Source organism: Phascolarctos cinereus, unplaced genomic scaffold (assembly GCF_003287225.1).
Source record: "Phascolarctos cinereus isolate Bilbo 61053 unplaced genomic scaffold, phaCin_HiC Scaffold_2;HRSCAF=192, whole genome shotgun sequence".
In the NCBI taxonomy this organism is placed as follows: domain Eukaryota; kingdom Metazoa; phylum Chordata; class Mammalia; order Diprotodontia; family Phascolarctidae; genus Phascolarctos; species Phascolarctos cinereus.
In genome coordinates, this window is record NW_027555625.1 from 65,590,384 (window position 1) to 65,734,562 (window position 144,179).

The following is a 144,179-nucleotide window of genomic DNA, read 5'->3' on the forward strand; positions in this document are numbered from 1 at the left end:
TTAGATGAGAGACATGCATCCTCTTAGCTTGGTAAGACTTGTTAGACAATATTAGTGCGCCATTGGGAATGGCGAATGTAGCATTATTGACTCTGACCCCACCCTTTCAGAGACAGTACTAATATCTTCTCCTCAAGGTTCTCAGGATTCTGAAAAAAGAATATTAGGTATCTCTTTTTTTCTGATAAAGACTAGATCCTTTCAATTCTCCACATTTTGTGGGTCCAGTATAGTACCCCAGTTACATTTAATATCAGATAGCTTTTACAAAAGAACATTTAAAGACCCAGCCAGAACAAATATAGAAACATTTCTTCCAACACCTCAGAGACATAATCTTCCCTATGTCACCTATGTCTTCAGTTGGATGGAGGTGAAGGCAGAGATTAGACTCCCAATTGAGCTTAGTATTGGTTCAGTCAAGTTCACATTCAAAGATGATATTGATGTTAGCTTCTGCTGGGCAGGAGACATCGACTTCTGTTCCACAAGGCTCAAAGGGACTGGGAAGGCTGCATCCGTCAGCCTAGTTTCTTATATCCCTAAGATTCCTGTTCCAGGCCCAGATCTTGGACTTCCTACACTCAGAATGGAAAAAAAAAATCTAAAGACTTAGTCTACCTCTTGAGCCTTATGGTCTTGGTAAAGAGGAGGCAAGGTTCCATATCCCTTCCCCTTGTGTATGATTCTCTTATTGGAAGCAATGTGAAGGAGTCACCTCTCGCCTTCAGAGTTGAATGAAGCCAAAGCCCCAGGGATATAGACTCAGACCCCTTTGAGAATGGATAGCTCTGGTACACAGTGGAAAAATGCTTCTCCCAACCACATGGTGGAGTAACCAGAAATAGTTGAAAAATGTCCATGAACCATACAATTCTCACAGTTCTCCTGGAAGCAGCTTTCTAACATCCTCTCTTTGGATGATACCATTTTAGTAAACACATGAGATCTGCATGTGCAACCAGTTTCCATGACACAGATATGATGAGTTCAGAGAAACAGGAGAAGACCTGTATGAACTGATATACTAAAGAAAACAGAACCAGAAGAATATATATAATGATTATCTAAAGAAAAAAAAAACATGAAAAGTCATTTGAATATGCATAACTTGCAATAAAATAATCTTAATCCTAGAAAACAAAGGATGAAGCAGATTTCCTTCTTGAGAGGCATTGGGCAGAATAGTGCATCTGCCATACAACATGGACATTTTGTTTGTCAGTTTGGTTTAAATTGTTTTTATGTGTTATGAGGACTCAATGGATTTGAGAAGGAGGTCAGTTAGTATCTGGTCTGACTATATTAAAGAAACAAAATATATCAACAAAACACCAAAAATAGGCCTGAAAGATGTGGGCTCCACTCACACAGTCTCTGATCATATGGTCACAGGAATGTGAAATGGAAGGCATATTCGAGATCATGCAGTCCAAATTCCTCATCTTACATCTAAGGAAGAAGTAGACCCAGAGAATTTACGTGACCAGTCCAATACATAGAAAATAAATAAATGAGTCATCATTTGAACCAAGAACCTCTAACTCTAAGGTCAGAACACTCTTTTCACTAGATCATAGAACAATGATTCAAATATTTAGGGTTTCCTTCCAAGAGCTGATTAGAAAGAAGAATAATATGATATACAGGGACCTGGACTCAGAGGCAGGAAAACCTGGATTAAAATTTCACTTCAGGTAAGCACTTTACAATCTATGCAAATCTAGGCAGGTCATTTAATTGCCCTGACCTTCAGCTTTCCCATTTATGAAATGGGAATGATAATAATACTTACACAGCTTACCTTCAGGGTTTTAGTGAGACAAAGACGAATTAATGGATGTCAAATGCTTTACAGATGGCAGCTAGGTGGCATGATGGATGAGAACTGGGCCTGGAGTCAGCAGGACTCATAGTGAATTCAAATCTGGTCTCAGACACTAGCTGTATGATCCTAAGCAAGTCACTTGACCCTGTTTGCCTCAGTTTCTTCATCTGTAAAATAACCTGGAGAAGGAAATGGTAAACTCCTTTAGTATCTTTGCCAAGAAAACTCCAAATAGGGTCAAAAAGAGTCAGACATAACTGATAAACAACTGAACAACAACAACAATAACAAATATTTTGCAGACATTTCAACAATATGTGGCCAAAAAATCCGTGGGCTGGGAGTCAGGAGCCTGAGTTCTAGTATGACTACTAGTTGCTTGTGTAGAGTTAGAAGGGGCCTTAGAGCCCACTGCATCCAACACCCCTATGTTATAGATGAGAAAACTGAAGCATAGGGAGGCTTAATAGATCATTTAGGGTCATCTAGATATTATGGGTTTGAGACAGACATTGAGCTCAGTCTTCTCAACTCCATAGCCAACATGCCAGCCGCCACCTCGTCCCTCTTTGATTCCTTGGAGGAAAAATGGCAACTTGAACTAATCTCTATGATGTTGATGATGAGGCAGAATATAGTTTTAGTAGTGAAAATAGGAACTATTTTGATTAAATATTTCTATGTCTATATCTGATAGCTCAATTATGATATATTGATAATACTTTGTCAATTATAACATATTGATAGAATGTAGCAATATGACATTTTGAACTTTAAGGTATGTAAAACACTTCATAAATATTTCATAAATATCACCTTATTTGATCCTCACAACAATTCTGGGAGATAAGTGTGATTAGTATCCTAATTTTACAGACTGGGAAATTGAGTCAGTCATCAGTTAAGGACTTGTTTATCTACGAAATGTCAGCATTCAAATTTGATCTCAGGTCTTCCTAACTCCAGGCCCAGGACTCTATCCACTGTACTACCCAGTAGCCTTTGTCTAGGTCACTTTTTTTTGACATGACGTAATTCAAACCCAGTAATTTTGAGCTGCTAACCTCAAGGGTTACTACTATCTATAATATCCTACTATTCAGTTCCATGCCCCAATGTTCAGAGTAATATGCAAATATATTAAGAAGCCTTTCTGAAGAGAAACACAGATTTAGATTTGTTATTCAGTTTCAGTAGTGAAAATAAATGGGAAGCTAGGTGGCTGAGTGGATAGAGTGCTGGATCTGGAGGTAGGAATGCCTGAGTTCACATCTGGCCTCAGATACTTACTAGCTATGTGACCTGGGCAACTCACTTAGCCCTGTTTACCTAAGTTTCCTCATCTGTAAAATGAGCTGGAGAAGGAAATGGCAAACTGCTCCAGTATCTTGGGCAAGAAAACTCCAAATGGGGGCATAAAAAGTCAGACACAACTGAGTAAGTCTAGCTAGATACAGGCTATGAGTAGACAGTTTGAAATGGTTTCTTAGATCCCACACAATGAAATAAATATTTTTTTTCATCCCTCCTATCCTCATTCTCTCTCTGGAGAATTTCTTCTAGGAATACCTGGGAGAAAAGCTGATTTAGGATTTTACCATCTGATCAAAGCCTTATGGAAGATACTCTGCAGGAACACCACCCAATATCTCCTACCAAACACTTCTTCCTTCAGAAACAATAGAGAATGATCTTTTCTCCATCAACTGACATGTGCCTTATTATGAACACACTGAATTCCTCAGCCTAACCCAAGACATCCTTCCTGCCTTGGGCAAGCCTGAAGGCAGCAGGGGGAGGAGGGGAGAGGAACAAAGGACTGGCTGAGAGTCTGCACCCAGAGATTCACAGCTGAGAATCTGCTGCCCCTGAATGGCCAGGGTCCCAAAGGAAGCCTTGCATTTCAGAAGGCATTTTCAGAATTTTCTGTGAGGCTCACACAAGCCTATGTATAATGGGGAACAATAGGGCTTTCTTGCTGTAGGGATAAATGTTTTTCATTTTTTTTCTAGCTCCTCCCTACCCTCTACACACACACACACACACACACACACACACACACACACACACACACACACACACACACCTATCCAAGGAGTATTTGTAGATTTGGGAACCAAGCAGAAGGCAGAATTGTCAAGGTTTAAGGAGGAGGGGTCAGGACACTGTGACCATTACAGTCTGATAAGACCGGTCATCAAGGGCAGGAATCAGCACCTGGGGAATAAGAGGGAAGAACTGGGGAAGGGAAAGTGGAAATGCATCCTATTGTAATTATATAAACCTAGGATTGCTGGGCTGCTTGGAACTTTCCTTCCAGGAATGTCAGAAATGTTGCTGGAGCATAAATTCCCAGTTGTTCTTGAGCCTGCCACTTGTGTGTGTGTGTGTGTGTGTGTGTGTGTGTGTGTGTATGTGTGTGTGTGTGTGTGTGTGTGTAATGGGATTAATCTCCCCTTTACATAGGCAAAGCAGAAATCTCCCAGGTTTTATTTTAGAAAAGAGTGAGCTAGATTTTACTCATGATTATTGCTCTATGTTTGGAGTCTGGAGAGCTGGGTTCAAATCTTTATTCTCCTAATAACTGACTATATTGGACCAATGGAACACTGTCATCAGGCTCTGAGTTTATGTGGATTGTGTTCAATTTGAGGGGTGTACCCTCTTTTATCATTTATTCCTTCAAATGCTGCCCCCCTTCTCCCTGGAGTTTACTAAGGAAAATCTCAGATTGTAGTTTTATCTTTGCCTCCACTCATGTGAGTAACACCTTCCTACCCCCATATTCCACATAGCCACTCAAATTAACAATGCATTTAGAAGGTAGAGGGCAGTCTTTATTTCACTCTCACTATAATGTAGAAGATATAAGGCACTCAGAGGAACCCATTAATGAGGCAAGAAAAACATGAAGGATCCAAAATAGCCTGTAAACAATCAATATAGTTCTCCTCCTCCCTTTCTGGTAGTTCCTGCTTTTCCACAGGGTCCTACAAGTCGGTCATCCTGTGTATAACTGGTTGGCTTAGACTTCTCTTAGAAGGGGAATTAACTTGATAACCACTAGATGTGACAGAGTTCATGGGTTGAGTGTGTTGAGCACCCCAGAGGGACATTTCCATTGACCTCTGATCTCCTTCTCCTCGTGACATGCTATGAACAACCATGGACCACATTCATCTTTTCATTCCTGGGGGACTTTATTTTATTCTAGAGCACCATATATACATATAGCAGTTGTAATTACTCTAGGGGATTTGAACTCTTCCAAGAGAGAAAGACACTTGAGGCTGCTAGACAGGAAATCTCTCTTTCCTCAGGTTCAGCTGTCCTGTCTGGATAAATCTCTAGAATTGTGAAATATGGAATTCAGGACCCTTGCTACTCCATATTGTGGCTTTATTCCTCCCAACTCTGGGAAACTCCTTTTTCTAGGAATAAAAATAGATTCCCAAATTACTGAGCTTGGACCTTCCAAAGAGGTAGCTTTCAGAAACCACCCAAAATCTTAAGGTTCAGAAATTCATATTATCAAGTCATTTAGGCAAACACATGTTTAATTTTGTTATCTACCTCTCTAGTCAATGGGCAGGGAAGGGGGAAATACTGTTGATTTCATTAATATAATCCATTAATACAATTCCATTAATATCAATCATGGGACTGATTCCCTCTATTAGCACAGGTTGACACTATCTTGGTAATTTATAGCCTTTAAGAATTACCTAGAATATGATAGGTAATATTTTTTTCCCAAGGTCACACAGTATGTCAGAGTTGGAACTTGAACCAAGTTCTTTTTGGCTTTAAGGCCAGGTTTTCATCCAGTGTGTCACAAGATCCTGACCTCTCCAGAGAAACCATTAATGGCTCCCAAAGGAGGGTTGCTCTTTCTTCCACCCTTCCTCTCAAGGTAGAGTCTTGGGATTTCTCCAGAAGGAAAGTAGAAAGAGAAAAATCCAGAGTATGTTTATTATAGGGTAGGACAAATAAGGTAATGGGAACTGGCAATGTTTAAACTGGAGAAGATAAGACTCAGGTGGGACATGACAGCTGTCATCAAGTATTTGAAAGACCATCAGAGAGAGGACAGATTATCCTTGCTTCTCTTTGGATCCGCAGGGCAGAACCAGAAGCAATAAAAGTTGCAAAGAGGTTTGATGTTCATAAAAAACAAACAAACAAACAGCTTCTTAACAGTTAGAGCAGCCCCAAAGTGGAATGAGCTTCCTGGAGAGGTAGTGAAGTCCCCCTCACTGGGAAGTTCCAAGCAGAGGCTAGATGACCACTAAAGAGGAGTCCTTTTGTGCCTGGGTTGGACTAGATGGCTTCTCCTGTCCCTTCTATCTCTCTAATTCTCTGATTCTGGTTGCTTTTCCCAAATGAGTTCATCAGCCCAAGAGTGTGAGATAACCAAGCCATCTTGGGGGGCAGCCCTCACCAATGAATCTTATCTTCTGGGAGTCACCAACAGGCAATTCCAAATCTACCCCTTCATTTTAGGGGCCATTTCAGTCACTGAGACTTAATGATGTTAGTCTTCTCACCATGATGGGAATAGAATCATAGCTCTAGCGCTGGGAGTCACTTTAGAGGTCTTAGAGTCCAGGCCTCTCATTTAGCTTGAGCCTGACTGATCAGATCTTCTAATTTCAGATAAGTTCTTTTTGTTTGGTTGGTTTTTTCCCTCTGCATGTCTATATCCTCCATGGGGAAATACTTGCAACACTCAGAAGACATACCGCAGGCTAAGCTCATCAAATTTATCAGGGTTAGGGTTAACTCCCTTGTTTAAACGGTTCCGGTAAAATTTTAAATAATTAACTTAGTGTTTCTGAGGCTGGGTTTCCTTATCTTTAAAATTATAGGAATAATGCTTGACATATATACACACACACATACATATACATATGCATATATATGTGTATATGTGTATGTATGTATGTGTGCATATATGTTTATATGTATAAACACACACACACACACACACACACATATATATATATATATATATATATATATATATATATAAATCATGTTATTGTAAGAAAACCATGTTTTGTTTTGTTTTTTTTAATTCCTTAAATTGCTATAGAAAGGTCAGGTTTTCTAACATTCTACGTCCTAAAGTCTCTTCTAACATTAATACATTAATACCAGAGTCTGGTATTATGGTGCTGCCTCTATTAGGCCTGACCTTTAGCCAGCTGCTTCCAGTTATCACTAGGAGGTCCTCCAAGCACAATTCATTTAGGATTGGCTCTAACAAGAGCTTAGCAAATATAAAGGCTTCTGAGGCTAGGAAAGGTTCCACCCTCCCCCTTTTACCCCAAATGTTTTCTGACCATTTACTTGGATTTTGTATCTACTAGCCCTTTCTAACTTCCAGTAGCTCTTGACTTTTGATTTCTATTGGCTTACCTAGATTCTAACCACTCTCCTTCCTCTAGTTCCTAACAATTACCTAGTGAATTCATAGTACTTCAGCCTGAAAAGTGACAAATTTGGAGGGTCTCTCTTTTCATAGAGAAAGGATGATCACTTAAACCAACAATGTACTTATTTGTGCCAAGCTTAATACTCCTGAGGCCCTTGTTCAACATGTACTTCTACTAAAACTAGTACTAACTATCCCCTATCTCCTTTTCCCTTCCTTCTGATCTCACAATGACGTGACACCATTCCTAACCATTTTCTCTTCTGCTCTAGTCTCTGCTGAAGAGTGGCCCTTCTCATCAACTCTGTCCCTTTTACAAGTGCTCTTAATACCTATCCCCTCCTCCTTTCTCTGTCATATTGCCTCCGTTATCATTCATTTCTACTTTATCTTTCTAATTTCCAATCTCTCCCTGTCCACTAATTCTTTCCTTGTTTCCTATAAATGCCCCAAGTCTATGCTGAGATTTTTTCCCCCCTAAGGTAATTGGGGTTAAGTGACTTGCCCAGGATCACACAGCTAGTAAGTGTCAAGTATCTGGTCTGAGACTGGTTTTGAACTCTGGTCCTCCTGACTCCAGGGCCAGTGCTCTATCCACTGTGGCACCTAGCTGCCCCTCTGCTGAGATTCTTAAAACAAAAACTCAATCCTACCATTCTAGCGATCAACCTACATCTCCCCCTTCTTTCTCAGCTACACTCCTTGAAACAACTATGGACAATCGACTGCCTTTTTTTCCCCCCTCTCACTCTGTTCTTAACCCTCTGCAATGTCTCTTAACCTCAAAGTTCAGCTGAAACCGTTCTGCGGAGTTATCAATGATCTCTTAATCACCAAATCTAATGGTCTCTCCTCAATCCTGATGCTCCTTGACCTCTCTGAGGCATTTGGTATTCTTGCCCACCCTCTCTTCCTGGATATGCTCTCCTCTCTGGTTTTTCATGACACAGCTCTCCCCAGAGTCTCCCCTTACCTGCCCAACCATTCTGCCCCAGTCTCCTCTGCCAATTTATCATCCATGTCACAGCTACTTACTGAGCACATTTCAAGATTCTGTACCGAGGCCTAGAGAGGAAAAGGAATAAGCATTTCTATAATTACTACTATGTGTCAGACACTGTACTAAGTACTTTATAAATACCATCTCATTTTATCCTCACAAGGTAGGTATTGTTATTATCCCCATTCTACAGTTGAGGAAACTGAGGAAAAGTGACTTGCCCATAGTCTGAATTTGAACTCAAATCTTTCTCATTCAAGGAAGGGTGCATAAGAACATATATTAGTAAGGCTCAAGCCCAGGTCCTCCTAGTTCTCTGCTAAGGTCCTCCTCTAAGAGATCCTTCTCCAAGTCCATTGATTTTCCTACTGTATTACATCATAAAATTTGAGGAAGAGGTTATTTCCAGGTGAGAGGGAACAGGGAAAGGTTTTTTTGTTGTTGTTGTTTGGGTTTGTTTTTGTTTTTGCAAGACATGGCATAGGATCTGGTGCTTAGTATTAATTAATCAATTAACTAATGTTTAATTAGTTAATATCAATAGGCAGAAATGGCAGCTGAGACAAAGCATTAAAGACAGGGAATGAAAGCTGTGAGCAACGGAAAAGCTCTGGACATTTACCAAGGACAGGATGAGGTTCTGTTTGTGAAATATGACTATTATCAACCTGGGCTGCCTCTTACCTATTGTCTGACATTTTAGACTAGTGGATTGGGTGTGTACCCAAAAGCAGGCTGAAAAGATTCACATGAAGCTCTTGAGGAAAGTATAGTGATCTGACAAAATTCTATCCATATACCTTTGTTTCCTGCAAGCTGGCTTCCCAAGCAGTGCCAGATCTTTGCCCAGGGAAGAAGAGGACTCAGTCTTTTGGCACTAATCCTCTTCTCCTTTGGAATCAAAGCCTTGGGCAAAAAGCACTCAAGCTGCCTTTTTTGATCCAGAAGTTTCTCTCCAGAGTCACTCTGGGAAGTATGCATTTGGAGGCTGTTAATTCCATGGTCCCATTGCCTTCATGTGCTCTGAGTGCTTATCGTTACTTTTTGGGCACCCAGTGAAGAGTTAGTGTTCAGTAGCTCAAGCAAAAGGTCTCTAGTGGGCACGCATGCCTCACATCTGTTACTCTGCCTAAGTAATTTATGGCCATCTCCATGGCCCCAGGCAACATGCTCCTCAAGAGATGGGAACTGGAAGCGAACAGCTGATTTAATTCAGCCAGGCAGTACTAGACTGAATTAGATATTACAGCTTCATCTACATGTATACTAAAACCTGTAATGGGTGCAGGAAGTTCATTATCAGCACTTAGTTATCTAACAATTGATCAGCAAGTATATGTTAAACACTTACTAAGTGCTAGGTATTCTGCTAAGTGTTGGGAATACAAAGGCAACACGGTCCTGTCCTCAAGAAGCTTACATTCTAATGAGGTATACATGTATATGAACATAGGTCTATACAGGTCTCCATCAAAGCATACAAGGTAAGGTTGGATGGGAAAGTATTTGCAACTCAGGTGATCAGGAAATTCCTCCTACAGAAGGTGAATTTTAAGCTCAGTTTTCAAATCAGGACTTTGAAAAGACCAAGATGAGAAGAGAGTGTGTTACAGACATAATAGGCAGCCATCAACTGAGTTGATAGAATTGCCACGTGTCAGGAACAATAGGATGTCCAATGTGGTCAAACTGTACCACATGTGGAGGGAAGTAATGTGTAATGATACAGGAGGTCAGAAAGGGACAAGTTGTGAAGTGTTATAAATGCAAGAAAGTTTCTATTTGAATCTAATGGTAAAAGGGGGCCACAGAAGCTTTTTGCATGGCAGTGGTCATGGAAGAGGATGTGACAAGGTCATAATTATGCATTAGAATAAGTCACTTTGGTGGTTATGTAGAAGACGGCTTTAGGGTAGGGAGTGTTAAAGACAGGAAAACAGGGTAGGAGGCTGTCACAATAGTCTATATCAGTCAATCAACATTTTTTTTAAGTGCCTAATATGTGTTGGAGAAAGGTAAGAGACAGTCATGTATCTCCCAAACCATACATTGTGAGCATCACTGCCAATTACAATTGATGTTTCTCCCCACCAAAATCCTCTAGCTTTGATCATGACATCCACTGACTCCCACCAATTGTCTCCTGCCACTATCTTTTCTCCATTCCAAAATTTTTCATACCAAATAATATCCACTCTATGCCTATGCCACCATCACAATAAGATTATGCTAGGTATTGGGGATACAGAAAACGAATAATCCCTGCTGTAATATTCTGAAATAATCCTCATGGTTATGGTACTGAGAATAAATGGTATTTATTGTGGGATGATAGAAACCCAGCTATGTCCTTGATATTAGCTGATCAAGTTCAACATTCTAACCACATAGTTTGCTGTGATGTGTGAAAAGAGTATGTCATCAAAACTCGGGACACTTGGCTTCTCGGCCAAGTTTTGTGATCTTCACCCTCATTTCTCCATCAATGCAAAGAGTGGATTGAATTAAATCCCTTTTTAGGTCTAATATTTTGTGATTCTCAGTCCTGTTTTCTAAGCCTCAGTTTCCTTACCCATAAAATAGACATAACACTTGTACCACTGGCCTTGTGAAGTTACTTTAAGGATTGAATTGCACAATGGATGCACTTTAGAAAATGTGTAACATTGACTAACTCTAAGAGGTTATAATTATTGGTTACATGAGCATTAAGTATCACCAAAAAGGAAATGCATGGACTCATAACAACCATTTGTCTCAGTTGCGTATTATATTATCGTGAAATTAATGCAACTGTGGGGGATCAAGGCAGGCAGGATGATATTGCTGTGACTGACCTATTATTATCAGCAGATTGCATTTTACATGGAAATTAAATGAATTCTGTCAGAACTCTAGGGTGAGGGAGAGAAGAAAATGGCTCATTGTGCAGCTTGCATAGCTGGAGAGACAACACGTGGAGTTAAAGAGACTTGTTTGGGGGAAACAAGGTGTGGGCTTCCAGTTTCAAAGATACATTTGTTACACAAATGCTTGAAATAGGAAATGTGTGTGGGAAGAAAGGATGAGATGAAAGAGGAAAGGACTAATTATTACAATTATTACATATGTGTATTAGTTTATTTATATAATGTGTTCAACTTCTTATGGTAGGAAAATGTTAGTCATTTCATGGGGGAGAGTGGAGGGAGTAACTGAAGTATGGTATCCAGAATGAGCAAAGTATTTTCATCATCCTGGTCAGATCATGTTTAAACTAATATATTCAGATCCAAATGCCACATTTTAGGAAGGGCATCGATAGAAAATGAAATTGAAACTATGCAATATGAGGATTGAATTAAGTTACTGGAAATGTTTGTGTATCAGTCATTACTAACTCTTCTGACCCCACCTGGGGTTGTTTTTAGCAAAGATACTGGAGTGATTTGCCATTTCCTTCTCCAGTTCATTTTACAGATGAAGAAACTGAGTCAAACAAGGGAAGTGACCTGCCCAGGGTCACACAGCTAGTAAGTGTCTGAGGCCAGATTTAAACTCATGAAGAGGAATATTCTTGAATCCAGGCCAGACACTGTATCCACTGCACCACCTAGCTGCTTAAATTGAACAAAAAAGAATCTAAGATGTATATGACTTTCGTCTCCAAATATCTAAAGAGCTATTGTCTGAAAGATCCCAAAGTGTAGGTTTGACAATGCTACTTCCCCCTACACAATCAATAATCTCTATTATTGAGAGCTGTCTATTTCCTCCAAAATCAAATATAAAAATCTTCTTTGAGGCATTTAAAGCTCTTCACAACCTGGCCCCTTTCTACCTTTTCAGTCTCTGTATCTCTTCCTTCCTTTTCTACACTCTGCAATCCAATTATACTTATCTATTTGTTATTCTTCCCACACAAAACTAAATCTTCAGACTAGGTACCATTTCATTGGCTGTCCTCCATGCCTGGCATACTTTCCCTCCTCCCATCTGCCTCTCGCTTTCCACCAAGACTTGGTTCCAACCCCACCTTCCATGAAAAATCCTTTCTCATCCTCCCAAATGCTAGGGCTTCCCCCTAAGATTGCCTTCCATTTACGTATGTCTTACATGTACTTATCAAATGTTGTCCCTTCCATTCAGAATATGAGCTCCTGGAGCTCCAAGGCTGTGTTTTTGCCTTTCTTTGTATCCACAGGGCTTAGCACAGTACGTGGCACTCAGTCGAGAGTAGACTTGGTCTGTTTAACTGGTTCAATGGGCAGAAGTTACAAGGAGAAAGATTTCAGTTCAGTGTTAAGGTAAACTTTCCTAGCTCTTGCAGCAGTTCAGCACTAGAGTGCTGTGGATCAATCAGGACAACACATACAAAACAGTTTGCCAACCTAAAAGCAGGGTATTATTATTGCTTTTTGTAACAGGATGTGGTCTGGTAGAGGCTGGGTAATCATTCATTGGGATGTTGAAAGTATTGGAGTACATGGCACCCAAGATTCTTTATGACACTGAGATTCAGTGATTTTCATGACCCTGACTCTCAATTCTCTCTTTTCCCACCATTTTCTCACTGGAAAACCTTATCTTTTCCCTGGCCTAAAAACATGGCAATTGCCGTGATTAATTCAGTTTTAGAGGAAGAAGAGATATTATATGGTAAAACATTATTGGGGGGGAAGGAAGAGGAGAGACAGAGACAAAAACACAGAGACACAGAGACAGAGGAAAAGACACAGAGACAGAGAGAAAGGATTGCTATCTTAAAGGATTTACCACTGATAAAGGATCTTATTCTAATTCATGGCACAACCAGGAGGAATTCCCAGGGTCATAGAGATGGAAGTCACCTTATAGGTCACATAATCATTGAAATTCAGATTTGGATGGGTCCTCAGTGGCAAATCCAAACCATATCTTAAAAAGAATATCAAGTAAGTGAAACTGGTTGTCCAGTGAGCTGGCTTAATGTGATGAGTCAACTTGATGACTCATCGATTCAGTCAGTGAAATTTCAGGGCATACTCTGTCAGTGGGGGGCAGGGTACTTCCTGTGGAGACAGATATGGATGAGCCTAGGCCTTTCGCAATTTTTCTTCAGTTGATCTTTTCAGACTTTCTACTCTTTTGCATGCTTCCATTGCAAATAAACTAACCTGCTGTCCATAGTTTTTTCATTTGTTTAGTCATTTTTCAGTCATGTCTGACTCTTTGTGACCCCATTTGGGGTTTTCTCAGAAAAGATACTAGAGTGATTTTCCATTTCCTTCTCCAGTTCATTTTACAAATGAGGAAACTGAGGCAAACAGGGCACATAGTATGTGTCTGAGGCTTTATTTGAATTCAGTTCTTCCTAACTCCAATACTGGAGGTTCTATCCCCTGTGTCACCTGGCTGCCCTTAAAGCACATTCCATCTTCTGTGTCTGTTCTGTTACCGGGTCTTTCCAATATCTGGAATGTCTTCCCTCCTCACCTATGTCTCATAGAATTCCAGACTTGCTTCACGGCCCACCTTATGGAACACTTCCTGTAAGAAGTCTCATCTAATCTTTCCATCCCTGCATTTGTTAAAGCTGTCTCCTCTGAAAATTTCTTTCTACACATTTTTAATTATTTTTTTTTATTTACATGTTGTTTTAACCCCACTAGAATATGAGCTTCTCAAGAAGCTTGGTAGGGCAGGGACCACTTCATTTTTGTTTTGGCATTCCCAGCATGTTACAGTGATTTTTTGACAAGGTTCCACTCCCGGGCAGCTAGGTGGTGCAGTGGATAGAGCACTGGCCCTGAAGTCAGAAGGACCTGAGTTCAAATATGGCCTCAGACCAAACACTTGACACTTACTAGCTGTGTGACCCTGGGCAAGCCATTTAACCCCAATTACCTTAAAAAAAAAAAAGACAAGGCTTCACTCCCTAGGCCTTTTTCCATTATGGCCCAGTCAGCTGTTGTCACTTCAGCCCTTGGAATTACCTTCTGCCCCTGAAACTCCCTCCTTCAGAAGCTTCCATTTTAGGAAGGTGCCCAGGCCAGCCATCTCTTCATTTCCCCAGAGGCTGAAGTCCTTTGAACTTCACCCTCATCCCCTTCCTCCTTTCAACTCTTCTCTGTGTTGGGTTCCTCATTCAAATGTGAGTTCCATGAGGTCAAGAACTGCCTCTCTTTTTGTTTGTATTTGTATTTCCAGAGCTTAGCAAAGTGCCTATAGCATAGAGTAAGAGGTTAGTAAATGCTTACTGACTGGCTGACTGATTCATTGTTGGGCATTTAAGCAATGCCATACTGTATAGGTGTGACAATTCTGTATAGTATCCGTGTCTTTGGGCTCTATCATTCTTTACTCTTGATTCATATTTTAGAGCACATTTTTTTTGTCATCTTCTCCTATCCTATCTTTGAACTGAAGTCACTGCATAACAGAATATTTGTTGAATTTATTTGGAGTATCTTATCAAGTTCTTTGCAAAATTTATCTAAATTAAGTCTGCATGCCACCATAATAATTCCATGTGACTCTTGCTTGTTAAGAAACATGTACCTTATGAAGTATCATTTTTATAAGGGATTCTCTTTTTAGAATTGAATCTGGCTCTTTGGAAATTCTCTAAGTTCTCTGTATAATTGTTAAACTCCTTATGGGTTCTAAGATTCTTCTTTTCTATGCTATAACATTTTATGATCTAAGGTCATTCTCAGATACTGAGTTTTAAAATAGGCTCTTGCTGTTTTTTTTTTCCCTCAGTTACAATTACCTAATTATTTCATTATTTAAGTCAATTTCAAGTAATTTTTACATATACTTATTTAGAATGTTAGAGCTGGAAATGACCAGGGAAGATAGAATTATGGAACATGCTGTAGACTGCAGGGGTTCTTAACTGCTTTGGGGTCATGGACCCTTTGGGCAATCTAGAGGAGCCTATTGAATTCTCAGAATAATAATTTTGAATGCATAAGATAAAATACATAGGATTATAAAGGAGGCCATTTTTTGTTGAAATAATTGTGTGTGTTTTTTTAAAGCTTACAGACTTAAAGTTAAGAACACTTGACAGAATTTTTAGGGCTTTAAGGGACCTTAATAACCAACTAATTTCACAATTTTTGCACATGAAGAAACTGGAGCTCAGAAGAAAATGTTTTATTCAGGGTCAAATGGTAAATAAATAAAGGAGGGGGAACTCAAACCCAGGCCTGTGATTCCAAGTTCAGTACTCTTTCCCTCATGTTATGTCACCCATTTCATATAGGCTGACTCATTTAACAATAATAGCTGTCGCTGATACGATGCTTTAGCTTGGTGGCTGGGCTTCTTGCCTGTCTTTCCCCACCCAACCATTCCTACACTGAATTGTCAAATTAATCTCCCTCACCATGTAACCCTCTGACTTGACAAACTCCAGTGGCTCCCTGTCACCTACTGAATCAAGTATAAAATCCTCTCTTTGGCAATTGAAAGCCTTTCACACCCTGATGGCTTCCCACCTTTCCAGTTTTATACTATACTTCCCTACCCCCCTGCCCCAATCCCTATGTACTCTGTGATTCAATGACACTGAGTTCCTGGCTAGTTTTCAAACAAACCATTCCATCTTCAGACTCTAAGCATCTTCACTGGCTGTTCTCCCAGTCTGGAAAACTTCCCCTCCTCATCTCCATTTCCTGGCTTTCCTCTCTGGCTTCCCTGGGATCTTTAAATCCCAGCTAAAATTCTGTCCTCTTCAAGATGCCTTTCCTGATTCCCCCTTAATGCTGATATCTTCCCTCTCTTGCTTATCTCCAATTGGTCCTGTCCATATCTTTTTTTTTGAACATAGTTGTTTTCATGTTGTCTCCCCATTAAACTGTGAGATCCTTGAGCACAAAGACTATCTTTTACTTTTCTTTGTAACCAGGGCAGGTTAATAAATGTTGATTGACAGATTGCTTGACATTTGCAAAATGATTGTTACTGATGTTATCTCAATACCCCTATAACATGGGCATTATATAGGTAGCTTCACCCTCATGTCACAGATAAAGAAACTGAGGCCAAAACTTTTTTTTTTTAAATTTTCACATTGATGTAATTGTTTTAGGCAAGATTTGGACTGAAGTCATTCATGATTCCAAGGCTAGCACTCTTCTGAGGGTGCCAACTCTTCCTATTTTCACACCTCCATTTCTCCTCAAAAAGTAATATTTCTATCATAGGAAACAATGTGGATGAACTTTAGAAATTATAGAGGTTTATATTGCAGAATGTGTATTTGCAAATTCAAAATACTATTCTTGAGAGCCTAGGCAGGAAGGTTGCCCAGTGGATAGAGGACTAGACTTGGAGTCAGTCAGTCATTAAAAATTTATTAAGCTGGCCTTGTATTAAGTGCTGGGATACATAGAAAGGTGGAAGATCTTGCTTGACCTTCAGCTAACTCACACCTCTCCATCACCTTCCCCCTAGGCTTGTTGTAAAGATTTGTTGTTGTTGTTCAGTCCCAGATGGCTCTGGAGGAGAGACAGAGGCTGGTGACTTTGCACAGCCCTGCCTCATTTAAATCCAATTAACTTGCAAGTCATGACATTGCCTTCAAGAGGCTATGGTCCCCTTTGAGAAGGAAAGACAAAAAACACAACCCTCCTCCTCTGTTGTTCAGTCACATCAGATTCATGACCCCAGTTGGGATTTTCTTGGCGAAAATACTGGAGTGATTTGCCATTTCCTTCTCCAGATCACTTTGCAGATGAAGAAACTGATGGAAACAGGATGAAGTGACTTGCCCAGGGTCACATCGTTAATATGTGTCTGGACAGGATTTGAACTTATGAAGATGAGTCTTCTTGACTGAAGTCCAGTGCTCTCCATCTACTGTGCCACCTAGCCACCCCCATTGTAAAGATAAAATAATGTAATATTTGCAAAGGGCTTTACAAATATTAAAGCAGTACATACATTTCATTATTATTATTGTTATTTTTATTAAAAATTATAAAATTGTGAAAAAAGTAGAACAATGTTTTAGAGATAGACATGGAATGAGCTATTCTGTTAGATAATGTACTTGTATTCAAGAGACAATGATAATTCTTGAGGATGCTGTAAATAGGGTTTACCACTGGTCATACAGTTGTATTAGATGATGTGTCATGTTGCCTCCAACCTGGAGCAAAAGAGCATCGACTTAGAGTCAGGGGACCTGGACTGGGTAATAAATACTTCTATGCCTGTGATGAAGCCCTGTCCTCTCTTCTGGACCTCAGTTTCCTCCTCTCAAATATAAACTGAAATAGCAGATGTCTTAGATAGTCTCAAAGGTCCCTTCCAGTGCTAACATTTCATGATGCTAGAATGCAATGATTCTATGACTGACCTGCAGTTGGGATGAACAGATATATCTTTGGACTTCTCTGCCCTTTTTTTTTTTTTGATCAGTTGCATTTCCACGATCAATCCTTTTTTTTTTTTTAAATTAGCAGAAACCTGGGTTGCTGGTCAATAGTCCCAGCTCGTGTGTGTGTGTGTGTGTGTGTGTGTGTGTGTGTGTGTGTGTGTGTGCATGCACTCAACTGAGAGAGAGAGAGAGAAAGAGAGAGGAGGGGAAGCCCCTGACAAATAGGGGTCCTTTGGCACTGCATTTCACATTTTATTGGATTGTGTTACGATAAAGCAATTTTGGCCTGAGATTGAACATTTCATTTCTTCTTTATTAAATTTCCCAATTGTTCTTTCACCACAAGTGCTCCTATTGGGCCGTAGGAGTAGTTTTCATTTGGAGAACTCACTCTGGGATAAAGAGGTGGGTGGGAATTTTTTGGAGGGAGGGCACTCACCATCTTGGGAACCCTATCTGACAACTGTTAGGAGGCAGTGTCTGCATTTTTGAATGCTGGTTGTTCTTTGTGATGAATGTTTATGAAGAATGAAAATATGCTGTGGCTGCATGCATATTTGGGGAATTCGGTGGAATGGTATCAGGCTGGCTGCTTTTATATGGTTTGGTTTTGATTATACCTGTATTGTCAGGGTTAAGATATTGTCCCTTCTACGATCAGTCTTGGTTTCAATTAGAAAATGGAGCCTTTGCAACATGTTCCAGAACAAACTCTAGTTGGAATAGTTGGGCCAACTCTTGACTCCTTCCTGCCATCAAAGGTCACTGGATCTGCATAGACTTATGGGATTTGGAGTTTTTGCTCATCTCCTGAGACAAGGAAATAGTCCATTGTTTACAGCTTGGTTGGAGGGGTGTGGAAAGAGGATTAAAAAGATAGCATGTGAATAAAGAGCTTGAACACTTAAAGAAGAGGGAGTTGGCAGGGCTTCTCCTGGCACATGGAACAGAAGGGTTCTTGAGCAGTTCTCCTTAAACCTAGAACTTTGGAGAGACTGGAGAAATAAAAAAACTAAAAAAAGATAAATACCATGGGGTAAGACTTTTTCTTTTTCCAATCCTAAGTGTTAGGTCAGATGGCTAGTCCTCTGAGAGGGTAGGGGGAGACAAGCAAACTGAATCAACTAGCAACAACCAAAAGCGGATACAGAAAAAGCTAACCATCCTTATGCCTTTTCTCTGCCTGACTGCAGTTGGTGCAATTGGCATCCATTCCTTAGCATGTTCTTTTATACTGCTAAAGGTTTCATCTGACTGATTTGAATTTATTTCTCACAAACACCTGTGGTTGACCCTGTCCATTGCATTTCCTCATGTGTCTTTGTTCGTTAATGAGGACATAGAACAACTATGGGAGTCATACAAGGTGGTGCAACATTTCCAAGGTCTGAGATCCCAACCTCCAGTAAACTTTGTTAAAGTATTGTTGTTGGGGTTGTGGTTGTGGTTGTTATTGTTATTTCTCCCCTCCCCTCTCTGAGCAGGGGCATAGTTGTGAGTCATTCCTTTGGTTTATAATTTTCTATATTCACAAGAACAGATTTACTATGAACTTGAGCCTTAAAAAACTACCCCATATGACCACGGGACTAATCCAATGACCCTTCAGGCTATAGTAGCAAAAAATCACTCGTCAGAAACTTGTACTTCTCAGAGGACACAGAAATGTAGATCCATCTTCCTTGAAGTTGTTCCCAAGTTACTGACCCAGACATGGGCAGACACAGTCTACCACCAAGGCAGGGCTGGCCAGAGCACCAGATGCTACTTGTCTGAGATCATTTGCTTTTTTCACCCACTGAGATACTTCTATGCAATGACTCCTAAATGAAACTGGGGAGAAGGCGATGGAGTTCATCAACTTTGGAAAACTGTGGGACTGAATTATAGAATGATGGCCTTGCTATTTCTCAGCAGGGTCAGTGGCTTGTCTACAGTCATGGCTACAGCTATGACTTATGGAAGCTTGTTTTCAACGCCCCAAAGCTATATCCTAGAGTATTAACCCAAGTCCTGGTTTGGCTTATTTCTTGTTAATGGTTCACAGTCAAGCCAGAGACCTAATCATGAAACTGGGACAAAACCTGAATGGAATCCAATTTTAAGGCTATGAGAAGTCATTCAATGATTATAAATTCCTTGAGGTCATGGACTTAGGAATGTAAATCCTTTTATAAGGTGTCATAGCTGATCCATTTCCCAATGATAGCACACATACTTCTGCAATAGGGGTTTGAAAACTGATTGTTATCCTGGGATTTGTGGTTCAGAGTAAATCAACCAACAAACAAAATAAAACAAAACACACAAACAAAAACCATTTCCTTCTCATCCCTGAGAGTGATTTAGAACCATAGAGATATTTGATCCAGAGGGTAGAATAGAATCACACCTGATAATTAAAAAAAAAAAGCACACAGTCTTCAAGACACAAACTGAGAGGTAGGAATGGGGAGGTTAAGAGATAAACAGCAGCATCAGTGGGAAAGACCACCTCCCCAGCTCTGCCCATGATATAATGAGATGAACAGGCAGGAAGCAGCAGCGCAGGGACAATTGGTGAAAGAAAACTGAAAGAGCAGTCTGAAAGGAGAAAGTGAGAAGGGGCTGAGCAGTGGCAAAAATGGTAGGAAGGCCATTGGCCGTCTACAAATAGCACAGAGCAGAAGACCTGGGTTACTGGTTGACTCCAACTCTTCAAGCATTGAGGGAAGTTAAATAAACTTACGCATACATATCCAAACAAAGGAAGGAAGGAATAAATAGAAGCGTGCATATATACGTTAATGAATAAATACGTTTCTATCTGTTCTTTACCCAATCTCCTTGCTGCCACTGTCAAGCTCCCAAGAGCCGATTTCCTTCTTTCATTTCGTTTCTCAAAGACTATGTGCCTGTTCCTTTAAGAACTCCCAGGCATGACTCAACTCTGCCTTCTGGCTCAAGGTCTCCAAATATTTTTCAGGGCTGAGAGGAGAATGTTTATCACTCTGAACCACAAATCCTAGGATACCAGGCAGTTCTCAAACCCCTATTATTCTTCAGTTGTTCAAGGACCAGTGCTTTCATCAGTCTGGGTGCCCACTCTACATAAATGGAACTGGAGTTTGAGAACTTTTCTTAGTAGGTGGTCCTTGAAAGTTGCTGTGTCTGAGAAATTCATTAGCCTCTGGTCATCATGGTGGTAAAACCCCTCTAATCTCTAAACCTAAACCAGAACTTCTAGCCTGGTCCTTAAATGACAAGCCATAACTGAGTTTAAAACTAGAAGACCTTTTCCTTCTAATGAGACCTGCTGGAAATTGCACTGCTTTGGAATAGTCTTCAAGAACTCCAGGTCACCTCTTTTCCACAGTGAAACAACTGAAGGGGACATTGGTGGAGAGCTAGGTGACACAGAGAACTGCACTTGATATGAGGAAGAACTGAGTTCAAATCCTACTTCAGACACTAACTAGCTGTGTGACACCAGGCAAATCACTTAGCCTCAGCTTTAGTTTCTGTATCTGTAAAATGGGTATAATAATAGCACCTACCTCCCATGGTTATGATGATAAAGTGAGATAATATTTACAGAGCACTTTGCAAACTTTAAGGCACTGTATCAATATTGTTATTACTTATTATTATCTGATTTTTAGCCTGATAGGCATTTATATTCCTTCTGTTTTCATGCCAATTTATTTCTAATATATTCTAAAACCTCTACTTCTATATACCTATTCTGACATCTACCTTGCATGTGTGAAACATAGTTCTTGTCTACTATATCAATAATAATAATAATTGATGTTTTTATTATTGTTATAGTTTATACATTTCAGTCATGTCTGACTCTTCATGATCTCATTTGGTGTTTTCTTGGCAAAAATACTGGAGTGGTTTGCCACTTCTTTCTCCAGATATTTTACAGATGAAGAAACTAAAGCAAACAGGGTTAAGTGACTTGCCAAGGGTCACACAACTAGTAAGTATCTGAGGACAGATTTGAATTCAGGAAGATGAGTCTTCCTGAGTTCATGCCTGGCACTCTAACCACTTTGACAGGTAGCTGCCCCACTACATTTTCTCATTTTATCCTCACAATAAAATTATGAGGGAGGGTGGTGTACTTATATGAGGAAATGGGGCTTCACCAAGATATGTAATTTGCGTAAGTTCAAAACGCTCTTTCTGTAAGTGACTGAAATTTCAGACCTTAAAATTAAGAGCTTCCCATTATATATGACTTTATACAACATTATATATGACTTAAGGTTTAGAATAGAGCAAGAGGGACACTCACACTTAGTAAGGGTGACGTGAATGAAGATCAAACAAAAGAGAGTGAGAAGCAGTCCTATAGACAGGAAAGCCAGGTTAATGTAGAGTCATAAAGACCTAGAAAGAAAGGAGTGATAAAGAGAAGAGGGTGGTGATGGAGAGGTCAAGAAGAATTAACAGTGAGCAAAGGTGTTTTGCATTTGGCAAGAAGAGATTTTTAGTAACTTTGGAGAAAGCCGTTTTAGTCAAATGAAAGCCAGATTACAGAGAGTTATGCAGAAAGTGAGAAAAGTGGGGAAAACTGTTGTAGTTGGCCTTCTCAAAGAAGATATCCACAAAAAGCAGGAGAGTTTGTGGACAATAGTTAGCAAGGATGGAGGAATCAAGGGATGATTTTTGGTTTTTGGGTTTTTTTTGAAGATGAGGGCAACATGGACATAGGTGTAGGCAGTATGGAAGCAGCCAGTAAACAGGGAGGGATTAAAGATAAGTGAGAAAATTGGAATGTTAGAGGAGGCAATGTCTTAGAGAAGATAGGATGAAATGGGATCACTTGTGTGCGTACAGAGATTAGCCTTGGCAAGGAGAGGGCCACTTTTTCACATATCAAGTGTGAAGGAAAAGAATGGCAAAGGTATATGGGTGATGTGAGATGGATGAGTAGGAGAGAAAAAAGACACTCTTGGTCAGTGGCCCTAATTTTTTCAGTAAAATATGAGGCAACTTTCTCAGCTAAGAGGGTAGGGGATGGAGAAATTACATTTTGAAATTAGTTTGAAGAGCAAAGAAAAGTTTGGAGAGAGCTACTGTGGTGAGTGGGATAATGAGTTAATTAGGGAGATTTAAAAGGATTGCTTTTTAACAGTGTGAGAAGAAAAATATAGAGTTTAATTGTTTCAGCAATGGGTCAAAATGGGGAAGGGAAGGAATTTAGTTGGTGCAGCGATGATGACCTAGGAAAGAACTGAGAGCATGAGAGATTGGAGGTGACTGTGCATGAAGAACTGGTTTTTGTTTTAGTGGAACACCAATAGATTGTGATCAGAGAAGGGAATTTTAGAGTTCGGGAAAATAGACATGGTGCATTTATAGGTGATGGCAAGATCAAGGTGATGAGCATCTTTTTGGCTGAGATTGGTTGGAAGAGTAGGTCATGAGAAATAAGGAAATCAAGGAACTGGGAGTTTAAGGTGTTAGAAGAAGTTTCATCATATATGTTGAAATCCCTCATAGTATGAAGACAGGAGTTTGGAAAGAGAGAAAAATTATAAGCAGTCACCAAAATTATTGAGGGTGGAAGAGGAGGATCCTTGAGGTCAGTCAACAACAGCTACCAGAATTTTGATTGGGGATAGGGATTGAGGAAACCTCAAAGGGAGAGAGGTTACTGAGTGATAATGATAGGGGAGAAATCTGGGGGAAATGGAGAAGGAGTATTTAAATCACCGCCCCCCCCCATTTTGATCAGTGATTTGGGAGAAGGGGGAATACAATTATTGTTTTCAAATATCTGAATTGTTTTCATATAGAAGGAGGATTAAATTTGTTCTACTTGGTCCCAGCAGGCAGAACTTAGACTAATGGGTAGAACGCTAATAGAGAGATAGATTCGGGTTGAATATGAAAAAAAAAAAGGACTCTGCTCTTTCTTGCTGTTCAAAAGTAGCATGTGGTAGTGAAGTAGTGGTAGGAGATAGGGAATTCCTGGCCCTGAGGTCCTGGTCTCACATATGCTTCAAGACCACTTTTTAGAGACACTGTTTAGCAGAACTACATCGAGTATATTTGACTAGAAAACATCTGGTTCCTTTTCTCATCTAAGATTTTCTGATTCTCTGCAGTAGTAAATGGCTCAGATGCTGGCAATGAGTTGGGTGGAGAGGGGACTGGCTGTGAATTTCTGGTGTGCAGCCCATAGCTAGCTGATGATGAATTGCGTTCCTGCACAAGGGGACTTTTGATCATAAGCACATTTTCGTATAATTAGAAGTAAAGTAACCTAGATTAATGATGTCAGAGTTTTAATGGGAACTGTGAAAACAGCTTTATAATAGATTCTGCCTGCAATGCATATTATTGCCTAACATAGCCTGAATCACATATAGTACTAGAAAGCCTGACATTATACTGAAAAACAATCAGCTATTGCCAATGGAGCCACTGATGGAGAAGGTGCAGTCTTTCATCAGCAGATGTTGTCACCAGAGTTTACTAATTGTGCCTGGTTTGTCCTTATTTCCCACCTTTGCCTTCCAATGAATGGGATGCTTCAGTGAGTACCTAGGAAATTTAGGTTTAGTTCCATCCATGGAAGCAGAGCAGGAAAGAACAGCTTTTAAATACCACTGAAATGAGAGGTGTGGTGGGGGCAAAGTTCACGCATACAGAGTGAACACCTTTGCCCTTTTCTAGCTCAAATTCCAAGTGGGACAACATATTTCAAGGGGCATATCATTAGCTTGAGGTCTTAAGTGGAAGGAGGATGGCAGGTTAGAAAAAAGTTGACTATTTCATGCCTATGCACAGCATGGATGGACTCTGTTGAGTAAGGGACCAGAAGAGAGAGACAGAAAAAAACAAAACAAAACAAAACATGTCTTCATCATAGTGGGAAAGGGAAAGGATAGAAGCAATAGAAAAGGAAAGTTATCCATAGTGAATCAAATAGTGACTGTTAAAAAAAAAAATGAATGGTGACATGGTGTTAAAAAAATCAGTATCATTTTAAGTAAATATTAGCACTAATAGCCTGAAATATTCTTGTAGCTGTTTAGTGATATGTATTTAACTCAAGAAGCAAGGAATCTCCTTTGAGTTTATTCTCTCGACTCTCTCAGCCCTGGGGTGATGCTGTTGCTGATGCCAATGATAATACTTTCATATTTCATAGATTTGTGGTTATTTCCCTCCACCAATACAAATTCTAGAGCTTCTATTTCTTAATAGAAAGCTTCATAAGTTTCTGTGACTAAAAATCTAAATAATCCAGAGACCAAACTTCTCTTTAAAAATAATTTAATGTTTTTTTTTCTCCTACATCACAGTTCCCAGTGTATCTCTGTCCCTTCCCTTGCCAGAAAACAATCTTTTGTCACTGATAACATACAAAAGGAGAGAGGAGATAGTTTATAAAAACTACATACAAATAAAAGTCTGACATGTTGTACAGAACTGGTTTCAAACTGAAATAGAAACAAATCCCTGAAACACATATTGACTTAGAAAACCACATGTTAACATTATCTATGATTTATTGCATTTTTATTTATTTTGTTACACGATCCCAGTTACACTTCAATCTGGTTCCTAGCTGTATTTGGGAGTGTTGCAACCATATGTTTGATGCCACGGTGGTGTGTTCACATACATCTTCTTTGGGGCCAAGCTTGTTTGTTACAGTTTCGGAGCGTTCAAATTTGATTTTGTGTGGGTGTTGTTGTTGTTTTCCATTTACATTGTTTTAGGCATTGTTTACATTGTTTGCTTGGTTCTTCAGAATTCACACTGACTCCATTCACATTAGTCTTCCCATGTATTATAATATTCACAGTTTCTTGAATTCACGTAATCTTAGAATCTAAGCATTGGAAAGGACCCCAGGGGAAGTCTTGTTTAACTTATTCCTGAACAAGAACCAAGTATACAATATCTCCTAACAGCAGTCAACCAGTCTCCACTCAAAAACCTTGAATGAAACAGAATCTACAATCTCCTAGCAGAACATAATCTACTTTTAGATAAAATCAATTTGCCTATTGGCAATTTCCATCCATTATTCATTTGTCTTACACTTTGGGGTTAAGCTTAATTTTCATCCCTCTTCATTGTAATAGTCTTTTGAATACTTAAATACTTCCTTAATACCATTTCTCCTCCATAATTCCACTACCAAGGTCTCCCTTCATGAAGTTAAACATCATCAACTCCTTTACCCAGCTGTCACATTACATGTCTTCTAGTCCTCTTACCATCTTGGTTAACTTCTTCTGAGTCGTTTCCGTCTTGTCTATGTCCTCCCTAAAAATGTAGCATCCAGAAGTCTATACCGTTTTCCAGCTATGATCTGGACAGGGCAGAGTACAGAAGAAGAATCATGTCACTAGTTATGGGTGCTATGGTTCTCTGAAGGCAGCCCCATTAGATGAAGGCAGCTAAGATCACATTGTCTTCTCTAGGGGCCATGTCAGGTTTTCTGACTCCAAGACCAGGACTCTTTCTTTCTATTATTTTTATTGTATTACATTGTATTGTATTGTATTGTATTGTATTGTATTGTATTGTATTGTATTTTTGACCAAGACTCTTTCTACTGTGTCTCATAGTCACTTGGAGGCAGATTAGAAGCGGTTTTTGACTGGAGCCCAAACTAGAGGCAGATTAGAAGTAATATTTAGTCCTAAAGAAGTGGCCATTGGGTAGAAGAAAAGAATTAGAAAGTCACTTTATGCAAAATGTCTCAATTTTCTCTTTCTCCTAATTTCATAAACCTTCAATAATAATAGCCGATAGCTAGCTAGGTGTCTGGATGGTACTTTCATGAGGTAGGTGCAATTGTTATTCTCATTGTGCAGTTGAGAACCCTGAGACAGGCAGTAGGTAAGGGACTTGCCTAGGGTCCCACAGCTATTAACTATCTGAGGCGAGATTCAAAGTAGAGTTTGTCTGACTCTATTATCCCATGCACTGCTTTAAACACCCCACCATGTAACTGTTTGGCCAATGTGTTGTTTGGATCAAATATAATGGGGAGCATGATTCTCCCCAGTGATGGTAACAACAGCCTCTATTTACACAGCTTTCCTCTACAATATCCTTATCAGGTAGAAAACATAACTACTATCATCCCTGCTTCTTAGAAGAAGAACCTGAGCTGGCATTAAATCACAAGTCATTTGACCTTAAATACATTGTACTTTCCCCTACCTAAAGTTGCTTTCCAATAGAGGTGAACCAGACATTATTCAGGCATTATGGAAATAGCAAAGAATCTCATGCCTTGGACTTGTGGCTAGGTCGTTAGCTCATGCCACTTTTCTCAGACAATTATCTCTGACCTAGAATAATAGAATGCTAAAATAGAAAGAAAACTAATTTCATTGGCCTCAGCCACCATTCTTCTAAAACAAGTTTGCTTCTTTACCATTATGTCTAGGAAGTATTGCCATGTTTATAACCAAGAATATTGCTATATTGGATCCATTGTTCATCATTTGCTTTTGATAGCAAATAAAGTTACATTAGATGCATCTTTATTAATCCCGACTCTCTTAACTTCACATATTCAAAATGATTTTTATGCTCAGACTATTAATCTTATGAATGTGAAAATGTTCCCTCAATATGTTCTATTAAAGATATTTTAAAAGATATTTTCAACCACAGAAGCTTAATCTCATTTGTCTCTTGTCTTACATTCTGTAATTGTCCAGAGAAACTTCTCTCCTCATCTGTCAGGGAAGTCAAAGAAAGGGCCCAAGCTTTGGAAAGGAAATGAAATCTAATGCCCTTTGAGGTGGATTCCAACTCTGAGATTATATTATTTTCTTTGGAAATAAGCATTTTTGATTAAAAAATTGGAGATACTTTCTTTCAGGTCTCACATTTGAGCAGAACAAAATTCAGAATTCAGCTTTAGAAATAGTCATCGTGTCAGCTAGTTACAAAGTGTTGGATGGTAAAATGTTAACTTAACGTATTAGTGCCAAAGGTACCAGGAGAGGACACAATGGTTCAGCCACAGTGAACCGTTATTGAGGACTGCTGGAGCAGTCCTATGGACAGCTGCCTTAGTGTTGAACCCTCATTCACTGTGTGTGGATGAAAGGATAAGAGGGGAGGGAAGAATGGTCTGATTGAATGCAGGAAATACAATGGGACAGTGTCAGATTAGAGAGGGCAGACAATGAAAGTAGTCAAGTATAGAATTCCAGGGTTGGAATGGACTCCAGGCCATTTGGTCCAATCTATACCTGAAAACAAATCAGTTCTACAGTATGCCTGACAATTGATCATCCTGTCCCTGCTTGAAGACAGTAATGGGAAATCCACTATCTCCTAAGACAGCCTATTCTCCTTTTTGGTACCTCTAATTTTAGGAGGATTTCTTTTTCTTAACTCCCTTGTACTGAGCTGAACTATGCCTCCACACAATTTAGTCCTGTTGTTCCTAATTCTTCCTTCTTGTGCCAACCAGAAAGTCTTAAGTCCTTCGGATATTCAAACTCAATGATAACACGATTGTCTGAGAACAACAATCCTCTCAAATCATCTTCCCCAGGTTGGACATCCCTTCCACTGATTTTTGAACTACACTTTTTGACCAGTACTCTTGCCTTTATGATTTCCCCATCTCTGGGAGGTCTCCAGATAGGCAATGCCCTTCCTATATTGTGGTGCCTAGAATGGAACATAAAGCTTTCAGACCAGAGCTATGGACAAAGGGGATTGTCACTTCCATTCTGTTTGGGTCAATGCTTAAGCAATATTTCCAAAACCATAATAAGAGGAAACATCCACTGCAAAAAGGATGAGCCAAAGAGACAATTAAGATTCAGAAGAAGCCTGTCATTGATGAGTTATCCAGGAACAGGGTGTAATATTTCACGTTCCCTTCCATAATTACTTGCTCTTGTCCAAAAGAAAGAATGATTTTGTAAGGCAAGATCTTAAAACATTCCAAACGTAAGGGTCACGGATCCACATAGATCAGGGTTCATCAGCCTTTCAAAGGTGACCTCAAAAGACGAATTGTGTAAATTTTGTATTGCTATTGCTTTGGGTAAATTTTGTATTGCTGTCTTTCAATCTGGTGTAGTAGGTAGAGTGTTGAACTTATAATCAGTTAGAACTGGTTACAAACCCTGCGAGATGCTACCTGTGTGACACTGAATACAACCTCCTTGAGCCTTAGTTCATCATATACAAAATGATGAAAATAATAGTACCTACCTCACAGGGCTGTCATAAGAATCAAGTGAGTAAATTCATATCAAGTACTTTGCAAATATCAAAACACTATATAATACGGTGTTAGTATCTCATTCTTTTCATCTTTTTTTCATTGGAGTTCAGATAGAAGTAGTCCTAGGTCATTTCCTACTATTATTCTTTCATATCTAATGTTTTACAAACCACTGTACAGGTGAGTTATCATTAGTATTTATTATTATTAATGATAATTTTGATCTCTTTCTTTCATATTCTTTTTATTTTTAATTGAGAATGGGTCTCCCTATCTTGCCCAGACTGAAAATGCAGCAGCCATTCATAGGCCCAGTCCTTCTGATTGGCGTGGAAGCTTTGACCTATTCTCCTTCTTATTGAGGCTATTTTACTCCTACTTAGGGAGCCAGATGGCTCCCCAGCTTTTTGAGGGGGGGAGGGTTGGCCATAATGGTGGCAGCATTAGTTCAGGCACCTTATCAGCTTTAGTCCTTCTACAGCTTAGAACTCCTAAGCTCAAGCAGCCCATTGCCTTTAGTTTACCCAGTAGCAGGGACTACAAGCTTGTACTACCATGCCAAGCTCTTATTCTTTTTCCATAGTTTCTTGTTCACTTAAAATGATATACCTCCAGTAGACTCTAAATCTTTGGCTACCCTCTCCAGCAATAAAAGGTGCTATTCTCATGCCAAAAACTTTAGGGGCAGGAAGAGAATTTGACCTAATTCTTGATCTTCACTGAAATTTCTAAGCTATCTTTTCACCATTCTCATTCTTCAGCTTCTTCTCTTTTGAGGCCATTCCTATATATCTATCTGTCCATCTATTATCTTTTGGTATTATTTATCCATCTATTGGGATTTATCTATCTATCTATCTATATCTATAGGTTGATGTAGATGGATGGACATCTGTGTTTTTATATATCTATCTAGATTATCCATCTATCCATAGGCAGATATAGCTATCTGTATCTATCTGTCTGTCTGTCTGTCTGTCTATCACCCAATTCACATCCTTGTCAGATATCAAGCAGCCCCAGGTCACCCTCCCTCCTCAAGTATCTCATTTACTATCTTATACTTAAGAACTTAAATATAAAATTTGGTTTTCTCTCGATTAGCCTAGCCTTCAAATTTATCATCTTCCTCAACTCCCATGGATATCTTCACCTTACCTTAGCCATCCCAGAAATGTTAGATCTAACCGCCAATGAATGAACAAGGTTTTATTGGACACCTAATACCCTGTGTGCCAGGCATGATACAACCATCAACCCAAACTCTGTTACCTATATAATCTTAACTTCAAATGATTTTCTATGACCTTAACTCCCCATACTTTCAACATTCTCTGTTTTGCTTCTCCTAAAACTATGTTTCTTTCTTATGATGGGATGAACCCCAATCCTCTGCCCTTCCCTGTTCTCTCACTCCATCATCCCATGCTCTGGTATCACTTTCCTTTTTTCAGTCTTTAATAAATGATCGACCAATTTAGCTATAGTCTTATTTTCCATTAAATCCTGTTTGTCCTCATGCTCAGATCTTATTTTTAGTGTACCATCATCAACTACCTTCTCTTTCTTTCTATAATCTGAAAGTTTTGAACACTGTTGTATAAGCTTCAGAGATGAGAGAGACTAATAGCCTCACTAACTTTGGTGAAATAGTATCTTTTCCTTCTCGCACAGAGTAATAGCCTCTTCTAGGCAGTTAAAAAAAATCACTCCAGGAAACAAAACTAGGACCAGTAAGCTAAGTTACAGAAACAGATCTTGACTCAGTATAAAGATAGACTTCCTGACCAATAGAGTTGTCCAGTAGTGGAATGAGATATCATGAGGAGTAGTCAACTTCCCATTTTTAGAGATGACTGCAAGTTAAGGGTTGGACTAGATGGTCTGTGAGATCTCTTCTATCTCTCCTGTGATTCTGGGACACAACAGTATAGATGGCCCCACAGGCAAACCTTCGAGGAATGATTTGATGAAGGAGCCTCACCAATTATACTAATGTCTGGTGGGAGGTGGGAGGTGGGAGGAGGCCAACAAGATGCCTAACTACTCATCTCAGAGCCTAGATCTACATTATTCCATCTGGCAGCTGTGAGGGGAGGAGAAAATAAAAGCACTTAGGAACATTATGATTCAGCCAAGTGCTGTAATTAGGCTAAAATGGCATTCAAAAATTGCTCAAGTTGCATTCAGTATATACAGTAAAGTGTGGTACCTTCAGGCATTGTCACTGAGGCCCATCTGCTATTATTTTCCCCACATCTGTAGCTAGTATACAGTATTTGAACAATTTTGGCTTATAGTACTTTCAAAAATTGTGAAGATAAATAGTTATTTTTATATATTATTTCCATTTCACTTCATTAATTTAAGTGTAAGTAATTGTGTGTATTGCCCATGTACGTTACTGTGTATGTCCACATGGGTTTGTCCAAATGAGGAAGCATGAATAGATATGTTAGAAATCCTCTACTCTCTTTTCCAACAGAGGTATTTATTCTTGCTAGGAGGGGAGTGGGAGATTGGGGCCAAAAGGATGGCCTTCTTGGGATACCATATTATAATTATAGCTATCTTCCCTTCTCCCAAATAATACCAGTCTAGGAGAAGAATGCCTAGAGCTGTATATATGTGTATACGGACTCGCAGATAGGAAAATTGTCAACTTTATATCCAGGCTACCCTCTCCAGCCTATAAGACTTGACAGTCTTCCCACCTAATTCCAGTTACACAAAGACTATCACAAATGTTGAATGGTGAACCAACCCATTTATCCAAGTTGATAGCAAATGGAAATTAGAGATGTTATACAGATGAGAATATACCAGAAAATGTATTCATTAAATTGAATGAACTCTCCCACTGGGAAAGAGATATCTTAGCTTAACCAAGAGAAAGGCCCTATTCTCATCCTCAGTCAGGAATGGAACCTCAAGTAATCATGCTTTCCACCAAAGAAGAGATGCTTATGTAAATGTGCCGGATTTAAGCTCATGTTACATGAGGATTATGATTTTATCAGCAGCATTGACACTTCATTAATGTATGTACCTCACAACTCCTGTAGTCACTATTTGATCTCAGTCAAATCACTTCTCCTTGTCTTACTTTGCCCCCATATATATCTCCCTTTAACTCATTGTTTCTTAATCTGGAGTATATAGACCTTTGGAGTTCATGGATAGATTTCAAGAGGCCCATAAAATTAAATGGAGGGAAAAAAAAGTTTTATCTTATAATCATAAATTTTTTTTAATGTATTTAAAAACATTATTTTGAGAAAGGGTCCATAGGCTTCACCAGACTGCCAATGATATTCATGACACACAAAAAGTCTAGAATTCCAGATCTAACTTCTATCTTTTGTGAAAATTTATTCTCAGAGCTTTCCCCACCCCCACCCCCAGCCAATCTCCTGCCCTAAAGTTCTTTACAAATACATTCCTGATAATGACATTTCACTGAGTTTCATCCAGGTCAAACTCCAACCCAGGCCTGGATTGATTTAATCTGCTCAGGCATGGGTGGAGATAAATACTTCTGCCTAGATAGTCCAAGGCTGAGAGTGGTCTGCTTGGAGGGTAGTCTGATAAAACAGGTATTTCCTCCTTCCAGAGGCAGAATGATATCAGCTTCTGTTGAAAAGGTATTATACCAGGATTAAGTGCCCTAAGTACTACTCAAGACCCTCCCTTTAATATAGCCCACCTCCCAGTGTGTTGACCAATCAGAGTTGATTGGCAACCCTTGGGAACACCTACTCTTCTAAGGGCACATAACTCTGTTACCCCCAAATCCTAAACTGAGCCAGTTCTGGACTGTAGTTCCCATGTAATACATGTTGCAAAGCTGTGAGAGAAATAAAACATGGACACACAACCTAATCTGTTTGTCTCTTTCTTAGAACAAACTGTTTTTGAGGTCGACACTTTTTATCTTCATTCTGCTTTCTAGGGGCAAGCATAGTTCTCTGCTTGTAATTACCTGTGAAATTAAATTGTTGGACAAGGTGACTGGCATTCTAGGTTCTAAGGTGCTTTTCAGTTCTGACATTTTATGTTCTAAATTCCCTTCAGCCTGAAGATTCCACCCAGATTGGACATTCTTTGCTCTGATGTCACTTACAGATCTGACATTCTATATTCTAGAGGGCCTCCCCACTCTGACATTCTATGATTCTTGCATTTTTTAGCTAAAGCACTTAGTATGATGGCTGGCACATTGAAGGTACTTAATAACTCCTTCACGAATTGACTTGATTTAATTAAGGTCCCTCCTAGCTCTAATATCCTGTGTTCTAAGGCCCCTATTAGGCTCTGGCTTTTTACATTCTAAGACTCTAACATTCCATGCTCTAGGAGTCTCCAGGCTCTACAATTTTCTGTCTCAGATTAGACATCTTTTGAACATTTGCAAATGACAAGAGCTTTGCCCTGAACTCCTCTGTGTGGTGCCCAAGTTGGCTGCAATAGGAAACCTGGTGTGATGTAATTAACTACAGATCAAAGACAAGTGAATGAAAAGCATCTGTCTAGGACTTCCATTTTCTGATGTCCCAGGTGGCTCCCGGAAAGGGGGATTGGATCCACATTTGGTGGCAAATAAAACACTTTGCACATAAGCTTCTTGCTTTTAGAAATTCCCTTCCCGGACTATTTTAACTATGCATCCAGGCCATGGTCCTCACAGTCTATCTTTTCATCTCATACTTTACATATTATTCAAGTTAACACAGAGCTGGGTGCCCTCTGGCCAGCCACTCAATTTTCCATTGTGAATTGTTAAACACAGCAGTGGAGAACCCAAGTTAAGCTTTTGCCAGAGGGAATGATTGCTTTCCTGCCCCCCCTTCTCTTTTAGCAAAAATGTCCAAAATCTCTGGCTTTGTTTGTCATCAAGAAAGACTTTGAATTTAAACAAAAGTACAAAAAATCCTGGGTGTCATGTGAAAAGGAAAATTGGCACATGTATGTGTGTGTATGTATGTGTATACACATCTATGTGTGTTTCTGTGTGCCCATCTGTGAATTTGTAACTTTCCATGTACCCATTTCAGTTTATATCTCTGCACATCTGTGTTTGCTTGTCTGACTATATGCAAATTTGCATATGCGTGCTTTTTATATCTGTGTTATATGTGTGGGTGTGGACTCATCTGTATGTCTATGTACACATCTGAGTGTGTGTTTTCCACATCACCCTTCCCTAACCTCCCCCCACCACCTCTTGTGTTTGAGAACTGAAAACCTTGGCAAATTATTTTGGCCAGGCTCCTGACTTACTGCTGGAAAATTTAACCTTTCATTATCCTTAACCTGGCAAGCTGTTGGTCCATGAAGTCAACCATTAGGCATTGGGAAAGTTTGGTGAACATAGGTTCCACATCACATCAAAATTCTCCTTTTGCAAAGCCTAGTCCATACTGCTGGCTTGGGGTCTCCATTTATTCATCAACCAAGGAGAAAACGAAGGGGTTAAGTCTCTCCTAGCCATCCACGTTCCATAGGCTGTAACTGAGAAGCAGGCTTCCAGGCTTTCAGTATAGGCTGTAGTTAACTATAAACAGCTGTTGCAAGATAATAGCCTTCTACTGGTAAAATAAGGCCATTTTCCCCCTTTACAATGAAACCTTTCTTGAAAGTAAAATTCAGAGGCAGGACCAGCTCTCAGTCTGGCAATAATCAGAATTAAGAGGTGGGGGTTGGGCAATGAATTGTCAGGTCTCCCAGATGAAGCTGACACTTATATAGCAATTCTATTTCCATTACCAGAAGCCAAAACATAGGAATGCCTCTTATCTGAAATTCACTCCTCCGGATTTTTAAGGAAAGGGGGGAAAAAAAAAAAGCAACATTGGCTACTATCATCCCCTGCCTGCATCAATATTAATTCTGATGCCTGGAAAAAAGACAGAAATTAGTCAACGACAAATCTGTCTTCCTCTCCTGTCTTTCTTATAGTCTGTTCCTCTATTTCACTAAATCCCCATTTTAGCATCATCAAGGGCAAATCAAATTTAAAAAAAAGTAAAAACAGCACCAATAAAGTCCCTTTTTTATGAACATTTTTAAACAAAGAAGATACATGCATATGTATCATAGTTTGAGCCAATTATTTGTTTGATTTTGAGTTCTTTACCTATTTATTTACTATTTGTTGATGAAATGACTCATCATACAAAAAACTAACATAATTATAAACCTGAAATGGACCCGAAAAACAGAAGGTTAGTAGTCTAAGGAACTGTAGATAGTAGAACTTTAGAATGTGGGGTAGACCATTAGAGATGGAAGGTACCCTAGAGCATATAGCATAAAATGATAAAACTGTCAGGGAGAGGAAGGTTAGAAATTAGAACATGGGGACATAGATCATTAGAGCCAAAAGGTACCTTAGAACATGTTATTTCATAATATGTGACTTATATTGTTAGGTCATGTTGTTGTTATTGAGTAGTTTTCAGTTATGTCCAACTCTTCACGTCTCTATTTGAGGTTTTCTTGGCAAAGATGTTGAAGTGATTAACAATATCTCTCTCTAGCTCATTTTATAGATGAGGAAACTGAAGCAAACAAGGTTAGGTGACTTGCCCAGGGTCACACAGCTAGTAAGTATCTGAGGCTGGATTTGATCTCAGATCTTCCTATTCCCAAGCCTGGAGCTCTATCCACTGTGCCATGTAGCTGCCTTGCGAGGACATATACCAGTAGAAAAATAAAATGAACTTGAAAAATATAAGACTGGAACACAGAACTTTAGAGGTAGAAGGGACTTTAGACTATAATGTTACATAGGAGAGGGAGTTAAAAAAGAATGCTAGATTGGGAACTGGTCATACTTAGAGTTTATCTCTTTCTATATTCTCATTTAAGGAGGAAGAAACTGAGGCTAGACATGTGAAGGGCCAAACAGATAGTGTCCTAGGCCTGGAATTCATGACCCAGGTCTATTAATCAGCCCCATAAGAATCACTGAAGTTAAACATTTAATTATGACCCTTTGGCATGTGGATTATAAAAGAATCTTCAGGGTCCAAGGAGAAGGAAATTTAAAGTGGAGACTTTCTATTGAGCATTGATAGCCAATGCTTCCTTGTCACTAATGACAAAGAAAGTTATCACGTGAATAGGTCTCAATATTTTTTTTATTAAGGTTGAAGCTTAGTGTATATTGATATGTAACAGCTAAATAGAAGAGTTTTGTCCTCTCTCTGCTGTACTACCTGAATATTTGGAATCAATAAAGTATATTCTACAATGAAGAAGTTAAGAAAAGTAAACTTAGATAATCATTCAAAACTTGGCAAATTATTCCTGCCATTGAAATGATAATACTTTCCAGGGAAGGATAAAGAGGTAAACCCAGATAATGGTATTTGGCTATAGGTGATGCTGAGCAGCTAGGTGGCAGAGTATATAGATTGCTGGGCCTGAAGTCAGGAAGGCTGATCTTTCTGAGTTCAAATCTGGCTTCAGATAGTTACTAGCTCTGTGCCCCCTGGGCAAGTCATTTAACCCTGTTTGACTCAGCTTTCTAATCTATAAAATGAGCTGAAGAAGAAAATGGCAAGCCATTCCAGTATCTCTGCCAAGAAAACCCCAAATGGGGTCATAAAGGGTCAGACACGGTTGAAAAATGATTTAACCAAATAGCAGGTTTTGCAGCCGTTCAGGTACCTAACCTGGGAAGGGTGTTCATTGGTCATCCTAAGTGCTTGACCTCCTAGGTATTATTGACTATTCTGTCAAATACCCCATTTCCATTATAACCCCAAATGGACAGCAGTAGACCAAAATATCTTCGTAGCATCGGAGATCATATGATGTTATGAGTGGATGGGACCTTAGAGGATAGAATGTAAGAACACAGAACATGGAACGTTAGAGCTTTAAAGAACCATGGAGCCTGGAATGTTAGAAGATAGAATATAGAATGTTAGAACTGGAATGTTATCTAGTCCAAACTCCTCACTTTTGGAAAGTAGTAAGAACACTGGGATATCTCTTGGGTTCAACAACAATAAAAACAACAAATATTTATTAAGCAATGATTTATTAAGCACTAATTAAGTACTAGAAAAGCTCTGTGCCCTCTGCTGATGGTGATACAAAAATAAATACACTATAAAACTTTTCTACTTAGAGTTGATAACCTAGCAGGAAAGATTAAATTGGAACATAGTCATAATACAAATTAAAACCTGAAAAAAAAGATCTAGATTCGAAGAGCTATGAAACCTCTGAGGAGAGACAAGATCATTTTTGATTCTTTAGGGCAAAGTTCATAGAAGTGGTTGCATTTCAACCAGGCCTTTAAGGTTGGATATGACTTCCCAAGGTAGAGGTGGCAGAGGAGAGATGACTTGAATTCCAGGAAATGAGAGTTTGATCTTTATCCTGCAGGAAGTGGAAAGCCATTGACTGTATTAGATTAAATCAACCAATAAACATGCCATACAATCTCATAGCTATATCATGTGAAAATATCTCTATTAAATAGCTCAATTGACTGAAGACTTTAAACTAGGTACCAAAAGTGCCTGAGTTAAGTTTGGAAGGAGCATGATATTTCCATCTATTGGATGAAACGAAATGATACTATATAAGAAAGGTATTGAGATTGGTTGAAGAATTAGTTATGCACTATAGTGATTAGATAAAATATCAAACCAGTTCAGCATCCTGAATTCAAGTGATGAGCCATTCAGGATATGAGACAGATTCCAGATTCATCTAGGCCCTTGAAAAGAAATGCCTAAGGGGAGGCAGGGTAAATAATCTTCTGTCTCTCTTAATGGCGTCAAATATGAATTTTCGAAGGATGGAAGAATTTGGTCTTCCTAGCTGTGTCTTACCAGTGTCCCAGGCATAACATCATCTATATCAAGTAACTAGAGCAAACTAGAAACAATGAATTTAGGATGCTTCAGGATTCTGCAAGAAGCCCAGCAGAAAGCACATTAGGGTAGAAAAAGACATCTAAGGGGCAGCTAGGTGGCACAGTGGATAGAGCACCGGCCCTGGATTCAAGAGGACCTGAGTTCAAATTTGACCTCAGATACATGACGCTCACTAGCTGTGTGACTCTGGGCAAGTCACTTAACCCCATCGCCTAGCCACAAAAAAAAAAGAAGAAAAGAAAAAAAAGACATCTAGCAGCTACGAGCTATAAATTTATACTTTTCCTACATGAACTCTCTAAGCTTTAGCCCACTTTCCCTGCTGTCCTTCTAGGAGTGTGTGTCCCTCATTTTCTGGGTTAGTTTTTGTATTAACTGTACTTATTTTAGCAATTTAGTAAATATTCATTCTAAAAAAGTTAATTCTGGCTGGTTAATTGATATCAACTTATTGTTGTTCGGGAAACATACCAGTGGAGGCTTGTGAGTAATAGCATTAAAAAGATACCCTCAGTCCCTCCCTCATGGTAACCCCTAGAACAACTGCAGAGGAAATAATCAGCTACCCTTTGGGTGCCCAGCCTGTCAATAGGATTTGAGATATGGGTCAGTAATCCGGAGTCCATGATATAAAATATTTTGTGCAAAGGAATGATTTAATCACAACTGGGCCTTAGGAATCTTAATCTGAAAATGGCATGAAGAATGTATTGGAGAGGAGAAAGGCTGGAGGAAAGGATACTAGATAGGAGGCTATTTCAATAGGCCAGAAGAAAGTTAATTAGGATATAAATTGAGCGTTATATGTGAAGATAAATATAAAGAGAGGAAGAGATGTTTTAGAAGTAGAATAAGCATAGACTGGCAATTGGTTAGATGAGAGAAGGAAGAGAGAAGTCAAAGATAACTTCAAGGTTTTGAACCCTGTCACTGTAACAATGGTGAAGACAGTGTGACAAAGGAGGTAGAGAGTGAGATGGGAAGCCATGAAGACCTCACTCATATCCTACCTCTGAGTCTTACTAGCTTTGTGACATTAGGAAAGCAATTGAATCTCTGTGAGCCTCAATTTCCTAATTTATAAAAAAGAGCATTGGACTTCCCACCTAAGGTTTCCAAATCTATATCTATGATCTTAGAAGTCATCAAAGTCTTGAGAAGAAAGAGGTTTCAGGAGAAGCTAATAAGTTAGGTTTATTATAAGTTAAATACTCAGATCATCTCAATTCTCTCTAAACGCAGGTGGTAGAGGGAGGGAAGGAAAGGACAGGAGTGATGAAACAAGGAGAAGTGAGAGGGGAATGGTGGTGGGGCAGGTCATATGAAGATAAAAGAAAAGACAACTGGAGAACACCATTCTGTGTTCATCAAAATGAGTATATCATTCTCTGTCTCCAGTCTACTCAATGTTTGGCTACAATTATAACCATTTGGAGCCAATGGGTCAAGCTTTGACCAAACCCTTTTCTTGGTGTCTATTCATAAGACAGTAATGGATTTTTTTTTTATTCATGAACCTTTCACCACCTTTAGTCTTAAAATGATGCTGTTGTTATGTGTGTGTGTGTGTGTGTGTGTGTGTGTGTGAAAGACAGAGAGATAGAGAGAGAGAGAGAGAGAGAGAGAGAGAGAGAGAGAGAGAGAGAGAGAGAGAGAGATGGCAACCAATGTGAGAATGTTGGGCATAGGAGCATTGTCTTGGTTATTGTGATACATCCAAGCATTTTTCAGACTTACTTTGTAATTCTTAGGTTCTAGAAGAATTCCTGCCTCTATGTAGGATGGATGGCAGTGGCAGTGTGTATATAAGAAATGAGCCATGATAAAGAATCAGGGGAAATGGGAAAATTTGTTTACCTGAGGAGAGGAGGGAAACAGTATAAGCATAACCCAATTAATATTGGTAAAAATAGTTTTAAGCAAATGTCACCTCTGGCAGATGTTTTGAGTAAGGATGATGTGATAAATGTTGAAAATGAGTGATCAGATCAACTCTATTTTGGTGGTACATTGTGAATTAATGATGTGGCTGGTAGAGGAAAGGACAAAAATTGGACTCAGGAGGCCCATGTTGGAATCCTCTCTCCACCACTTACTATATCATTTCAGTTTTGAGCTTCAACTCATCTGCAAAATGGGCATAATATGCTTTCAATACCTACATTACAGTTCTATAGAATGAATTTCATAAATCATAAAGCATTATATAATTTTTATTAGTAGAACTATTATTAATGTTCATATACTTATACAATATTAAAATACCTGTGGTTTCATCAGTGTGTCTCTACTTCTTCAACCAACAGATTGTATGGACTCCATTCTCACCTTATGTATTTTTATGGCTGAAAACCTCCGTTTTTAGTAGCCGACTTTCTCACAATAAGAGTTTGCCATGTTGTAAGGGGAAGTGGAGGAAAAAAAATCCTTGTTATCTGAACGTGCTATGTAATTGAATTATTCTCCCCTCTCTTTCCCCTCATTCTGTTGATGAGTAAATGTATGTGAACTGATGGAGCTGCCTACATTCTGCTGTTGACCAACAAAACCTGGCTTAACCACCTCCACCCTGCTTAGGCAGAACACACAAACCCTGCTTCCATTAACAGATATTTTTTTGCTGAATCTGACCCCATGAATTTTGTACTCAGCTTAGCACTTAGGACTTTCCAGACCAACTTTCTTGTAGAGTTAAACTCTATCCCATTGGCTCATTTAAGTGTTGCAGAATGCTGCTGAGGAGACAGGCTACTTACTCTATGTAGGACTGAAAAAAGCTATATAAGCTAAACATAGATACTAGGAAGATGAAGCTCCTAGCAGCCCCAGAAGTCTTCCCTGGTGTAATAAATTTCTTTCCCATTCAGTTTGACTCCTTCCTTTATTTGACCTCCAGTCATGTGAACCTGGATGACATTCTTTGTGGGCTCTCAAGGAACTCAGGCTCAGAACTTCCTCAGCAGTAGAGAGCTGGCTTCAGAGCCAGGAAGAACTTCATTCAAATACTACTTCTAACACATATTGACTATACAATCCTGGGCAAGTCACCTAACCTAGACTGTAGACCAGGGGTGGGGAACCTGAGGCCTCAAAGCCATATGTGGCCCTCTAGGTCCTCAAGTGTGGCTCTGGCTGAGTCTAACACTGAACAAGTCCCCTTAATAAAAGAATTTGTTCCACTAAACTTGGACTTAATCAAATGGCCTCACCAAAAAGCCTAGAAGGCCACAGTTTCCCCACCCTTTCTCTAGACTGTAAATTTCAAAGCAGGCATCTGACTGCATCACTAAGGAGTATTTCCGCACATGGGAATTTCTAATATCAATGAAATCTCAAGTACAGTTCATATTTCTATCTTTTGCCATAATGAGCCTCTCTGCTCATACCTGGACTAATCCTCCAGTTTTTCAAGGCCTCTAGAGGTCCCATAACCCTGGTAGAGCCCTTGAATACCAAGGGTTGCCTCTATGGACCCTTGAAAGAACCTGTAGTAGATTATAATCATTTTTGCTATAATCATTTTAAAAAACAATTTCACCTCACAAGGAACCTGGAAGGAGTGTTAGAACAGAGAATGTGAGAGCTGCCTCAGAACAGGAGTAGCTGTGTGGCTCAGTGGATAGAGCACTGGCCCTGGATTCAGGAGGACCCTCAGAACATAGAATATTGGAAGTGGAAGGGAACTTGGAACATACAATATGGAAACATGGATTGTTAAAATTTAAAGAAGCCTTATTATAGATGGCTAGTGCTGGAGGAGACCTTAGAGAAGAGGTTCTTAATATATACCCCCAGGGGGTACATGGATAGCTTTCAAGGTGTCTATGAACTTGGTTAGGAAAACAAATGCATCTTCGTTTTCAATAACTGCTAACTGACATTTAGAATTTCCTTTAATCATGAATTCAGATGACAAAGTTTTTTTTTCTTTTTTGTCATGTTTTGTTTGTTTATTGTCACTCTGAGAAGGGGTCCTCTGGCATCATCAGACTCCTGAATGGATCCATGTCATGAAGAAAGTTAAGAAACCCTGTCCTGGAAGTTAGTTCATTCTTTCATTTTACATATGACTCAACTAAAGGCTCAGTATGGAAAAATGACACTGAAGGTCAAAATGGTAAGTAGAAGAGTTGGTATGAAACCCCATATTACTGATGGGGAAACTGATTATGAACCACACTACTGTAAATGGTCAGATATGAAGCATACATCTGGTTTCAGATCTGCAATGTAAGTATAAGCTTATTAGAAGTATAAAAAGCATAAGCTTGAATTATGGCTATAGCTAATTGTCTACGTGGTTGGCTGAATTTGGCCTTGCTTTGGATTCTGCCTGTAAAATTATGAAAAGTGATACTCAGTTCTGATGTGATGCCCAGATCTAGCCAGCAAAGTGTGCTTTCTCTCTCTCTTGCTCTCTCTCTCTCTCTCTCTCTCTCTCTCTCTCTCTCTCTCTCTTTCTCTCTCTCTCTCTCTCTCTTTCTCTCTCTCTCTCTCCTTTCCTCTCTCACAAAGGACTGTGCTTTTGGGTAGTCATGTCTGAATTTGGCAAATAAGGTGCCAGATTTGCAAACCTTGCACTTTGCTTAATGATCACAAGTGGACAAATTCTCTCCGAGAGGCTGCAGATATTGCCAATGTCAAACTGTGCTGGGGTTATTTGCTATTCAGCAAGAATCAAGCAATTTCAGGAAAGCCGCATTTGCTTGCAGTCACTCAGCTAACCTTGCCTTTTGTGGACAGCTAACTTCAATTTTCTCTCCTTGTGTGTATTAACTCTAAAGAGAGGGGCTAACTTTGGCATTGAAGCAACATCTTTGAGATGGAGTGAAAAATGCCATTTATGACTGAGTCTTGATCCAATTTTCCTGTGCCAGGATGGGGGGAGGGCATCTGGGACCAAAACAGCTAGCAGTTAGAAACATGCAAAACTTTGCAGGCTGAAGATGAAAAGATTATCTGCCTCTCTGTCTCTCACAGATATGTAATGTTGTTTTGAAAACAACACATTTTCAGTTCATCAACACACAAATATTTAGCACAGGTGTTTGATGCAATTAGAATTTCTTGGAAAACATTCAACATAGTCTATAATTTTGCCCAAAATTATAAGAAAGTGGGTGGCTTATTTATGGGAATCTCAAGATTTTGGACAAGGCTGGATAGCATGAGGCCCCACTCAGACTTCACATAGCATGGTATAGCTCGAATGTACTTATCAGGAAATGTTGATTATTAGTCATTTCTGTCTTTGTATTTTTCTCCCTTTCTATACTGTCAGTTCCATGAAAAGAAAGGAACCCATTCATTTGAGTCTCCTTCAGTGCTCTGCATGCAAAGTACTCTCTGCATGCAGTAGATGCTTAATACATGCTTTCTAACTACATGAATGAATATGGTATTAATAAGAACTCAAAACATTAATAGCTCCAATTTTCAAAGGGTTTTGAACTTTAGTAAAAAAGCTTTTCTTTTGTTTTTTTCTTTTTTTGCTAGGCAATTAGGGTTAAGTAACTTGCCCAGGGTCACACAGCTATCACGTGTTGTGTGTTGTGTGTCTGAGGCCAAATTTGAACTCAGGTCCTCCTGACTTCAAGGCCGGAGCTCTATCCTCTCCGCCACCTAGCAGCCCGTGAAAAAGCTTTTCTTAAATGATGCTGAGGGGTAGGAAAGGAAAGCACTATTTTATCCCCATCTTTCAGATAAGCAAACTCAGACTTAGTAGTGAATGAATGATGAATGAATGAATGAATGAATGAATGAAAACAATTTGTTATTACTATGAACACTGTACTTTTGAATGTTGGGGATACAGAAGGAATGCAAGACCATCCTTGCTGGTAAATAGTTGCATTTCTTGATAGGTCCAGACAGAGTTTGGGCTTCCCTTAACCTCTAGGTGAGTTTCACCCTTGTCTGAGGTATGGGTAGGCATGCCTTTCTAGAGACATTTAGAAAGTGCTGGAAATCATCCTGAATCTCTAATCAGAGGACCTGGTTTGGAATTTTACCCACTTTACCCATGTGACCTTAAGCAATTCAGGTATACTCTTCAGCTTCCTCAATTATAAAATGAAGTTGTGTTGACTGGCACAGTGTGTTAGGCACACAGTAAGTACTTAATGAATGATTCATTGATTCATTGATTGGCTGATGGATAGTTGGTTTCTCAGGTGTCTTCTAGGCATAAATCCTATAATTCTATAGGAGAATGTTAGCCATAATTTGAACTCAGATCTTCTGGGTAGATGGCAGCGAGTCAAGTGGTCTTCCCTAGTAGTGTTCTGCCCTCCAAGAATCATTTCATCCAACGTGTGCTGCTTTGGAAGCATAAAATTTGGTGCCAAAATGAAACCTCATAATTCATGGGACTGCTTCTGGTTTTCTAATATATGTGGGAGCTTAAACAAATTTAAACTGACTTCCAAGATAGGAGTTAGAACAACTTAAGCTCTAGCTGTGGCCTTTAAACCATGTTACTGATCCCAAGGCTAGACTGGGTCTCCCCACATCAGTCACTTAATCAGCTAGAAAACAAAGGTGCTCTTTCATTAAGGGTTTTTTCCTTTATTTTTTAAAGTGTAGATCATATTTATTTTCCCAGGCTAAGCTTTGCACATTGTCCTTTGTCCTGGAAAAAATGAGCCAGCTCCATCTCCAGTTGAATATTTTGCACATTTTAAATAAATTTACAAGGTGTTAACGTCTCCATTGTTTCAACTCTCTCCAATAATTTTACCTTCCATGTAAGTTGGCTTCTCTCTGTTTTCAGGGGTCAGGAAGGTGGAGGATATTTTCACAAAGAGTTTTTTTGTTTGTTGAATAGCCCATCTGACCAGGGCTTTGAAAAATTGATGTAATCAAGCAGTCTTTGTCTCAGAACCCTAAATTTAACACAGCATCTACAGCCCTTCACTTTAAATATTAGCAGTAGGGCAGACATTAGAACATGGGCCCTTAGGATACAGAATCTTAGGAAACAGAAGGAGCAAAGACCATAAAATAGTAGAACTAAATAGACCACCAGATCTAGAAAGCATCATTTAATCCAGGGAGTTTTAACCTTCCCTGTGTCATGGAACCCTTTGACCTGATTCTGGTGAAGCATATGGACCCTTTCTCACAATATTTTTAAATGCATGAAATAAAATACATACAGTCACAAAGGGAAACAAGTCTATTAAAATGCAATCATATGTATATATAAATATGCATGAATATATGTGTATATATATATACAGACATATACATTTAGGCTTATATGTATATATACATATACACATATATCAATATACATACATGTATATATGCATATGTGTATATATGTATGTGTGTGTGTATATATATGTATATATGATTCATATAGAGAAAAATAGCCCTGCTGGAAGAAATCTAGACAAGTTTCTAGAATAAGGAAATTTCAAAATATTATGTCTTTGTCCAAGAATGTACCTTCCCACTTTCCAGGAATCATTTATGTGTTGTTTTGCACTCAGTAGAATATAACCTTCTTAAGGGTAAGGACTTTTTTTTTGTTTGTTTATATTTTTATTGGCTAACACATAGCATTGTACCTGGTATATATTAAGTATTTTAACAAATACTCTCTCTCTGTCTGTCTTTCCTGAGGATTATGAAGTCTTAGGCAAAATACAAAGACTTCAGAGGTGAAGGGGTGTTTTCATTGTTAATATAAATTAAAGCTTCAGAAGAGAAAGAAAAAAAAATCAAAACAAATATCTGGCTAAGGAGATAGTAACTGAGAATAAGATTTAAATTTCTGGACCATGGCTTAAGGTAGATGTCTCAAACACAGCACTCCCTCTGGTATCATGAGGACCATAACACTTCTGGGTGATACTGAAACAAAACGTAATTGGGAAATATTTAACAAAATAAATAAAACATGTTAAGACATGGAGAAGATTACATTTTAAAGATAAGTCCATATGTGGCCTGCTGGGATTCTTATGCACAAATTAGTGGCCTTGTTTGAGTCTGATACCACCAGCTTAAGGTATTAGAGGGATACGCTCTTAATAAGGGCTGACCTAAACAAAATGAATTAAAACAAAGCAAAACAAAATTCTGTACTTGTCCACCATCTTGAGAATCTATCAATAGAGTTTTATAAATGAAAAGGAGAAGAAGAAAACTATCCACACAGATCTGATGAGCCTGATACCACAGAGGAACCAATGTAGGATAGGAGGGAGAAATAGCAGAAAAGAAGGTCAGTAATTCACAAAAGTAATTCACAATATCCAGTGATTAAGAAATAATATTCATGATCTTAGATATTGGAATACATATGCACACAGAATCGAGTAATACACAGGGCCAACTATATATATATATATATATATATATATATATATATATATATATATATGTTTTAGTGAAATGATGTATTTTTTACCTTATAAAGCTATCTCTGAGATTCATGAGTTGCATAGAAAGAGACTCATGTCTCAGATTTGGAACTGGAAGCATTGTCATTTTTTTTAAAGAAAGAAATAGATTAATGTGTGTATATGTATGTGTGTATTTGTGTGTGAGTGGGGGGTGTGGATGAGGAATATCTTTGTCTAAGAAGTGTATATACTCAAATATGGAAACTTAAGAACCCGTAAGGAGAGATATATTAGAAAGTAGGAATTGCTTGGTAGTCCTGCCCAGTCTCTGCTAGGTCTACTCTTTCAATCTCAGCTCTGGTCTACTCCCCCTTGCTTCACCATATCAGAAAAAGTAACAATGCCTTACCTTTCTCTAATCACTCAACAAGAAGAAATCAGGCTTCTACCCAAAGGGCTTTGCCCAGCTCCAGAGCTTCAGGCTACTGGGCTTCTTGCTGCCAGAACCTTGTTCAGGTTTCAGTTACCAAGCTCTGCCAGGAAACAGACCCATTTTCTATGTGCAGGGTATTTTATGATTATGCATCATCCTCTACCATCTTAAGGTAAACAGGAAATTGAACAAAACGGAAGTCCAGTTAAAGCCCTAGGGAACTAACCACCAGGTTTTTAATTACCCAATTGGTCAATCTTTTAGCCCCATTTTTTGAGAAGAAAATAATGGTTGAGGGTGGGCATCTTAGTTAAATGGTGCTCCTGGGTGGCAAGCTTAGACTTTTTACCCTCTTAATTCTAGCTCTGTAAACTTGGGGAGTCAGATAATCATTCAGATCCTCAGTTTCTTCATCTGTGAAATTAGAAGGTTGGACTAAGTGGCCTCTATGGACCCTTCCAGTTTTAAATATATGTTCCTATGATGCTGTAATCTCTGTTATTTAGAGTCAGCAGTTGCCTAGGTAATAACTCTTTCCTCCTGCTGCCTTCATTTTTTATTCCCATCCTAGTAAGCCATGTACCTCCCTAGCCCCTGTCCTTCCCTGGTCTCTCCCTTTTGAATGTCTGTGATACCATTTGTAAACCTCCATTTATCTTAAGTTTTTCTTTCTTGTTCCTCTGACCTTCTTTCACTCTTGGGAATCTTGTTTCCTCTCAAAGATGCCTGCATTCCCAGCCACCTTATCCAGTATTGACTGCATCTTCTCTCATACCTCACAGCACGAGCCAAGAGGAGAAATAGGTATATTCTTCTCTACATTAATACTTCCAGACCTTTCCTTTGCACCCACTATACAGCAAATTCACCTATTTGAGGTTTACTACCTTCACCAGCTCCCATTGGTTCAATATAATCTTTCTTTTGAGTTCCAGATATTAGCATTGCCTTCTGAATGCTTCTAAGTGATTATCTATGGTCACCTCAAACTCAATATGTCCAACAAGTAACACATTATCTTCTTTCTTCAACCTGCCACTCTTCCAAATTTCCTTATTTCTGATAAGCACAGTACTAGTTTTTCCCTGGAATGTGAAACATCCACAGTCTTGGAACAGTCTTCATAATATTCACTCTTCCTCACATAAGATTCACAAAGGATGCATTTTCCAACTCATCACATTTTTTAAAGGAAAAATAAAAGACTTCTACAGAAGATGGAAACAAAGGCTAGTAACAGGATAAATACAAGAGAGTTTCATGGTCCCTCATTTTGTCAGAAAAGCCAAGCTCCATAATGAACCCACAGCTGCTGATGAATACTAAAGGCAGTAATCAAGTTTTGAGGAATTGTTTGTTTTTTTATTAAGTTATACTGCTTGCAAAAAGGATGTCAAAGGAGAGATGACTACTACTCATTGTAGTGGAGATGGTGACAATGTATGCTGCTGAGAGGCAGTTAGGTGGCCCAGTGGGCCTGGAGTCAGGAAAATTTGAGTTCAAACTTTGCCTCAGACACTTAATACTTGTGTCACCTTAGGCAAGTCACTTAACTTTGTTTGTCTTCATCCCCTAGAGAAGGAAATGACAATCCAGTCCAGGATCTTTGCCAAGAAAACGCCATTTGGGATCACAAAAAGTTGAAAATGACTGAACAAAGCAACAGCATACTGTTGAGAAGTTTAACCTAATAACTTCTTTTTTTGCTTCTCTTTGCACTTCCAAAGAAAATGAGCTTTGAGTTGGGAAAGATATAACAAAAATGATTGGCAAGGACTGCAACTCATGGTCAGTGAGGAGTTTTTCAGGCAGCATCTACTTGCCTTCAACGAATTCAAGTGAACAATATTAGATGAACTATATTCTGTGATACTGAAATGCAATTTTGGTTCCCTCCCACAGATCCCCACATGAATCTGGGGCTCTTGGCTCTCTCCTAGGTGTGGGTGCCATTTGGTGTCATTGCCTATACAAACCTGTTCCTAACTCCCCATCATCATGCCTTCATGCCAGACTGTAGAAGCTGCCCAATTTTGAAAAACAAAGACATTTAATTAAGGGAAAATGTTAAAGTAAATAGAATCAGGTAGTAAATGCTCTCTGTACCCCTACTCCCATTGGATTTCTTCTTCTAAATCTCCAGTGGTAAAATATTCTGATTGCCTTCTATTCAATCTGCTTCTCTGACAAAGTGGGAGAGGAAGCAAGTTCAAACAATGGGAAAAGTATTTATATAGCTGCTCTTTAAGTATTATTCCCTCTGTCTTTATTAGGACAGGTTAGAGATTGTTAATGTCTGTGGATGGACTGCCTTCTTAGCCTCCCCTGGAAGATCTGGGCCATCTCTGCAAGACTAGGCCTTGCCTTGATTCTGCCACCTACGTTCCCCACAGCTCTCCCAGGCCCATTGCTGGCATTTCTCCATTTTTAGTCACTGTGACATTTGTTCTCTTCAGTTTAGGTTCTTTTTTAGGATCCATACCTACTCCCTGGCTGTTCTCTCTTTCTTTGAAATCTGGCCCTTCCAGCATCTCCTACTCACATGGCTGCTAGCTGCTTCTCATTTTATAACTGTCTCACTTTATAACTGTCTCTTCTTTCTTTGTAGTTAGGTGGCCCAGTGGATGGGTGGGGTGGGGTGTAGAGGCTGGTGTCAAGAAGACCTTAGTTCAAAACTGGGCTCAGACACTTACTAGCTTTGTGACCCTGGGCTAGTAATTTTTGCCTCAGTTTCCTCATCAGTAAAATGAACTGGAGAAGGAAATGGCAAGCTACTTCAGTATCTTAGCTTAGAAAATCACAAATGGGTCATTAAAAATCAGACACAACTCAACAACAACAACAACAACAACAACTTCTCTCTTTAGAAATTGCTATCTTCTTCTTAGTTATTACCTCTCTGCATCAGTCCTACCTGGGAGACTCCAAGCTTCTTTGGAATTGTGCCCCAGATTATTGTACAATGAGCAATAATTGTCCCTCTGTTCTATGATTCTGGGAAAACTATTGAAAAGCTTCCATGTAGGGCAGAGTGAATCCGTTCCCTTCCCTGAACTAATGTGTCCCTGGATATATTAGTCATTCAGTCAACAAATATGTATTAAGTTCCTACTATGTGCCAGATATTGTACTAAGTGATGAAATACAAAACAAACAAACAGATAGTCCCTGCCCTAGAGGAGTATACAATCTAATGGTGGAGAAAACATGAACACAACTATGTATGAGCAAACAATTTACAAGATAAATAAGAGAAAGTCAACAGAGCAGAGTCATAGAATTAAGAGGAATTAGGAAAGATGGCTGTAGAAAATGGTATTTTTGAAGGCATAAAGGAAAAAGGAGTCAGATGAGGATGGCAAGCATTTCATGCATGAGGGATAGCTAGTGAAAAGTTTGATACAGAGTGTGTCTTGTTTGTGGAGTAGCAGAGATGCTGCTGCAACTGGATGGATTGTAAGGTGTAATAAGACTGGAAAAGTAGAGGAGTGGAGCTCAGCTATGAAGGGCTTTGAATGCCAAACAGAAGATTTTTCATCTGATCCCTGAGGTGACAAAGAGCCACAGGGAGTTATTAAGTAGGGAGGGGTGACATGATCCGACACATGCTAGGAAAATTACCCTGGTGGCTGAGTAGAATATGGACTAGAGTAAGGAGAGACGTCCTACATAGTCTATGCATTAGGAGATGAGTGGTAGAACCAGGGGAGTGCCACTATCAGAACTAAGAAGGGGATATATTCAAAAGATGTGACAAAGGTGAAATTGACAGGTCTTGGCAACAGATTAGATATGGGGAAGGAGGTGAGAGAGGAGTTCAAGATGACACAGGGAAAATAAAACTATTAGATTTTATTGTTAAGCTATAGACAGTGATTTAAAAATAAGTCTCAAAGAATAGTAGCATTGCCACACAAATGGATAAAAACATTATCTAAATTATTATTTTTAAGGGGAAAGGATGGATTCTTCAAACAAGAAACAAGTGAGTTTAGAATCTGTTCTTGGCAAAGTTCTAGATCATGTTATTAAAGGAATGGTCTGTGAGCGTTTAGAAATAGAAGTAGTGATCACTAAAAGGCATCAGAGGTCATCAGAAATAAGTCAAGGTACAATAATTTCATTTCCTTTTTTGACAGGGTAACTAAACTGGTAGATAAGGGGAATGCTGTAGACCCACTATACTTTGATTTTAGAAAACAACAGTGTTAATTCTCATGTCAATTATGAACAAGATGAGAAGACATAGGTTTGATGATAATATTTGAAGCCGGGTGAATGATGGGACCCAAAGAGTCTCCTAGATGGGCTTATGTCAGTTTAGGGAGTTGTCTCCAGTGAACCCTAATGTTGTTCCACATTTTTATTAATGACTTGGATGAAAGCATATGCTTTTCCAATTTGCAGATATGACCAAATATGGAGACAAAAAAACTTTTCTTGATAAGTTAGGGTAACGAGAAAATTCACAGGAAATGAAACTTAATGGGGATGAATATGATTATACACTTAGGTTTCAAAGAGCAACAACCTTGAAATACAGGAGGAGAGAGGTGTGGCTAGGCAATAGTTCCCATGAAAAAAAAAGACCTGGAAGAGGAGGGCTAGAGAGTGACTGTAAGCCCCGTATGACTCCACAGTTTTCCATGACTAGAAAAACAAACAGAAAATGCTAACTTGGGTTTCATTGAGAGAGGCCTAAGAAGGGGCCAGGAGGGAGGGAGGGAGATAGTAATTCCTCTGCTTTGGTCTACCACATCTGCAGAATTGGGTTCATTTCTGGGCTCCATGTATTAGGAAATCCATCAGCAAGCTGGGATGTGTCCAGAACAGGGTGACCAGGATGGTGAAATGATTGGAAAACATGTCATCGAAGGATCTATCGAAGAAGCTGGGGATGTTTAGCCTAGAAAAGAGAAAATGAGATAAGATAGTGGTTGTCAAGTATATCACAGAGAAGGGATTCGGCTTATTGTACTTGGCCCCAGAAAGCAGAAGCAGGAGCGGTAAGCGGAAGTTTCAGAGAAGCAGATGTAGACTTGACTTAAAAGAAAAAGCAAAACCAAAACAAAACCTTCCTGACTGATACTGCTATTGCAAAATAGAGTAGACTGCCTCAGGAGATGAGTGACTTTCCTCTCATCAGAAGGCTAATGTACAACTTGTTTACGATGTTTGAGAGGTGATGATTGATTGGACTGGGGTTCAACTGGATGGCTACTGACATCCTGTCCTTAGATTCTATGTGATTTTTACCTCCGGATTGTCTGTTTGGCCTTTCTTAGACTAAGGGCAGACCTCGATCAGGAGGTGATAAAATCGTAGGACTTCGAGCCAGAAGGGACCCAATCTTAAAAACTGTACAGCACAGTGCCCTGATTTTACAAATGAAGAAGCTTGAGGTTCAAAAAGACAAATTTACTTACCCACCATCATAAGTGGCAGAGTAGATTTTGAACCCAGGTCTTTGGTCTAAACTTAGTTCTCTTTCCCCTATCCCACTGTTAGTTAATTCTGATTCTCCTTTTCAGTGGTCACCAGGTGAGCTTCCCCTGATTCAGTAAATGTCCCTTTCATCCTGCTTGCCTTTTCTCCTTGTCCTTTTAGAATATCTGGGTGGCAGACTTGCTGAGGATGGTCCCTGCCTTTGAAAGTACTGCTGGGAAATCCTCTTCGGTCCTTCCAACCAGTGCCTCCTTCATGCTTTCCCAATTTGGTTAAAAATCTTTCAAAACCCAGGGTGTTATTATGAAAGGGCTCTTGTTTATTTTCACTGACTGAGTGGTTGGGGTTTGCAGACAAGAATGTCAGCAGGCCAGAGGCAGAGATTCTCAGAGGCATAGGCATGGAATGTTTGCAGAAGGAAAGCAGCGGTTCCTGTATTGTGTTGGGGGGTGCTTCAGCTGCCCTGATTCAGTGATGATTCAAGTAAGTTCAATTAGAAAAAATCGAGTAAGTGTCAACTATGTGCAAGGCACTAGCATAGGTGCTAGAGATACCAAGACAGAATAACACACACACACACACACACACACACACACACACACACACACACACACACAAAATTCTTGCCCACAAGGAGCATACATTCTATTTTGGACATTGAAATACAAAGCATTTACAAAAATATTTGGTGGGAAAGTGCAGGTAATGTACTCACAACTATATAAGAGCTTCTCAATCACTTTTTTTTTGGGGGGGCAGGGATAATGGATGCCTTAGGCAGTCTGACTAAACCAATATACCCTTCTGAGAATAATGCTTTTAAATGCATAAAATCCCAAAAGAAATCTATTACACAGTTACCAAAATATTAAAAAAAAGTTCATAGATGCTAGATTAAGAACCCCTCATACTAGGGTTATCATGAGAAGCTCCTACTAAGAAATGGCCTTTCACTTGATGCTTGAAAGAAGGTAGGGATTCTAAGAAGTGGAGTCGGGTAGTAGATTGTAGTCACAGATCACAGTCTACAAAGGCACACAGATAGAGGACAGAATGTCATGTGTGGAGAACACCAGCAGTACAGTTTGGATACAACATGGAGTACTTGAGGGAAAGTAATGTGAAATTAATAGAGAATGATAGGTAGATATCAAATCATGAACAACTTTAAACATCAATGTTTGATCTCTATTTTCAAAGCATTTGGGCCAGTCTTTGAAAAGGTATGGAAGCTGGGCATGGTGGTATATACCTGTAATCCCTGATACGAGGAAAGCTGCGCCTGGTGGATGGCTTGAGCTCAGGAGTTCTAAAGCATGCTGGGCTCAGCCAATTAGGTGTCTGCATTAATATAGTTAGTTTTGGGGAGTGGGAAGCTACCAGATTGCCTAAGAAGAGGAGAACAAGTCCAGGTCAGAAACAGGGAAAGTCAAAGCTCCCGCCATGATCACAGTGGGACTGGCCCTATGGGCAGTAGGAACCTTTACTACTACTTTTGTAGCCTGGGCAAAATAGGGAGACCTAATACTTAAAACATAGAGATAGATGACAGATAGATGGATAGATAGATAGATAGATAGATAGATAGATAGATGATAGATAAGATGGATAGATAGACAGATGGATAGATAGATGATAGAGAGAGAGAGAGAGAGAGAGAGAGAGAGAGAGAGAGAGAGAGAGAGAGAGAGAGAGAGAGAGAGAGAGAGATAATGGCTGTCTGGAAAAGGTATATTATCTATGAAGAACTGTATGTAGGCCAGTCAGGCTTAAATATAAACTACCCAACACATACAAATGGAAAAGAAATCTGGAAAGGTAGATCAAAGATGGATTATGAAAAGCTTCAAATGCCAGGCAAAGCAGTTGGTCATATTCTAAAATCAATAAAAAATGCTAAAGCATCATGAGCAGAGCTGTGATATGGTCAGTCCTGTGCTTAAGGATGATTATTTTGGCAGCTGTTTGGAAGATGGATGGGAGAGGGAATAAAGTGGAAGCAAAGAGATTAATTTGGAAGCTCTTGCAATAGATCAGACAAAACTAGGGTAGTGGCCATGTGAGTAGAGAGAGGGGGATAGATAGAAAGGGTATTATGAGGGGAGTTGCAACAAGATTTGAAAAAAATTGCATTTTTTGAGTGAACGAGAGTAAAATACTCAGGATGACTCCAACATAGGATCCAGGATGTGAACCTGAGTCTCATCATTCTGACTAGTCCTCTTTTTATAACCAGACAAGCAGGCAGGTACCAAGCATTTATTAAGCATTTACCACGTGTCAAGCACTATATTAAGAGCTAGGGATACAAACATAAGCAAAAAGTTCCTGCCCTCAAGGAGTTTACAATGTATAAAAGGAAGCTAAGAAATGGTGCATGGGGCAGAGAAATTGCCCATGTAGGATCCCAGCTGACTACTCTGGAGAGGATGAGAAGCACCTCTAGGAGGGGAATGAAGCATGGTCATCTTCAGTCCATCCTCAAAGGGGATTAGCATAGTGGAGGGGTATTCCAGGGTGAAAATATCCCCGGTACTCAGAGAAGTTCCAGGGAGCTAACGCTGTTGATGCATGGACAAAGTCATAAGCACAGCTGGGAGGGGAAAAACTGTCCTGTAGTTTGTGGGGGCTGATAAATGTTTAAAAATTAGATACCTGAAAAAATGTACAGATGACATACTTTGAAGTTTAATCTGAGCTATTAAACTTTTCTCCATCACTTCCTTAAGTCAGTCAATAAAGATGTATTGAACGCCTACGATATGCCAGACACTGTTGTAAGTGCTAGGGCTACAAAAAGAGAAAAAAAAAAGTTCTCTACTCTCAAGAGACTTACAGTTTAACGGTTTAGACAACAAGCAGACAGCTATGTACAAATAAGCTAGATGCAGGATAAGTAGAAACTTCGTGAGAGAGACCCTGAACTTGCATTGACAAGAGACCGTCCTTCAACCAGTTATGCAAATGAATATTGACCCTCCACAGGAGAAGCTCTTATTATCTTTTGAAATTTGTAGTGTCACTCACTATTGGGCAAAACATTATATCTTTTCTGTTCTGATCCGTGTTGTGATAATTGCCCTAATTTCCCAGTGATGATATTGAGGTTAATAAGGATCATTTAGCTTCAGGCCTTCCATTTTGATTTTCATCCTGGGAATGTGATTAGGGAGATAGAGCTCGGGCTGCAAGGGAACCTCTATTCAAACTGGAAAACCAGGTGAACTATCCTAAGAAAGGAAAGGCTCATCAAATTAGTATACTAGAGGTAGAAGAGTGTAGTGGAAAGCACCTTGTATCTAAACTCCAGAAAATTAACTCTCCTTCCTTCCTTCCTTCCTTCCTTCCTTCCTTCCTTCCTTCCTTCCTTCCTTCCTTCCTTCCTTCCTTCCTTCCTTCCTTCCTTCCTTCCTTCCTTCCTCTGTCTTTGTCTGTCTGTCTGTCTTCTCTTTTCCCCCTCTCACCTCGTCCAATCTCAACTCAATCATTATCTCCTTTGTGAAGCCTTTACCATATCTCACCCTTCCTCTCTGTTGGCAATGATATTTTATCACTAGCATCATAGTAAAGTGCCAGAAAAAGGACCTCAGTGATCATAAGTCTAAACCTCTCATGAAATGCCCCTTCCACACACACATACACACACACACACACACACATACACACACACACACTTAACAACCCAACAAAAACAAAAATACCATGTTTCAGAAAAGGGATATGACTGCCCAAGGTCACACACTCTGATCTTCACAGGAAAAGAAAAGGGCAAGGAGGAGTGATACCCTGTGAGGAGATTGGTCCCACAAGATTTCTCTGTTTTCATTTTATATTTCAACATCTTTGCAAAGATTGTCCTCCCTACCTGACATTTACTTCTTCCTCCCCATCCCCTCCTGCAGTGCTTGGTTCCAGTAAAGATTTTGCTTACATGCCATCTCCTACAGAAGCCCTGCCAGATCTCCCAAGTTGCCCATTTGAAATTGCCTTTTTGTTTTGTTATATATGTGCATGTTTTCTCAGATAGAATATGAACTTCCAGAGGAAGAAATCATCCTATTTTTGTCTCCATATTCCCATTTCCTAATTGACATTTAATAGATGCTTATCTAATGAATGTGAATGAATGAATGGAGAGAATGAATACCTACCTCATAAGGTTGTTGTGAGGAAATCTCTTTGTAAATATTCAAGCTCAATCTTAATATGTGTTATTAGTCCATAGAGTGACAGTATGGCCTGGGCACTGGAGTCAGGAATTCATGGGTTCAAGTCTGCCTCTGACATGTTCAAGCTATGTAATCTTAGCACAATCAGCTAAATTCTCAGGTCCTGAGTCCAACCTCTCAGTCTATTGGTTGCAGAACAATTTTGGATTTTCTTTTGAAGAAAGAGTTTCCTCAAGAAGTTCTTCCTATGTATGGAATCTAAGATCTATACTTTCTTTGTTTCTTTTTCTGTCTCTCTCTCTCTCTGCCTATGCCTTTCCGTTTCTGTCTTTCTGTCTCTTAATCTGTGTCTCCATGTTTCTTTTTGTCTCTCACCCTGTCTGCCTCTTTTTGACTCTTTCTCCCCCTATGTATAGATGCTCACGTTATATATATATATATATATATACATATATATATATATACGTATATATATATATATATGTATATATATATAATATATGTACGTGTGTGTGTATATATATATATATAAAACATATGCCTATACACAAATTCATGCATACGTGCATACACGCACTCATTCATACTTTTATATACACAAGCAAATATACATGTGTATACATGCATATATATATGCATTTAAATATATACATATATATGATTATGACTGTTGAAAGAACCTTAGAACAAAAACTGTCAGACCTGGAAAGGCCCTGAGAGTACAGAATGCCTGAGCTTGAACGAACTTGAACACCATTTAGTCCAGCTCCCTTATTTTACAGAAAAGGAAACTGAGACCCAGAAAAACTTGCACACATTCAGGCAGCTCTGGTTTTACCATCAACAAAGCTGAGGGCCCTTGGGAATTTTGCTTGGGGCATAACTCCTTTTGTTCTGCCAACCATGGAAGCTGTGTTTCTGTGAAAAGGGTTGCCTGGGTTTCTATGTTTAAAAAAAATATATGGTCGTCATGATGCTGTGTCCAGGGGCAATCATGTTGGCTCATAAAAAAAATCCAAAATCTATATTTATGCTTTGCAACTTTCTGGCAAAAAATAGAATATTGCACCACATGCTGCTGAGGTCTTCTTGAGTCTAAGTTATTCCCCTAGAGGACTTTTGGGAGACAGATGATATAGCAGCTCTCTCAGTCTGGTTGAGGCCCATTTACCTCCTCAGGCTCAGTGACCACAGGAAGGCAGAGGCTGGACAGATTGCACTGTGGTTCACCTTGACTTTACTTGTGTCCAGATGAAAGCAGGTTGAAATAAACCCAGGGAAGCTATAAAGCAGAAGTAAAATTCCCAAAGGAAGCCTGAAGCTAGCAGCTGAACAAAGAAGAAGGTGCTCCAACTGGGGGGTCGAGGGCCAAGTTTGAGGAGTTGGAAGAGTCACTTGTGCTCTATGGGACTTGGTGGTTGGACCTAGTTGGTCTCTGGGGTTCCTTTCCTCTCTAAATTCTAGCATTTTAGGATTATAGGCGGACAGCTCAGAGGGACCCTATAGGTCATTTACTCCAAAACAAATAGTTTACAGATGAGGAAAGTGAGGTCTAGAAAAATTAAATGAGCTTCCCAGAGTCATAAAGGTACTAAATAGCAGGAGCTAAGATTTGAAAACCAGGGTGTCTGAGTCCAAATCCAGCCTTCTTTCCCAGAATGCAGATTACAATCAAGAATCACAGATTTAGAGCTGGAACTTATGGGCCATCTAGTTCAGCACTTCTTAAACTGTGGGTCAAGACCCCATATGGAATCGTGAAAAATTTGGCAACAGTAAAAGGTTTCTGAACGTGCAACGACCAAAAATTAATTAAAAATCAAACGCATAATGAATCCGAGGTGTTTCTGGCAGCACTTGTCTGTGTCACATCTCTCAACTTCACTGAAACCCTGGTTCTAAAAAAGCGTGTGCACTTTGCACCGCACATGCCCTCAAACCGTGCCACAGAGAAAAGGGTGGCAAGTGGAAAAGATTTAAGAAGCCCTGATCTATTCCGAGTTCCTCATATTACAGATGAAGAAACTGAGGCACAGATGGATACGAAGTGATTGGCTCAGGGTCACAGAGTAAGCATCTTAGGCCATTCCATGATCTCATGTTCCACTTGCATTTGACAATCTCTCTTCTAAGGTTCCTTGGAGATTTAAAATTCCATGTTTTGTGATTAAGGTGGTGTGGTTAGAATACTAAATTGGAACTGAGAAGCTCTGGGCTTAAATTCTGCTTCTGATACTATGTGCAATATTGGTCAGATAATATGAGGTCAGGTCTCTGGCCTCAAGTTTCTCATCTATAAAATGGGGGAAAAATTAGATAAATAGATGGATATGGACATACACATATATGTATACACACATGCATGCATATATGCATGTGGGTATGTATATCCACGTATGCAGACGTATAGGTATATGTGTATACATATGTAATATACATATATGTACACTTACACACATACATATCTATCTCAGCTACATTTGTTATCAGATTCAATTAAGGGAACATATTTTCAAAAGTCATCTTTCAAACTTAGCAGGGCCATAGAAAGGTCAGTTACTTCTATTGTGATCTAACATTTTTCATCTTCCAAAGGTCCTTCCAGCTCTGACATCTCATGTTCTACTCCATCTAGGTTTTAGGAACATAACATTTTATCATCACCAGCTCCTAATGTCAATGCCCAGTCTAAGCCCCCCCATTACTGTTCTGGTCACATTGTCTCAGCAGCATTATGGGTGGGTAAGGCAGATGATAAATTGAAAAGCCAGGTGATCCACAGCAATCATCCCTAATTTTCCCAGTATCTTCCACTTTGAAACTCTGGTCCAGAAGGGATGATGAGGGTCAAAGGAGAGAGTCTCAACTCTGGCTGGCTTAGTAGAAACAAGATGTCTTTCTCCTCTGTCTTCTGGAAGCTCTAGTATCAGGACTCTCTTCCCCCTGATTATCTGTGCCTGGTTTTGTTGTTATCCTTGTTGTTTTACTTTGCATGCCCCATTCTAAGGATCATAAAATGATAGGATGTCATGCCGTAAGGCCCCTTAAAGATTATCCAGTTCAAGGGTCAGGAAAGTAGCAAGTGACAGTGCTTAAATGCAAACCCATGCCACTTGTCTGCAAATCATTTGGATTCCTGTGGCATCCTGTGCTCTGTTGACCCCAGTGGGCTGGTCCTTGGAATGTAAGTGAAGGCTCCCCATTTCCTGACCCTAAAAGGCAATTTTGTACTACCTTCCCATTAGGTCTTCTCATGCTCTGGGCACAATCTCCCTCTTCCTTTTTTTTTTCCCTGCCTGTTCTGCTCTGCCCCCACCCCTCAAGAATAAACACCATAAAATGAAATAAAATAAACACTGTGCTAATACATTTAACTGACGCTGAGGGAGAGAGCTCTCCTCTCCAGGACAAAGTCACCAACTGTCTGTCGGAGTGTATTGGGGGTTTTCACATGACTTACAGCAAGCCTGTTAAATTATTCCCAGCTGAGAAAACAACATAATTTCTGCTGTGCTGGCTGGGAAACAAAGAAAGCACAAAGAAAAGGATTGGGGGCAATCTTGCATAGGATTTTGACTGAGCGGGTTAACATCTAAATAGCCATTTGTTCAGTTAAAAAGTATTTCATTAGCTATTTCTGTCTAGAGCTCAGGAGATGGGGGAAGAGGGAGGGAATGGGGAGAAATTATTAGAATTTATTAAAAGTTTTGATTTTCTGTTACCAGATCTAGTTTTTTCAGGTGCTTTAATAGCCATTAGGGTTCTTTATTATATACTAGATTCTGCCCTAAACTCCTTGTGACCTCAAAGGGGGCAGTCCCTCCCCTTGGCCTCAGTTTCCCCCTCTGTCAAATTAGGTGAATTAAAATTTTACTGGGGCAGCTAAGTTGCATGGTGGATAGTGCACCAGGCGTGGAGTCAGGAAGATTCATTTTTCGGGGTTTAAATTTGGCCACAGACCCTTACTAGCTGTGTGATCATGGGATAGTCACTTTACCCTGTTTGCCTCAGTTTCCTCATCTGTAAAATGAGTTGGAGAAGAAAATGGCAAAACACACCAGTATCTTTGCCAAGAAAACCTCAAATAGGAGCAGCTAGGTGGCACAGTGAATAGATCACCGGTCCTGGATTCAGGAGGACCTGAGTTCAAACCTGGCCTCAGACACATAACATTTACTAGCTGTGTGACCCTGGACAAGTCACTTAACCCCATTGCCTAGCCAAAATTAAAAAAAGAAAAAAGAAAAAAGAAAACCTCAAATGGGGTTATTAAGAGTCAAACACAACTGAAGAAGAAAACTTATACTATAGATGTCACAAGACTTTGGTGAGGAAGATTGCTTTGTAAAATTTAAAGCTCTCTAGAAATGTTAGCTATAGTAATTATTAACTGTTTTAAATCTCACTTTCCTCATCTATATAATGGAAATACATTTTTGACCATGCAGAGCTGTCATGAGGATGGTGCTTAGTAAATTATGGAGGGCTCCATGCATGTGAGTTATTGTTAATGGTTCCACAGGGAGGAAAAATGCTATGAGTTATAAAAGTATCAACCTAACACTAGGGTGTTGTATTAATCTTGCAAAGGTGGATGAGAATCCTGATCCTGTTATTGCAAAGGATGCTGGTGGAGACAACATTATTTGGGGCCAGGAATTGAGTTGAAAAAGCATCAGAGGATAATATGACTAGAGACCAAAGAAATGCTAGAAATCATCCATCCCAAATTAATCAATTTACACATAAGGTCACACTGCCCCAAAGTATAATTGTCAGATTTCTACTCGAGGGAACTGGGTTTGAATTTCAGGCTTGAATGCAGCTTGTAAACAACCAAACTAACCCTCTTACTGTGCCTCCTAGAAGATACTTCATGTCCATTCACTGTTCATTTGCACTGGCGTTCCTCCCTAGAAGCTGCTGCTCATGCAATGGGCCTGGAGTGAGGAAGATCTGAGTTCAAATGTAGCATCATATATTTCCTAGATGCAAGTCATTTGCATTGTTTGCTTTAGTTTCCTCACTATAAAATGAGGATAATAACTGTACCTACTTTGCAGAGTTATTATGAGGAGCAAATGAGATAATATATCTAAGATACTAGTATAGTTCTTGATACATTGTAGATGCCTAATAAATACTGGTTCTTTTCCTTTCCTTACCCAGAATGCCCTTCCTCCTCAAATACGCCTTCCTCAAAACTTAATCACTACAGTTTTCATGAGGTTTTTCCTGTTCCCCAAACTCAGCTGATAGCATTCCCATAAAAAAATTAACTTTTATGAATTTTGCTTACAAATATGTGTGTATATATATATACTCTCATTGTACATATATACACATACATAGACATATTCTATGTATAGATGGCCACTTATACATATACACCATCTAAAGTCTGTGTGTGTGTGTGTGTATGTAAACAGAGAGAGAGAAAGAGTGAGAGAGAGAGAGAGAGAGAGAGAGAGAGAGAGAGAGAGAGAGAGAGAGAGAGGTCTATATATGTATAGCTGAATGGATAAGTTGGCATAATCTTTCTTGGCACAATCATTTCCCAAGAAAGAGGTTTTGTCTAAGGGTGACTGTGTGTCCTGAATAGCGAAGTTGTCATCTACTGTGACCAGCACCTTAGCGAGAGGACAAATTTTAAGATGCAGGTGCCTAATGGTCATTGCTCCAAAAAAAAAAAATAACAAAATAAAGGTTTGCCCACTTACATGCATTATATTTTCTATCTATTTTACATTACTGTTTTTTTTTGATAGACTACACCCATTTGTTAGGAATTAAAAGTAAGGATGGGAGGTAATACGATAGCAGTTGACATTTTAAAGTGCGCTCTTTCTGGAAGCTTTATAACAATAAATGTAAATAAAATTAGCATAGAAATTGTGGTCAAGTCTTGGTAAAAACTGATTCCATTCAATTCAAGCTATATTGTAGGCACCCAAAACATAAAAAAAATATTTGGTTTCAAGATCAGACTTTGAGTGGCATCAATAAATATATGTATTCATCTTTACTCCTATGAATAAAAAAAAATAGGACCTTGCTTCCCAGCTGTCCATTCATACCCATATTAGAATGAAACCTTGTGGTTATTGGGGTGGGTGAGGGGAGGATTAGACTCACAACTCTGTCAGAGAATCATACTTTTCTCCTTTGTTAGTACTGGTGGGACTGGGGGAAGTCTTGTACCCTTTGGGCTCAACAGCAGAGCTGAGTTCAGTGATCAATTAGGACTGGAATGTTGTGCAAAGTGGATAACTATGTTGGGGAGTTGTGAGTTCAAATCTGTCTTCAGACACTTACTAGGTGTGTGACCCTGGGCAAGTCACTTAACCTTATTTTCCTCAATGCCTCATCTGTTAAATGAGCTGGAGAAGGAAATGGCAAACCACTCCAATATCTTTGCCAGGAAAACGCCAAATGGTGTCAAGAAGAGTTGAACATGACTGAAAAATGACTGAACAATAGCTTCTGCATAGGAATCAAAGAGCAATATGTGATTCATCTTTACATATTATATGTGTATATCCATCTGTCTCTTCTCTCTCTCCATGTACATGAAATATATAGATAGATCTCTGTCTCTATATATAATCATATACAAATTATATTTCTAAATCATTTAAATAAATATATTTTATCTAAATCAATATTTAGATGAAAATCACATATATCAGTGAACCTTAGAATTGGAAGAAACCTACAAAAATTGTCTAGTTTATGGTGTTACTTTGCTGAGATACAGAGAAGGGAAGTGATTTGCCCAAGATCACAATTCAATGAGTGATTGTCAGGATCTAAAACAAGGCTTTTGGTCCAAAATCTGGCGTTTAAAGCAGTGATGTCAAACCCAAATAGAAATGGGGTCACTAAACTGTAAGTAAGGATCTCCACAGGCCATGTGTTGACTTACCACCTGGTAAAGTTATTTACATTTGTCTTTTTATTGTGTTAAATGTTTGCCAATTACATTCGAATCTAGTTCAGGTAGCATTCAGGAGGGTTGTGGTTGCATTGTGATGCTTCTGCTCCAGAGTTCTCTGCTGCCTTATCACACCATGGATCTGACTCTGGGGCCTCAGAAGAGCTGACAGTCGAGCTCATATCCTGGCACATTCTACCAGATTGGAAAGTATTCATGTACAGGACTAGGAATGGACCATGATATTGTCATCAGAGGGCCAGCCTAACTGGGAGTAGAAAGTCTCCTCAACAAAATGTTGGTCATAGGAAATGATTTTTCTGGTCACAGAAACTTTAAAAAAAATAATTCATTTAATTTAATTAAAAATGCTGAGACAAAGACAGAAAGGGAGAAGAATGAGGTCATGTGGTACATTACAGTAGAGTAATTAGATCAGTGCATCCCCAATCCTTGAATCATATAGGAATGTATGTCTTCTGTAATCAGATCTTATTGCTGGTCTGATGAAACTGGTGGACTCCACAGAATAATAGTTTTAAAAGCATAAATAAAATGCAAACCAAAGAAAGCAATTATATTGAACTAGAGTTATCAAAATATTAAGAAAAACAATGTGTATCAACCTTGGCTTAGGGAGCCCTGATAGATGATCTCCAAGGACCATATCAGCTATTAATGCTACGATCTTATGAGCCTGTCACATAGGGGATTTACAGATTTGCTCACTACATGCCTGGACCCAAAGTGATCATTATATGGGCTGTTCTTAAAGCAGTGTTTTCAGGGTCCTACAATATAAAAAATGTTCACCCACCATGACCAAAGATTTATATCTAAATTAGAACCTGAAAGCTCTTAATTGACGTTCTTTGGCTTCAGAGGAAACACCTTCTTCCTCTGCCCTCCTAAACTGAGGAGATGACCCATAGGACAAGGGCAAACAAAATGAAGATCATGTGAAACTGCAAAACTATTTAGAACTCAGGCACCCATTGTCATTCTTCTGCTTCAGTTCTGACACAACAAATGGTTTTGGAGCAAACATAACAAACCGAAATGACAAAAAAGTCTACTATTCCTTGGAAATTTAGCCAAACATGATCTTACTGTTTAGAGTTTGAAGAAAACAAATTGCAATGTGGTTTCACTTCCTAACCTGCAATGAGCAGTGTTAAGAGGCAACAGAGAGAGCTTTCCAGACTTTCTCCAGAGGCTAAAGTCTTACTGGTTAAGCTTTGTGTGTGGGTTAATGCAAAGAACATAGGAGTTGCTATCAGAAGACCTCAGTTCAAGTCTTGCCACTGTTACTTACTAATAGGAATTATTATATGTATTTAAAATATGGGGAAATGGAAGTTTAACGTTTGAAGAGATCTACAATCACGCAATTCGTTAGTGTCAAACCAGGGTAATTCACCCCATGCTTTGGCTGCACTTTGCTTCCTCTTACTGATACTGTAAGTAGAGATACTGGGAGTAGAGGTGGTCTTCGAAGAAGAAAAGGCTCAAAGAAAAGGTTTCACCTCCCTTTAAGAAAACATCTAGGCTAAGTACATGTTCAGGGTAGCTCAGTGGTACAGTAAATAGAGCACTGTGCTTGAAGTCAGGAAGAGCAATCTTCCCAAGTTCAAATCTGTCCTCAGACATTTACTAGCTGTATGAATGACCCTGGGCAAGTCACTTAACCTTGTTTGCTTCAGTTTCCTCATCTGTAAAATGAGCTGGAGAAAGAATTGGGAAACATTTCCATTAAAACCCCAAATTAGGTCAGGAAGAGTCAGACACGATTGAAACAACTAAACAAGTACAACGTGCTCTTTCAGAATGAACTTTTCTAATCAATTAATTCGTGTTCCTATAGTGCTTTAAATTTACAACACGGTTTATAAACATTTCATTTTACCCTTGAAATAGCCTTGAGACTGGGTATTTTTATCTCATTTTGATGGGTAAACTTTGGTTAAATGACTTCTCCAGGACAATATATGGCTGAGCTAAGATTTGGTTCTAGGTCATTTCAATCTCATGTCCCCTGTTCTTCCCTCAGTAGTTTCCGCCTCTCATAATGAAGCAGAATCATCAGAGGTAGAACTGGAAAGGAAGGAAGAAATCATCTTAACCGACCTCTTCATTTTATAATTGAAGAAATTCAAACACTGACAAATGAAGTGGATTGACCAAAGGTCAGCATAGCAAAATTGGATATTAAATAGCATTTATTGATTAATTATCCTGTTCAAGGCTATGTTGTCATTTCTGGTCGCTGAATGGATCAGCTTCTAGCAATTTCGTCAGGCATTCACAGTCCTCTACCATCTGGTGTCATTCTTTCATTTTAACCTTTGCTAGTACATTGTATGATCTGTACTCCAGGCAAGCAAGAGTATGTAGATCCCTGCACAGAGCTATCAGCTTTCCCACCTCCCTGTTTTTGATCTCTTTATTCCTTGGTTCCTCCCCCTCTGCACTGATCCAATTTCTTTGTTGCTGCCCAGTCCTGTCTGACTCTTCATGACTCCATGTGAGGTTTTATTGGCAAAGATAATGGCGTGATTTGCCATTTCCATCTCTACCTCATTTTACATATAAGTAAACTGAGGCAAACGGTGCAGTAACTTGCCCGGGGTCACACTGCTAGTAAGTGTCTGAGGCTGGATTTGAGTGCAGATCTTCCTGACTTTAGGCCTGGTTCTCTATCTATTGGGCCACCCAGCTGCCCCATTAAAGTCCAACTCAAATAACACCTCCTTCAGCAAGCCTTCCTTGCATTTCCATATTATAACAACCTTCCCATTTCTGCCTCACATTAGAGAGCTTGGGTTTGTCTAAATATACATACATACATACATACATACATACATACATACACACATACATACATACATTTATACATACATATACATGCATACATAAGTATATGTGTATATATGTGTGTGTGTGTATACACATGTATATAATATATACATGTATGTACATATATAAAATATAGCACTGTGCATTAGTGTGAATTATTTCTTAGTAAACTGTGGTGGAGGAGGAAATGGCAAACCTCTCCACTCTTTGCCAAGAAGATTTCAAATGGGTTCATGAAGAGTCAGACTCAACTAAACAACAACAAAATTAAACTATCAACTCCATGAATACAGGAATTAGGTCTTATTTAAACTTTGTTTCTTCCCCCAGGGTTCTGCATCTAGCAGGTACTTAATAAAAACTGAATTGGAACAAACTGGGCAAAACCAAGCTTGACAATATTTGAACAAGAGGTAAAGAGCACAGCCACAGTAACACATACTGAATTTTGCAACCCATCCTTCTGGTGATACAGGGCAAAATGTTTCCACAGAGGAGAGAAGGAAGAGAGAGTTGATAACAGTGGCGCCAGAGTGTGGTATTAGGAGGCAGCAGATCTCAGTTGGAATCTTGACTGCTACTTACTATGTGTGGGATTCATGAGGAAGTCATTTAGCCCCTTAGCTTCAATTACCTCATTTGTAAAAGTAAGGGATTAGACTAATTGAACTGTGTTCCCTTTCAGCTCTAAGTTCTGTGATCCTGTATTCTTAAGATGCGTAAAGTATGTCTTTTGAATTTTGTTCATAAGCTTAGAAGTGGGAAGAAAGTGGTTCTTGAGAAAGATTTGAGATTTTGCCCAGCTCTCTGAATGATACCTATTTCAATCTGTTGTAATGTGAGTCATAGCATTATGGAAACATAGTGTAGGAGAGGATAGAAATTTTGGAATCATAGGTCCTTAGGTCAAAGACTGTCTTACTACCTTTGTGACTTTGGATAAGTCACTCAATGTCTCTGGGCCTCAGTTTCCTTGTCTGAAAATGAACTGGTTAGATGAAAACTGAAGTACATTCTAGCTTATTGATCTATAATTCTGTCAAATCTAACCTCCTTCACCATGAGGAATCTCCTTTTCCTCCTCCTCCATCTCCTCCTCCATCCCCTTCTACTCCTCCTTTATCTCCTCCTCCTCCTTCTTCTTACCTCTTTCTTACTCTATACCCTTTCTTTTTCTCATCTCTGGGACAAGAAGATCATTACCTCACAAGGCATCCCATTCCATTGTTAAAATGTTCTTTCATAAGTAAAGCTGGAATTTGGCTTCTAATTCATTTGAAATAATTGTACCTCACAAAATATCCTCTCTTACCTGTGACAGCCCTTGAAATGTGTGTTGACAGTAATCAAGTACCCCCAAAATTTTCTCTAAGTTTTCTCCATATCCATCATCAGTTCCTTTGTCCTGTGCTCACAAGTCATGGTTTACAGTACCCTCCCTATCTGGATTGCCCCCCAACTTGTAAATCTTCTCCCTCAAACACAGTGCCCAGAACTGAGTACCATCCTTCAGTTTGGGTTTGACCAGGGTAGATCAGCCAGACAATCACCTCCCTAATTTTAAAATCAATGTTGCTATTAATGGAACCCAAGAAAGCATGAGGTTGGTAGCTTGGCTGACATATCACACTACTGGCTTATAATGAGCTAGTGAGTTTGGAACAAGGATATAAAATCCCTGGACCTGTTTTACATGGTTTCCTATTAAGGTAGTTTCCCCTCTTCTGTACATGTGTAATTGATGTTTTGAATGACGGCAGTCTGAGCACTGGTGAGTGCTAACATGCCTTGTCTATTTTTCTGTTGACTTATAATGTTAATATAATGAATACTGGACATGGGTACTCTAGCAGATGTTGCTCACATCAAGACTGGGACTTTATATTTTCCTCTGATGCTATTTTGATCCTCAGTTGTGAAAGGCATTTTTGTAAGCTCATCAGCAGTGAACATAACAATCAGAAAAAAGGATTCTCGATAGATGGGCTCAGGATACTGCAAATTAGAGCCTTCTGATGCCTCAACTAGCCAGGTCTTGTTCTGGATTAAAATGAAAAGATATCTATGGAAAGGCCATAATGTAAAACTCAGCTCTGCATGAATACAAACTGAGGACTATATACAGGAATGAGAATAATCTGAGAGACATTCCTGCCACCATTATGAACCCAACACACATGATTGGAGATAAGTTTGGTGACAAGAAATCTTGTCTTAGACTCATAGAATGGTAGGCCTGGAAGAGAATCTTAGAACACTGACTGAGCAAGAAGGCAGGTTGTGGATGATCTGGTAAAATCCATCATTTTACAAAAGATGAAATTGAGGGAGGAGGAATGACCCTTTAGTAGTTTTATATCTGGAGTTAATTATATTACACAAATTTCCCTATTATACCCAATGAGGAGTTATAGCCCACAAAAGATTTAGTGTTGTTATATCTACCTTCCATAAATAAACAATTATGGTGTCTTAGAACATTAGAACTGGATGGGAATGTAGAGATCAGTTCTACACTGACATTTTATTTACTGTGTCTGTGAGCATCCCGCATAAAACTTAGGAAGCTAATACTGCTGAATATCGTGCATGACCATGATACAACTGGAAGGTCTGAGGATAGGGCCCTTAAAATGAATTATTTGTAGCATAAGGAATTGGTATGTCTAAAGCATAGGACTATGGGACTATTTCCTAGCCAAGAAGCATCAATGACTCTTTTTTGTTTCTAGGGTAAAACTGAAAGTCTTCCATTCAGCACTGAAAATCCTCTACAATCTGACTCTAGTGTTTTTTTTTTTCTTTTTCCCCAGACTGATTTCATTTACTTTCTCTCGTGGGTTAAATCATCATCTCTGCAGATCATTGCCATATCTGTATTTCCATCCCTATTCTCTCCCATGAACTTCAATATCATATCACCAATTGCCTATTGAACATTTCATACTAGATTTTTCCAAAGATATTTCAAATTCAACATGTCCAAAACAGAACTCATTCTTTCTCCCCATACTGATCCTTCTTCCAAAGTTCCCTGTTTCCATCAAGACACCATCATTCTTCCAGTCTCCCAAGTTTCCCACCTCAGAGTTATCTCCAAATCCTCATTCTCCCTGACTCCACATAGCCAGTTAACTGCTGGATATTAACATTTCTAATTCGACATCTCTTAGATTGACCCCTTATCTCTACTTACACAGCTTCCCCCTTAGTTCAGGCCCCTCATCGTTTTTTACCTAGATTCTTGCAATAGCCTCCTAATTGGACTCCCTTCCTCAATTTTCTCCCTGCTTCAGTCCATCCTCTATATAATTGCCAAAGTAATTTTTCTTAAGCATAGATGTGATCATACTATTTCCCTACTCAATAATATCTAATAGTACCCTACTGATTCCAGAATCAAACACAAGTTAATTGTTTTGATTTTTAAAAACCCCTCCCAGCCTGGTCTCAACCTATATTTCCATCCTCATTGGATTTGATTCTTTCTCCTGTACTCTTAGATCTAGTCAAACTGTCCACAACACTCTGCATCTCCTCGTTCCTGCTTGTGCAATACCTTTCCTCCCCTAGCTGGAATGTGTATCCTCCTCACCTCTCATATAATCCTCCTCTTCCTTCAAGATGCAAACTCTACCTTCTGTGTGGGTGAATCTTCTGCCCAAACTACCTTGCTTTGAGCTACTTTTTACTTATTCCTTTTACATTTATTCTATGATATATATATATATATATATATATATATATATATATATATATAAAATCTTTGTTGTATTTCCCATTATGCTGTAAGCTCTTTGCAAATAAGAATAGCATTATTCATTGTAAATGGAGGCCAAATACCTAGCACAGTAATTGGCACATAGTAGGTTCTTAAACAGAACTTGGTGATAGACCAATTGATTGATACACTGCATGTCCAGACAAACTAGTCTACCAGCTATTCTTGGAATATAACATAACATTCCTTGACACGAGGCATAGACTAGTCCTCACATTTGGAATACACTCTCTTCTCACCTTCATTTCTTAGAATCCTAAGTTTCTTTCAAAACACAACTAAAATGCTGTCTCCTATAGGACATCTTTCTTCGTCCTCCTGGTTGTTAGGGACTTTTTCTTTCTCGATTTATTCTATTTTATAATTCTTTTGTCTATGTGATCTTTTCTTCCTTGCCCAACTCATACATAAAAGACTACAAAATTCACAGGCCTTCTGGACCATTGTAAGATAAACTGTAAGCTCCTTGAGGGTAGGGGATATTGCATTATTTTTCCTTTGTACATTTAGTGTTAAGGAAAAGTACTTTGTATTTAGTAGTTGCTAGAATAAAAATGGACAAACATGTGGAAAAGAGATTGGTAAAATGGCAACTTACACAGGAAAAAAAAAGGAGAAGCCATGTGGGAGAGGAAAAAGACAAAAGATTTAGAATCAGAGGAGCTGGGTTCGAGTCCTGACTGCAGCTTGCTACTTGTCTGATATTTAGAAAGTCACTTTCCGTCTCTGGCCCCCTGTTTCCACAGTGGTTGGGATGAGGTGGCCTCTGACATGCTGGCCAGCTCTAAATTGATATAAGAACTGAAGGGTGACCAAAGGCTAAGGAATCCAACTGTTTGCATAGGTATTAATGTGCTTTGATTAGTTTTCATTTTCATTAATGTCTGCATAAAACATATGTCTTCATAAGGAATTTGTTATAATAGAGCTGAGTGACGAGACAAAGGGAGAAGCATTAGGGGATAGGGGCTAAGCTATAGATCTGATTGGCAGAGATATCAGCTTATATCCTAGATTAAAGACAGCACCCAAATCACCCACAAAGAAGGGTGAGTATGGGGCAGCTAGGTGGTGCAGTGACTAGCCCTGGAGTCAGGAGGACCTAAGTTCAAATCCGGCCTCAGACACATACCACTTACTAGCTGTGTGACTCTGGGCAAGTCACCTAACACCACTTGCCTCAAAAAAAGAAGAAGAAGAAGAAGAAGAAGAAGAAGAAGAAGAAGAAGAAGAAGAAGCAGAAGAAGAAGAAGAGGAAGTATAAGTAATAGCCAACTCCCCCTGGGAATAAGGGAGAGGCATGGGAAGACTGGGGGTTGCTCCAGAGTTATTCTCTTATGCTTAGCAGTATGCATGACAAATTGGGCAGAATGCTGGATGGGTAATCTCATTACGATGCTTTTGACTTGTAGATAGAAACTGGAGGAAGTCCTACTACCCTTTTTTGCCACACCTTTTGTTCTGGACCTCTTTCCCCACAATGACCCAGCAGCTTTCTTGTCCTAGAAGGTCACTCTGCCTTTGTAGTCCCTTCCTCTGATAGATCACTTCCTCCCAGAAGCTCCATTTTAAGAATAGAAAATAGGGCATCTATATTCCTCTGTCATTCCTATTTGTGTCCCTTGTAGGTACCTTCTCTGCTGCTTTTCAATTTCCTTTTCTGATGTGTTTCCCCTCCCCCCATTAGTTTATAAGCTCCCCGAGGGCAAGGGCTGTAATTCTTTTTGATTTATTATATTTTATATTTATTCCCTTGTATTTATTTTTCAATTTTCTAGTTATTTGTGTATTTATTTTTATTCTAAATTTTGTTTTTATTTTTCTTTTGTATTTCCAGAGCACTGTGCTTAACACTTAATATATGTTTGTTGACTTGACATATTGATAATGAAGATAGGGAGAAGAGCAATTATTTGTCTAAGGTCATATAGATACATAGTTAAAGCCAAAACCATGAACTCACAACTCATAGTCCAATGTTCTTCCTCTACAAAATGCAACTTCTATATGTCCTTAATTGAAAGACTTTGGGTAGATATTTGGATCTGACATGATGCCCTTGTTAGTAGCTAAACAATGGAAAAGAGGCAATCTCAAATACAGACAGTATGGTGTAGTGAATAAAGTGTCGGATCTGAAGTCAGGAAGACAAGAGTCTGAATTGCATTTCAGATATTGACTAGCAGGGTGACCCTGCACAAGTCATTTAGTATCTTTTGGCTTCAGTATCCTCAATGGTAAAATGAGGGGGTTCTGAGGACCTCAAACATCCCTTGCACCTCTAAAGCTATGAGCTTATGATTTGATGTCCATGATACTACAAACTGTATAAACTGAATATGAAATTCAAGTGAAATGATGGATTATGGCAGTTAATGGCAAAAGAGGGGGGAAATAAGCTTCTATGTGCATGCCTTATTTTTATTTTTTGTTTTAACAAATAGAGTCCTCATAGAGTAGAGACTTTCAATGTTATGGTAAAATAAGTCCTCCTTGAGTGTTTTGTGTATGTTTTTAACATTCAATTATCCTCTTCTGGATGAAAAGACCCCAATTTTTACCCAGGAAAGTTTGCATCCATCTTTTATTTTCACAAGATAGCTCAAGGTTATGGTGTTCTCGGCTCTTCGAACGAAAACAAGGCCAGGAGTGAATAAATGAATCACACTTAACTTTACCATCAGGGGAGTTAGAAGGGAAACCAACAAGGCCCTTTTTTGTTGTTTGTAATTCATTATAATCAAGATTTATAAAGGCTCTTTCATGAGCTGTTCACAAAGCTGATTTGAAGGAAACTTCCTTCAGTGTAGTTGAGCCTGCTGAAATGAGGGAAAGGAAAATCTTGGATCTCGGGATGAATTTATGTAAAGACCCACTGACCCAACTTCGGGGGAAAAATCAAGGAAACTATATGGCCAAGTGACATTTAGTGCTCTGTTCAGTTTGGGGAAAGGGCCATTAAAAGACATCAAATTGTGCTTGTTTCAAGAGTTACTGGAGACAGTTAACTTTAATAGCAACAATATACTGGAGACAATATTTTGGGTTTTTCAAAAAGTCAGAGGATAATGGCACTTAGAGTGGGAGGAAAGCATAGGACTTTGAGCCGAGAGACATCTCAGAGGTCATCTAGTTCTCTTCTCATTTTTTATGGGTATCAAGTTTTTCTGATTCCAAATCTAGGAGCCCCTCTACCATATCATGCCTCTTCATTTTGGGCCTACAATGAAACTAACACTTTAAACTGAAAAAAAAAAAGGAGGCGAGAGCAAAATTCAGAGGATGCAGAGAACATCTGGATCCTATTCTAAGCTATAATGTCTGGCATAGGTCTATTAACTAACTGCCCTATTTCCTTCTAACCAGCATCTCAAGGGCCCCATCCTTGTACATATGTATTTTGGAGTATGTATGTATGCATGTATATATGTACGTATGAGCATATATTTTTGGATATACATACATATATATGCACAGAGTATATGCTCAGCAGAAGAAAATGCCCTTCAGCCATTCTCTTTGTGGCCTTTTCTGAACCCAAAAACCATTCACTATTTTAGTTCAAAGCTGCTACACCATCCCAGGCATCAGGATGACTTTTCTAGTACCGTCAGTCTACTACTTCACTAAGGTTCCATTTACTTTGATGAGTGACAGCTAGAAGTGTAACGAGGCAGGGAAAGCAGCACTTTTTGTTCCAGGGCAACAGAAGGATTTGATAGCTTTCTTAGCCTTGTCTTGATGAGTTGAGCTAAGCATTGAGGTTCCCTTCAACTCTCAAATTCCTTGAATTTTTTCTGAATTGTTCAGTTCTGTAGGGAAAAATAAATGGAGCTTAGTGCCTAGTTAGCAGGAATAATTAATTAAAATTGGAAGCCACCAGATTATGGTTGGGGTGATCTACTTCTCAGCCCCTAACCCTCAAAGAAGAATCAAGACCATGTCACAGGGACATCCCCATTCCCTCCTCCCCTCTTATGTTGAGGTTGTCTTTGTGCTTCTTACTTTGATGTGGTTTGCAGTACTTGTCCCAAGTGCAAATATTCCTTGTTAGGGCTTTGATCACACCTGTCTATATTCCTCTAGCTAGGAAGGTAGTTACTGAGTATCACTTGTTAGTGATGCCTTACTTTGTAATAACCCTACCTTACACAAAACATACAGTCTAACTTTCTTTATTTATTTTCTTTCCTTTCTTTTCTTTTCTTATGATGTTGTTTACTTTATCAATGCAGACTGAATCCCGCTCTAGCCACCCTTTCCCTTGCCTGGACTTAGTAGCCCCACCAGTTGTCAGTGCCAAAACTTTCAATTTCCTCATTTAATAGTGTTATTGTTGTGGTTCTGCCATTTTCAGTTACGTCTAACTCTTCATGATCCCATTTGGAGTTTTCATGGTGAAGATAATGGGACATTTCTTTCTTCAGCTCACTTGACAGGTTAGGAAACTGAGGCAAACAAGATTAAGTGACTTGCCCAGGATCACATTGTTGCAAGTGTCTGAGGCCACATTTGAAACCAAGAAGATGAGTCTTCCTGACTCCAGCCTGACTTTCCATCCACTGAGCTGCTAACTATCCCATTTAATAGTGTACCTCTCCAAAATTATCGGGTCCCAGTTGCTAGTGCCTTCCTTTAGTCCTACCCCAATCACTCTGTATCTATTTACACATATGCATATATTGATGTTAAAGGCATACATACAACATATATTTACATCAAGGTTTGGTCTCACCTGCACGATTACACTCAGTTTTGCTGGGTAAGTTATTCCTGGTTGTTGGGGCCATCACCAGTTGTCCTGACCTATGTCTTGCCACTGGGTTCCAGTGACTCTGGAGGAGAAAGTGAGGCTGATGACTTTGCACAGTTCTGCATCACTTAAATCCAATTATCTTTCAAGTCAAGACATTACACTTCTGATGTCGTTGGTCTTCTTTGAGAACAAAGGGTGCACAACAATATACATGCTTATTCATACATATACACACATATATGTACACACATATATACACATAAATATATAGAATTATATACACATATACATACTCATATATATATATATGTATATGTATGTATATGCACACAGATATATGCCTGTATGTATCTACACATGCATGTGTGTATAAGCATACATGTGCATGCACGTATACATGCATGTGTATCCAAAAAACACACGACCCATTCTTCATATTTGGCTTATCAGTCAGCTATTAGTCAGGAGGCTGGTAGCATTCTTCATCATTTATTCTTCAGAATTATGGTTAGTCATTGCATTATTTAGCATTTTCAAGTCTTTCAAAGTTGTTCATGGAGACTTTTCAAGCAGAGATTGGGCAATTAAACATTTGGTGGGATATCATATCATTTCATCACTGTTCCCCTACAGCTTGGTCTTTGTGACATTATATAGCTCTCAATTTCTGTGGTTCTGAGGTTCTATTTCCCTCACAGAGTTGATAGACCAGTTGTATTCAGTCAGAGGTTCAAATTCCCTCTTCAGTCCACATCAAAAGATCAAAGAATGTTGTGACAATTGATCTCTCTCTCTTCATGTGTCTCCCTTTGTTTCTCTGTATTTGTCAATGCTTCTGTCTCTTTTTGAACTGGATTTGTGATTTCATGGGTATATGAAACTCTGAGTGAGGAAAGCTTCCTCTACCAAAGCAGATAAGCACCTGTTCTTCAACTTATAGTATAAAAATTTGCTTGAGGCACCAAGAAGTTAGATGACTTGACCGAGGTGATGTCGTCAGTTGTGTCAGACTTAGGACTTGTACTTAAATCTTTCTGGCTGCAAGACTGGTTCTTTAACCATTATTCCATATTGCCTCACAGTTGATTTCCAGGGGTAGAAAATACATTCATATTCCTCTTTTGGAGAGAAAGTAGAGATAAGAAAGGTCTTCTGACTTTCAGAATTCTGTTTTGGTCTAAGATTCCAGTGAGGGAAGGGCAATGCAGATACATTTAACGGCATAATTATATTAAATGCAGAGCCACAGAGACATGACCACCCTGTCTCAATACTTGGAATTAATAATTCAAAGAGATACAAGACCATAAATAATGGAGATTCTGTGGAGTGAAACAAACGCTGTGGGTGCCAATGACAAGAATGATAACTCCATTAACTCTGTAACTGTGTATTAATAAGACTTGAATTTAAAAGAAAGTGAAATTAGGTCACAGAATGGCATCATGTTATCTTCTCCTCTCTTGGCCTGATCAGATTCTCTTCTGCTGGGTATGGCCAGGTTCTTACCAAGCCCACAACATAAAAGGATCAGCTGGTAGAAGTGGCAGTGTCTAAGATGAAGAGGAAAAGGCTTGAAGTGAGGCATGTTAACCATCTCCTTTCTCTGAAGTTCTTCAGTTATTTACTGAAGGATTAGATTTGTTCTGCTTGACCCAAGATGGCAGAACTAAGACTAAAGGATAAAGCTTAGAATGAATCCAGGTAGATCAGGGACTCATTCTAGGTAAGAATTTGATGATCCTAGCTGCCCATTAATGATGTGGACTACTTTGATACTAAGTTCCTGATCAATGAAAATAATTGAGAAGGGTTCAACTGACCACTTTTCAGAGAAACTCTAGATTGAGTATTGTATGAGGGAATGGAATAGTCTAGATAATAAAAATGATAATTATAATAACTGACATTTATATAGTACATTGTATTTTCAAAAGTCCTTTTTCTCACAACAAACCTTTCTGGCACATATTGCAAAAATTTTGCTATTGGAGAAACCAAGGATCTGAGATAATAAGTGATCCCACAGGTAGTGAGTATCTAAGGTAGGATGTGAACTCAGGTATTCTGGCTCCCATGTCTTTTCCAGTTCTGATTCTCAAAATCAACCCTTTAAAGACACCCTTTAAAAAAGTCACCAAGTGAGTCTGTACATTGGCCTTGCCCTCTATTACTATAAATATTGGTCTTCCATATTCTGGAGCAAATGTTAACTGTTGTTCAGGCTTGGGAGTTATAGAGAATTTAGAGTTTCACCAGGCTATCTGAATCGTTATCTGATCCCAGGCTATTTATGAACCCTTACTCGTTGATTTATGATCTTCAATTTCAATGTCTTCACCATCTCTTTGCTGGACAAAATTGATGTTTATGATTTTTTTTGAAACTTTAAAGCACTACAAGGATGTTCACTATTATTATTTGTTATTATTGTTATTATTTATTATGGGTCACAACCTGGGTTGTGACCCACAGTTGAAGAAGCAGTGAAGAAGTCATGAGTGAAAAAAGTTTAAGATGTCCTGGTTTATATTATCATCATTATTCCTGACATGTCAGACTTTTCTGCCTGCATACTTTCACTCATTTTTTCTTCTTCCTGCTTGGAAATCAATTAATTTCAGCTCACTTTAATAATCATTCAATAACTACCTACTATGTGCAAATGTGGTAGGTGCTGAAGGAGATGTCAAAATCAATCAAGAAATATATATATATATATATATATATATATATATATATATGAAGACTAAGACACTTTACTAGGTACTTGAGGTATAAAGAGAAAATGACTTGATATAAAATGAAAAAGACACAATCCTGAGTTTGAGGAAACTCCTAATTTCCCATGGCATGTCAAATTCCTACCCACTCTTGAAAGCTCAGCTTATATTCCACCTTCTTCAAGAATTCTTTCTTGACTAAGGAAGCTCACACTGATCCTTTCTCTAGATTCCTTCATTTATTTTAGTATAGTCAGTACTACATGGCTTAATATTTCATTATTTTCTAGTCTATCTAGTTCTTCTCTCCTTAATGAGATTGTGGGCTCAATGGGGGTAGGAACCACATCAACTTCCATATAGCATCTAGTTGTACTGTTAGAGAAGTAATAGAGGAGATGCTTTGTTAGGTGTAGTTTGGATTACATGGCACCCAAAGACATCTTCCAACACTGAGATACTGTGAAGTGGTATCATCATCAGTGCTAGGTCTATATAGTCTTTTTGATTACTGAGTTTTTCCTGAGTACTCCCAGGATTGTTCAGTAGCTAAAATTTGGGCAATGACATATTCTCACACTGGATAGTGAGAAATACTGCATTTTATGAATTTCATTACATATAAAAGGAAAGGCAAATTTTGGGAGGAGGGCAAGGAAGGGAGAAAATTTTAGTGGGATAGTTTCAAAATCTCAAAACATATCCCTTCTCATATCCTCCCCCCAAAAACCACTTAGTTTTGTCTCTTTTTCATATATATTCAAAGTATATTATGGTAATATAGAATGTTGTAGTTTGAAGGAAATTTAAAATATGATATGTAAGATCAGAAAGTAAGTATGAGGAAAGACCTTGCAATGTAGACTACTAGAGGTAAACAGGTAGAATATAAACTGTTAGAACTTAGAATGTTATGACACAGAATTGGAATGTCACAGCTGGAAGAGACTTTATAATAGAACAGTAGAAAGTGAAATACAGAAATGTTGGAGTTGAAAAGAGTTTTAGAATCCAGAATGCCCCAATGAGTTGGGAATTTTTAAATAATCTAATTCAATCCCATCACATTAAGATTGAAGAAAGTGAGGCTGAGAAATTTCAGATAGCTGTGAAATGATTTTCCTACACTCCTGAAAATGGGCGTGTTGCTGTTTAGGCGTTCAGTTGTCTCCGACTCTTCATGGGCCAGTGGACTATATGTCCATGGAATTTTCTTGGCAAAGATACTGGAGTGGTTTGCCTTTACCTTCTCCAGTGGATTAAACAGAGGTTAAGTGACTTGCCCAGGGTCACACAGATAGCATGTGTCTGAGGCTGGATTTGAACTCGGGTCTTCCTGACTCCAAGCCCAGTGTTCTATCCACTGAGACACCCATAGCATCTATGAGGCATAAACTTCAGTCTACTGACCAGAAGTTTAGTGTTCTTTCCACTCCACTATGTTACCTTTCTAGAGCACTCTGCGTAATGAGAAAAAGGCATTTTCTGCATTTTTTCAGCGCAGTCAACCCATAAATGCATAATTCCAAAACCTTGTGCTTGAATTAGCATTCAGAAGCCTTGATTTACATTGAAGTTGGCCAATTGTTTGACCAACAAAAGTTTCTGGATTTAAGCATTCATTACTTTGTACTCTGCTCTGGAATAATTTTCTATTAAATTCTAACAGTGGAGTATGATAACTACCACATTTTTTTTTCCTTCAGATTAATATGGTCCGACTGGCTATAAATTTTGCACTGACTTCCTCCATATTTACGAACATTCATAAAAAATTGAGAAATCTCATGAGCAATAGATGGGTCACTGTATAATTGCATACAAAGGGAGAAAGCATCGAGGATATGGAGATAGAAGAATCATTTATAATTCATCGGACAAAGATGAAAGGTGGTTGAATATGAAATGGCTCTTTCCTTTAACATGTTTAATCATTGTTCAGTATAAACACCAGCTATTATAAGGAAAACATGACTTAACCAAATATTTTCAGTATAGTCCAACCATCTTTAATCAAAGAATTATTAAATTTTCAAATAGTCCCTGAGAAATAAAATGTAATGAACAGAGTTTAAAAATCAGTTAAATACCAATTTCTGAACAAATGAACTATTGTATAACTGAATGATATAGATGCATATATATATATATATATATATATATATATATATATATATATATGTAATGACAATTTTATACTCTGTAAGTGAAGGATGACATTAATTAATCTATTGGCACTGATTAGGGATTGAGACTTCCCTGCCAAATGTAAATATTCAATATGGCACACAAAAGACTCTGCTCACATATCACTATCCATTCCATGGTTACTCTCCATCCCAATGAAAAAGTGTTACATGTAAAATAATATTCACCTCAAGTCTTGTACTCTGGAAATCTAGAGGAGCCATGATTTCCAATGATGCAAATCATAATTTGTTTTGCATATCCCCAGTCTAAAATCACCTTTTCCATGTCCTTCTACCAATCACATATAAAGAATCAACTGAATGTACTGGATATTATACTCTTTAAAAAAAATACTATTTCAATGGGTGACTAGGTGGCACACGGGATAAAACACTGGGCTTGGAATTGAGAAGACTCATCTCCATGAGTTCATATTTAACCTCAGACACTTACTAGCTCTGTGAAACAGAGCAAGTCATTTTGCTCTGTTTGGCTCAGTTTCCAAAAATGAGCTAGAGAAGGAAATGGTATCTTTGCCAAGAAACTCCATAATGAGTCATGAAGAATCAGACATGACTAAAATTATTGAACAAAAACAAACAAACAAAAAGAAACAAAGCAAAACTATTTTAAGATACCAAGGTAACACTCAAGCTGCACATATTCAGTATCTAATTCATATTCCTTGATCAGCCCCCACCCTCTTTTGACCATACATATCATTGACAACACATTTAGAGTACTTCTTATATGCAAGACTATGCCTTCATCACAAACTCACACATAGGTGTTTCCATAGCCCTTTGGGTTGTTGGTCATTTGAATTCCTCTGAGATTGTGGCATTCCATGCAAAGCAACTGTATAGTTAATACTACCCTTCCTCCTCCACATAATAATGATGACGATGAAAGTAATGATAATGACAGTGACAATGATGATGTTGATACCAATCCCACATTTATAGTTCACAAAGTGTAAGGGCCTTAATTTTTAGTTAATATCAGAACAGAGATACAAATTCAATTCAGTACAACTTATTTTTATCTTTGTCAGATGTCAGCTTCTCTCAACAAAGAAAATATGACTGAAGTTAAAGGTACTTTGTTCAGGATGAATCAAGCATCATTGTATAATAAAGTCAGATTGTAATGGCAAGGGCAACTTGCTTCTTTCCTCTAGTGGTAAGACTCAGAGCACTGAAACTCAGTCAGGAGTCAAGGAATACATAGACAAACAGCCACTTCTAATGCAAGATGACAACTGTAAATTAATCTAAGATCAGGCCTTTCTTCTTACTAGTCTTGCACAGATGCACATAAATGAGCAGGACTTTGAAAAGGATGACACTCTTTTATGGTAAAGGACATGGACACCCATAACTCAGAGGATCTGTGATACTTTGTGTGGACTGACCCCATAGGGTCCTAGTGCAATTGAACAAATATATATTGGGTACCTGCTATGTCCCATAGGCAATAGTAAGCTTTTAATGCTCTTCGAGCAAGAGGATGGCATGGTCAACTTTGTATTTAAGGAAAGCTATTTTGGCAGTTATGTGGTAGTTGGATGTGAGAATGAAGATTGGAAACCAGGAATCCAATTAGAAGGCTTATGGTTACAATCTAAACTCAAGGTAATGAGAGCTTGAACTGAGGTGGCTGTCACATGGGTAGAAACAAGAACATAGATAGAAGAAATGTTGTGTGTTACATTTGACAAAGAATGGCAAGACTGAATGAGTGACATATGAACCAAAAATGGAGGGAAGGGTCAGAGATGACTGGTGAACTTGTGTGCTTAGAAAGATGGTGATATCCTCAAATGAAATATGACATGCAAAGATGTATTCATCATCAGTTAACTAAATCTATGAGATATCTTGAAGCTACTTTCTCTTTTTCCAGTTCTCAGTAGTTGTTGGGACATTTGGTTGGTTGAAGAAAATCCTCATTTTAGTGGGGATCAGAATACATATGAGTTTTGTGGAAGATTAAAACAAACAACAAACAATGGATTTGTAGCCAAAAAAAACCACATGTGTTCAACTCTCCAGTTCTGCTACTTAAGATTGGACCAGATGATCTCTAATGTCTCTTTTAGTTTTAAAGCTTATGATCCTATGATCTTATGCCTGTTTGTCCTTGGAGTAATACAGAGTGTTCCGACTTGAAGTGTAACATGGTCCAATCCATATTTTGGCAAAATCAATTTGGCAGTTGTATAAAGGCTAGGCAATGGATTAAAATGGAGAGAGTCTGGAAACAGAGAGACAAATCTTACGCTATTATCATTATCTAGGCAATGAGTAAAAGGAGCCTGAACCATGATGGTGGCTGTATGAATCAAGGGAAAAGGCCAGATGTGAAAGAGGTCCTTGTCTCAGCATCATTAAGACAATTATTTGAATTTTGGGATCTGGGAATGGGTGGAAATAAGAGTAAGAAAGGAAGACACCAAGTTTGTGAACATGAGTGGCAGGATAAATGATAGTACACTCAGCAGAAATAAAGAAGTTTGGAAGAAAGATAGGTTCAATGGACGATAAGTATAATAAAGTTGGTTTCAGATATGCTCAGATGTGACATGTTATCTTTATTATTGAACATGTACACATTTAGATATAGCCAAGAGGTGAATATTTAAACATACACATATGTTTTAATAGATATGCCACCCACCTGTTCCCCCCAAACATACACCCAAACAATTCTTGCAAGTTGTTTGTATGTCTTTCTTCACCTGTCAAGTTGCCACCTTCCATATGCCCTGATTTCAGAATGAGCTGCCAACACAAGGGCTTAACAGGATGGAGGATATCTTGAAAGGTTGATTTGGTTCCATGAACACTAATTCAGCACAATGAGGGATGTAATGAGACGGATGAGTCATTATAGTGGAGGCAGCTGGTCCTGAGCAAATTTCAAAGGGAGATTTTTTTTTTCAAGACAGCCTGTTTGCATGAGAAAGCCAGCCTGGGCATGTACCTCTCTCTGCATACAATTAGCACAGGCCCATACCCACAGATGTAGCCTCCTATGAAGGATGGCACTCTGGACCAATCTTAGAAAAACCCTCAATAATGTCCTCTGTTGTTCACACATTCATTTGTGGGACAGGCATTTATGATGATAATAATAACAACAATGAAAATAAAAATAACAAAAGGCTTATGATATAGAGACCTTTACAGTTTATAACATATTTTTCATTCATTTTCTCAAATGAGTCTCACAACAATTTTGAGACTTAGGTAATACAAGTGGTGCCTCAGTGGAACAATGTAGCAGAAAGAACATAGGCTTTAGAGGCTGTGTTAGGTGGAGGGAAAATGGATAGCTGTTCCTGGGATGGCTTGGACATCTGCAAGTTGGTGGCCTTGGGAGAAGAAATGACTGGTAGCTTATTCTTTCCTTGGGCTGCTGCCTCCAACCTCTATACATCCACCAAATTGATTTTGCCATATGTGTATTTGACCATGTTATACTTCTAGTCAAAATTCTTCACTCTATATTGCTCCCAAAATAAAAATAGAAGACCCTTACTTAATTTACACGCATCACTGTAACATGATTCACACTCACCTTTCCAGTATTATTGTATATTCTTTCCCTCAGCACATACTCTATTCCAATCCAATAGTCTTGCAAATTATTCCCAGAACATGACATCCCAGCTATCCCTTCTCTGCCATTGCAAGGGCTGTCTCCTATCTCTAAAATGAACTCTATCTTCGCCTTCACATTTTAGAATACTAATCTTGGTAGTGACTGTTATACAGCTATTAGATTGTAGAATTGGTAGAAAAATCTAGTTTTGCTATCTACAACTATACATTCTCATCACCTTTGTAGCCCATACTCCTTTTTAGTATATTGTAAAGCAAGGAAAAAGTCTCCATATATTGAATAAAAACCTGAATTAGGTTCCTGCTTATGTCACTTACCAGCTGTGTGACCAAGGGTAAATTATGTTGGTTCTCTGTCCCTTTTTTCTTCACCTAGAAAATGGGGATAGTCCTATGTACAGTGCCTTCCTCACTGGATTGTTCTGAAGAACACATCATTAATCTAAAAGCTCTAAAGAAATGTGAAATTATATTCATCAAACTATCTCTCTATCTATACATCCATCTATCTATCCAACTATGCATCTATGTATCTATCTATCTACCTATCTAATAGCAATGTGCCAAGTCTTGGGAGCTGCCTCTTGTAGAACCATTGTAGACTCCCTTCTTTTACCATGGCCAAAGGCAATAGATTCTAAGCCTCTGCTGACTTCCTTTTTTGGTATCACTTTTTTTTTCTTTCCTATTCTGTTTAAGATTTCAGAGGCAGCCCAGAATAGGGAATGATCCATGTGATGCCTTAATTTGGAGGTTTCATTAATGGTTCCAGTGTGGTTACGTGTGTGTGTGTGTGTGTGTGTGTGTGTGTGTGTGTATGTGTGTGTGTGTGTGTGTGTGTGTGTGTGTGTGTGTTTATATGGTGGGTAGGAAAGATATGGGAGTGGGGGAAGAGTTCACTGTGCTGCTAAAATTTTGCATTAACTAATGTCCAAGTTTGGTAGAATGGATGCTATCCTAGTACCTCTCCCTTACTTTCAATGTGCATTATTTATTTTTTCAATAGCCTATTGTTTTGAGCATTCCATGACTCATCTGTTTTTTGTTGTTGTTGTTGTTGTTGTTGTTTTGTTTGTTTTCTTCGTGAAGACTTGTAAGTTTGTGATGGATCCCAATAAAAGTCCTAATAATGTATTTTATGAATTGGTTGAGAAACTGGAATTACTATTATTAAGTATGAGACATACAATGGCTGTTGTCTTTCATTCTCGAAGAGGACCAACATGACATCCCTATACTAAAGTCAAGTTTTGATGTGTCCCACTGTGGCTGATCAGACCAATACAAGCTCAGAATGTTTTACCACAGGACAGGCACAAATAGTCCACGTGAACATTTATGGTAGATTCTCTAATCTGTGCATCTTGCATTTCTTTTGAGCTATTTCAATTCTGCTTTGCTCATAGAGCACAGCACCTTCTCTGATGTGGGTCATCCCTTGCCACTGTCTCCCCTGTCGCACAATCAATTCCAAAGTTCTTCAGAGACACTTTGAGAGTGTGCTTGTATTACTTCTTCTGAATACCATGTGCACTCTTGCCCTGTGTGAGTTCTCCATAAAATAGTCTTTTTGGCAAGCATACATTTTGCATTCAAACATTGTGGCCAGCCCATTGGAGTTGTGCTCTATGAAGTAGAGCTTGAATGCTTGGCAGTTTAGTTCAAGAAAGGACCTCAGTGTCTAGTATCTTATCCTGCCAGGTGACCTTCAGAATCTTCCTAAGACAATTAAAATGGAAGCAGTTCAGTTTCTTGGTATGGCTCTGGTATACTGCCGAGGTTTCACAGGCATACAACAATGAGGTCAGAACAACGAGTCTGTATATCTATCTATATCTATATCTATATCTATATCTATATCTATATCTATATCTATATCTATATCTATATCTATATCTATATCTATATCTATATCTATATCTATATCTATATCTATATCTATATCTATATCTATATCTACACATATACATATACATATACATATACATATACATATACATATACACACATATATATACATATATATACATATACACATATATGTTTGTTGCCATATTATGTTACTGACTCATATTTAGTTTGTAGGCCACTAAAAACCCCAATTTTTTTCAATCTAATGTCATCTTCAATTTTGTACCTCTGAAGATGATTTTTTTAAACCCAAGTATAGGACATATATCTCAATTAATTCCATTTTAGTACCTGTGGGTCAGCAATGTATTTTGTCAAGATGTTTTTGGATCCTGACTATATCATCTTATGTTATTGGGGTCTACAAACTTGATTTATTTTAGCATTTTGATTACTGTATTTTGATATAATTGGCTTCTTTTGTAATCCTACACATTTTATGTATTTAAAAACATGATTTTGAGGAAAAGCCCATAGTATTTCCCCATACTGCCAAAAATCCAAGGGATCTTGGCATACACAATTCAAGAAACTCCCTATCTTTTTTTTGTGTGATAGTTGTCCCTCATAGCTTTGTGTCTTTTACATATAATATTAATGACATCTGTACCTGTCTCCAAATCACTAATTTAAAAAAATATATATGTAAACTTTTTGCATGTTTAAGTTTGTGTCACTATAATTTGCAATAAATCTTTAATTTATTTGACTAAAAATGATTTGATAATATAGGACAGATTGCTGAGGCACTTCCCTGCCTAGATATCCTTCCAAGTCCATATTGAACTGTTGATTGCTATTCTGTATATTCAGCCATTCTCCCCTGTCCTAATCTCCCAAACTATCCTATCCCTTAGCCTGTATTTTTCGTCTTGTGCAAAGAATGGGGGAGGGGAGAGAAGCACTTATTTATTCCCATTACTTGTCAGTAATTGTGCTAAGCACTTTTACAAATATCTCATTGGAACAAAGGTGAATTTAAGAAATATTTTGCTAAATCTAGGTACTAAAGATATAGATAGATATATGTACATATATATAATATGTATATGTATAATTTATCTGGTCTAGCAAACTTATCAAAACAGATAGCAATGTATTTTTTGATGAAGTCATGTTGGCTCTTCGTAATCATTGCTTCATTGTCTTGGTATTTTCCATCTCCCTTTTAATTCACTTTTAAAGTTTACAAAGAATCCAAGTGACCCACTGACCTCTACTATACAAAATCTACTCTGGCATTTCTGGCATTGGAACTTCTATTCTTCTCTAGCCCCATGGCACCTCTCTCGTGCTCTGTAACCTTTCCAAGATCATTAACAGAGGTGTTTCATCAGAACCTGGACACTTGAGCTTATCAAGAAGAACTGGGTGCTCTATCACCATATTTTTTTTTTTGGTATATCAGCTTCCTGCTGATTATTTTGATCTGTTCATTCAAACCCAAAGATAATTCTCTTTTGCTGAGAAAACCTTAGTAAAAGAAGAGTGCTATCTTTTTAAAAAATATATTTATTTTATTTTAATTTATTTATTATATAATTATATAATTAATTTATAATTATTCTAATTTATATTTATTTTGATTTATGAAATAAGACAAGCATTTCCTTTACATAAGTATAATTTTTTTTTAAAAATTGCACATGAAACTGGAAATCTATTATGTGAAATTGCTATTCATTCATTTTAAATATATAATAAAGTTATCATGTATTTTTTTTCTTTTTTCCCCTCCCTTCCCTCCTCCCTAGGGATGGCTAACATTAGACACAAGTGTTTGTGTGTGTGTGTGTGTGTGTGTTTGTGAAATCATTCTGTACATAGTTCTATTTATCAGTTCTTCTTCTAGATGCAGATAATGTCTTTCTTTAGACGTCCATTGTACTTAATTTGGGTATTTATACTAGTCAAAATGACTCATTCACTCAGAGTTGTTCCTAAAACAATATTGCTATTACTGTATACAATTTTTTCTCGGTTCTGCTAATTTCACTCTTCATTATTCTGTGCAAGTCTTTCCACGTTTTTCTAAGATCATCAAGTTCATCATTTCTTATAGCATAGTGGTTTTCCATCACAATCGTATCCCACAAATTGTTTAGCCATTCCCTAAATGTCAGTAATGCCCTCAATTTCCTGTTTTTTGTCACCACAGAGAGAACAGCTACACCTTTATTTGAGGTTCTTTTCCTTTTTTTCCCTAATCATCTTTGGAACAGTGGCATTGCTCGGTCAAAGGGTATATAGGCAGTTTAAAAACTCTTTGGGCATAATTCCAGATTGCTCTCTAAAATGGTTGGATCAGTTCACAATTTAGCCAACAATTAACTAGTGTCCCAATTTTTACACATCCCCTCCAGTATTTGTTGCTTTCCCCTTCAATCATTTTATCCAATCTGGTAGGTATAAAATGATCTCAAGATTGTTTTAATATGCATTTTTCTAAACAATAATGATTCAGAGCATTTTATATGAATATAAATTGTTTTGGTTTCTTCATTGGAAAACTGCCTGTTCATATCCTTTGACCATTTATCAATTGGGGAATGACTCATATTCTTACAGATTTTGCAAAATTCTTTATATAGTTGAGATATTAAACCATTATCTGACAAACTGTCTATAAAAAAATTCCATTTTTTCTAGTCTTTCCCAAGAATGTTGCCCCCCTCCTTTACCTGTCATCTTTCTTTTGAATAAGATACACCATTTTAAAGTCGCAGGTAGGCCCCCTCCTAAATCTCAGTGATACATATAAGATAAACTTTATTTCCTTGTGTCAGAGTATTTATATGAAACATTGGAGATTGCAAATTAATTGACTTTTTTCACTCTGTCTGTCTTCCTCTGTCTCCTGTATCTCTCTGTCTCTGTCTTTCACTCCCCCCCAATAGATTAATAAAATTTAATCTTTGAATGCATCTTTGAAATAATTTATTTCAATTTCTCATTTTGTAAATGAGGAAACTGAGATCCTTTGTGATAAGCAACTTTCCCAAGGTCACACTGCCAATAAGGTGACATATCTTGGTCCCCAAACTCAAAACATAGGCCCTTTTTCATCTCCCCGCTCTGTTTATCAACTTCACCTCAGTATTCCTCTAAGCTAAGTTATGAAATGCATAGCTCACCATTTTACCTATGAGAAAATTAATGCCCAGAGAAGTGGTGACTTTTCCAAGGTCAAGTAGATAGTAAATGGCAGATGATAAAAATAACTCCTTTATATGATGCTGCACGGTATACAAAACGCGTTAAGGTTTACAATGTGCTTTGAAGGCCTCCCAACCTAATGCTTTTGTTATTCTGCCAATTTACTCTCTTTTCCACGGCCTGCCTGATGCCCAGAGAAGTCCTGATTTGATGGTGTTGTCCCCTGTCTGGCTACTGCCTGAAGTCTTTTAGCATCCTTCTACTTCCAGATTTCCCCTTTCCCTTTTCCCCGCCGAGCCAGACGTCTTGTCTCACTGTGCTGCCTTGTGACTATGGAGCCACTTGCATGGGCCAACGTGCAGGGAGTATTTTGACAGACAGTGTGAAGTAGCTTCTTGTACTTGGCCCCACAGTTATCTAGTGAGGCAGCAGGTGAGCCTGGCAGCCCTGGCATTTCGTTTCTCATAGGGCCACTTTTGCAATAGAACCTGAGTGAAAAATAGCAGATGGGAATGAATGGACTCGCTCTTTAGTTAATGTCAAAATATAGATATAAGAGTCATAGAATCACAGAATGTCAAAGCTAGAAGGGACCTCAGGAATTAACTAGTCCAACCCTGCTTCTGCAGTCTAGCAGAAGGCTGTTATAATTTCCACACAGCTGCCATTCAAAAATCTGTAGGAAAAGACCCTCTTCCCTCCACTCATCTTCTTCAGTTGAAATGTCTCCAATTCCTCAAGTATCTGTATGATCAGCCAGCCAACTTCCTTGTTCCCTCAGGGTCTCTATTCTGCCCCCAGAATCACTGCCCCCCTTGTTTCTGACATGCTAATAGTTAGCTAATACCCCATGTAAAGAGCTTGTTTCAAATGTACTTCCTTCTCGTGACTCTGTTGACCATGCTGTTACAAGTGCCTCTGGATAATGAAGACACCCTAGAAAAAATGATGACTAATATTTATATAGCACTTTACATATATTATTGCCTTTGTTCCTCACAACAATTCTGCAAAATGGGTACATTATTATCCTAGTTTTACACATAAGGACAATGAGGCTGAAAACTATTAAGTGACTTGCCCAGATAAGTATCAGAGGCAGGATTAGAACTAAAACCTTTCTGGCTCAAAGCCCATCTCTCTGTTCACTAGCTGCCTTGGGAGTAGCAGGGATAATTACGCTGTAGGGAGCTGGCCCTGGAGAAATGATGATATTGGTTAAAGTGGAGTAATTATTTGTCGCTACTGGAGTGATTTCAGCTAGAGAAGAGAACGTTGGGAGTGGGGGAGGTCTAGATATTAGTGTCACAGTACTTGAAAGATTGTCATGTGATGACCAGGCAGCCTTATCCTGCTGTGTTCTAGAGAAGAGAAATGGGTACAAGGAGGGAATATTATTGGGAGTGGTTTGTATTTCAAAATAAAGAATGATTTCCTACTTATTAGAGATATTCATCCATAAAACACACTTCCTAGAGGGGAACTCTGCTTTCTAACTTTGGAAATATTCAAGCAGAGTCTCAGTGACCTCTTATCAGGGGTTTTGTATAAAGGAGATATGATGCAGGCAGGAAATTGGACTTAATCCAAAAGCAGGCATTTATTGGGCAGCTAGGTGGCACAGTGGACATAGTGCTGGACCTGGAGTCAGGAAGACTCATCTCTGTGAATTCAAATCTGGTCTCAGACACTTAATAGCTGTGTAACTATGCACAAGTCACTCAATCCTGCTTGCCTCAGTTTCCTCATCTGTAAAACAAGTGAAGAAGGAAAATGCAAACTACTCCAGTACCTTTGCCAAGAAAACCTCAAATGGGGTCATGAGGAGTTGGACATGACTGGAATTACTGAACACACACACACACACACACACAAGTAAAGTCCTCTGATAGCCATTAGGAGATTCAAAGGCAGGTAGTGAATACACCCTTATGTTTAAGGGAGATTTATAACTTCATAGGGTAAGAAGCATTTATTAAGCACCTACTATGTGCCAGGCAGTGGGGATACAAAGAAGGATAAAAACAACCCTTACTCTCAAGGAGCTCACAGTCTAATGGGGATGGGAGGGAGGACACCATACGAACAACAAGATACCAAAAAGAGATATTCAGTAAAAATTGGGGAAGGTATTATACAAATAACTAATATAAGAAAGGGCAGAAAGGTGGCACAGTGGGATAGAATGCTGTGTGTGGGTCAGGAAGATTCACCTTCCTTAACTCAAATCTGGCCTTAGATACTTATTAGCTGTGTGACCCTGGGCAAGTCACCTAATCCTGTTTGCTTTGGTTTACCCTTCTGTAAAATGAGCTGGAGAAGGAAATGCCAAAAAATGGGATCATGATGAGTCAGACAGAATTGAAATAACTGAACAAAATATATAAAAGAAAATATTTGTGAAGGAATAGTTTCAGACAGTGCCTTGGGGGGAAGGGATCAGAGGGAGAGAAAGAACTTTCAGTACCTGTATAATGGGTGCGGCTGAAGGTCCTCCTGGATGTATACTAATAGCAGCTGACTTAAAATCTTGAAGGAAAGGAGGAATTTTAATAATGAATGGAGCGTCCATTCTTTGGATAAGGGATGGTTTAATCAATGGAACAGAAATAGAAGAAAGCAACATAAAGCTCTATAATAGAGAGTTCAGGTTGAATGTAGAGTATGTAAAGGGGAGTAGGAGCAGGAGATAGGGCTGAAAAAGCAGGTTGGAACCAGGTTCTAGAGTGCTGTGAGTAATCAGTAGCATTAATAATAATAATAATAATAATAATAATAATAATAATAATAATAACAACAATAATAATAAACATTATATAGCACTTTAAAGCTTGTCAATTGCTTTACAATTATCTCATTTGATGCTTACAATTCTGGGAGGTAAATATTCTTATTAACCCCATTTTATAGATGAGGAAACTGTGGCAGGTAAATGTTAAATGACTTGCCCAAAGTCACACAGATAGTAAATATCCATGGACTTATTTGAACTCAGGTCTTCCTGCCTCTAGGACCACCCTCTATTTACTGCATCTAGCACTTTGCTTAGAGGGCATTGGAAAGCCCTTGAAGGTTATCAGGTGTCTACCACAGCAGGGTAATTGGAAGCAGGTAGCAGCTGGAAGTTGGATTGGAGACAGGCAGCATGACCTCTAAGAGCCGTAATCACAATTGTCTGATTTGTTGATCCTCTGCCATTTTGTGAATACTTTTCTTCTTCTCTAAGTAGGTCAGTCCTAGTAATCCCAGGCCAGGAGGTATTCAGACTTGTAGCTACAATTGGAAGATTTCTTTACATGAGTGGCAGTTATCTGTGACCTGAGTTAGTTTGAAAAAGTCTTAGATGTCATACAAAGTTCAGAGGGTTTTTTTTTCCCTATGTACCATTATGACTTTCAGACTGTTCCAAAAATTGTGTTTAATTTTAACTTCATTAACTTCCTGTTCTGTCATAACAGTTAAACAAGGATTTCTTCATGAGCAGTATTCAAATCAGCTTTTAATGAGCTATTTAATTAAAGGCTAATTGAGGTGAATTCATTAAAGATTTCTAAATTATGCTTATCAGGGTAGGGTATGGTCTAAGACAAGTTTTAAATATTTGTTTTATTCTCTATTGTTTGATCATAAAAGTGAATATAAAATTACTTTTAAAATGCATAATTAGAATTTGAGTGCATTTTCCCGTTCTTAATGCTCGATTAGGACAGTTAACGTATCAATTTAATATATGGTTAATGTGGGACTTAGAAGATAAAAGGTTAGTAAGTGTCTATGGTTGATTCTGCAGCTGTTTGTCTGAGAAGAATTGGGAAAATCTAAGATATGAGCTTGGAGCTTTTGCTTTGATATGGAACTCAAATGCTTCTAAGTCTATTGCAGGACCATACATTGAGAGCTGGAAGGCATCTTGGAGATCATTTTGTTCCACTCCATCATTTTACCGATGTGACACTCAAGTCTCCTCAAGGGGAACAGACTTGCCCAATACTGTACTGTAGTGAGTTGTAGATCTTGGAATCAGATTGTGGCCTTCTGACACCAAGACCAGTGTTCTTTACACTAAATAATACTGCATCAATTTACTCCGGTGTTCAATTCACTCCTGTGGTTGACCTTTCTAATTTCTCCTGGTGACTTTCTGGGATCAGACAGGGTTCTAAGAGGAACCTGAGTGTGAAGCTGCCCTTTTCTAGGACTCAGTAAGCCCAAAGCCAGTGAATGGGATACATATACTTGTTCATCCATTATTGAGGTTAAAAAAAATATGGATTCATGTTTTTGTCCTGTTTCCAAGAAATTATTATTAATAATGGCAATGATATCAATGATAAAAATGATGATAACAAAGGACAATACAGCATCTGTAGTGGAACAGAAATGAATATGAGGTCAATGGACCTAGATTCAAGGCCTGATTCTACCAGTATAACATTGGACAAGTCACTTTGTCTCACTAGATCTGTTTCCTTATCTATAAAATGAGTATTTCAGTCTAAGTGATATCTGTCTAATATTTCTAATAGTTCTAAATCCTTGGGCCCCATAAATTTCAATCACTAAAACCCATGATTTCGTTATGGCAGCTTTCTGCTGATGCACTTCGCAATTCCTTCATGCCTTAATTTATTGACATGTGACTTATGGTCAAATGATATTTACCACCTGGTGGTCAACCACTGGAGATCAACCTCTTCATGAAAACAAAAAGGAACAATTTCTGGGTCCATCCTTGAAGCTATTCCAATTTGATTGGACCCATAAAAGATTGGGTTCCACTGGCATGGGCTTTGAAGATTCAAGGTCGTTTCTTGGCCCTGATGACATCATAAGGAAATTTCAATGGAAGAATCATAATAGCGGTAATGTATTTATATCAAGCTTTACAACATAAAAAGTGGTTTCCTGTTAATAGACCTATGAAGTCTTATCCTAAATTTTTCTATGAGCAAACTGAACTCAGATAAATGAAGGCACCATGGCACAGCAGAGTGATAGAACGCTAAGTTCTTGTGAAAATAGCTACTTGGGTCAGTTTCTTTATCTGTAAAATGGTGCTGGTAGAAAGAAATTTTTTAAAACTTTCTTATAAAACTCTTTTAATCATTGGCTGATCCATGGAAATACATCTAGATAGTTTCCATTATGCTGAGAAGTAGAAGAGCTGAGGCTTGAAACTGATATTTTCATATATATATATATATATATATATATATATATATATATATATATATATATATATATATATATATATATATGTGTGTGTGTGTGTGTATATATGTGTGTGTATATATATGTATATATATATATATATATGTGTGTGTGTGTATATGTGTGTGTATATATATATGTATATGTATATATATGTATATGTATATACATACATATACATACATACATACATATGTATATATATATGTATATGTATATATATGTATATGTATATACATACATATACATACATATATACATATGTGGGTATGTAGATGCATGAGTATGTATATGCTTATATGCATATATTCACAACAACAAGCTTCAGTTGATGGAAATCTAAATTACAATTCTTAGGGATGACCCTAAAGTACTTCTACTCTGCAGAAAATGTGGATTGGCTAGTGTCTCAGCATGGATCGAGTGAGATCCATATGCCCTGAAAGTTGCATTTGCCATTTCTATACGCCTAATATATTCTCATGTTTCTCTGGTAAGGGAAAACAAGGGTGGATGGAAACAGAGTCGTAGAATGGATAATTTGGAAGGTTGTGAGTTTCTTCCACTAAAAGCATTCAAGTTTATCCTTATGGTCACATAATGTCATGGAGTGCTAGATCAAAATATCATAGATTGTGAATTGGAAGGAACCTTAGAGATCAAGCCTCTAGTCAGTCTTGCTCATTTACCAGTGAGGAAGCTGAGGCCCAAAGAGAGGAAATATCTTACCCAAGCTCACACTGGTATGAGCAGAGCTGGAATTTCATCCAAGGTTTTCTATTCCCAGATCCATTGGCCTTCATGGTTTAAGTTGAATTAACCTTGATAATGTAACATCTTTTAGTCTTAGTTGTCTTATCTGCAAAAGGGAAATGAAATGAAAAATTACCTAAATACTATGACACGACAACATGACCTTCTTCCCAGTTGACCACAGTCTTTTAGAGATTAAGGACCATTTTATTTTTATCATTGCATCCTCACTGACTAACACAATGCCAGACACATATTCCATATTAGGCAATATTTCCTGAATTGAAGTGAACTGTCAATTCCCTTTGTGTTGTGAAATCCAGTGATTCTGTATTTCCTTACCAACACCTACAATGGCCAACAGCAAAAAGAACCACAGGGTTTAAGAAAAGTGAGTCCATCAATAAGGAAATGGTTGAATTATGGTACATGGTTGGAATGGAATACTAGTGTAATGTAAGAAGTGACCAAAGGCAGGATTTTTAGAGAAGCCTGAGAAGACTCATACAAACTGATGCAGAGTGAAGTGAGAACAAGGAGTACCAATTTCTACTGTGACACCAACCTTATACAAAGAATGACTTTAAAAAACTTAAATTCTTTGTTCAATGTAATGACCAACCATGATTAGAGGATTGGACTGAAAAAGTGATAGAGAAAAAGGCAGACTGAGGGAATTTACAACCACTCAAGGGGAAACAATGAGACAGGACACTCTATTATACATAGGAGTAGAGAGAGGAAGGAAACCAGTCTCAATGAGGCCAGTGGTGTCTTTTTTCCCTAAAACTTAAGTCTTCGTATGCCCAAACTTTAATGCCTTTAATATGGGAACCAATAAAATCATTATGCTGAGTCTCATGGCTTATTCAGTTTGGACAGTATGTTGAAGGGCAGAGTCTACCTTTGAAGGCTTGTACTGTATTATCTCATAGAAACCCTTTGCCTTAAATCAAAGACATTTTATGTCTGTTACTATAACCATGCAACAACAAAAAAAATAAAACCAACAAAAATACCCCCAAACATTACACTTCTCTTTTTCCTCTGACTTTCAATTATTCATAATTCCTGCCTGACAAAACTCCAGCCAAGTGTGCTACATTGTGGAGTCCTCATTTAAAGATTTCCTCCACACCATTAGCCCATCCTGAACTCTAATTATTTAGGACCAAAAGGAGTCACTAACAACTGAAAAGGTTCAACTGGGAATAAAAATGTCATTTTTTGCTTCAAATATAGTTGGACTGAGAGAGGGGGGGAAACTACCAACAAACCTTGCATAGGAAAAGCTTAATTGAAAATTGAAATAATTAATCTTTAATACTTTGCAAATAACAGAGTAAATAGGGTGGTTTGGGAAGAAACAGTATCATGTTTGCATTTTTTTAAATAACTCTGACTTGCAGGGCTTATTAAGATACTGTAATACAAAGAGAAGTCAGACTTGGAAAATTCATTCAATTGATAATTTGAGCATGTCCCACCTCCCTTTTCTCTTCATGCCACTATTTTTTTTTTCCAAGCTGGAAAACACCCTGCCTGGAAATGAATGCTACTCATTGGTAGTGGTCTAAATGTGTTGTATGTTTTGACCCAAACAGTCACAGCTGCAAATAATCCAGTCTGGTATAAAGGGCCTGTTGAGACACACAAGTATTATGTTCACCTAGTGAAAGTCCACAAGAGAAAAAAAAATGTAAAACATGCATTTATTATTTATTTATGGATATAGCTACCACTAGCCTTTCCTATAGAGTTTTCCTGAAAATGAATTCTGGAAGCAGGCCCTGTACATTCTAATCCTTTAGTTGATATCCTGTTGTTATTTGATTACCTTAACATATCTATGAGTTTTCTTTCCAGGTTAAAATCTATGTCAGTGTTCTAGCAGAGGAAATACCTGGTAGAGGTCAGGGGATCTTGGGTTCAAGTATCACATCTGTCACAAGCTTAACCATTGGACCTTAAGAATAGCACTCTCACTATCATGTCCTCTCGATGGAGAAAAAGATCATGTTAGCTTTCTTGATTACCATGTTATGTTGCTAACACATATTAGTCTTACAGGTCCATGAAAAGCCCCAGATTTTTTAATTTCTGAAACTTCTATGATGCAATTTCTCTTTTATTTTGTATTGGTGAATCTGCTTTTGTCAGGCTTTATACTAACCAACATTCCATTTCATTTTTATTAGGCATGGGTCAGCATTCCAACTTGCCACTGGTTTCTGGCTCTGAGATTCAATGTTTCGTTCAAATCATGAGAAGTCATCTAACTTCTCATCCTCAGTTTCTTAATTTTAAAGTGATGTTAATAATAGTGCTGTTATTGTGAGAATGAGACAATAAATTGTATGTATACAAATATAAATATATGCTTGATGTGTGCACATGTATATCTATATATGTATACATGTGAGCAGCATGTAATACAACCTACACAGACACATATGTACTTATATATGTAAACATATATGTATAACATATATGTATATACACGTGCACATATATGTATGTATGGCTTGCTTTGTAAACCTTAGGGCTACATAAATGTTAGCTTTTATTATCTGCAGGTTGAAAAGCATGGCTTTCTCTGACTTTATTGAAGCTTTTGATAAAATACTAAAAAGTACAGAGCCACGCACAGAATCATTAAAGGTTATTCTTTGGGCCCAGACAATCATCTAATTTATCTCCATCTTTTCCAAAAGAGTAACATGAAATGATTTGCTAAAACAAAAAACACAAAAAACAAAAACAAAACAAAGCAAAACAAAAAACAACTAGGTGAACTAGGTCTACAACATCCTTCTGATCTAACAGGCTAATAACCCAGTCAAAGATGTGAAAAGAGGTTAGTTTAGCATAAGTCGTTCTTGATGAAGCCATAGTGACTTAGTATCATCAGGGTTTATTTTTCTGTAAATTCATAAATTATTCTTTTATTAATGTGCCCTAGAACTTTAATAAGAATTAAAGTCAATTTATTGACCTGTAGTTTACTTAGTGAATTTCCTTCCCTTTATGGGTCTATAATTAAGATAATGATTTCTCTACTCCTATAATCCCTCTTTATTCTCCACAACTTTTTTTTTCTTAAAAAACTAACTTAAAAAGTTGTATTTATGGCAGCTAGGTGGTTCAGTGGCTAGAGTGCTGGTACTGGAGTCATGAAGACCTGTGGTCATATCTGTTCTCCCTCTCTGTCTGCCTCAGTTTCTTCATCTGTAAAATTGGGATTGTAAGTGTACCTACCTACCAGGGTTGTTATTAGGATAAAAAGAGGTAATATTTACAAAGCACTTAGAAAACCTTAAAGCATTAAATAAATGCAATTTGTTGTTATTGTTCTGATTATTAGTGTTCTTTCAGACATGATTTCTTGTTGTTTCATCATCTTGGACACTCTTTTGTCGACAGAGGCTGTTAGTGTGACTTGTAAAAGTTAGCACCCAGAACTACAAACAGTCCTAAAGATGTGTGAGTCAGTTGGGGAATAATAGAGGTGTAATCTCCCTCGTTATGAACATTAGCTATGTTTCTGTTATTGAAGACTAAGATAATGTTATCGTTTTTTGTTTGCCGTATCATACTCCCCATGTGATTTGCACTAGCAGTTCACCAAAAATTCTCCATGTCTTTGAAACAAGAACTGTTTTGGGGCACAACTTGAAATCCAGGTTTTTCACATACCAACTTTAGTGTTAATTTCTATGATTATTGGGCATGTGACCATGGATAAAGTACTCTTCTAATTGCTAGAAGTTCACTGTTCCTCGATATTACAAGAGAGGTTCTTAATTTCCTACAGACAAGTAGGTGTGGCGTGCAAGATATTAGATGAGAATGCAGACCATAATTATAACAACTTCATTTGTAAATAGCTTTAAGATTCATAGGGTCACAGGATTATAGATTTGGAAGTGAAAGAGCCTCAGATGTCAGAAGGTCTACACTACCCCCATTTTACAGATGATAATCCTGAGTCTCAAAGACATTAAATGATTTGCTTAGTGTCAGACATCTATTGTTCGCAGTAGATTTGAAGTCACCTTCCTGATTCCTTGCCCAATGCTCTATCTATTGCCCTGCCTAGCTTCTTTATATGAATTATTTTTCTCATAATTATCCTGCAAAGAAGATAGTTAAAAGTCTTGCTGATTTGAGAGGTTAAGCAATTAAGTCTCAGAGAAGTGTCTTGCCCAAGGATTCAAGGAACTTGGATCTGTAACCGTATCTGATTCTACATCCATTGGCTAAATCACAGTCCAGAAATCTGTTCTTTGTATTCTGTCTGTATTTGCAATCAAGAAAATAAATTTTTTGTTTTCTTTTTAGTTCCTTTTGCTACCCCAGAAATCCATTAGGAAAGAAAGTTCCTAGTAGGAAAGAAAGTTCCTAGTAGGAAAGCCCAGTGATATTCATTACGATACTTACATTGTCCTGTTAAATACTCTCTGAAAGAATAACCTTATTATGTTGTTGTTGTTGTTTTTAAGTGAGGCAATTAGGGTTAAGTGAGTTGCCCAGAGTCACAGAGCTAGTAAGTGTTATGTGTCTGAGGCTGCATTTGAACTCAGGTCCTCCTGACTCCAGGCCCGGTGCTCTATCCACCGCACCACCTAGCTACCCTAGGAATAACCTTATTCAGGAAGAAAAAAATATGATTCAACATCAACTTATTGGGTGATAATCTAAATTTCCAAGCAAGAGGAATGACAAGGCTTAAATATATCACCTACCAGTCCAGGCTTGAATATTTGAAATCTGAATACTCTCTCTGTGAGCCTAATGGAATTTGGGACATGTGGTGTTTATAGATAGAATACATATATTGGCCACTACAGTCTACACAGTGACAGGAATTTCTGTTTGAGCCCCCTCGCCCAGAAAGAAAAGTGTCATATTTTAGGAGGAAAGTTGAGTTTTGAACTGTGCAAATTAATGAATTAATGGATGCATAACCCAATTTCCACTATCGATAGTGATTCTTTTAAAGACCTGATCCATCATAACTTTGAATTGTTTTTACATCGTTACATTTCTAGCCACACCCTTATATAGTGTCTGAATTTTCTTGGGCCTCTTCAAGTTTCTTTGGTCTAACTCCTGGCCTTTCCTTTGAGCCTTGAGTTCAATGAAGAATGCAGCTTGTGTTGGAAAGAGCATTGAATTTGGACAGTCCTTGATTAGAGTATTCACTGACTCTAAAATATTGGGCAAATCATACCACATTTCTGAGAACTGCTTTTCTCATCTATATAGCAGGAATGTAATTGTTATACTTCTTGTGCTACCAGGTTTATGAGGAAACAACCTCGTTTGATCATCGATTTAGAGATAAATAGCATTCATGAGGCCTCTCGGTCCAATTTCCCCATTAGACAGATAAGGACACATAGTCCCGCAGAGGTTAAGTAACTTGTCCAAGATCACATAGGTGGTGAGTGGCAGAGCCAGGATTCCAAGGCAGGTCCTAGGCCCCCAAACCCAGAATTAATAATAGAAAGAATAGCTCATATTTCCATAGTGCTTTAAGGTTTATAAAGGGCTTTATAAAGCACTAATTTTATCCTCACAGCAACCCTTGGAGGTAGGTGCTGTTATTAATCCTATTTTTTTTTTTTTACAGTTGAGGAATGAGCTAGGACAGCTACATGGTACAGAGGATAGAGTGCTGGGCCTGCAGTCAGGAAGACTCATCTTCCTAGTTTAAAGCTGGCTTCAGACGTGTATTAGCTGTGTGACTCCAGGCAAGTCACTTCATGCTATTTGCCTCAGTTTCCTCATCTATAAAATGAGCAGGAGAAGGAAATGGCAAACCACTCCTGTATCTTTGCCAAGAAACCCCGAAATGGATCATGAAGAGTCAAACACAATTGGAAAACAACTGAACCACAACAAATGGAATGAGCTACTTAAGCCCATAAGAAGGGTAGGACTTATATCTTCCGGTGTTACCACATCAAAGAGAGGTTCCATTGCACTGAATGGAACTTGAAAAATCAGAATAAGGAAGAAGTTTTAAAAACTTGAACTATACCAGAATGGAACAGTCTATATCTACTAAAGCTCCATCAGTGGAAATGTTCAAGCGAAGCTGAATGTCCACAGATCAGGAAGGCCATAGAATTGATTTCTGCATTTAGAGGGATACTGTGCTAGATGTCTTCAGAGTTTCCTCTATGCTCTGTGGTATAATCTTTTTTTCTGTGCTGTTCCTGTTGTTTTTTCAGTCATGTCTGACTCCCCATGACCCTATTTTTGGTGTTTTCTTGGCAAAGATAGTCCCATTTTTTTGGTCATTTCCTTCTCCAGCTCATTTTACAGATGAGAAAATGGAGGCAAATAGGGTTAAATGACTTGCTCAGGGTCACACAGATATTCAGTTTCTGACAGTGGATTTGAGCTTACGAAGATGGTGAGTCTTTCTGATTGCAAGCCCTGTGATCTCTATCCACTGTGCTACCTAGCTAACCTCTATATCTTATAGGACAAATGAAAGCCCCTTTATTTTAAGATGAAACAGTAATAATAAGAATAATTTATTTGATTTAATCTGCTCAGATTCAGTGATTACAAGGAGTCCTGTGCCAATACAAGCCCAACTTTTTAACACTAATGTTTTCACAAATACACTAGTCAGGGATGGGGAACCTGCGGCCTTGAGGCCCGATGTGGCATTCTAGGTCCTTGGGTACAACCTTTCGACTGACTCCAACTTTTACAGAACAAATGATTTTATTAAGGGAATACGTTCTGTGAAGTTTGGATCCAGTCAAAGGGTTGCACTTGAGGACCTAAAAGGCCACATGTGGCCTTGAGGCCACAATTTCCCCGCACCTGTTAACTAGATGATAATGGCTCATAGAAAACCATGATCTGTATGGCTAAGGGGATGAGCTCATATACCAATGAGGTCACAAATCCATTTAAGCATCTACATGTGCTCATAAGAAGAAAGACATCCCATGAATCCATAATATGGTAACTGTCCAAACCTTGAAAACCACAACCTTCATTTTAGGAAAAAGACTCCATAGCATCATTGATATAGAGGTCAGCAAAAAGTGAGATGTCACTGCTTCTCACTCATATAGTGCTTTCTGAGCTGAACTGCAGGTATACCAGTGCTAAATGCCAGTGATGAGATCTTGGCTATGGATAGAAAGTTAAAATGTCAGCCATCAGTCGTCAGAGCCTACCTACTGCGCTAATGGAAACATAGAGGTTTTCATTATTAGTTCAGTTTGCACAATTCAATTGTCATTGACTAGGTTGCAACAGCTCACAGATCCATTTATCGTACTAAGACAATTATAGCACTGCCATTACCATAATTCATCAACATTTTGTGTTTACAAATGGGCCTTAAAAAAACAAACAAACTTCTAGCAGGTGTAATGTTAGTATACTTAAGTACATAAAAAAATAATAATACCTACACCAGATGCTGATCTGAATTGAAACCATGCCTAGAATTTTTTATTTCTAATGACTCAAGTTAGATATATGAAATCTCTCAGGGTTCTCCCTTCTCTGGCAGAATAGTGTTCTCCTGAGGGCCAGTCATTCTTGCCATGATTTCAAAAGACCTTTTTCTCTCCAAGAATCAACTTCAGCTGATCCCAGGAATTAACCTGACTCGGGTTGTTGGTTAGGAAACAATGGGAACATAGAAAGATTCTGAAAAGATGTGTTTTCTACATTCCATTGTCGCTCCTTCCTGACCTCTTTGTTTAGAGAATATTAGACCATTGCCTGCCCAGAGGGTTTTCAGGCTGCAGAAGCCATTAGCTTATCCTTCAGGTTGATTAAGGTATCATAGTCTAGTTATAGTAGAAAGAATGCTTCGGAATTGGAAACAGGCACTCAGCTACTTAAAACCGCTTTGACCTTGAGGAAGTCATTAACTCTCCCTAGGCCTTAATTTTTTCACCTGTAAAGTGAAGAGGTGATCTTAAATGACCTTAAAGTTCTCTTGTAGTTTTAAATCCTATGAACTTATGATCTTACATTTTCCACAAAGTGACTTTATTTCTCTAGGGCTTGGTCACTTTTATATACCTTTCTGATGAAAAAAAGAAGATGCAGAGGAGAAAGCTTCATGGGGAAGGATGAGAGATAGCAGCTTTTATAAAGAAAAGACAATTCAGATCAGAACAGTTCAGGTCAAATTAACAATCATTTGTGAATCACTTTCGGTATGCACAGCAGTTCCAAGGGTGGATTAGTAGAAACAGATAATCTAACTAAAGGATGCGACATATGCTTATGTTACTATGATATAAGGCGGGGAAATGAGCAAGTATAATTCCTGTTTGATTGGAGCAGAGTGTATAAGAAGTAGATTATCATGAGGTAAGGTTGGAGAGATAAGGTAGAGCCCAATTTTGAAGGGCCTGGGATATGAAGCCAAGGAACTTATATTTTATCTAATAGATAACAGGAAATGACCAAAGGTTAGAGGAAATAAGTAGAATGATCATACCTATGCTGAGGGAGATTCCTTGCACAGACGTGTTGATGAGCAATTGTAGATGGGAGAACCTAGTAGCATGGAGAACAGCTAGGGAATGACTTCAATAGTCTAGGTGTGAAGTAATAAGGTCCTGAACAAGGATGATGGTTGGGAAAGCTTAAAGGAGTGGAGAGACATGAAAGTTATCTTGTAGGTAGAAATGGCAGCACTTGACAACTATAAGGACAATAGAGAGAAGGCAGTCAAAGGTGGGCCTAGGTTTTTCCACTTTAAAAGGATGATGTTAGAATCATTGCCCTTCAAAGTGACTTCTGTACTTTTGTATCTGCTCCTATTTTTCTGAGGTTCTGAGCACAGATGCCTGTGAGAAGGGTAGAGCTGGAAAGAAATATAGATGATGGAATTTTGAACAGAGATAATAGTTTCATCTCCTTACTCTTTGCTTTAACCAAAGTGGTCTCCTAATACCTGAAAGGCAATCCTTCACCTCATCTTCCTTGAAAAGACTACATAGGGATCAACTCCTGTGTAAGACTTTTTCTGATTCCTTCAGTTTAGGTATAGTCTTCCTCCTTAAATTACTTTGCATATCATTATATTTAAGAGGCAATGCAGTGATGTGCACAGAGGAAGGTCTGGATTCATTTCCTGTTTCTGATACATCTTGAGTATATGACCTGGGCAAGTGACAACCTCTCAATATGCTAGAGAACAAAGTGTAAATGAGACTATAAATTGCAGATTTACAAAATAGAAAGAGTTTTCTCATCAGGGTCCTCATATACCATGGAAATCAAAGGTCTAAATACAGGAACAATGGTTTATCTATATATATATATAGAACACATGTATGTGTGTACATGTGTGCATGTATGTGCATGTATATATATTGTATACACATACATATACATATATAAAGAAATATATAGACATACTACCATATTATATATGAAAATGTAGACCCGCGCGCTCTCTCTCTCTCTCTCTCTCTCTCTCTCTCTCTCTCTTTCCCCTCTTTTTCTCTCACACAAACATATACATCATATATATTGTATACTTGTATTCTATATAGTAATATGTATGTGTTTATGTTTATATATATATTAAAATACATTTTATTCATTCACATGTCAGTCAGTTAATAAAAATGTATTAATACTCTACTATGTGCCAGGCATTGTGCTAATCAATGGGGATAAAAAGAAAGATATAGACAGTCCCTACTTAAAAGAAGCTTATGGGGTTATGAGGGACACAACATTCAATCAACTATAGACAAACAAGCTCTCTCCCTCCATATGTGTGTGTGTGTGTATTTAGTTATATGTACGTATATAAAATTAGAGATGATCAACAGAAGCAAAGTTGCCTTTAAGGCGTTTGGAAAAGGTCTCCAGTAGAAGGTGGGATTTTAGCTGCAATTTGAACAAACCCAGGAAAGCCAGGATGCAGAGGTGAGGAGAAAGAGTATTATAGATATGGAGGACAGCCAGCGAAAATTCCCAAAAGTGGGAAATGGAATTAGAATATTAAGAGTCTTGAGAGTAGGAACTAATCATTTTTATCTTTCTTCTCCAGTACTTAAGACAATACTTTGTATGTAGGAAGTGTTTACTAATGTATTTAATGGAATTGACTCATCAGAGATGAAAGGGACTAAACTCATATGCTCTAAGTGTTTTTAACCATTTTTTTTTTTAGTATGTATGTATCACAGATCCCTTTTGCAGCCTGGTGAAACCTATGAACTCCTTTTCACAATCATATTTTTAAATTCATAAAACAATATATATATATATATAAAATTACAAAGGAATCTAATTTCATTAAAACATAATTTTATATATGCCTATGTATGTATATATGTATTGTGTATATATGTATGTATGTATGTATGTATGTATGTATGCATGCATGCATGCATGTATGTATACTGTTCACAGCCCACAAATTAAGAATTGATGATTTATTCCAATCCCTCATCTTGCAAATGAGGAAATTGAGAACAGAAAGATAAAGTTCCTTTCCTAAGTCCTGGGGCAAGGTAATAGCCAGGACTAAAATATACTTCTCCTAATTCCCATACTTTTGTTCTTTCCCATGATGTCACACTGTCTTTATAGCAATCTCCAGATTCCGGAAGAGACAAGTGAACAGAAAACTGCAGTAAAACTCTTTTTTATTATTATCTATTAATTTTATTTAGTTTTTCAAATACACAAGTTACTAATTGGTATGTTTATTGACTGCCTAAGGTCAGAGGTGAACTCCAAAATGAAATCTAAATAACTTTCTGGAAATCATTAGTACCAAATGAAGGTAATGTGTTTCTGAATTATCTTTCTACATCAAAAACTGTACTTGAAGGTTTTACAGTTTACCCCACTAGGAGCCTGTCTAAGAATCCTCAGCATGAATTCACAAATGTAATTGTGCTTTTTTTCCTTACTCTTGTTTCATACAATTTAACAAGATGACTAGAACCATGGTAGACAAGATGAGGCCCATTACCTTTCCTAAGGGCTTATGCACTTTCAAGCTGCATGAATTAAATTCTAGCATCCAGAGCAAGGAAGGATAGTCTTGCTCTCCTAGACTCTGGTCAGACCAGACCTAAAGTATTATCCTCAGTCCTGAGCATTACATTTTAAAGGATACATATAAGGACAAAAATTCACAAGATTATAAAGATGGATGACAGTTTAGAAGGAATGTCTAGTTCAGTAAGAGGTGAGAAAACTGAGGCCCAGAGAAATCAATACCTGATAAAGGGAAGTGAAACACGGCAGCAGTTCCTGAATTCTCTGCACCCCATCCAAAGTTTCTAGATCAATGTAGAATGAAATCGTAGAATCCTAAAATATTACAGTCAGAGGGGAACTCAGCAGCTATCTTATCCAACCATTTCCCCAAAGGAATTTGCCACTACAATTGCCCCAAAGTGGTTATCCAGGTTCTCCTTAAAGACCTCCAACAAGGAGAGACATTACATCTCTCATGTTATTCCATTCCACTATGTGTCTAATTGGGAAACAATTTTTCCTGACATTAAATTTAAATCTATCTCTTTGATTCTTCCACCCAAATCTTTGAAGTTTCGCATGACTGTCCTTCAAATATCTGAGTCACTTTTTTCTCCATACACATTCACCAAGTGTCTATCACATATACAGTGACCAGTAGACCCTGAGAATACAAAGATGAAACCCTGGAACAGTACCCCAAAAAACATAGAAGAGTTGGAGCATTGCTAAAATAATGGGAGGACTTGATACCATGCTGTAGTTGAAGGACTTGAGGGCATTTAGCCTGTAGAAGAGATGACTTATACGGGAATAGATAATCAGAAGCCCATCTATTATATTCAAGAAGCAAAAGACCCTCCATCTTGTCCCTAGCAGCTAGGAACAATGACCTTGGAGTGAAAATTGCATGGAGGCGGATGTAAGAAAAAACAATGGAATGGGCAACCTTGTAAGGTAGTGAATTTCTCATCCATTGGAAGTACACAATGAAGGGTAGGTGATGACTTGTATGGTATGCTATAGAAGTTCATGATTTGGTTACAGGTTGGATTACAGGTTACAGGTTGAGTTCCCCTCCTATTCTAGCATTCTATCAGTGTATGAATTCTCACTCCTTGCTTTATGTGGGGAAAAGGAGTGTATGTTTGGGTGGTATGGAATATATGTTGATGACTAGGATAACTACTCAGGCTTAGACAGAGCCACCTCCAAGGGAAATCAGAAAGTGTTCCTTAATCAGACTCCTGGCAAATCAAAAACAGAAGTGGGGTTGGGTTAAGAGTCAGGGTTTCTCAGGGTTCCAGAAGTCAAGTGATATCATGGTAGATAGGAAGCTGCTGCCAAAGTAGGGAATTCACATGTGGGTGGTGGGTGGGGTATGGTGGTGGGGTGTCTTCACAGAATCAGGGTAAGCTCTGCGGGTACAAAGAAAAAGCAACACCTGTCCCCATCTTAGATGGCTTACATTCTAATGGGAGAGGCAAGGTTACATCTATGTCTATATTTATACTTAAATCTATATCTATCTATACATACATGAATACATATATAGGTATAGGGGATATATATGCACTTGTATGCATGGCACACCCTCATGACATATAAGTTTATAAAGAACAATGGTGTGAAACTCAAAAAGAAAGGAGGAGATCACTAATCTGTACTTAAGGAGACCCACAGGTTGTTCATTGACCTAATCTTAAAATGTAATCTTATCTATGTTTTATTGTGTTTTTGAATTTATTTTGTTAAAATAGTTCCTATTTACTTTTTAATGTGTCTCGGAGGAGAGGACTTGAAATGTCATGGGCTGCATGTCTCTCTGGCTGCCTTTTGGACACCTCTGCTCGAGCATGCTAAGGTTTACAAAGTATTCCCCTTGTATCTCCCTCCTTCCTCTGAAACCCTGGGATGGGAAATCAAGAGAGCTTCAATTCAGAGCTGGAAGGGACCTCAGAGGCCTCTAGTCTAAACTTTTCATGTTACATCTTAGAAAACTGAGCCCCAGGAAGATTAGGTGATTTGTGCAAGGTCACAAATGAAGTAGGCAACTGAGGGGAGAGATGATCGTCTTCATTTTCAGATGAAAAAATGGATGCCCAGAAACGGGACATTAGATAGCCAGAGTTAAACAGCTGGTCAGCCAGCTAAGTGGCACCACAGAGCACTGGGCTAGGACTCAGGAAGACTCATGTTCAAATCTGTCCTCAGATACTTACTAGCTGTGTGAGCCTGGGCAAGTCACTTAACACTGCTTACCTCAATTTCTTCATCCTTTAAAATGAACTGAGGAAAGAAATGGCAAACCACTGCAGTATTAGTGCCAAGAAACCCCCCAATGGGGTCACAAAGAATTGGACACGACTGAAATGACTGAACGACAACCAATGGTCAATATTGGAGCTAGGATTCAAACCCAGGATTTCTGACTCTAGGCCCCAGACTTTTTTTCCACTATACAATAATGCCTCTGGTTCCAAAGCTGGTGTTGCCCAGTGAGATACATCAATTGCTTGGGGGAAAAGTGAAGTATGGCAGTAATCATCCGGCTTTCTCGTAAAGTCTAATAATCCCAGGATACAAATGGCCAAGGGACCATGTGCTGCTTGACCCTTTTTGACTTGTATAGTTCCCTGCATTCTCTCGAATAGACTCGGATTTTCACTGGTTGTCTTAAAGGGAGGAGGATTAGGAAGAGACTCCTATCGGGAGTAAAAATAGTATATAAGCAGAGAGAATAGAAATGTGGAGGTTATTCCATCTGTTGAAAAGGTTGCTGAAATATATTTGAGAGGAAAATAAAAGGAAAGATGAAGCAGGTGCTAAAAGAATTTAGTTCCAAGTATTTAAAGTTTGTCAAGGCCTTAATAAATCATAGCTATAATTTATAGAATATTTTAGGATTTGCAAAGAGCTTTGCATATGTTGGCGCATTTGATTTTCACAAGTACTCTGTGAGGTACTCTGTACAGATAAGAAGATGAAGCTAAGGAAGACTGTTTAACTTCCCTAAGGTTAAACAGATACTAAGTGAGACAGAATTTGAACTCAGATCTTCTTAACCCCAAGTCTAACGTTCTACTCACTGTGCCACTTTCAAGACCAGCTGGTACAAATCACCTCATTTTGGAGATCAGGAAAATAAAATTGAGAGAGAAGTGACTTTCCCAAGGTTATATAAATAATAAGACAGAGAGCTGAGATTGAAAGTCAGTCTTTGACCCTAAACCCAGTGCTATTTCCACTGTGACAAACTTCTTCCATTTTTGACAACCTTCTATCTAAAGAAAGGGATATAATATGAATAATATATATGCAGACATACACACACACAAGATATATAATAATATGTATGACATTATATTCAATAAGTGTGATATTATATATATGTATCACATATAATATAGAGAATATATGTATATATCTTCCATATATGCATATATATACACACACACACACACATATATGTCTTTATATCTCTATCTATCTATATGCAAGAATGGTAATTGAACCCATTTTTATGAAAGCAAAATAAAAAATAATTATAATTCAATGTTTCTGCTATAGTGAAGGTAAACATGATCATTTATTTCTAAAGGTGATATGTCAAGCAGCTTCCATTTTGCACAAAGATGAATTCATCCATTTCCCCTTTCTCTGCTATGTACCAGCTCTGTCTCAGGTCATGGCTGGTTTATGCCTCTGCTCCTAGTCAGGATGGATCCTGATCAATTTTTATCATGACTGTACAGAAATAACTAACAAGTCACATTTTATTGTGGCCATTAAAGAAATACCTGAGAGAAACAATCACTGGCAATATTGTAATCAGAGAAAAGACACACAACAGAGTGGCCTAGGAAGTATTAATGATAATTCCCAAAAGGTACTGAGATCAATTCTGAGCTCTATTGCCCTTATTCTCTTTACTCACAGTGTTTGAGCAGGAGGAATATGTTGATTTATTTTGGTTTGGGGTGGGACTGTGATGGGAGGACATTGACTTATGAAGTATATCGACAAATGGCGCCCAAATTCATTGTAATAAAATGATAGAGAAAAGACCCCTTATGAATGAACAATAATTATAATCAATCTCATCTTTGGATTTCATTAGTATATGGAACGCCCATTACGGAAACTCCCTGTACCAATGCAAGTCAGCAACTACTGGTCAATTTTTATTCTTAAACAATTTTCTTGTAGCATTGAGAGTGTGAATGATTTGCCCAGTGTAACATAGCCAAGTATGTGTCAGAGGATATTCTTGAACCCAGATCATCCTGATTCAGAAGTAAATTTGCTATCCACTATAGCATCACTAAATGATAATAATAATAATAATAATAATAATAATAATAATAATAATAATAACTATAATGATAGTAACAATATCAATAACATTAAAGATGACACCAACAACAATAATAACAACCATTTAACAATTTTAAGATTTGCAAAGTGCCATCATGATTTTAATAGAACCTTCATATATTCCGGAAAAGTCTTTGGAAGAAGAGATTATTTTATCCTTTCTACCTATATTCCCAGTACACAGCATGATGCCTGATGTAAAAGGTTTTCATCTGCTGAAAAGAATTTGCACATATCTGGACTACAATTATGGACATTTTCAATGAGCATACTTTGATGAGGTTGAGAGTGCCTTGAGAGAAGCCAGGAAGCTGGCCGTGGCCCAGGAAGACCTGGGGGTGTTTTCTGCCGCTGACACATACTGACTCTAGGATTCTGGACAAGTCATTTCACTTCTTGTATCAGGCAACCCTCTAAGAATATAAGTTATAGAGTAAATTATAATTTTCACTAGCCCCCGGGCATTCACAACACTTGTTAAAAACAAGCAAAAATAATTTGCATAGGGGAGGCTAGGTGGCGCAGTGGATAGAGCACCGGCCCTGGATGCAGGAGGACCTGAGTTCAAATCTGGCCTCAGACACATAACACTCACTAGCTGTGTGACCCTGGGCAAGTCACTTAATCCCATTGCCTAGCCCCCACCCCCCCAAAAATGTAGTAGAATCTTTGTGTATGTATGGAATTAGAATCCTCACCTATTCTAAAGAGAAGTTTCACTGATGCTCAATAGAACACACTCTATATAAAGCCCTCACTCCTTCCAAGAACTCTTGAAAATTCTGAGGACCCTCATCTCAATAGAATCTTTGTACATTCTGAATAGAACTGAACTGTGATGATCCTTTTCTTAGTCTGGTAAGAATTCTTAAATGTTATTTATAGCCCCTTTTGACTCCTGTTTTGAATGACATGTGCTGTGACTAGAGCCTTACATATTCTAAACAGAAGTGTTATATGTTCTGAGCAGAACTCTTACATTCTCCATAAAGAAATTGCATGTGTTCTAAAATGAATTTATTATTCTTCTAAAGGGAACCCCAATATATTCTGGAAAGGCAGAACCCAAAATTTTCGATAATCCAATAGATTTTCACATTTTTTTCAATAGAAATCAAACACATTCTTAAAGGAACCTACAAATCTTTGTCAAGTAATTCTCATATATTCTGAATAGAATCTACCCTATCCTAAATAACTTCACTTGGTTTTTCATTCCATTATTATAGCAAAGAGTTTGAGTGTTTCTGTAAGTCTGTGACCTCATCTACCTGGACATATCCTAAAGCATTGAATACTACAATCCATTTTTGTCCTGCTCTCCCAGTCCTCTGATGCTTGTCCATCTATATTCTCACGTGAATCCTCCATGAGAGTCAGGGTCTTGACTCAATGGCCTCAAAGCACGAATGTGATTATCTTTTAATGGTGAATTTCCAAAGGATTTCAGTGAGAAATGAATAGTAAAGAACTATCCGTCTCCTCTGTCTCTCTGCCTCTGTCTCTCTGTCTCTCTGTCTCTCTGTCTCTCTGTCTCTCTGTCTCTCTCTCTCTCTCTCTCTCTCTCTCTCTTTGCTTTTCTCTTTCATACTTCTTTCTTTCCAATACACAAACAGTATAATATTAGAACTTGATAATACCAGACCTTCTGCTTGGTGATGTCTAGAGTGTCACTGTGCTCTTTACAAAGCTGCTGATGCTATTCTTTCCCCACATCTCCCCCATCCTCTGGCATTTTGCCATCTGCTACCTTGATGACATTACAACAAGAAATTAAAATGTTAATCGGTCCATCTGTTATGTTTAACACACATTCCAGGAGTGCCATTCTAATTCTTCATAGTGTTTGTCAGTGTATTACTATTTGTGCTGTCTGGGTAGATGTGGTATCTTTCCATCATGTTCTTTTATTTAATTTGTTCAATTTTATCTGAATGCCTTCCTCGTTTTAAATGCTTGGTCTTGGGGCAGCTAGGTGGTAGAATGAATCAAGTGTTGGGCTTAAGGTTGGGAAGACAAATCTTCCCAAGTTCAAATCTGATCTCAGACAATTACTAGCTGTGTGACCTGGGCAAGTAACTTCACCCTGTCTGCCTCAGTTTCCTCATCTATAAAATGCGCTGGAGAGGGAACTGACAAACCACTTCAATAACTTTGCCAAGAAAACTCTAAATGGGGGTCACAAAGAGACAGACCCAACCAAAATGATTGAATAATAACAACTTGTATTTCCTACATAGAGTAGTTTGACTGAGAAACTCCAGTGATAGTGATACCACTACATTTGAGATCCCAAGAACGTGTAATGGCACAATTGGTAAAAGTCTCAAATCATAAAATGATGTGGTTGGAAGCAACCCTAGCGCAAAGGATGTCAGAGCTAGAAGAGACCTCAGTGATCTTCACATTCAATCCCCCTAATTCTAAATTTGAGGAGATGGAGGCCTAGGAATGAGACATGACATTGCTAATGTCACTTCACTATTTGTTGTCAATACCAGCATTTGAAGACAACTTTTCAAAGTTTTCTGACCCCAGACCCACTACTATCCTTTCTCTACTCCATTTTTTTTCTCTTAGATGACCATAATTGGAACTCAAAATTTTACAATCAACAATCAGTCAACCAGCACCTATTAAGAGACTTCTTTGTTGCAAGCCTTGTTCTAGGTACTGGGGATACATGTACAGAGAATGAAATAATTTTTTTTATATATTTCACAAAATGCTTTCTTTACAACATCCCTATGAGATAAGCTATAGGTGTTATCCCCATTTGACAGATGAAGAAACTAAGAATCAGGAGCTTTGCTCCAAGGTGCACATCTAACGAGCTCCTGAGCAAAGACTGGAAAGTAGATTTTGTGGGCTGGAATCCAACACTTCCTTTGCTTCTTGCTGCTTCCCCATCCCCTGATACTAATTCTTTCAAACAAGTCCAGCCCAGAACCATTTCCTGCATGTGTCCACACAGGAACCCCACTGGACTATTTTGGTGTTTACCTCTAATTCACCAGCATTATTACTCTGATCTCCAACAGAAAGTGTCAGTAGAACCAAAGTCAGCTTTAGAATCTAATGGACGGTGCTGCCTCTGCCTTTTCCCTGCGTCCTAGAGACTTCCCATATTTCTCTCTAGCACTGCTTGACATCTCAAAGAGAAGTTTGTCATTCTAATAAATAGCAGAAGATGAGATGGCGTGTATGAGACTTTTATGCAATTAAGAGCTAGGCCTTGGCTAAGGGTTTCATTAAAAGTAACTTGCTTTTATTTATTTAGTGTTCTTGGGAGGTGAAAAGCATACAAATCAAGAGTAGGCCCTCCAGGGACAACTTTTAAAAATATCCATTGACCGACGCTGAGCCGTTTACCTGCGTACACTGTGAATGGTGGGCTCAACAAAAAACGAACAAGGAAATGCGGGCGTTTGAAGAAGTTGGGGATTTGTGATGATTTTTTTTCCTACTGGAAAAGAGTCTGAGTGTTCAGCTTACTTCTTCTTTGATTAACATTGCTTAGTGTGGATGCATGCTGTTTAACCTGGCATTACGTTGATCAAAATTTGCCGGGGCAGACAAGCATTACTATCATAAAATAAAGGCCATAATGCTTGGTATGATACAGGGAATATTAGGGCACCCAATGAGTGATAGGCAGTGAAGTACATCCTCCTGGTTCATTTAAAATTTTTTTTTTTTCCCTGTTAGCTATTGGGAATAGGATGAAATTAAAAGAAAAGAAAACCTAGGGTCTATTACATTTATGAGATAATTCAAGGGATCAGGGAATGCTAGAGCTAGAAAGGACCAGAGGACATAAAACTTTGCAAGTAGAAATGAATTTTAAATGTAGAATATTGAGGTTGGGGAGTATTTTAGATTATAAAAATGTTAAAATATCAAACTTGGCCTTTTTTTTTTTTTTGGTGAGGCAATTGGGGTTAAGTGACTTGCCCAGGATCACACAGCTAGTAAGTGTTATGTGTCTGAGGTTGGATTTGAACTCAGGTCCTCCTTACTTCAGGGCCAGTGCTCTACCACTGTGCCACCTAGCTGCCCCTCAAACATGGACTTTGCAGTTGGAAGGAACCACAGAGTTCCAAGCTCTACATTTTACAAGTAGGAAAACTGAGGTTTGGGTCAGGAAGAAAGGAAACATGCATTTATCAGGCACTGTGCTCATTTCTGAGGATACAAATGCAAGCTATTTACCTGAATAATCTTTTTAAAAACATGGCTCTGATCAAATTGCTTATATATGAAAACAAACAAACAAAACAAAATAATAACAACAACAATAAAATCACCACCGTACCAAACCTTAGCATCTCTCCATGGTTTAATGAAGAATGTAAAAACTCCTGATCCAAACAAAATCCTGCACATTCTAGTTCTGGGTTTTCTTTCAGTTTTATCTCATACTGCTTCCCATTATATGGTCTACCTTCTCATCAAACTATGTCACACTCCATTCCATTTTCACCAACCCAGTTCTTACCCAAGTCCATTTATGCACTCCATTCACCATTCTGGGAATGGACTTCTCACATTCCTTTCCTCTGGCTCCACATTTTTTAAGCCCTCCCTTCTTTCAAACCATTATTCAGATTCCAACTTTTCCATGAGCCCTTCTCCAACTCCCAAGTTGAATGTACTCTCTCCCATTTCCAATTTTCCTACCACTTGATTGGGACATTGTACTTATCTCAATCTCAAACACAACATCTCTCTACCCCTTGATTTTAAGATCTGGATGAATTATACCTTTGTAACCTTAGCGTCTAGCACATAGTAGACACCTAAGAGATATGATGGAGAAGGAAATGGCAAACCACTCTAATATCTTTGCCAAAAAAACCCCAAATGAGGTCATAATGTCGGACCAATGAAAACAACTGAACAACAACAAAGAGATGTGTGTTAAAAATTAAAGGAAGTCATATTGGTCAAGTTAGAGGTAGAGCCAAAATTATGTCAAATGTCCTCTGCTAGGATGGTAAATAAAATGATAGCATATATCCTTCCTCTCTTTGCAATGTAGGCTATATTTCCTGGGTCTCTTTCTCCCTGCCCTCTTTAGAGAGATACGGGGAATATTGGGTGACTCATCTGTAACTACTCAGTCTAAATCCCAGATTCTTCCTGACTGCATGCATCATTAATGAGCACGAATAGCATAGCCAATATCTCCAGGTTCACATACATAAAACTTAAAAATTATATATGTCCGTGGATTTCTCTTATTACTCTTTTATATTTCAATCTGTTAATATGAAAAAATATTAAAGCCATTTTAGATTGGAGATCATACATCCCTGATACCAGCTAAATGTTAATTTTAATTTTGATTGGGATAGAAAGATAGAAGGAGTACCTCCTACCGTGGTTCTTATTTCCAGGTCTTGGGAAAATTCAAGCTATAACATATGTTTTCAATGTTACTACAAGAAGAAAAAATGTTTGCTTAGGGTTGACTTTGGGGTGAAGGTCAGATAAAGCCTTTTCCTTCTTTTGACAAGATTAATAATAATAATAATAATAATAATAATAATGGTATAAATACTCTCAAAAAATTAAAAATAAGCTCTTGTGGACCAGTGTGAACTGCCTTGAGTACACTTGTGTAATAACTCTAAAAGAATAATTGATAAAGTCAGGCGTATATTAACCTCATTTGGGCCTCACAACAATCTTGTGAAGGGTTGCTATTGTACTCTTCTTAAGACAAGAAAATTGAGGCTTAGGGGGAGGGTCTAAATGACTTGCTTTGACACATAACAATAAAGTTTCTGGGACAAGATTCAAAAGACAAAATTCAAACTCAAGTCTTCCTGAGTCCAAGTCTAGTGATTTATCTTCTGTGTTCTCAGGTGCCTATGACCTCATATGCCAGGTCTATTGGTGAAAATAACCATCATTCAATCAACTGTAAATGACTTAGCTATTCTCAGCAAAACAGTGATCCAAGACAACTCTGAAGGACTTATAACGAAAAATAGTATCTGTTCCCAGAGAAAGAACTGACAGTGTCTGAATATAGATTGAAGCAAACTTTTTATACTTTATTTTTTTACATTTATGTCTGTTTTCTTTTACAACATGACTAATATTGAAATATGTTTTGCACAACTACATATGGACAACATATACAATTTCTTGCCTTCTCAATGAGGGGGATGGGGAGGAAGGGAGAGAATTTGGAACTCAATTTAAAAAAAATGCTGAAATTTTTTTTACATGGAATCGGGGGAAAATAAAGTATTAAAATAAAAATAGCTATCATCTAAATATAAAGGAAGGAGTTTTCTATCTTGTTGTTCTTTGGTTCGATTGTCAACCGTCTGAACTACTGTGTTCTTTTGGAGGTGCCATATTAAAAAAAAGTTATAAAAGGCAGTTAGATGGTACAGTAGATAAAGTACTGGCCCTGAAGTCAGAAGTACTTAAGGTCAAATCTGGCCTCAGACACTTAATAACTGTGTGACCCTGTAATCCCAATTGCCTAGAGGAAAAAAAAAACTTTATTGATCACTTTTTTATAACCTACAATACAGCATAGGGTACAACAGGATCAAAAGAAATATTAACATATTTTAGAAATACATGAGGATAAAAAGATCATCAGGGGAATTTGGGCTTGGGGATATGTTAACCAAGGAGGAGGCAGGTTATCTAAGCCTGGAATACTATAGAGGATCTAAAAGGTCAGGGTGAGGAGGGAAATCAGTACAGAAGCTCTGAATGTGACATATCCAGGTCAGTGAAAAGCCCAAGGTCCAGGTTGAATGCAATATGAAGTTTCCCACGGAGAGTAATATGAAAGGAGGCTGGAAAAGGAGTTTCCATTCAAATTGTGGAGAAACATAACTGCAATATTTCTAAGGCATTTAAAAGTTTAAAAGAAGGTTTTTCTCACAAGCCTATGACGGATGTAGGGTCAGAATAATTATCCCCATTTTACACATTTAGGAAACAAAGACTCAGATGTGAAGACTGGCCAAAGTCATATGATTAATAGTGCATAGCAATTGGCAATTATGCATCAAAATATTTTACTAAACAGTACAGGCCCTTTGCCCTATCACTTGTAGGCCTGTACGTGGTGGGGGCAGGGAGACAGCAAAAGGCAAGGAAAAACACTTCACTTGGAAAAAAAATACAGTAAATATTTTGTGGTTGCAAACTGAAAACTAATGGGAGAGTCATCAGTTGAGGAACTGCTGAACGAGTCATGGTATATAAATGTTATGGAGTACTGTTATGTTATGAGAAATGAGGAAACAGATTTTTAATATACACAGAAAGACACATGAACTACTGTAGAAAATGAAAATAGAAACTAAAAAAGAAACCAAAGAATAATTTGTACTATCATATCGATACTATAATAATGAATAATTTTGAAGACTTTTATAAGCTGATGAAGACTGAAATGAGCAGTACCAGGAGAACAACTTATACAATACCAATTGTGTACAAATATAATACTTTGAAGCCTTAAGAACTCTGATCAAGTCAATGACCATTCAGTATTCCAGAAGACCAATGATGCTGACCATTAAAGAGGTGATTGATAGATTTAGGGTGCAAAATGAAATATACCTATTTTTGTATACAGCCAATGAGGGAATTTGTTGTGTTTCATTATGCATATTTTAGGAGAAATTTATTACTCTCTGTCTCTCTGTCTCTGTCTCTCTCTGCCTGTCTCTGTCTGTCTGTCTGTCTGTCTGTCTGTCTGTCTGTCTGTCTCTCTCTCTCTCTCTCTCTCTCTCTTTCTCTCTGTCTCTCTCTTTATTTCCCCCAATGGATAGGGTGGAAGACAGAGAGAGAGAAAACAAGTTTCTGTTAATTTTTAAAAATAGAGAGTTGGGGGAGGGAGGAGTTGAAAAGCCTGTTAAATGTTGTATATAATTTCAGATGAGGTCATTCTTTTGTTAGTTTTACGTAACTGCTTTACCGTACTACAAGAGACTTCTCAGTAAGTGGGAGTAATCTGCCAATGTTTGTAATATATGAACAAAACACGTCAATAAAACTTTTTTTAATGGCGACTCTAGGACTTGAGCCCAGGTCTTCTGACTTCAAAGGACTTTTCTCTTATACCTGTGTGAATAGAAGCAAGCCGTGTATATTTGTCATAGCTCCTAGGTCACCTGTCCTTGCATTTGATCTATTTCCAAAATGGAGAACAGTGTAATTTTGGGTTCTTCTGGGAGGCAGCAGTCATAATTGTTTCATCTCAATGCCTTCTCTAAAAAGCCACAGAAGCCATTTCTGCCTTTGCTGACATGTTACTTATGTTATCATTTATATTGCGGGTTTCTAATCTCAAGCTTGGAAACGATTTTGAATTCAGCTTTCAAGTTGCACATCACCTAGTCTCTGGAAGGCTCCTCATTGACACCTCAGAAATATAGCCACAGGGTTGGAATGTTGTCTGTCTCCTGAAGAAGGTGAATTTAAGAACTATGTAATTCTGTGTTGGAATGTTTGCCTCAAATTCACTTTTTTTCCTCTTTTCTACCAGATTTTAGATGGAGCAGAGGAGTGCTAGCAAAAGGCTTACTGGTCATAAATTGGGCCTGAATTTGTTCTGATTCAGTGCCTTCCTGTTAAATGCATATATGATGTATATTTCATTCACCCACTTGCTACCTAACCTGAGAGCAAAGAAAATAAGGTAACAGTCTGGCCAGGCTTGCCCCCTAAACTGGCTGCTTCTTTTGGTAACACACCTAGACCCTGTTTGAGCTTTCATAACTTTGGTGCCAGGGTACCTAGGAAATGGAGTACCCAATCAATCAATGAGCATTTTAAGTACTTATAACATCCCAGGCACTGGGGTAGGTTCTGGGGGTACAATGACAGGAGCAAAACAGTCTCTTTGGGTAGTGTCACACTTCACCTGATTCAAGTTCCAGACAAAATCCCTGGGCAATCATCCTTATTGATAAGCCCAATACACTTACTTCTTCCATTCCTGGTCCATTGGCCAGAATGTATCAGAACAAAATTTCAGGAGTAAGTGGGTTCCTCTTCTCCACTAAAAGGTATTCAGTTGGAAGTTTAATCCATCTGTTAGAGATGGTATAGAGGAGGTACTTATTACTGTTAATGATCACCATAATTATGGCATTTATTTAGCGCTTAAAGGTTTGCGAAACATTTCATGTTACCTCTTTTGACCTCACAACAATGCTGTGAGATAAATGCTATTATTATCCTTATTTTACAGGTAAGGAAACTGAGGCATTGAAAATTTCAGTTACTTCCGCAAGGGTCATGCAGGTAGTAAGTGTTTGAGGCAAGATTTATATTCATAACTTCTTGACTTTATATCTCTCCTTTTATCCCCTGTGCTGCCTAGCTGCCCCAGGTATTGTTCAACAGATAATCCGTGAGGCTCCTCCAAAGACAAGAGTCTATGATTCTGAAATTCTATGAGCAGAGTGGGAAAAAAGAAAAGAATTAATAAACATACCAATTTGTTTACAAGTAACCAAAGTGGCTTCACATTTCAATCTGTTAAAATTAGCTTTCTTTTTTTTTTTTTCTAGTGGCCTGATGATATCCAGAGCATTTGCAAACCTGGCTGCTTGATGAGATATCTTCATGGGTTCCATTGAAACATCTTTACAATATTGCTGCTATGTGGTCATCAGCCATACTCATCACTGTCTTCCACTGGGACCAATTCTATTCACCTTAGTGCAAGTCTCAGCTAAGTCCAGGCTTGTCCCACTATTTCTCCCACTGTCTTAGTGTGGCTTTTCTCTGCCACTTTTAAGTCTTTTCTCTACTGGTGCCTCTCAGACATCCTTTGTTGCTGAGATCAACCAAGTTCTCCTCTGCTAACCACAGGACTAGCCTCAGAGGTAGTCTCTCTCAACAACTTTCATTGCTATTCTCAGTTCCTTTTTGATTCCCCCTTACTGACCCAGGTCCTCACTCCTTAGCACCCTCTTAATATGGGATGTCACAGGAAACAGAGTGGTCTTTGATTGTTTTCTTTTATCACATTGGGACTAGTGGCTGAAGAAGAAAGATTTAGTAGAAAGAGCACTGAGTCTTGGAGTCAGATGACATGGGTTTGACTACTGCTTCTTCTTTTTATTAACTGTGTGACCTTGGACTACTCACTTTTTCTTTTTCTGAGTTTCAGTTTCCTCATCCTATAAAGCAGAGCTAAGAGTATTTGTATCTCACAGTACTTCACTATGTATCTGCCTCTCCCCTTCCCCACCAAATTCCTTTTCCTGAAATCAACTGGAGGTCACACAGATGGTATATAGAATCTTTTCCCTCCCAGGTAGGGACATTTAAAGTACTTGAGAATTATAGCTGTACCTTAGGGGTAAGGTCACCATACACAAGAAGAAAACACTAATGGTTACTACAACATAAGAAATCCTCTTGTTTCTGGAAATACCCACCTTCCCCATGGGCTTGCACAAAAGTGTGGGGGAGAGAAGTGAGCATATATGGTTGAACCACATTGAAATATAATTGAGAACTAAATTAATATACAATAAAACACAGATACCACTACCTTTTACAAGTAATTCAATATGTAGGTACAGGGGCCTTCATGCAGGGATGAGTAGACCCTTTTTTTTTTAATTTGAGCTCAACACCACTGGTTTACGTAGTTTTTTTTTTTTAGTTATAGCAATAACCTGGGATTGAGGTAGGCCTACAAAAGCAATGTATTTTTGTCATTGGACAGTCAACCTTTTTTCCTTGAGCCTGCAAAGCCAACATTACTCACAACACCATTGAAGATCAAGATCAAAGCTCTAAGCTTTTCTGCTTTTGAACTTTAGCTCTTGCTTGGTCTATGAGGGTTGGTCCTCTGTCATTTACTATGGCTGCCATGGCTTCTACCTTACTACAAGCTTGCATTCATGATGTTTCCAGTTTGGCCTAGACTCTCTTTGCTGCTTAATGGCTGCCTCCATTCACTGCCATCTCTGGAGCCATATGGTTCTTCTTCTCTCTGGATCATGTGGTTCTCTTGGAAAACCCTAGAAGATGTGTTCCATTCAAGGTAACTGAATTCTAATCTCAGTATACAACTTCTTCCCTTACTTCCTCTCTTTTTCTTATACTCCTCCTTTCTAAAAGACCAAAACAAGGGTAGATGAGCTGGCCACGGATCAACTATTGATCTTTAACATGCTGCTAAAAGCTAAGTCACCAACATTTATTAGGTGCTAGGCGATGTGTTAAACATTGGGACTATAAGTACAAGCAGAAAGAAAGAAAGTCCCCGTCCTCAAAGAGCTTATATTATAATGAGAGAAAACAATGTGCATAAGGAGAAGCTGGGGGAGCGAAGTGGTTACAAAAGCATTGAAAAATAAGGAGATGGCTTCGAGGCCACACGTTCTCCTTTCTTGGCATTGGAGTATGGTGGAGCCTGGAGAGTAATGACCAAATGGTTGGCCTGAGTACATTCCTTAAAAAGGAGGTACTGGAAGGAGCCAATCAGTCAGAGAAAGGGGCATTAGGAACAGAACATAGCTGTAGGACTAGAAGACCAGGGTCAGTATGAACTTCAAGACTAAGAGGGGAAAATCAAGGCTCAGGGAAATTCTCACCTTTTCAAGGTTAAATCATTGCTCCCAAAACAAAGTCTTCACCCGTGTTAATCTTGTTGACACATAGTGAACTTCAAAATGGGATTAACTAACCAAAGAAATTCCACTGCCACATTAAGGAGATACAAGAGGTACATACCTACCTGCTCTTATGCTGATCCTTGGAATTAATGCAGTTATTACCAATACTACAATACTATACTTTCCTTCTTTCCTTCTGAGATCGCCTTTATCCTGCCACTAACTTAAAGGAGGCATAAACACAATTTTGATGAGGAGGAGAGCATATCATACTCTGACCCTGAACTCCAATTGATCTATACTTCATTTTAGTCCAGTTGTTCTTCCAAGACTGCCCTGAAAAAGAGGAAATGCCCTTCCTCAAAGTTTAGAGTTTGCTCCCATAAGGCAACTGGGCAAATCATGCAAATCAAGCATATGTATAAGAAATAAACCACCTCTGAAAATCACCATGGATTACAGCATGTCCTAGGAATTTGGATTCACTTGGCTGTGCACCTGTTAATTTTTATTCCTTTTATTTAATGGATTTCTGCAAGTATATTGTAGCCCTTTAACTCCCTGCCAGGAGAAGTTTGCTGAAAGATTGTCACCAGTTTAAATTTACGCCTAAGGCTCACTTCCTTAATTTGGCCTCCATCTCATTTTCTATTTCTTGTAATTATGTTCCTAGCCCTAGTTTTTTCCAAAGCCCCTTGTGGGTGATGTAGAGAGCAGGAAAATGAATCATTATATCTCGTCTTCCTGGCGGTAATAGTAACCAGGGCACTGAAAGTGTCTCTTCCCTAGTCATAAACTTGTTTTCACGTATTGTGGCTTGGGGAAACAAAGGATTTTCTTCAGTACTCCCCGTCTGACACCTTAAAAATGTATTTTTGAAAGCACAATTGGGATACTATCTGGAACCTAGCTTCTGTGCAGAACACAGTGCCTGTTAGGAGACATTTGGGGAGGGACAATGGAAAGAAGATTGGAATGGGTAGGTTTCATGAAACTTGAATTCACATCCTCTCTGCCTATCTATTTGACATGGGCCAAGTGATTTCCCTTCTAATGGAGATACAAGTCTTTGTTTCCATACGTGTGAAATTAGAACATTGGGCCAGATGAACTGTCACTACTGCATATGAACCAGAGGGTCCTCATGCTTCGAGGGGCCAGATACAATGCAAATTTGGGTGTCTGTACCTTTCTCAATATAAAAAAAAAAGAAATATGAACCTGACAATCATCAAATGCAATGGGCATTTCCATATACAAGATAGGCATAGAAAAAAAAGAGGATTGCACACAAAATTGCAAATATGATATGTCACTTTTAGAAAATCAGCATATAACTTTCAAAGCTGTCTTGCTTGTCTGCCTCCTGACTTTTCTTCTGTCCTCTTGTTTTCTTCTATGCATTAAAAAAAAAGCTTCAATCACTTCTCTCTCTCTGTCTCTCTCTCTCTGTCTCTCTCTCTCTCTCTCTCTCTCTCTCTCTCTCTCTCTTTTCTTATCATTTGACCCTTCTCATTCTAACCTCTCCTAAAACTGGGGAAGTAAAAAGGAAGTCAAAACCTTCACAACAAATGCACACAGAAAGCACACATCCTTGCATTGCTCATGTTTGAAAAAATATGTCTCATTTTGAACCCTGAGTTCATTGCTTGTCTGTACAGGTGTGGATAACATGCTTCAATATCCATCCTCTGGAATCAAGATTGGTCAGAATTCTCAAGTATTCCAAGTTTTCTTTTCTCTTTTTTCTTTATGGTGTTGTTACTGTATAAATTAAATTGTTTTCTTGGTTCAGATCACTTCGTTCTACATCACTTCACATGAGTCCTTCCAGACTTCTCTGAATCCACCTTTCGGGCAATTTTTAATGTCACAATAATATGCCATTGTATTCACATATCACAATTTTTAGCAGTTTTCCAATTTGTGGGTACTCCTTACTTTTTAGCTCATCTGTATAACAAAAATAGCTGCCATTGTCATTGTTGTCCATGTTATTTCTTTTGTCTCTTTGAAGTATAGTTATAGTAGTGGTATTGCTAGATCAAAGCTTCTGCACCATTTGATGATTTTTGAGGTTTAGTTCCAAGTTGCTTTCCAGTTCCAAGTTGCTTTCCAGAATAGTTGGACCAATTCATAGCTCCAGCACATTTATTAATGTGTCCCTTTTTCCTCCCAGAGACTCTCCAATAATTGTCCTGTTTGTTGTTGGTGTTTTTTTTTTTTTACATCTTTGCCAAATTGATAGATGTGAGGTAAAACTTCAGAGTTGTTTTAATTTGTATTTCTATAATTATTAGTAACTTGAAGTATTTAAAATTTTTATAGGGGCAGCTAGGTGGTTCAGTGGGTAGAATGCTGGGCCTGGAGTCAGGAAGATTCATCTTCCTGAGTTCAAATCTGTTCTCAGACACTTACTAGCGGTGTGACCCTGGGCAAGTCACATCACCTTATTTGGCAGTTTCCTCATCTGCCATGATGAATGAAATGGCAAGCCACTTCGGTATCTTTGCAAGGAAAATCCCAAATGGGGTCACGAAGAGTTGGACATAACTGAAGGGCAATATCTTGAACATCTTCCTTTTAGTACATATCTTCTTCCATGCTATGGAAGGTTACTTACACTGTCAGAAGGGTGAATGTGTCAGTTGGTTTTTCTTATTCTTTTTTTTTTCCCTTTGTTACAAGGGAAAGATCATTAGTGGGTACATGAGCGTATTCAGAAATGATTGTGATACAGAAATAAAAGACATCCATTATAACTATTTTTTTTTAAATCAAAAGGTTCTTTGCATGCAGAATGTCACTTGTTCCTAGCATAGTACCTTGCACATAATGGATACGTAATAAATGTTTATTGAATTGGAAGAAAAAAGAAACATCCATATGGTAGATATTGCAAATATTATTATCCCATTTGAGGAAATTGTATCTTAGAGCAGCTAAGTGACTGGGTGAAGATCATATTTTCCTGGTAAGTGGCAAAGTTGCTAATATAAGGTTCACTAAGGCAAGGATTGCAGCTTTACTAATTCTTGTGTTTTCTTTTTTTTTTTTAAATCAATGCATAGAGACTTGCAGGTAGGCAGCTAGATGGTAAAGTAGAGAGAGTGTTGCACTTGAGAGTCTGACAGAACTGAGTTCAAGCCTTGCCTCACACATACACACACACTTACCAGATACTTGCCCTTGGGCAGGTTACTTAACCCCTTTCTGTGTCTCAGTTTCCTTATCTGTAAAGTGGAGATAATAATAGCACCCTCCTCCCAGGGCTGTTGTGAAGATAAATGAGATAATATTTGTCAAGAATTATGCAAATCTTAAAATGCTATATAAACATTAACTACTGTTGATGTATATCATTTTTCCTCCAGTGTGGATGGTATGTTACCAAATGGCATCACAGGATTTAGAGAGACCTCATAGGTAAAGAAGGAAGGAAGGATGAGAGAAGTTAAGTCCCTTCCCCAGAATCATACAGGTAGGAATAGTCTAAGACCACATTTGAATTTGGGTGTTTCTGATTACAAGTGTAACTCTTCATCCACTTCACCACCTGCTTACTTAAAGAGAAGAGGGAAGACATGAGAAATTCATTGGCTGTCAGAGAAAAGAAAGGCTATACAAAGGGTACCACCATAGTGTGCAGAGTGCTGGGCTTAGGGTCAGAAAGACTCAGCTTCCTGAGTTCAGATTTGGTTTTAGACATTTACTAGCTGTGTGACCCTGAGCAAGTCACTTCACCTTGTTTGCCTCAATTTCCTCATCTGTAAAATGGACTAGAGAAGGAAATGACAAACCATTCTAGCATCTCTGCCAAGAAAGCCCCAAATGGGGTCACAAAGAGTTGGATGTGCCTGAAAAAGACTGAGCAAAAACAACAGTGTTCACAGTTGGAAGGCTTCCTTGAAATTTTTGTTAAGGAAAGAATGAAGTGAGCAGATGATTTGGGAGCAAGGAGGAGATATCTATAAGACTGTTTCCAATGAACTGTTCAAGCCAGATGAAGGATGGAGTTTTACTGCATATTAGTCAGTCTTGCAATTTACCAGAACACACAGCAGTCCAAAATGAAGTGCCTGTCCTAGAAAACAGTGTTCTGCCCTGGCCCTGCTTACGAATGGTAACATTTCATGGGGGAGAGCACCCTTAGACTGTACACAGTGATGATGGTGATGATGATAATGATAATTCTCCTTAGTAAATAGATTCATGAATTACCATGGCCAAAATAATCGATTACCCGTTGACCAAACTTATGGTGTCAAGTCTTTCCACACTTAGCGAGACTGCATCTCAAGAAATCAGAGTAGGAACTTAAGAGAGGATAATTACCACTAGTTACGATAATTACAGAATCATAGATACAGAGCAGTAGAGAGTTTAGAAGCCAACTTGTCCAGCTCCTTCAGTTTCCTCATGAGGACACTGAGGCTCAGAGTGCTAAAAGGACTCACCCATGTTCACACAGCTAGTTAGTATTAGAGGAATGGCTGAAGCCCAGGTCCTACTGACTGCCTGTTCGACGCCATATCCACTCTACCATAACCCTGTGAGAAATATTAATAATGAAACCATTTTTAGAAATAAGGACTCATAAGATTTAAGCAGGGATTTTGAAGTCAAGACAACATGGGATCAAATTCTATCTCAGCCACATACTCACTGTATCACTAGGAATCAGTTACCTAAACTTTCAGTTCCCTAATCATCACTTTAAGACAAAGTTGCTTTTCTGCCCTAGTGCAGGAAGTTTTTATAGGGGAGTTCCTTACACCAATAAAATTACAAGTCTAAACCGAATGAGACTCTATCTATCTATCTATCTATCTATCTATCTATCTATCTATCTATCTATCTATCTATCTATCTTTCTTCATCTATCCATACATTTATCTATCTGTCATCCAGCTATCCATCTGTTTATCTATCATTGTCTATCTACAAGTGTTTATAAAAGCATACATAGATATATAAAATCTATAGATAAATCTATATTTAAATATTTAAATATATATATATATATATATATATATATATATATATATAATCTATGTATCTTAGAAACGCATAATTTAGAGCTGGGAAACTGGTTAGTGAGGTCAATTGACTTGCCTAAACTTACATTGCTAGTAACTACCAAAGTCTGAATTAGAATCCAGTACTTCAATACCAATATCAAGCTCTAGTGATCTTTCCAGGAGGACAGATCCAGGGCCAAAGTATTTGAATGTAATTGTCTACTTTCCAGCAGCTTGATTAGTTTTCAGATATGGCCTAATTTCTTCCAAGCCTGGGGCCTATGGTCTCATGCTAATTTGCCTGGCTGGCACAATTACATCTTTCATGTAACTATGAAGATGAAATAAAACATAACAAATAACCACATCAACTCTTTGTAATTTTTTAAAAAAATCTTTTCAGTCTAAGGGGAAAAGAACAACATAGCCAGTGTCTGGGTAGTCCTCAGCAGGAATAAGAGGAGAGTGATGTTAACGAAGTACTCATAATTCATAGATCATTAGGTTAGCAGATTTTCAGATGCCAATTGCTTCACGGTGGGCAAATGCCTCTAATTTACATGAGGACATTAAGATATCTATTCTGAAATTCACATCGGACTGCGCTGCCAACCTTTTAAGCTTCCTTTATAAATTTATACTTATAGGAATGGGGGATGTGTTTCCAGTAGATAACTCAGCAATGAAGCAGGCCAAGAAAGGGAGTACAGGCCTCAGGCAAGGCCAGCACAGACTTAGCCAGGACCTTTGTAAGAGAATATGGGAGCACTGGAAAACGGCACAGACTGACCTTGACACCTAATCCTGACTCTGTACAGCTGGATACATATAGGCACATCTTACAACTTTCCTGAGCCTTGGTTTGAGCACTTATAAAAGCACAGAGAGGAACTAGATTTCTGAGCTCCCTTTCTTTTCAAACAGTCTATGGTCTGATATTTTTCAGTGACATGTAAGAAAGGGTAGATAGATAGATAGGGATTGAGATTTATTTATATGGATATAGATAGAGAGCTAGAGAGAGAGATATATAGATAAATATAGATTTATTTGTAAATACAGAGATAGTGATTTTATAGATATATTGATATAGATATACACCTTCATATATATATATATGTCTGTATATAGATGTAAATATGTATGTAAGCATGCATGTATGTAGATATATTCAAGGACACATATACATACATCATGCACACATGTTTGTATATGTGGATATGTGTGTGTGTGTGTGTGTGTGTACATATGTTTTCAACATGTGAGTGGAATAGTAGAAAAAATCTTAGCCTGAGGATCAAGAGAAACACGTTTGAATCCCGGTCTTGCTATTTGTGTAACCTTGAGCAAATCAGATCCTCATTTTCCTCATTTTAAAATAGGAATTAAAATTCTTGCCAATCTCACATTTCTACCCCGTTAATTGGTATGTGAGTGAGGGATTTTACTCTATAATTTCAGTGTCCTGGAGCAGAGCCCAGATCACCCTGCCCTAGTTGTGGCTTCAGACATCGCCTGCTTCTGGTATGTGAGGCACAATGAGGTCAGGGATTGTGTATTCTTTCATTGTTGCATCTCTCTTCCATTACTTATTACAGTTCTCTACAACTGGCAAGCTTTTAGTGTTTCTTGAAGTTTGAAAATCTTACCAGCAACATGTTGTAGTGGAAAGAACATAGCATTTGGAATTAGAAGACCTTTGTTCAATTCACAACTCTGTAACTTTAAGAACTTTATGATCTTGTAACTTCTCCAGACCTCAGTTTTTCCCTCTGTAAAATAGGAATAAAAATATTTTTACTACCTCTTTCCTGAAGTTCTTGTGAAGAAAGAGTCTGGAAAAGCTTATAGTATTATAAAAACAGGAACTATTAATATTACCAGAAGCATTTTATAAATAATACAAGGTTATTTAGAAAAGCAACATTGGGCAAATGATGCAGACTTGACCTTTCTAAAGTCATAAACTGATTGTATAAGAATATGAAATTAGATGAAATATTGTTATAGGAACTAAGTCAGTTTCATAGGAATAGAATTATCAATAGAATGGATAGAACTCCTCCTGACAGGTGCAGGAATTAAAGGTGCCAAGGTTTAAGCATTAGCTCAGAGGGATGCTGACCACTATGTTTGTGTCTTGAGGGAGCTGCCAAAAGATGTTTCATATATGTATTTGTGTGTGTGTGTGTGTGTTTGTGTGTGTGTACAGAGACAAAGAGAGAGAGAGGAGAGAGAGAGAGAGAGAGAGAGAGAGAGAGAGAGAGAGAGAGTGAGAGAGAACTACTCTAGGCTACTATTGCCTGAATTCCTTATCTATTCCTTCTGTCTGCCCTGGTGGACTGTGATTCTCAGATTATGAAATTGCTTCTGTTTTTTCCTTCCATTATTTATCATCCAAATACTCCCCATTATACATTTCTGTTCTGGGCTTTACATTTTTTCAAATGAATATGCCATTTATACATGCATACATATGTGTATATGTGTATACATACATATGTGTTATCTGTGGTTTTGTATGTAGATATATATTTATAAAAATATATACATACACATATATACACGCATATATAGTTATAGTATTATAGTTATATATGTGTGTGTATGTATATATGTGTGTATGTATATATATATTCTGTGCATATATACATATATACACATATATATACACACACATATGTAACTATATATATATATATATAGTTATATAATTATATAATTATACATAGTGACTTCAGACCAACCCTACTCTCTCTTACCCATGTTGGTTTTTTGAATGAATGAATGAATGGATGAATAAGTCCCCATTAGGAGCAATATTCTGAACCTTTGTTTCCTCTCTACATCTCCCATGTTTAAGCAGAACCTGGACAAACAGTTGGTATGTTATGAGGACTGTATAGCCTCGATTGGCATTGTTCTTTTCTCATTTGGAATGATAAGAAAGTATTTTGCATGAGAAGTGATGTCAGAGTCAGGTTCAGATAAGGTTTCTCTTTAAAACCAAGATCAATCTAAGCTAAGAATAATTGCAATCTGTCTTTTGATCTTGAACTGGCTCATGTGCTGGAATAGAAAGAAAAGTGGCTTAGAGTCACAAGACAAGGGGAGAAGAAGAAGGAATAAACATTCATATAGCACTTACTATATGACAAGTACAGTAATAAGTATTTTTAACAAATATTGTTACATTTGATTCTCAAAATAACCGTGGAAAGGAAGGTGTTATCATTACCCCCATTTGCAACTGAGAAAACAGAAGTTAATTGACTTGCCTGGCTACATTTGAACTTAGGTCTTCCTGACTCAAGGCCTAGTGCTCTTATCCATTTGCCCCCACCTACCTCTGGTTTTGTCATTTCTAGCTGTATGTCCTTGGCCAAAGACTGTCTGTCTATCTGTCTGTCTGTCTATCTATCTATCTATCTATCTATCTATCTATCTATCTATCCATCTCTATATCTAGAGTCAGGAAAACCTGAGCTCAAATATGGCCTTAAATACTTAGTAGGTGTGTGATCACCCAGGCAAGTCACTTGACCTCATTTTCTTCATCTGAAATATGAGCTGGAGAAGGAAATGGCAAACAACTTCAGTATCTTTGCTAACAAAACCTAAATGGCATCACAAAGAGTAAGACACAACTGAAAAGCAACAACAATAACAACAACAACATCTCTCTCTCTCTCTCTCTCTCTCTCCTCTTCTCTCTCTGTCTCTGTCTCTCTCTCCCTCCCACCTCTTCCTCCCTCCCTCCCCTCCTCATCTGTCTATCTATCTATCTATCTATCTATCTATCTATCTATCTATCTATCTATCTATCTATCTATCTATCTATCTCTGCCTCTGCATCTTCATCTGTAAAATATCCTTCGTAGGTTCCTCAGCATAAAGGAGCTCAAAGGTTCCTCCCAGACTTATCATTCCCTGTTCTAAAGTGTCTTCCAGCATAAACAGATCTCTAGTGATTTCAGACTCAATGTTTGTTCCCCTGTACTCTGCTTCTTCTCCAACTGACGATGGAGACATGTTTTTCACTCCCAGGAACAGCCATCATGGAAGAAGTGATCTGTCAAAGATGAACCATCCTGTCTGCAGCTGACAGGCATGAAATGTGGAATCGGGCCCCTGTCCTTCAGTGTTGCTTATATTTAAAGCCATCACAAACCTTGAAAGAGAGAAGAAAAGGACCCTGTCCAGGAAAGAGCCCCCAGCCCTGTCACACTATGGAGAGTGAAGGCTCTAAGAAGATTGCTGATGGGAAATGCTACAGTGGGGAGAGTATTTTTTTTTCCTCCTTATTTCTTCTCCCTATTTTTTGTTTTGTTTTGTTTTGTTTCTGAACTGCCCTTTGGATGTTCTGCACTATAAAGAAAAAAAAAACAGAAAGAAGAAGAAAAGAAAGAAATCAATAAGACCAAACATTATGGCAGTGAGTTTAATATAGCTCACCTTCCTGGAACAAGCCTCAGGGAGAGAGAGGAGGATCATGTTAAGCTGAACTGGGCTCAGAACAGAAAAGATGGTTGAAATGGGTGGGACTTACTCAGTAAGAGAAGTTTGCTGTATAGAAAAAAAGCCCTAGACACGGAGTGAGAACCGTTCAGTTCAAGTGAGAGCTATACCAATTAATTGATAAACATTTATGAAACACTTACTGTGGGCTAAGCACTGTGCTAAGTACTAAAAGATACAAAAAAAGGCAAAAGACATTTTATTCCCTTCCCTCAAGCCCTTATTATCTAATAATCTGTTCTGATTTTCTTAGTAGGTGACAACATTCATACATTAATGGGCCTCATCTGCAAAATAAAGAAGTAAGACTCAATGATATCTAAAGCCCCTTATACCTCTAATATCCAATGTTCTACAAAAGTTTCTCTTAAAAAAGGGTAAATTGTTAATGGTCATATTGAAAATTGCCCCAAATTACTAAAAAGTAAAGGAAAAACAAATCAAAAAAAATCTGAAGTTTCACATCATATCTCACAAATTGAAGAGGATGACAGAAGGTAGAAACAATCAGTGTTGGAGGGGCCACAGGAAAAAAAACCAGACATTTTAATATGTTTTCCATGAGGCCAAAAACTGGTCTGCTTCTTCTGGCAAGCAACTGAGAATTGTGCTTAAAAAGTGATTAAAATATTCACACTTTCTAACCCCAAGATCCCATTGCTAGATATATGAACCAAAGAGGGTAAAATCAGAAAGGAAGGTATCATGCAGGAAAATATTCATAGCAGTACTTTTTGTGGTAGATAGAAATAGAAACAAAGTCGATGCCTATTGATTGAGGAATGGGTAAACAAACTGTGGTGGATAAGTATAATGAAATAGCACTGTGCAGGAAGAAACAAACATGAAACATTCAGAGAAGTACTGGAAAATTTGTATGAACTGATACAGAGTGAAGTAATCTGAACCACAAAAAGTATAGACAATGATTGTAAATCAATAGAATAGTAACAGCATCAACAAAAATGACACAATGTTGTATAATTATAATGACCAAGACTGAATCTGGAGAACAGATTAAAAAAAAAAAATGAACCTGTACCTTACTTTCCTTGCTGAGGTTGCATACTGTGGGTGTAGAAAAAAAATAATATACTAGGAGACTTGGTTGATATTTTGGTTAGTTTTGCTGTACTTTTTCTGTATCCTTTTTTTTCTTTCTTTTCTTATTAGAAGTATATCTCTTTGAGAAAAGGATGGGAGGGAGAGAGAAAGGAAGGGAGAAGAATATATCTAAAAATCAAGGTGATGCAAAAACAAAAGTTGTCAATACATTTTTTTTTACAATCAGTATTTTAAGGATCTTTCCAGTTCTAATAATCTGTTCTTTAAGGTTCTTTCCAGCTCCAATCCCATTTATTGTGGTAACATGATATTAGCATGTGGCACATACTTTTTGCATTGGAAGGGAAAGCATAGTGTCCAGGAAAGTACCAGATTTGGCCAAAGAAGCTTTTGGTTTGAATATCTGCAACTACTTCCCTTAATTTTCCTAACTATATGATTCAGAGATTGGACCAGATGATCTTTAATATCCCTTCAAACTCTAAGTTTATAATTTTATATTTTAAAGTCCTAACATCCTCTATTTTTTTTGTGAAAAAGATGTAATGTTTCATTTTAAATTTAATTTAATTTTCAGTTCTGATTTCTAACCCTCCTCCCCTCCCCTTCTTCTAATTTTCTGTATTCTAAATCTCTTTCACCTCTAAAGATTTTTGTGTTAGATGCCTTCATATAAACATAATGAGGTTTTTGGACTAAACACTGGAATCTAGGTAGACTGAAATGATTTGGGGGAAAATTACAACCCATTCAAGTCAGGACTATATTGTGAACATTGTTGTAACAAGTTTAGCCTAAGACTACAAGCAATTATCCCCATTACTTAAGTTCTGCTGTAAACTTGGGGACAGAATCTTATTGAGAACAGAATTGTAAGGGAATGTTTTTAAACCATGGCAACATTTTACTTTAGCAGATTCGTAAGTGTAGTAGAAAGAACTGTCAGGAAACAAAACCATTAGGCCCAGCTCTTCCATTAACTTATTGTGAGAACATAGGCAAGTCATCTCTCTCCAAAGCTTGGCTTCCTCATCTATTAAATGAAGGGACTGGACTAGAACAAAGGTTCCCAATGTGTGTGTGTGGGGGGGCTAGAGCCTTTTGGTAGTCTAGTGAAACCTGTACATCCTTTTTCAGAATAAGGTTTTTAAATGTATAAACCTAAATTCACTGAACTACAAAAGAAAACATTTATGTTGAGATGCAGTTCTAAAAATATTTTTTAAAACTAAAAAAAAACTTCATTTAGAAGTTAAGAAGTCTAGACTAGATTGTCTCAGAAGTTTCTTATTGCATAGACACTGCATTCTAAGATGCTTTATGGCTCAATTTAAAAACAAAACAAAAACAAAACCAAACAAAATTAAAACATTGATTTGAAGGGACAGAGAAGTCTGGAACATACACTGTGTCCTGCCTCTTGTCTCAGGAGGGTGGACAGGGAGATTAGTTGGTGATTAACACACCAGAGAGAATCAGCATTTTCCAGAAAATGGGCCTGTGTCTAAAAGCATGAGACAAATAACATGTTTGTGTTAATACTTTCTAACTGTCCTTCCAGGACCAAGTACACTTTTGGACCTCCTTCAATTCCATGTTTCTCTGTCCCCACTCAGGTGTCAACTAACAGCTTCTTCTCTGTCTCTTTGTTCAGTGCTTGCTATCATTGTTACTGTTGTTGTTTTCTGTCTTCTATTTGTCTCTGTCTACGTCTCTCTGTCCAAGTATGAAATGATGAGGGCTTGCACCAACATGGAGACAGTGTCAGAGGAGAGAAGGGGATGTAGTAGAGAGATTTTGCAAAGATGAAATCGTGGGCCTTGACAACAGATTGGATATGGGGGCTGAGAAATAGTGAGGAGTCCAGAATGACTCCTCAGTTGTGAGCCTGAGAGAGTACAAGTAATAGAGAAGGTAGGAGATAGGGGAGGGATTGGGGTGGGCGGGGGAATAATGAGTTCTATATGGGAGAAGTTGAGTTTAAGATGTCTGCTGGGAATCCAGAAGGTCATTGGAATGGCAGAATTGGAAGTCTCAGCTCCCAGAAGACAGTGGACATTCATCAAGGGTTTTTGTCTTTTGTCACTCTGCAATTCTCTTTAGCCTCCAGGGCATGCTATTCATTCCCCTTTTCAGGGGGTTAGTGGCTTTGGGTCCAATGTTGTTTGAAATACATCTGTATTGCCAAGCTAGAGTGCCTCAGTTTTTAGAAGGCTTCTATCATATGTTGAATCTACAAACTTAGCATTCACACATTAGTTTTAGAGAAACTTTTTTTTAATGCAAATACATTTTGTTGTTTCAGTGATATCTGACTCTTCACAACCTCATTTGGGTTTTCTTGGTAAAGATACTGGAGTGGTTTGCCATTGCCTTCTCCAGCTCATTTTACAAATAAGGAAACTGAGGCAAGCAGGGTTAAGTGACTTAACCAGGGTCATGTGGCTAAAAAGCATCTGAGGCCAGTTTTGAACATAGGACAATGAATCTTCCTGACTTCAGGCCTGATGCTTTATCCACTGTGCCACATAGTTACTCACACAAGTAGGCATCCTTCTCTAATTCCACACTGATTCGTGGATTATCAACGTAGAATGCATCTCTTATCTTTCATTCTCCAGATGGCACATTCCAGAAGATCTAGATTCTCTACTTCATCTTTTGGTTTCTGGAAGACTACTTCCTTTTCTCCTTGACATTCTCAGTACTCTATGCTTCTCCATGGGCAGCTGATCAGAGTTATTTAAATTACTGGGGCTGCTTTCTGAAACATTTCAAAGAGAAAGCTTTCAAAGAGCTGTATGCCCCTCTCTTAAGGAGGTTTACCTCTCTTAGATAAAGAGGTAGTGAGAACCAAGATGGTGGAGTAAAAGCAATGCTTGAGCTCTCCTCCAAACCCCTCCAAATACCTGTAAGAAATGACTCTAAACAAATTCTAGAGCAGAAGAACCCAGAAAAAGACAGAATGAAACAAATTTCCAGCACAAGACAACCTGGAAGTTCTACAGGCAGGGTCTGTTGCACCAGGCTGAGAGAGGAGCCCAGTCCAGTGCAAGCCACACCAGCACAAACTGGGGCCAGTAAATGCAGAGCAGGCCTCACGGAACTGAATCACTAGCAGCTGTGGTGGTTTCCAGACTTCTTAACCCACAAATGCCAAAGACAGCTTAGAAGGTCAGTAGGAAAGGTCTGTCAGACCTGGGTAAGAAAGGAGCTGGGAAATAAAATACCCAGGCAATGTGTTATAGAAATTTATCTTACCCTACAGGAAAATAGAAGGGGAAGGGGATAAGAGAAGGCAGGGGTGGGGGGTTAGAGGGGTGGGGGAAGAAGTGATATAAGGGAAGCCAGATTGGGGGAAAGGGTAATCAGAATGCACGCTGCCTAGGGTTGGGGGCTGGGGAGGGATGGGTAAAAAAGATTGAAGAGCAAAATCTTGTGGAAGTAGATGTTGAAAACTACAAGTAAATTAATTAATCAATAAAATAATTTCTCAAGTAGGTATAAAAAAAAGAAAATTCCTAATATCTAGGTTTAATAATCAAAAAAGACAGTTTATATATGACTTTAAGGGGTGCAATATATTATCCTATTTGATTTTAACAACAACCCTATGAGGTAGGTGCCATTATTCCTATTTTACAGCTAAGCAAACTGAGTCTGTAAGAGGTTGAGTGATTTGCTTAGGGTCACACAGCTAGGAAGTATTTAATTTAAGATCTGAAATCAGGTCTTCCAGACTTGAATCCCAACTTTCCTTGACATCTATCTGCCAACCAGGAAGCATAGGCCTTTCTCTCCCATTCTGCTAAAGCTACTAAAACTGTAACCTCAGTCAGACCTCTTGAATGTTAGATTTGGAAGGGACATTAGCTAGACTGTTCAAACTAGAAGACATCTTAGGGACCATTTAGTCCCAACTGGTTATTATATAGATGTAGAAACAGAGACCTAAATTGGGGAAAATCACTTGCCCAACATTGCCAAATGAGTTATTGTCAGTGCTCAGAAGACATTGAAGTCTCCAAACTCCCAGTATTGGATACATTGTTAAAGAGCATCCAAGAATGGGAATTTTGGAATATTTATTAAAGTCAAGTCTATTTTATTTTCCATTTTGAAGTATGTCCCTTCCCCCACCCAGTCATTGAGAAGGCAAGAGAAATCAAACCCATCACAAAGCAGAATTTCTGGGTAGATACTCCTCAATTCCTTTACCTTCTAATCTAGCCAATTTACCTCAACAAGTTGTTGCGGACAAATTCTCCAGCAATCTTCTAGGTACTACACCTGGATTACTGAACCCCCCCCAAAAAAAAAATAAATACAAAATAGCATTTCACATGAAGCTTAATTGGGAGCTATCTACACCTGGACTGTTAGTAAGGGAAACTTTTTTGCTCAATACAAACATACAGATGTAGTCAGGGAACTATTAATAAAGTAATAAATGTGTATATCTACCAAAAATGACTCCTTTATAAGGAAAATATTACTTTTAACAATAATTCAAAAAAGCATTCCTGAGATGAGTGGCATTGACAGCATATTGGCAATGATACTAATTTTAAGCCTAGAGGGAGTAGAAAACAAGGGGGGAGAGAGAAAGGAGAGATGGAGAGAAACACAGAGACACAGAGAGAGGGAGACAGAGAAGGATGGAGGAAGAGACAGAGAGAGAGAGAGAGAGAGAGAGAGAGAGAGAGAGAGAGAGACAGAGAAAGAGGAAGAGAGAGAGAGAGGGAGACAGAGAAAGAGGAAGAGAGAGAGAGACAGAGAGAGAGACAGAGACAGAGAGAGACAGAGACAGAGAGAGGACAATACACCCAATATCTGATCCTGTGCTGAGCTACAAAGTAAAGACAGGTGAAAAGAGGAAAAACAGAAGAAAGTGGGGCCTGAGAGCCCATTTGTAACAGAGGTCCACATATCTGTGGGTGCTTGTCAGTGTGAGGAAATATACAGTAATAATAACTGTAGTAACATAAAAATTATCCAAAGATTCATTGATGTGTACTGTTGCCAGTCATATTTAACAATAGCAGAAACATTTTAATAATCAGCTTATCATATACTCAACAGAGACCTATATGGTATACAAAAAACAAAAAAACTTGAGTAGTCTTACATAACCTTATATAAATTATCTAGGCAGGATGGACACAATGGAATTTTACAGAAGGCAGAAAAAAAAATGTAATGACTTATATGTCAAAGAACAGAGAGTAGATCTGCACTAGACAAAATTATAAACTGGTCAGTAAACATTGGGGATGAAACTGGGATTTACAGACTTTTAAAACAATAACTTTAACTAGTTACTTGAGACACTCATCTTAGAGGCAATACATCTTAGAGGCAATTCTTTTCTCAGTTAATCACCTGAGATAAAGTAATATGTCAATTAAATTATGCCAGAGATATTCTAGCTAGAGATGTGATTTACCATTTCAAGAAAATAGAGGTAATTGAGAAAAAAAACCTAGAAAAATTCTCCTGTGACAGTAAATACTGTTTCTTAATGACCATCTTCATGCTGTCCCTCCTGCTTTGACCTGGTTTTCCAGTTCCTGCTTTGGGACACCATGCTCTAAATGGTCAGAGTTTTCCATGGCTGATGTAGACCCACCATATTGCTGCTCTCCTTTCATCTTCATATCACATTTCTACTTGTATAGCCTTTTTCTACCCCCCCCAATTCCTCCTGCCCTCCAGCCACCTTCCACCTCTAGTTTTTTTGGGAAAAAAATAATCCAATTGGCACTGCCTTTTCTGGACAGATCTTTTTTTCTTGTATTCCCTGACAATTTCTGGGACTGCCTAGTAAAGAACACATCCATTCTGGCCATTGCACCTACACACATATTATCTTCCCTTAGTAGAATGTAATGAGAGCAAGAACAGATTTCTGAAATTGAATCAACACTACCATTCCTGGAAAAGTTCTATAAATTAATCTCTCTATGGTTCTACTCACCATCCCTCTGATTTCCCAGTGAAAAGCAACTTTTTTTTTGTCTACCACTCCCTTCTACGTGTTGTATTCCTTTATTATGATGTGAGCTCACTGAGAGCAAAGACTACCTTTATTTCTGTACTTCTATGTCTAGCATTAAGCACAGAACGTGGCACAGAGTAAGTGCTGAATACACCATATACTTCCCTCTTCCTCCATTCTTTCATTCTGTGGGAGAGCTTAGTGAAAGTGGTATTATATTATGAATTAGAATCTGCTTCCCTGAAACTTTGTAACAACTACTCCTAATTCTGGCTTCTGGGGCCAAGCAAATCAAGTCAAACACTTGTTCACCTTGATAGCCCACTAAATAATTGAAGACAATGATCATGTCCCTGCTAAGCCTTAGGAACATAAGATTTTAAAGTCTGGAGGTACCTTAGAAGTTATCTTGTAAAAACCTCATCATTTTACAGATAAGGAAACTGGAATCAGAGAGTTTATCTGTATTTGAACCTTGTTCATCTGTTCTAAGTCTAGTTCTTTTCATTCTTTTTGCATTACATAATAGTAATCTGCTTCTTCTCTGGGCTAAACCAAGCTTTAATCTAATTCATAATTCCTATGATTCAATTAAATTCCATTCAATACAATAAACATTTCCTAAGTGCCTACTATGTGCTATGCATTGTGCTTAGTACTGGAGATGCAAGCAAGGGCGAAAAATGATAATACCTGTCCTCAGGCAGTTTACAATCTGTTGGGGGAAGATAACAGACAAAAGGAAGCTGAAAAGGGGGGGAGGAGAGAGCTGTCTGGGGTGCCCAGATGGGTTGTGGAGTCAAAACCAAATAGAGCAGCTAGTGGAGAAAGGAGTTACCAGGAAAGGCAGGCTTTGAGAGTTTAGTGCACTGATCTCCACCCCTTCAACCAGAGAAGAGAAGCAACTGAGAATGCGTTGAGGAATGTAGAGTATCCAAACCTGAATCATTCTTCATAATGATGAGATTTCAGGTGATCCATTTATTCTGGGTGGGAAAGCATCTTGTTCCCTGTAGTGAAGATAAGCAGAGCTGCTGATGGAGAATGAAGGCACAATTGTCCCTCATTATGGGGACATTATTCAAGTTCTCTTGACCTCATGGTAAGCCTTCTCATGATATTCTGCAGCTTGCCAGTTCTATCCTACCTATTATTGTTTATGAAAGGAAAATCTTTAAATCTTGCAAAATGGAGCTAGTAATACCTAATTCCTGAAAGCAGGGTCCTATACAGTAATCATTCATTCTTCATTGAATGACAACTGACAAAACATTATACTGAAAATTTAAATGAAAAGATCCCTGCTCTCATGGAGGCATACATCTAATAGAATAATATATATCTCAATGTATATACTTCCTGAAGCCAGTTCCCCTTCTCTGAGTACTATTTTAAGATTTTGTAAACATAGTACAGGAAATTAGAAACAAGAGGGAAGATGAAAAGCTATGACTCGAATTAATGAAACCCAATCACTTTGGTGCATAATTGATCATTAATTTATACATAATGGTTATTTAGATTTTTTATTTAGCTTGTAACATGATATTTACTTAGCTTGTGAGAATACACAGTTCATAAATTGGATACTCAGTTACCAAATATTGATTAGTATTTCTACCACTCAGCATAATAGGTGTTTAATAAATCATATTATAAATCATCTTCTAAAATGTTAATTAACTTGTTAAACAATGCTGAAAGTTAAAAGTTACCAAGAATTTAATTATGACATTGTTGATGCAGTTTCCAGTTAATTATGGACTATTCTTATATACTCAACAAACCACAAAATGCATTCTCTTAACAATCAATTGGTATTAAATTAGCTCAAATTAAGTTTTTTTAAAATTTTATTAAACCTACATTCGTTTCTGCATTACACTGAGAGATATAATAAACGTAGTTTCCAGTCTGTCTCCTACCTCTGATTCTGGAGATGTGAGTAGAAGTTGATCACCAAATATCCATATGGGTAATTAATAAATACAATTTCCAAATTAACATAATACTGATAAATTTTATTTCTATAGCACTTTTGCAGTTTGCAAAGCATTTTCCTCACAGTGAACCTGTGAAAGAATAAATATTTTCATCATCATTTTACAGTTGAAGAAACTGAGACCACTGTGGAGAAAAAGAACTCTAGCTCTTGACTTAAGAACTGTGCCATGATGCAGTGAGGGTGAGCCAGATATGTAATGAAATGAGTTTGAATTCTATCTCTTTTACTTCTGTAAGATAACTCATTGATCATTCCTTTCCACATCTGTCAAAGGAGAGGGTTGGGCTAGAAATTCTTTGAGATTCCTCCCAGCTTTGCAACATATGATTCTATGACTGAAAGCAGGAAACAATCAATTCATAACCATACTTTTTATAAATTATTACATATGATTTTCACAAAAGCCCTGCTAGGTAGCTAGAGTTATAAACTTCCATCCACCCTATATTCAAATTCTAAGTTGATTTTTCTAAAGTTTAGGTTTGACCATGTTCCCTCCCATTAAAAGAGCTCAGGTGACTCTTTATTAGCTCTAGGAGGATATACAATCCTCTCTTAGTCCTCATTTAAAGCTTTTCCTAAATTGGGCCCTTTCCTAGCTTTCTAGTCATCTACCTTACTCCACTGTATGTAATCTGTGATCTAGTGGCATTGATTTCCAGGCTGTTTCTTGAATACTCCATATCCCATCTATATGCCTTTGAATTAACTGTTCCCTTCACCTAGAACACTCTGCCCACTAACCTTTGCCTCTTAGTTAATTCCTCCTTCCACAAGAGGCCTTTCCCAATCCCCCTAACTGCTAATTCCTTCCTTATATCAACTTCTATCTATTCTGTGTTTCTGTGTGTGTGTGTGTGTGTGTGTGTATGTATATATATATATATATATATGTATGTATGTATGTATGTATATATGCATGTATATACAATGTGTGTTTGTATGTATTTAAAGACAGAGAGGTGAATATATATCTATGCATCTATCCCTCTATCCCTCTATCTATCTATTTACCTATTTATCTTTCTATCCATTTAGTTATTCATATGTTATCTTTCCCATTAGAATGGGTGATCCTTTGAATGTAGTGTTTTCACCGTTGCTTCCCCAGTACTTGGTATAATGTCTGGCACACAGTAAGTGCTCAAATATTTGAAGACTGAGTAGTGCAAGCATTATTTTGCTTATTTTATTGAAGAAGAAACAGTCTCATGGAGGGTAAATGACTTGTCTAATGTTAGTATCAGAACTGTTGCTCAGACCCAAATCTCCTAAATGGAAGTCTGGGGGTCTTTCCACAAAATCACACATTGCTATTAGAATTAACCTAATTGCAGAACCTTAAAGAAAATCCAAGCACTTTCTTCAGCCTGATATATTTTGCGTCCCGTGTCTTAATTGGGAATTGAAAGTCCTTTCTTGTCTTTGAAATTCTGTTTTGTTGTGGCTGGATTTCCTCTGGCAAGAACATTGTATCACTCCCAACATCTTCAAAGGATCCTGTGCAGAGTTTGAAATGCAAGAGGCCACCCGGAAGGGCATATGGGCCCCAGCTGTTTTTCTATAATGTGGTGATGATAAACAGGTAGATAGTACAAGGAAGGAAAGTCACACAAAGGCTAAAGAGGCAGCTATTTATGTAGGTCTGTCAAGGACCAATGAAACAGTATAAGTTCTGGCCTTGCCAAGATTTAGTTTTGTCCGAAGAACTCTCCTGATCATATGATCAAAGAATTAGAACAAGAGAGAACCTTGAATATCATCTAGTCTACCCCCTCATTTTAGAGATGTGGAAATTTATGTCCACAAAGGTTAAGTGTAATGTTAAGCCCAATGCAGCAACAGCTAGTAAGTGATGGGGTGATGGAGGGGGTGTAGACTTACGTCCCCTAACTATAAATCACACGCCTTAATAATGCTGCAATTTGCACTAATTTTCTTGGGTTGGAAAGACCATGGGACTTGGAATCAACACACTTGGATTGAACTACCAGATCTACTAGTTAATACCTGAATGACTTTTAAAAAGTCACTTTCCCCAGGCCTCAGCTTCCTTACCTGCAAAAAATAAGTTATTAATACTTGTATTATTGGTCTCACATGGTTCTTGGGAGGAAAGTATTTTGTAAACCTTACAGGGCTCTAGAAATTTGTTCATATTGTCACATCTTTAGAGCTGGTCATTGATTCTAACCCATTAATTTTACAAATGAGGAAACTGAGACCCAGAAGTGGTAAGTTACTGGCCCCAGTAATTAAGTGTCTAAGGTAGAATTTGAATTCAATTTTTCTCCACCCCTAGTTCTACATCCACTGTGCTAAGAGCTGCCTCTAATAGAATGAGGCTAGCGTTCAGGTTTTGAAATTCAGTAGCTGTGTGATCAAAGGGTTTCACCTAACCCCTGTAAAACATAGTTTATATTTTGCCCAATCCCCATTAGACATATAATATTTGGTATGCTTACCTAACAGGTTTGTTGCAGGGAAAAACATTCCTAACCCCCCATGTAGTGTATTGACATGTGTAATTCAGCTAATACACTTTTATTAAATACCTGCTATGTGCCAGGAATTGTGCTAAGTGATTATTCTTATCTGTGTCAGAGAGAGAATGGGAAGTGACTGAAACCCAGATCTCTTCATTCCCAGGCCAAGACCTTTTCCCACTATACCACACTGACCTTTCACCTTCCATTCAATCCCATAAACATTAGTTCAGCAAGAGATGTTCGAGATTGTCTCCCCTGGTGTAATGAAGGTTTCTTTTTCAACAGAATACAAATTTAAGAAGCATTTTTTGGGAGGGAGGAAATCAGGGTTAAGTTACTTGCTCAGGTTCATACAGCTAGTAAGTGTCTGAGGCCAGATTTCAGCTCAGGTCCTCCTGACTTCAGAGCTGGTGCTCTATTCACTGAGCCACCTAGCTGCTCCTATTAACAAAAATTAAACATCTAACACATACTAAGCATTGGGGATAAAATTACAGGAACAAAACAGTCCTTGACCTAAAAGAAGAAGATTCCTCAATGAAGGGAGGCAACATCTGCACAAATAAATACAACAGAAGGAAAATTGAAGAGGAAATGATACTAATAAAGCCGGTAATTTGGGGAGGGGGAAGGAGTGGCTATAAGGCCATGAAATTGATGAAACCTTGGTTAAGCTTTGAAATATGAGAAACATTCTGAAAGGCAGAGAGAAGAGATGGGATCATAGATTTGGAACTTGAATGGACCTTAGAGGTCAAGCATAATGCCTTCATTTTATAGGTAAGAAAACTAAAGTTCCCTGAGGGTGAGTTGTCCAGCATCACACAGTTAGTGTCTAAGGAAAAAAATAATTGACTTGAGTCTTCCTGACACTGAGTCCTCCTGCCTATCCACTGCATCACTCAACTGAAAAGGAAGCATCTTTGGAGAGGTATGTGCTTAAGTATAATGAGTGGATGATGTTAGAATATAAGCTTTTTGAGAGCAGGGTTTTTTTTCATTCTTTGCCTTTGTGTCTTTAGAACCAGGAAGAGTGTCTGGCACAAAACAGGTGCTTAACAAATGGGTTATTGGTTATTGGTTTGCTGATTTTTGATTAAAAAAATAATAATTTATTGTAGATATTTTAAAAAGCAGACCCTACCCCTTTTTGTATTCATGGATATGTGTGTGGAAGGGAAGGAGGGATACATGGCTGGGGAGGATGGCCTATGATCAATCTAGTTATAGGTCACATCATTCTGTTGAAACAGTCTCAGAATTGCTTAGCTGTTTCACGGAATTTGCCCAGAATCTTCTATATTGCTGCAGCCAAAGGCCCTCCTGTGTGCCTCATTAACATGTTGAGATGACCTTGGCTTCTTGAAGGCTCTGCCCATGGATCATGTGCTCTGGCATGGGTTACTAGCCCTCAGAAGCTTGGATGACCCATACATGGTTCGCAGCACTCTGGGACTATGTCAGTCCCTCCTTCTTTGCCCTCCTTTAGAATGTTAAGGTCCATCATTAAGTGACATGTACAGAAACCTGATGAAGAGCATAGAATCCAACAAGATATTAAAAATTGAGATATGGCAGCAGCAGAATGAGCCTCAAATAGTCCCTGTGGATCCATTTTTCTTCAGTCATTAAAGGGAAAATGACTGTGCTCTTTACTTAGCCTGAGTGCCGATCCTGATTACTTTCCTAATATGCTTCAAGAAAATGAAACTATGAGGCAATTTAAGGACACAACCTTTAATGCAGCATTTTCTTAATTACATATTTTTGAACTGATTGCTGATGTTTTAAAAAATAGCTTATCAAATTTGCAGATGACACAAGCCTGGGAGTTCTAGGTATCACTTTGGATGATAAATAGTAATAAAAAAGACCTTGACGAAGTAGAATCATGGGCCAAATCTAACAAAAATTCATTAATATTAATAGTAATATCTTTGTAACAGTCCACATAAACAAATGCTCAACATGCAAAGTAAAGAATAGAAGAATCCAAAAGCACAAAAATGTTTTCTGTTTTGTATCCTTCCAAGTCTGTC